The 142,969-nt window shown below is 32.7% G+C and overlaps 15 protein-coding genes, 1 long non-coding RNA gene and 1 other non-coding gene across 29 annotated transcripts; 9 read left to right on the plus strand and 8 right to left on the minus strand.

Moving 5' to 3' along the window:
• Nucleotides 1-4,650: 4,650 nt before the first annotated feature.
• Nucleotides 4,651-10,028, minus strand: LOC25501843 (uncharacterized). 9 transcript variants are annotated; one of them, XM_024773299.2, is made up of 10 exons: nt 8,599-10,028; nt 7,673-7,870; nt 7,488-7,566; nt 7,294-7,317; nt 7,122-7,190; nt 5,596-6,313; nt 5,378-5,518; nt 5,155-5,279; nt 5,017-5,083; nt 4,651-4,933 (listed from the first exon to the last, which is right to left on the minus strand). In XM_024773299.2, exons 6-10 carry the CDS (start codon nt 5,674-5,676, stop codon nt 4,814-4,816), a joined length of 534 nt encoding a protein of 177 aa, XP_024629067.1. In that variant the 5' UTR covers nt 5,677-6,313; nt 7,122-7,190; nt 7,294-7,317; nt 7,488-7,566; nt 7,673-7,870; nt 8,599-10,028; the 3' UTR covers nt 4,651-4,813. The 9 variants fall into 9 exon arrangements, with proteins under 9 accessions (XP_024629067.1, XP_024629066.1, XP_024629069.1 ...); XM_024773298.2 differs by having other exon boundaries at nt 7,294-7,566; nt 8,654-10,028; XM_024773301.2 differs by lacking the exon at nt 7,488-7,566.
• Nucleotides 10,029-18,741: 8,713 nt separating this feature from the next.
• On the minus strand, nt 18,742-19,327 carry LOC120577423 (uncharacterized). The gene is made up of 3 exons (XR_005643494.1): nt 19,152-19,327; nt 18,888-18,985; nt 18,742-18,796 (listed from the first exon to the last, which is right to left on the minus strand). It is a non-coding gene; the product is annotated as an uncharacterized lncRNA (long non-coding RNA).
• Nucleotides 19,328-22,142: 2,815 nt separating this feature from the next.
• On the minus strand, nt 22,143-29,707 carry LOC25501848 (eukaryotic translation initiation factor 4B2). The gene is made up of 3 exons (XM_013591284.3): nt 28,356-29,707; nt 22,709-23,140; nt 22,143-22,487 (listed from the first exon to the last, which is right to left on the minus strand). Exons 1-3 carry the CDS (start codon nt 29,486-29,488, stop codon nt 22,463-22,465), a joined length of 1,590 nt encoding a protein of 529 aa, XP_013446738.1. The 5' UTR covers nt 29,489-29,707; the 3' UTR covers nt 22,143-22,462.
• A 2,609-nt stretch (nt 29,708-32,316) lies between these two features.
• Nucleotides 32,317-33,526, minus strand: LOC25501849 (60S acidic ribosomal protein P3). The gene is made up of 2 exons (XM_013591285.3): nt 33,247-33,526; nt 32,317-32,698 (listed from the first exon to the last, which is right to left on the minus strand). The coding sequence occupies exons 1-2, from the start codon at nt 33,442-33,444 to the stop codon at nt 32,537-32,539; spliced, it is 360 nt and encodes a 119-aa protein (XP_013446739.1). The 5' UTR covers nt 33,445-33,526; the 3' UTR covers nt 32,317-32,536.
• Nucleotides 33,527-41,072: 7,546 nt separating this feature from the next.
• Nucleotides 41,073-47,106, plus strand: LOC25501850 (beta-amyrin 11-oxidase). Its single transcript, XM_013591286.3, has 8 exons — nt 41,073-41,357; nt 41,483-41,963; nt 42,624-42,890; nt 45,226-45,315; nt 45,404-45,482; nt 45,584-45,690; nt 45,845-45,966; nt 46,769-47,106. The coding sequence occupies exons 1-8, from the start codon at nt 41,125-41,127 to the stop codon at nt 46,866-46,868; spliced, it is 1,479 nt and encodes a 492-aa protein (XP_013446740.1). The 5' UTR covers nt 41,073-41,124; the 3' UTR covers nt 46,869-47,106.
• A 5,345-nt stretch (nt 47,107-52,451) lies between these two features.
• LOC120577696 (beta-amyrin 11-oxidase) lies at nt 52,452-58,486 on the plus strand. Its single transcript, XM_039829488.1, has 8 exons — nt 52,452-52,736; nt 52,862-53,342; nt 54,003-54,269; nt 56,605-56,694; nt 56,783-56,861; nt 56,963-57,069; nt 57,225-57,346; nt 58,149-58,486. The coding sequence occupies exons 1-8, from the start codon at nt 52,504-52,506 to the stop codon at nt 58,246-58,248; spliced, it is 1,479 nt and encodes a 492-aa protein (XP_039685422.1). The 5' UTR covers nt 52,452-52,503; the 3' UTR covers nt 58,249-58,486.
• Nucleotides 58,487-63,828: 5,342 nt separating this feature from the next.
• On the plus strand, nt 63,829-69,864 carry LOC120577701 (beta-amyrin 11-oxidase). Its single transcript, XM_039829497.1, has 8 exons — nt 63,829-64,115; nt 64,241-64,721; nt 65,394-65,660; nt 67,994-68,083; nt 68,172-68,250; nt 68,352-68,458; nt 68,613-68,734; nt 69,537-69,864. Exons 1-8 carry the CDS (start codon nt 63,883-63,885, stop codon nt 69,634-69,636), a joined length of 1,479 nt encoding a protein of 492 aa, XP_039685431.1. The 5' UTR covers nt 63,829-63,882; the 3' UTR covers nt 69,637-69,864.
• Nucleotides 69,865-71,633: 1,769 nt separating this feature from the next.
• Nucleotides 71,634-75,405, plus strand: LOC25501851 (GDSL esterase/lipase At3g26430). 2 transcript variants are annotated; one of them, XM_013591287.3, is made up of 5 exons: nt 71,634-72,029; nt 74,064-74,273; nt 74,405-74,574; nt 74,671-74,941; nt 75,047-75,405. In XM_013591287.3, the coding sequence occupies exons 1-5, from the start codon at nt 71,768-71,770 to the stop codon at nt 75,313-75,315; spliced, it is 1,182 nt and encodes a 393-aa protein (XP_013446741.1). In that variant the 5' UTR covers nt 71,634-71,767; the 3' UTR covers nt 75,316-75,405. The 2 variants fall into 2 exon arrangements, with proteins under 2 accessions (XP_013446741.1, XP_013446742.1); XM_013591288.3 differs by lacking the exon at nt 71,634-72,029 and adding an exon at nt 73,273-73,887.
• Nucleotides 75,406-76,177: 772 nt separating this feature from the next.
• LOC25501852 (chloroplast sensor kinase, chloroplastic) lies at nt 76,178-81,188 on the plus strand. Its single transcript, XM_013591289.3, has 9 exons — nt 76,178-76,602; nt 76,691-76,864; nt 77,706-78,026; nt 78,399-78,464; nt 78,546-78,614; nt 78,832-78,924; nt 79,351-79,574; nt 79,851-80,124; nt 80,617-81,188. The coding sequence occupies exons 1-9, from the start codon at nt 76,252-76,254 to the stop codon at nt 80,848-80,850; spliced, it is 1,806 nt and encodes a 601-aa protein (XP_013446743.1). The 5' UTR covers nt 76,178-76,251; the 3' UTR covers nt 80,851-81,188.
• Nucleotides 81,189-83,685: 2,497 nt separating this feature from the next.
• Nucleotides 83,686-90,471, plus strand: LOC25501853 (uncharacterized). Of its 2 annotated transcripts, XM_039829295.1 has the most exons (16): nt 83,686-84,060; nt 85,636-85,773; nt 85,971-86,113; nt 86,215-86,323; nt 86,443-86,583; nt 87,566-87,670; nt 88,012-88,095; nt 88,165-88,280; nt 88,426-88,527; nt 88,965-89,078; nt 89,171-89,227; nt 89,304-89,370; nt 89,494-89,547; nt 89,651-89,725; nt 89,823-89,858; nt 90,090-90,471. In XM_039829295.1, exons 3-16 carry the CDS (start codon nt 86,094-86,096, stop codon nt 90,201-90,203), a joined length of 1,194 nt encoding a protein of 397 aa, XP_039685229.1. In that variant the 5' UTR covers nt 83,686-84,060; nt 85,636-85,773; nt 85,971-86,093; the 3' UTR covers nt 90,204-90,471. The 2 variants fall into 2 exon arrangements, with proteins under 2 accessions (XP_039685229.1, XP_013446745.1); XM_013591291.3 differs by lacking the exon at nt 85,636-85,773.
• A 1,800-nt stretch (nt 90,472-92,271) lies between these two features.
• LOC25501854 (uncharacterized) lies at nt 92,272-96,152 on the plus strand. Its single transcript, XM_013591292.3, has 13 exons — nt 92,272-92,714; nt 92,822-92,933; nt 93,034-93,162; nt 93,529-93,633; nt 93,975-94,058; nt 94,141-94,256; nt 94,379-94,480; nt 94,722-94,835; nt 94,941-95,064; nt 95,242-95,295; nt 95,385-95,459; nt 95,551-95,586; nt 95,740-96,152. The coding sequence occupies exons 1-13, from the start codon at nt 92,710-92,712 to the stop codon at nt 95,854-95,856; spliced, it is 1,173 nt and encodes a 390-aa protein (XP_013446746.1). The 5' UTR covers nt 92,272-92,709; the 3' UTR covers nt 95,857-96,152.
• Nucleotides 96,153-107,808: 11,656 nt separating this feature from the next.
• Nucleotides 107,809-110,929, minus strand: LOC25501857 (uncharacterized). The gene is made up of 2 exons (XM_013591295.3): nt 110,310-110,929; nt 107,809-109,642 (listed from the first exon to the last, which is right to left on the minus strand). Exons 1-2 carry the CDS (start codon nt 110,388-110,390, stop codon nt 108,548-108,550), a joined length of 1,176 nt encoding a protein of 391 aa, XP_013446749.1. The 5' UTR covers nt 110,391-110,929; the 3' UTR covers nt 107,809-108,547.
• Nucleotides 110,930-119,235: 8,306 nt separating this feature from the next.
• Nucleotides 119,236-121,535, minus strand: LOC25501858 (putative clathrin assembly protein At4g40080). 2 transcript variants are annotated; one of them, XM_039828899.1, is made up of 3 exons: nt 120,413-121,535; nt 119,704-119,762; nt 119,236-119,569 (listed from the first exon to the last, which is right to left on the minus strand). In XM_039828899.1, exons 1-2 carry the CDS (start codon nt 121,381-121,383, stop codon nt 119,717-119,719), a joined length of 1,017 nt encoding a protein of 338 aa, XP_039684833.1. In that variant the 5' UTR covers nt 121,384-121,535; the 3' UTR covers nt 119,236-119,569; nt 119,704-119,716. The 2 variants fall into 2 exon arrangements, with proteins under 2 accessions (XP_039684833.1, XP_024629009.1); XM_024773241.2 differs by lacking the exon at nt 119,704-119,762 and having other exon boundaries at nt 119,507-119,569.
• Nucleotides 121,536-127,036: 5,501 nt separating this feature from the next.
• Nucleotides 127,037-127,705, plus strand: LOC25501859 (protein MIZU-KUSSEI 1). Its single transcript, XM_013591297.3, has one exon. It carries the CDS (start codon nt 127,037-127,039, stop codon nt 127,703-127,705), a length of 669 nt encoding a protein of 222 aa, XP_013446751.1.
• A 1,885-nt stretch (nt 127,706-129,590) lies between these two features.
• Nucleotides 129,591-134,350, plus strand: LOC25501860 (magnesium-transporting ATPase, P-type 1). Of its 2 annotated transcripts, XM_039828525.1 has the most exons (9): nt 129,591-129,803; nt 129,916-130,032; nt 130,624-130,850; nt 130,960-131,171; nt 131,265-131,367; nt 132,072-132,090; nt 132,313-132,442; nt 132,530-133,016; nt 133,162-134,350. In XM_039828525.1, the coding sequence occupies exons 1-9, from the start codon at nt 129,620-129,622 to the stop codon at nt 134,314-134,316; spliced, it is 2,634 nt and encodes an 877-aa protein (XP_039684459.1). In that variant the 5' UTR covers nt 129,591-129,619; the 3' UTR covers nt 134,317-134,350. The 2 variants fall into 2 exon arrangements, with proteins under 2 accessions (XP_039684459.1, XP_039684458.1); XM_039828524.1 differs by having other exon boundaries at nt 132,072-132,442.
• Nucleotides 134,351-134,680: 330 nt separating this feature from the next.
• Nucleotides 134,681-134,752, minus strand: TRNAQ-UUG (transfer RNA glutamine (anticodon UUG)). The gene has a single exon. It is a non-coding gene; the product is annotated as a tRNA-Gln (tRNA).
• A 1,156-nt stretch (nt 134,753-135,908) lies between these two features.
• LOC25501862 (E3 ubiquitin-protein ligase RING1) lies at nt 135,909-137,249 on the minus strand. The gene has a single exon (XM_013591299.3). It carries the CDS (start codon nt 137,176-137,178, stop codon nt 136,288-136,290), a length of 891 nt encoding a protein of 296 aa, XP_013446753.2. The 5' UTR covers nt 137,179-137,249; the 3' UTR covers nt 135,909-136,287.
• Between the last annotated feature and the right edge of the window lie 5,720 nt (nt 137,250-142,969).

The raw sequence follows: 142,969 nt of genomic DNA on the forward strand, positions 1-142,969 counted from the left end.
GTCGTACCAGCAACAATTATGAAGTGTTTCACAATGTGCTTAGTCTCTTTCTTGCTTCTATTTGGTTTCTGGTTTCACAGGTATGTCAATAACCCATAGATTCTTCTTTTAAATATACTTTTTTGAACAAGATAATTCCATAGTATACTGCAATGGTTAATTGAAGAGTTGGATCCAAAACCCAAAATGTTTTTTTTTTTTTTTTTTGCTTTTGTATTCACATTGTCATAGTTTGCCACTGAATGTTGTTAAATGAGACTAATTAACATCTGGTTCATTATTCTGATGGATTTGTGCACATAAAATTCATTTTGGACCAAGGTCCTTGGAGTCAAATCCAGGAATTATCTCAAAATAAATTTCAACATTATGTTTACTGCTACAAATGTTATATTGACTTACTATTAAAGAAGCTTCAGTTTAGAATGTGTGTGGATTGATTTTTAAACCAAATAATCATTAAGCAAACTTCAATTTGGCCAAAATTAATTCCAGAAAATAAAATATTGCTCAGATCCGTGGTATTTGGAACCCTGTGTTATCATTATTATATTAACCATAATTTATACTCCGTCCGTTTCAAATTGTACGACGTTTTGGGCATTTCGCACATATTAAGAAATGTAATTAATATTGTGTGGGAAATAGATATTATGAGTTGTTTTACAAAAATTATCCTTCATAAATGATATGAGAAAGATAAATGAAATAATTGAAAGAAAAAAGAGTAATAAATAGTTAAGGATATATATAATAGAAAAAGTAACGTTAATGTTTCATTGGTATTGTAAAGACATATAATCTATGCCAAATATTTTTTTTAAAATGACATACAACAATAAAAGGAGGAAAACTTTTGATTGTCTGTTGCTTGGATATTTGGAAAGCAAAAGGAGGAAAACTTTCAGGTCTTATGTGAAAAGCTGAAACTTCATTCATATTGGTGGTTTAAATTGAAATATGTTCTCTTCGATTTTGCTTTCGCATGCTATTGAACTTTTGTTGTAATTTGTTTCCTTGACGGGTTTTATTCGGTACACCTTGTACTGAAGTGGTTTGTTTGTTAATATATTGTTGTGCTTCTAGCCTTTTCAAAAAAAAAAAAAAAACAATAAAATTTTGCAGTTTTATTACATTCTGTGGAATTTTTCTCTAATGAGTTTTGCCAACTTATGCAAGCAGGTGGACGAAGGATCAAGAAATTGCACTACAATTGACACTAAATTCTTTCAACGACATGAGAGATTTTATGTTGGCAAAGTTTTTGGAACACAAACAAGATTTTGTGGATTTTAGTTGGAGATTTGTAATCACCTTCGGGGACAAAGTCTTTTTTGATTTTTTTTTGTTTTGCTGTGGATTTCTAATTTAAACTCTAATGTTATTCTTCAAATATGGTGGTAAGTTATATTCTATCTATGTTATGTGTATGGACTTGTATGGAAGTATATTAGGAAGGTAGTAATCGTTTATGTGAGGAGATGGTACTGAGTGAAAGATAAAACTCGAGAAGTAGAAGCAACAAGGATAAAAATTGTAGAGAGCGACACAAATCAAATTGCAGTCAGGACAACATTGGAGAATGCTTAACGTGCATTGGAAAATTATTTCCTTACAACAACTCAATAAATGTAGAATAACTGTGAATTGTGTACTTGTATTTTGTTTTGGTAGCTCTTTTGAAGCATGTTTCTTTTATATAATAGAACCTTATTTTTCTAAGTTCCTTTGAGATAGTTACATGTCATGATCTTGTTTACATAATTTTGATTGTTTTCTTGCTTGCCAGTTATTCTGTTGGCTGTACTATTCTTGCTTGCCAAATCATTGACTTGATTTATAGTTTGAGCAATGATATTTGAACAACCATTTGTTAACAATTTTTTTGACAAACTTTTTTTCCTCTCTTTTTATTGGTTAAAAATAAAGGAGAGAAAAAAAAGAAAAGAGAAGTTAAGAATATAATGTGAGTATGAGAGAGAAAGTTGTCAAAAAATGGTTGTACAAATATCATTTCTCTTATAGTTTATTATGCGAAAAATAAACAATGAGAAAAAGGATGTAAGTCTATTTTTTTTAGTTACATGAGAGAAAACGGAAAAGAAAAACAAGCAAAATACATAAAAATTAGAAACTAGGGGCCTGTTTGAATTGCTTTTTAAATATAGTTTTTTAATTTTTAAAAATTTGAAAATTAAAAACATGTTTGGAAGCCTTCTTTTCAAAAATTGTTTTTAAAAACTATTTCTAATTTTGTTCTTTTAAAAACTAACAAATAGAAACAGGTTTTACATGTTTTTCTTTTGGATTATGGATTTTAGTTTTGAAAAGTTCATTTAATTTTTGTGAAGATGCCTAGCAGTAACAATAATGTTAGGGTGTATTTGTTTCAAGTTATAATTGTTGATTCCCGGGAATAAAATGATAGGAATGTATATGCCTATGTTTGTTACAAGTTTATTAAATTTTATTCCCGGGTATAAAATGTTCCTGGGAATAGAAAAAATTTCCCAAGGAAAAGGGTGGGAATAAAGTTCCCATGGAGATGGGAATAAATTCATAAATAGTTTACCTATTATAATCCCTATTTTTATGGTTCCTAGGAATATTATAAAGCTAACCAAACATATTTTTCCTAAATTCCTTGGAATAAAATTCCCATCTTTATATTCCAAGGAATGTTATTCCTAGGAATAAATTTGGTAAACTTGAAACAAACACACCCTTATAGTCATTAAAACTATGATGTGACAGCTGGTTTTTGGACTTGAATCAAATTCTATGTAAGCTTCAGGAGTTTCTTCAGATGGTTATTGGTGTAATATAATGCAGATTACCTACAAGCTAAAATTTCGACGAGAAGATTTGATTTAAAAGAACAATAACATGGGAAACATTGACTTGAAAAAAAAAATCAAAATCAAAATTTGCCAATTTGGATATTTTCTTTAATAGGCCATTAACCTGCTGACGTGTGTTTGGTTTTCAGTTTTCATCATAGCCTTCCCCAGTGCTTTTAGTTTATTTAGGTGCTAATAATCATTGGATTAAAAAATGATAATGATGTCTTAATATTTTAGTCCAGATTACTATGCTAAAATCAAAGCACATAGCAACATTGCATACATTAATGATGTTGCACGCTTTAATTTTAGCATAATATGCTGATGAATGAGGGCTGAACAAGCCACAAGTTTTACCGTGAACATTGTTAGAATTCACGTCGGATTTTAATGCTCAATCAACTTGAGGCCGAGCAATTGAAGCTTAAATTGAACCTGTTATGACACTTGGATTATAATAAATAGGTTAAATTGTATTTTTGGTCCCTTAACTATTTAGGTAGTATCGTTTTGGTCCCTTAATTAAAATTCAATTTATTTTGGTCCCTTAACTTCTCTCAATTACATATTTTGGTCCTTTCCGTTAGTTTTAATTCAAAAACGTTAGTTTTTCTTCATATTTTTCTCCTCTTTTTCATTTTCATATCATCTTCATCAACCTTCAATAACAAGAATCCCAGAAAAATTCCAGAAGAAAATGAAGAAAACCTAACGTTTTTGAATTAAAACTTACGGAAATGACCAAAATGTGTAACGGAGAGAAGTTAAGGGACCAAAATAAATCGAATTTTAATTAAGGGATCAAAGCGATACTACCTAAATAGTTAAGGGACCAAAAATGCAATTTAGTCTAATAAATATATGTTTGGATATGAGTTGCTTACTATGTATATGTAAGTATTCACGAGTCATTGCAATATATGCTCTATGGTTTTGCACTACACCGTCTTATACATGTATAGGCACAAATCTAACTATTAAATAGTTACTCTCATCTTATTCAAACACAGAAGCTAGAGTTACAAACAAGTGTATCAGCATATATGAAACCTGCATTATGAAACCTTGGAGGAGCTTATTTGAGTTTATCTACAACAAGACACCCTTGTATGTTGTAATTTTGACCATATTTCAATGAACTTATTACAACAAATTATGAAACCTGCATTATCATACTTCGGGATTAAGACTCACAGTGTGTGCTAAATTTAATGATCAAATAAAAACTAAAAGAAAGGGAGCGAACACGGGAATTATGACATAACATTTGAGATAAATTGAATAATCTAGAACTGAATCTGTAACTGTATTCTAAATCATGTAGAGAACTTAATCTGTTATAATGCATGTATGCAGTGAGACCGTAATTCTAAAGGGTTCCAACTACACCTAAACTTTAGAGACCTAAAAAAAACACAAGGAAAATGCATAACCTGCGCTGAAAATTGGGCACACCAGCCTCAAAACTAAAGGAAAAGCAATAGCAGCCACAAACACCTCAAAAATCATAAAAGTATGTGCTCTATATTGCAGATCCAACAGCAAAAACAAGGCAGAACCTACACTTTGCTCTTTATATCATCAATGATTGGAGAAGCAATGATTTTTTTCTTCCTGTTTCAAATAATTTTCAATCTTACCCACCTCTAGACTTTAAGATATTACTTACTTTCATATGAAATGTACTAGCCAATGACATGGTGATTAAAGCGACGTCACTCACATTACAAAAAAAAATTGATTGAAAATACTCACGCAAAATCAAAACTAACGAATTACTTAATAATAAAAAAAGGAGATTTACTTAATAATAAAAAAAGGAGATTTGACATTAATAAGCTATCAAAAATAAGACGAAAGCAAAGTCGAAATAGAAACTAGTCAACAATACTGAGTGGTAGAAAACAAATAAAATCCTTGTACCACACTAAAAAAAGCAAATAAAGTTCAATTCAACAACTAAGAGTGACTCAGTTGATTTGTTCGACCCTCCTTGACTGTTTTGCAACGGCCAAAGTTGTCTCATTCAATAAGTTTGAAGGATCCAATATCAAATCCAATGCTATCCTGAGTCTTGTACCTTCATCCACCTATAACATACATATCATATTTATCAGTAAAATTTACCTAAAAGCTAAAATACAAAAGCAATTGAAAAGGAAGTATGTCATACATCAATTTGATACTCATTTGTGCCCTTTTCCATCATCCACTTTATCACCCATATTCCACAATCATTCCTAACATTGAATTTCATGATTAGATAACATATAAGAAAAATAAAAAATGAAAATAAATTTGAAATACGTACGAGTTAGCTGCTTGCATTCCCAAATCCTTAGGAGTGACTAGGCTAAATTCGGATATGTTCGGTTTATTTCTTGTCCAAGTCATATAAAAAGAGGAGTCCATGAGGAACTCTTCCATATACAAAGCCTAAAGCCAACAATGTTTGTTAGTGATATGATATAAAATTTGTCTTGAAGGTATAAGGAAATCTATAAACATACATAATTATAAGGATATATTTTTACCAGTTTCTTAATACTTCGCATCCTGTCAGCACAGGCTGAATGACTTGGAAGTGAGTCGAGATAAATTAACTGTTTTTTGTCAAAGTAGATCACGAGCACGAACCAATGTGAGCATTCAGAATCATGTACTGGTAAAAATATCTGTATACATCACAGATAATATTTAGGTGAATGTATTATACCTACGTGTCGTGTAATGATATTGTTTTGTGAATTACCTTTGAAATCTTATCAAAGGTCCCCATAAACTTGTTATGGTATTTTTTCATCATGACCTGTGTTTGTGCCTTCCATGCCATCACATATTGCTATGATAGACAACATTTTTAGTGACAATTAGATATTATGTGAGTTTGTACCGAGAAAATAGTCGGCAAAAACCAAATTGCTATTTTGGTCACTTCATTCTTTGCTTGATAACTCAACATACACACAGCTAGTATTGAAGGTGTCACTCGAACTAGAGTGAGCTACACCATTTGCTTGTCTCTTGAATACAACTTACACTAAGTGGGAAAAGGATATAAAATTCTTCAAACACGACTTAATGATTGAACCAAATGCAAAAGCTTTATTCATTGACTTGTTAATCTTGGTCCGCCACTACCTTGCTAACAGTACTGAATCTATTATAGCGGTGATAAATCTGCCAATATGGTCTCTCAAGAACATGCCAAATGAGGATTTCCTTTTGTGCTGGAAAAAGCATGCGCCAATATTGCATTGATAGCAGCCCAGTGGTGGATGGAACCAATTCTGAATAGTGTACGTCTGCTGAACTGATTCTAGTCCGCAGCACTGTTGTGCTCGAAACCAGCGTGCAAAAAAATACAGCCGCAGTTAATGACAGTCTGATGGTTTGGATTCACATTATCCCACAATTTAACAGTGCGGCTCTTCCAAATGTTCCACAAGTTCATGACAAACTTACTCCTCCTGTTTTATCAGTGAAGCAATCAAACCTGAATCAGTGCAGCAATCAAAAAAGGACAAGAATATTTAGTCCAAGAGACAAACTTTCTACACATTTTCTTCCCAAACACTACTTCTTACACATAGCAAATAAACTTCCCATTATTGAAGTTCATCTATTAGAAATATAAAATTGATTTTAATATGTTTGGAGGTTAATAATTAGAGCTATTTTTGCTATAAAAATTAGGCTTAATTGCACTTTTCCCCCCTATAGTTTGCCGATTGTGCGATTTTGCACCCCATAGTTTTAAACGAGCGATTTTGCCCCCTATAGTTTTCCCCCTTTCTGATTTTATGGTCCCCATGACATTTAGTGCTGATATGTCTGTTTTTTATCAATTAATTAATGTGTGCCACGTGTGTAATTCCATTTTTAAAAAAATAAAAAAAATGGTATTTTTTAGATTTTGAGAGGAGGCACGTGATATTTCTTCTTAAAATCTGAAAAATCACGTGCCTCCTTCTCTCAAAATCTGAAAAATACCATTTTTTTATTTTTTAAAAAATGGAATTACACACGTGGCACACATTAATTGATAAAAAACCAGCACTAAATGTCATGGGGACCATAAAATCAGAAAGGGGGAAATCTATAGGGGGCAAAGTCGCTCGTTTAAAACTATGGGGGGCAAAATCGCACAATTGGCAAACTATAGGGGGGAAAAGTGCAATTAAGCCAAAAAATTAATTGCTTTTGCCTCCAAATGTGTTTTTGTCATGCATAACTAAACACACACTTAGTAACTGAAAATCAAGCTTAAAAGCAAACCTGCATTTTGAAGGTGTTTCCATTAATCAAAGCAACCCTCCACAAAAGCTCATGCTCCAGTGTTTTTATCTGAAACACGGGTACCATTTAGAATCAAATTAAAGAAAGCCTTCAATGAGATAACCAATTCGAGTTCAAAAAGGAAAGAAGAAATTCGGAGGAATGAACTCACTTTATCTCTCCCCAAGTTTAGCTCCTGCAAAATTAATCATAAGAAACACAAAATCACTATCATTATTCATCACCCTCAAAGTTGATATGATATTGAATAATCATCAAATAAACTCCCATTCAGTCCCTCAAGTATCACTATCTCTACCACGTAGTCCAAAGTCCCTAACGTATATTTGTCAAATTTATACCCACCAATTTTAAGTGATATACTTCCTCTTCCAATTTTATTAAGAATATCACACAAACCTCTGAAGCTCTCCAACATGTTTCACTGAAATTGCAATTGCACAACACCAGAACATGCATTATATTAAGGAAGTAATTGTCCAATCTAAATAACTTATGGTGAAAGAAACAAATGTTTCATAGAATCTTACACCAGACCAATCCTGCACCAGACCGTTGAGTTTCTCTAGCGCAACCTTCTTGCTTCTCTAACTGGTCCCTTTACGTTCGTCATGATGTGACGGTTGGTGTCATCTGTAAACTTCACCCTAACTTGAATCACCTGTCCTCTAGAACCAGTTCGACCCATAACCTTGACAGCAATAGCATGTTTGATTTGAGAATCCATTCTGCCCAAATACAAGCACATTTACAATGTCAATAAAGGGGAAAGATCCCTAACAAAAATAAAGTGTAAAACAACATAACAAATCTAAAGTCATGGCCCTGAAAACTCTCAAATTTCAGCAGAATAGTATATATATCATGCAGCTGGTGGCTTCATATTTAACATAACAAATGAATAATAAAAACCCTCAAGACTAATACAAAATGAGTTACACATGGTTGGGTTAAAACTACAATCAAAACATACTCAATCATAGTTGTAAATGAGGCGGCTTTAACAGATCATCAACATACAAATGAACTCATTTAGTCCTTAGAGCAATTCAAATTCAAATCACATTGCAATAAGAGGGTTAATGGCTGTTGAATACACAAACATATAAACTACTATTAATTTCTGACAAGAACCAATTCCAACATATTCAAAGCAAATTTCAAAAACAACATAAAAATTATGCAATCAAATTCAGGTTCTTCTATGGGGGGAGTGATTCAATTCAGAATACAACTAAACCAACTAAACCAAATTAATAGTTATCTACATCAAAGAAACCAGATACAAAAGAAGTATCATGTGAGGTGGACAGTGGTGTGGTATGAGATATGATATCACTATCTTTCTCCCATCTAACGCAACACAAAGCATTACTTGTTTAATTCCTAGTCTATATAGTGAAATAAAATAATACTATGATGAAATGAAACTATGATGCTTATGGTATAGTCATACTTGTTTAAGCTCTAAACTCAATGAGGATCCATTCAAGTGGAGTGAGGTATGTTACTTGTGCAGCAGTGACAGGCCCACCGGCATAAGCAGACGTTGCCGAGGAGGAAGAAGGTGTGACTGATGAGGAGGCTGTAGATCCGACCGATGAGGAGGCAGCAGCGAAATGTGGCCGATGGCTAGTGTTCTTCATACTCTTTCACATTCTTCAACCTGTTTATATAGTAATAATGAATCACATCAAATTAGTTTAAAACATTACTGTCTCACCATTTCAAAACAGCCGCATTTACGATTCAAAATATGAGCACAATAGTAATTCAAACTAGTTATGAACACACCAGATGCATAGACAGAAATCCAATTCAAACTAGTTATGAACACACCAGATGCACAAACAAAATCCAATTCAAAACAGTAACAACTACGCTTCAAAATATGAAACAACAGCAAAACAATCGTAACAACACAGAGATACTCAACCATGTGAAGTACTTAGCTAAAAAGTAGAAAACAGTTTTTAAAAAGTAATTCAAACAGGCCCTAAATAGTTCTTTATGGATTTTTCTAATTGTTCCTTTGCTTTTAACTCTAGAACAATCCTCTATTGTATCCACCTTAATAACTAGTGCCTTCTCAACATTCAATGAAGTCTAGCTCCTCTTGTGAAAAGACAAAATACATAGAACAGACACACAGATTGATTCTTTCCTTTTGAACAAACGAGCTAGACATCCAGTAAAAGCTATTAAGTAATCAACACCATTCCCGTCAATTTGTCTTAAAATTAGCAGTTAAAATTAGAAGTTCATCATCAAACAATTATGCAGTGAGGTGTGGTGATTTCAAGATTGATGTGGCTAGAGATACAATTCAAAAGCAAATAATTTTCAAATTTCCACAATCCACATAGAGATAAAACTATCAAGTGGTGCAATGCAGTAGTGCCTCTATTATCAGCAAAATTGGAGTGATAGTGCAATCTTGTAGCCTCGAGCATCTTTGAAACCTCATGAGCAATCAAAGTACCAACGCAGCAAAGGTGGTGGAGCTTCATCTTCTTCATCCTCTAATCTTCTACTGCTATTCACACCACCAACACCAACGTTTCTATTACTTCTTCTTTTCCTCAAAGAGCCTTCGTTCTCTAATTCTTCATCATCCTCCTCCTCAAGAATGGGCTAGGGCATGGGCCTAGGATCGGGATTATTGATCTTGATTTCAGACATGGAAGCAGCATGTTGAAGAGGTGAAGGGGAGAAATCGGGAAGTAATGGTGGAGTAAGAGGGATGTTGAAGGGTTTTTGAGGTGGTACTGGTATGTAGGAATTATCACCGGCGGCGGTACCGATGCCGGTGGGGGTTGATTGCCAATTATATGACACGATGAATGGGAGAAGATAAACAGTACATAAATGGGAACTTCTATGCTACTCTTGTTTCACAAAATTTATTAAGGATCACTTTAATAAAATAAAAAGGTATTTGTTAATATTTATATGTGTATATTTATGAAATAGTAAATCTTTCTTAAAAAATAATAATAAATTCATTCAATTGATTTTTTATATTGTAAATATCATTCTTTCTTTTATATAGATTCATACTTTTATATAGATTCGATGAACTAGAACATTGTTTCATTTGTGATCAACCGAATTTTGACTTATTTTAGATACTATCTTTCATTTGGATCAGATAAATTGTTTAAAGGTATTAATTTTTTTTTTGCAGAGTCTTATAAGTTATAACCTAGCTTTAGTAAAAAAAAATCATTTTATGTGTATATTTATGAAATAGTAAATCTTTCTTAAAAAAAATATATGAATCATTCATTTGATTTTTTATATTTTAAATATCTTTCTTTTATATAAATTCATACTTTTATATAGATTCGATGAACTACAACAATGTTTCATTTATGATCAACCAAATTATGATTTATTTTAGATAATATCTTTCGTTTGGATCAGATAAATTGTTTAAAGGTATTAGATTTTTTTTTTTGCAATGTCTTATAAGTTATAACTTAGCTTTAGTAAAAAAAAAAAGGCTTATTTAATTCTTTGGTTTTATTTTGGTCTCACAATTAATAAAACTCACGTTTTAGTCCTTCACGTTTCCCACAGTTTGCCAAATAAATTAACTTTAACCTCAAATATCTACGGTGAACCCACTGGTCCACTATAGATTTTTTTAATATAAACCGTTTGATCTTTTTTAATAAAGAAGGATTGTTAGATCATGCATGTTCACTGTATCTTACTGTGAACCAACAACATCTAGCATTATATCCCATACTTCATCTTCTTCCTTCCCCTCATTCGTCACCTTCATAAAAAAAAATCCAGAGAAAATCCAGATAACCACCATCAAAACCACCATCAACACCGTTGTTTATATATCCATCATCTCAATCCCTCTCTCTCTCAATCGAACTCACGCACCCCAAATCCGAATTCGAATTCGACAATAAAAAATTGAAGCTGGGATTGATATTTTTATTGAGAAGTCAAAAATGAAAGAGAATGAGGAGAATGCAATGAAGATGATAGAAGGGGAAATGGTATCCGATGGAGAAGAGAGAGCATGAGAGGTAAGGAATAGTTTAGGAAAAAAAGGGTTTAAGGGGATTGAGAGTAGATCGGGATTGAGAGAGATAGATTGGAAAAAAAATCAATTTTTTTTAAGCATTGTCATTGAGCACTATTGTGATTACATCTATGATTCTGGAATTCTTCTGCTTAACGATCCTTCTTGGTTCAGCAAAAACGATGCAAATTTATAGGAAGATGAATTGAGTTAAAAAATTGGAATAATAAGGAATGAATGAATATGAATCAGAAGAAGCAAAGAGATATTCTTGACGTGGGAGAAAAGATTAATGAGAATTAGAATCTTGCCCAACTATTATGTAACAACATAAGAATCTTAAAAAAAATTCCTTTAAATTTATCTATTTATTTTTTAAAATGTTGGATCTTCTTGTTGTTGATTGATGATTATGTATTTTGTTTTAATGGTATAATTGGGATAATAAAAAAGCAAGTATTAAATATACTCATATAGTTTGTTACACTTTTTAAATGATAAAGGAAAAAAACCAGACATACATATCGTGTTTGTTACATTTGTTTTAATATTTAAATTTATTCTTATTTATTTGTTACATGTGTTGTTTGTATTAAAAATTAAGGGTATTTTTGGAAAGAAAAATTCTGCCCAAAAGTGCTGAAAGAGATAGTTTTCTTTATATATAGTATAGATACTAGCGAAAAACGGGCACGTGACATGTGTAAATTATGAACGGTATTTTATATGAAATTTTGATTTTGATTAAAATTATAAGTACAAATATTTGTGAAATTAAAATTGTAACAAACCCAAAAAAATCATGTTTATCTTTTACCACAACAACGCAGTAGTTTAACAAATATAATACAAATTCTTATCTTTTTTTAATACCACCAAGAATGTAACATTAATATAGGAAAATTTGTTTAAGGGTATAATTGAAATTATAAAAAATTCAGCCCAAAGTCTCTATTTCCTTCATATATAGTATATATAGTATTTTGTCAAAAAAAAAAAAAGTATATATAATATTGTTCATGTTGTAGTGGTATATTTCCTATTTTAATGAGATTTCATTTTTCTAATTCAAATTTAATATAATATTATTAAAGGATAAAATAGTAAATAAAATATTTTAGGGTTAATAAGCCTTTACCCCCTGCAATATAGGTCACTTTTGGTTTTCCCCCCTCTGAAATTTTTTTGTCAGATTCCGTCCTTGTAAATTTTTTTTTGTTTTGGAAAACCCCCCTAGGTCAGCTGACTGTGCATTTTCGCTGATGTGGCACGCTGAGTCACCATTTTCTAATGACGTGGCGCGCTGACTGTATATTTTTTATTTTTTTTATTGTGTACACGTGGCATTTGTGATTTTTTTTTTAAAAAAATAATTAAATTTTTTTAAACAAAGAATAAAAATAAAAAAAATACAAAAATTCTAGAAAAATTTAAAAAAATAAAAAATAATGAAAAATATCTGATAAAATACTAGAAAAATAAAAAAAATCTCATAAAATGAAAAAATTATAAAAAAAAATCTTAATTAAGTTCCTAAAAAATTCTAAAAAAGATCAAGTTCCTGAAAAAAAATTAAATATTTTTTAAAAAATTTTGACATTTTTATAAAAAGTGTTATTTTTATAATAAGAAAATTTATTTAGAAATTCTAAAAATCTTATTATTTTTTATAAGAAATTATTATAAAAAGAAAATTTATTTCGAATTTTTTTAAAAAAATTCAAATTTTTTTCAGGAACTTAATTAAGATTTTTTTTTTATATTTTTTCGAAAATTTCGATACATATTGATTTTTTTTTATTTTTTCATTTTATGAGATTTTTTTTTATTTTTTCTGTTTTTCTAGATTTTTTTTTCGCTTTTTTATTTTAAATTTTTTTTCAGAATTTTTTTATTTTTTCAGCATTTTTATCAAATTTTTTTCGTTTTTTAAATTTTTTTTTTAAAAAAATCACAAATGCCACGTGTACACAATAAAAAATAATAAAATTTATACAGTCAGCGTGCCACATCAGTGAAAATGCACAGTCAGCTGGCCTAGGGGGGTTTTCCAAAACAAAAAAATTTTACAAGGACGGAATCTGACAAAAAAATTTCACAGGGGGGAAAACCAAAAGTGACCTATATTGCAGGGAGGTAAATGCCTATTAACCCGACCTATATTGCAGGGGGTAAAGGCCTATTAACCCAATATTTTAAATGAACAGTAAAATCAATAGTATATAAGATAGTATATACATATAAAGTAATGTTTTTATGCCACATGTTGCCTTTGTAATGCCCTGAATTCTGGTAGAACCGTGCACTTGCGGTTTTATCCCATCAGTCATCGAATCTATATAAAAGTATGAATTTATATAAAAGAATGATATTTAAAATATAAAAAATCAATTGAATGAATTTTTATTTTTTTTAAGAAAGATTTACTATTTCATAAATATACACATATAAAATGATTTTTTTTTTTTTACTAAACCTAGGTTATAACTTATAAGACACTACAAAAAAAAAAATACCTTTGAACAATTTATCTGATCAAAATGAAAGATAGTACCTAAAATAAATCATAATTCGTTTGATCACAAATGAAACAATGTTGTAGTTCATCGAATCTATATAAAAATATAAATTTATATAAAAGAATGATATTTAAAATATAAAAAATCAATTGAATGAATTCATTTTTTTTAAGAAAGATTTACTATTTCATATAAAATGATTTTTTTTACTAAAGTTAGGTTATAACTTATAAGACCTTGCAAAAAAAAATTATTACCTTTAAATAATTTATCTGATCCAAATGAAAGATAGTACCTAAAATAAATCATAATTTATAAAAAAGAATGATATTTAAAATATAAAAAATTAATTGAATGAATTCATTTTTCTTAAGAAAAATTTACTACTTCATAACTATACACATATAAAATGATTTTTTTTTACTAAAGCTAGGTTATAAAGGCATTGCAAATAAAAATAAAATAATTTGCTCACTAATAACATAATTTTGAATTCCAAATTATTTCATAAAAAATGTATTGATCAATTGGTTTCGGAGTACATTTTAAATAGTTGGAAGCACCCAGGTTCGATTCCCAAGGATGATAATTTTAATTTTTAATGATTTTATTCAAGCTGTTCAACTAAATTGGAACGAATGCATGATCTTTAGCATTAAATTCCCTGGACATGGTTTAAATTGTAAAAAATCATTAATTTAAGACGGGGTGAATATGCAAATAATAAAATACTTGTTAATTTTTTGCAAAATTAAATAATAAATGTTATTATTCTAATGGAGTACACATGGAAACTTTTGATTGGTTTGGGTAAATTGCCCATGAGTTTTCAAAGGCAACCTAGGTCTCACCTAAGAAAAACCATTATTTCATTGTTTATAAGGATCAAATTAAAAAATTTATATTTTATCATAAAAAATAATCAATATTCATTGCTATTAGTAATAAAAATTCTTAAAAATTAAATTTTATTTCGTCGAAGTTTTTGGTAAATAAAATTTAATTATCTTAGTTGTCAATGATAGAAAATAATTATTTTTCTTCAAAAAAAGAACTCATTTATTATTAATTTTATGACTTGGTGTACCGATACACCCAAATTTATTAGATATATCATAGAATTTGCCTAAATAAAAACCTACTAATAATAATTTGGGATAAATTTGCAAAATGGCAACTATTAAGACATTTTAAAGTTTTCCTTAAAAAAAAAAAAAAAAGACATTTTAAAGTTTAAATCCACGTGGGTGGTTAGATGTGTGACAAATCAGATGGGTAAGGAAACCCACCAGATAGGTATAAGAGAATTTCCCAAAAAAAAAATATATAATATGCATAAAAAATTAAAATAAAGTTATTTTCGTCAAACCATTTTTATCATTAATTCTAGGGTTAAATATGTTTTTGATCTCTATAAACATATCAATTTTTCGTTTTAACCCCTCTAAAATTTTCTTTCAACTTTTAGTCCCTATAATACTTTTGATCCCTATTTTTAATTTAATTTTATTAATTTTTAATGAAATTGTGCAGAAATGTGTAGAATATTATAAAATTCTTTCTAAAAAAAATTAGAATTTTTTAACAAAACATAAATTTAATATGAATTTTTAACCATAAAAAATATAAAAATTCATATTAAATTCATGTATTATTAAAAAAAAATATATACTTTTGGCAGAGATTCTTATAATAAATATTATAAATTTTTCTGCAAAATTTTATTCAAAAATATGAATTTTACATATGAGTTTACCGTAAAGGAAGGATCAAAAGTGAAGATGGGAAATTTTTTGAGGACTAAAAGTTGAAGGAAAATTTTAGAGGGACTAAAACAAAAAGTTAATATATTTATAGGGACCAAAAACATATTTAACCCTTATTTTTTTATTCTAAAGGGAGAGTTTCCGTGAGCTTAGCTCGGTTGATAAGGACAATGTATAATATAGGTAAGATGAAAAAAAAATCTAAAGGGCAGACATATCATTTTGGTTTAAATATGCCTTTAGTTCTTACACTTTCATCAGATTTTGGCATTGGTCCCTACACTTTTTTTTTTTGGAATTGGTCCTTGCACTTTGTAAAAATATTGGTATTGGTCCCTCTATTAACTTTCTGTTAAAAAAAAAAACACAAAACTATTGGTATTGGTCCTGCACTTTGTAAAAATATTGGTATTGGTCCCTGCACTTTGTAAAAATATTGATATTGGTGCCACGTGGCGTGAAATGATTGGGCCACGTGGCACTCCGTTGGTTGTGTTTTTTTTTTTAACAGAAAGTTAACAGAGGGACCAATACCAATATTTTTACAAAGTGCAAGGACCAATGCCAAACAAAAAAAAGTGCAGGGACCAATGCCAAAATCTGATCAAAGTGCAAGGACCAATAACACATTTAAACCTATCATTTTTATTGGTCTGAGGGTCAAAAGAACAACAAAAATCAAAAAAATAGTTTGCTCTTCCCATTAACACCTCCTGCACAAGATAAAATAATATCCATATTTAATTGCAGGATCAATATGCAATAGTCTCTAAAGTCTAACCATGGGAGTTAGAAGAACCATTTTGAGTTTTAGGGGTATATTCATCAATGCACAAAAATAAGTGCTACTTTGGCAGTCTGGCTCATTCTTAAAATTTTGATGACCAATTTGCAGTTTCATTCAATTTTTCACCAAGAGAGTTATATGTATTTTCTACAATAAAAAACAGCGTCAACATTTCATAAATCAGAGAATATTACAATCAGCAAGTGTTAACATTGAAGGGACTAATGTTGACACGTTTAGAAAAGTGTCCAACAAAACCTTTGAAAATTTTTTTTGGGGATCAAAAGGATTGAGAATCTTATTATGGAGGACTAAAAACAAACTTTAAAACTAAAAGAATGTAAAGAAAGAGAAGTGTTACATGGATGATAAGTTGATTTTTTTTGTTTTTGAGAGAATGGATGATTAGTTGATATTTGTTATGAATTGAAGGTATATGGTACAAGGAGCAGAAGCAGTTCATGCAGCAAATCCAAATATTCTTATAATTTTATCTGGATTAAATTTTGACAAAGACTTGTCCTATATTGCCAAAAGACCAGTGAACCTAACATTCAAGGGGAAACTAGTCTTTGAAGCACACTGGTATGCCTTCACTGATGGTCAAGCTTGGGTGTCAGGCAACCCAAACCAAGTATGTGGGCAAGTGGCTGGAAATATGAAGAGAATGTTTGGTTACTTGGTAGACCAAGGATGGCCATTGTTTGTCAGTGAGTTTGGTGTGGACTTGAGGGGTACTAATGTCAATGATAACCGTTATCTTAGCTGTTTTATAGCATATGCAGCTGAACTTGATTTGGATTGGTAGTTACTACTTTAGACGAGGGGTTATTGGAATGGAAGAGTTTTATGGGGTTCTCAATTGGGATTTTGGAAACAAGTTAGAAATGTCAGCTTCTTGCCAAGGATTTCTTCCCTCCAACTTCCATTTCGAGGTAACAACATAATTACTAAACTTCAATTCTCGGATTTGAATGTCTATTCTATTTCTCATAAAGTCAGAAGTTTGTTGTTGGATTGATCTCCCAACTATTAGATTAATCTGACAATTGACCTTTGGCTAATCGGACTATAATGATCACCATTTGACGATTGATCTCTCGATTGTCAATTCTACGATGCTAAAACTAAATGTGATTTTTTTTTTATCTAATTTGAGTCCTCTGTAGCGGTTGCATGGTACAACTGCTATAGATTCGTTAAATTCGATGCAAGATCCAACTGCACCTATATCTAATCGTTATAGGTCACTGTAGGGATCTGATAGCGATTTTAACTTCTAAAAATAATATCTTAGAATTTGGGTTGCAGTTTAATCAACCCTACAAAACTTGTTTATATTAACAGTGGATCAACAAATGTTTGTCTAGATGTGAATGATAACAACATCATTGTGACCAATGCTTGAGCAATGATCATTCATGTGACCCTGGAAGCCAATGGTTTAAACTTATTGATAGCGGGAGGAGGTCGATTTCATCAATCTCGACATTATCTGAGCTAAATTTGTTTGACCATATGTACTCATTAAAAGTATCCTCAGCAATTAATTGAATAGCAAGAAAGTGATGTAGTCAATACATCCACGAGAATATTAGATTAACTGCATATTATGGTGAAATATGTCAATGAAAAAAAATACAATTCACTCCTAGTACTACATTATGGCATCTTGGATTAAAAAGTTAGCAGAGAAATCTCTACCTTGTTTGTCTTATGATAAAGGAAAAGCATGGCATAAAAAAATCTTATATAGTAATGACACTTGTATTCAATAGTAATGATTCTTTCACATCACAAAAGTTGCAATGTATTGATCAAAAATGCAAATTTTAAGTAGTTTTTTAAATATGCACTAGCCATAAGTAATTGCAGGACAAACTATTTGCAATATTAGAATAAGTAGTGCACAACCATGAACTTCCACGTCCACTGATATCATTCCTTGCGTTGTTGCGACGTTCTTTCTACTGATCCACTCCACACTTCTTTACCTTGACAGGAACTGATGTGTATGCCAGGGAAAACCTTAGCTAAATCTGATGTCTTTGCATATACTGGTGTCTTCTGTTCATTTAGATTGAAGAAAGCCAAATACACTTCTCCTTTTCTTCCCGTTGCAATCCAAGAGCGAATGCCATCCGAATCAACATAAGGAAACTGTTATTGCAGTAAAAAATGTTAAGATTCATGATAAGTTTATCACTCACAATCAAACTATTACTCCCCAAAAAAAATTAGATGGCTCACATGCCTCTATATTATTTGAGTTGAAAAAATTAATCTCTGGCACTGTAGGATTCGTGATAATTTCGTATGTGGCAGGGTCGATCTTCCGCATATCGCCTCCATACATAAGGGGAGACTTTGCCAAAGCCCATAAAGTCATCTATGAGATAACAATGAATCCACTCAGAGTCTATCATAATGCATGCAATCACATCACAACATGAACTCAGTTGTACTATTTATTAATACATATGTCCTCTTCTCTTCTAGATTTAACTTACTATACCTGTGTGGACCTCCATTTGTATCTATAAATTAAAAAAAAGAAAATCAAAATCAAAATCCATATTTCAGTAAGTTTCTTAATCGAGAGAGAATGCTGCAGCCGAGCCAAATCACCTGCATCAGTTAGCCATCCAAATGGTAGCATGTCCAAATCTGGCCATGAACTCCCCTTTAAACCTTTTGCTCCGATCATATTAGTTGTAGCTAAGTCCCTGATTCAGAATTTAATGAGCTGAAGTTATGTAATATGGTAAATTGGTGGTAAAATAAGAGAACATAAACAGAGAAGCAGCATCATGATTGCAAAACATATTCCCAATCCAAAAACTGATAAAAGTATCTTTAAACAGTGATATAAAGTATAAAAAACTTAATAACCTTGATATATCAAAATGAGACTTGACATCATCTCAGTTATCCCATTCATCTTTTGTTATGCAATACATGTTGACTAGTCCACTGACATCCTTCACCATGGATGGTGTCACATTGACTCCGGGAGACAGAATACACAATGGGAGTCTAAAAAACCTAGCCCCACATGTTTAAACTCTCTCTCTCCCTTATTTCTCTCTATATATCTTGTCCCTTAATTTATCCAATCCTATATTCAGGTTGTTCAAGTTTTTTATGATGCAATCAAAGGATATAACTGAAAAATTGCAGCTATGGTTTCATAGTTGTTTACAAAAGATTCTAAAACATGTGGGTCCTACATGTTTTAATCTCTCTCACTCTCTCCCAAACACGTCTAAATATGTGGTAACATATGTATGAAATAACAATAAGTACATATAAATTAAATTCATGTAACATTATTATTTAAAATAACGGTATTTATTTTTTAACTTATTTTTGTGTCAGTCATAAGATTGTGTTTACAAATACTTCTTTGAGAAATAATACAAAAATAACGGTATTTATCGAAGGAAGTATAATACCTCTTGAGTACACCTTGTGCTTTTGGGGATTCACCACCGTTGTTTATATCGTTCCAATTTTTCTTCTTAAAAAAAAAAAATTTGTATCTGGATACATTAAATTACAATACAAAAATCTCATATGTAGAGAAATAATAGTATACATATATAAAGATTAGAAATGAAATTTGTGCGATGCATCTTTTTAGATGAAATTTGTTAGGTTAAATAATTGCAAACCTAATAAAGCAAATGAGCGGAAAAAAATTAAGTTAAATTGCTGCAAACGTAATAAAATTAATAAATAAGGATTAGAACTAGCACATGATATATTAATATATATCATAATTTTATATTAGGAATTCTCTTTTAAGGAATATTTTAAATTTAGAATATTTTATCCTACATGTATAACAAAAATGTTTTAAAAAATAAATTGTTTAGGATGGACTTTGGCCTAATTTATTGTGGTCAAATAGCCCACAATTCACATCAAATCTGAGGAAATAGAGAACTTTCTATGCATGTCATCACATACAAGTGCAACTCCGACAAACACTTTTATATAAGGATTATTGAGTGTCATTTTAAAGACATTCATTCACCACTTTATCGAACTCTACTAGAGAGTTATCTTTATATTATATCTTGTAACATCATTGTAATTTCACCGGAGCATTACCTCCATCGTGAGCTAGCATAGCACTACCGTACTAATAAATCTCGTGTATGATTATTGATTGATTGATTACAAACAATCTGATTTACACCATATCATTGAAGCTGGGAGAGGAATCACTTTATCGATTTCGTCGAATCTCCATAAATTCATCATCTAAGAAATATATCTGACAATTAAAACCTAAAAAATTGGATAATTTTAATTTGATATTTGTTTTTACTAAATGATGATTTAATACGTAGTTTTTTTTTTTAAGGGGATTTAGGCCCCGTTTGGTTTGGGCTTATTTTGAGCTTATGAAAAATAGCTTATGTAAATAAATAAGTTTATATTTTAATTTATAAGTTCTTACTAACGAAAATTGTATCTTCATGAACTGTTTTTTCATAAACTACCTTAAAAAATTATAAATAATACATAAAAACTTATTTATTTACATAAACTGTTTTATATAAGCTCTAAAATAAGCTAATCAAAACGGTCCCTTAATACATAGTTGAAATGCAACAAAACTTTATAAATCCTCTTTATTAAATAAAATGTCAAAAAATATGAAGAATCTCAAATTACATACAAAATCAAAAATGACTTTACAAATCCTTTCCAATGCATTTCGGTCATAACAACTCATAACTCTCAAGTGGTGATTTTGAAGACCCTCCATCGCAAAAACAAAGAGACTAATAAAAGATGCAACATGATGAACTTAGCCGCATTCCATTTTAGAAACCATTGGAAAGTATTTTGAAGACCCTCCATCGCAAAAACAAAGAGGCTAATAAAAGATGCAACATGATGAACCAAACCACATTCCATTTTAGAAACCATTGGAAAGTGAAGGATACTGCAGCACACTAGTTGAACCGCATCAAAAAAGTATGTGATGTGACCTCTGCCTTCTCGAAGGTGCAAACATGTTTGTTATAAAATAAAGGATTAAATATGTCTTCTCGAAGGTGCAAACATGTTTGTTATAAAATAAAGGGTTAAATATATTTTTTGTCCCTATAAATATGTCAACTTTTAGTTTTAGTTCCTGTAAAAATTGTTATAAAATAAAAGATTAAATATGTTTTTTTTTTCCTAAAAATATGTCAATTTTTCATTTTAGTCCCTGCAAAAATATCTTCAACTTTTAGTTGCTCAAAAGTTTTTCATCTTCACTTTTGTTCCTTCATTTAAAGTAAACTCATGTAGAATTATATTTTTGAATATAATTTTGCAGAAAAATTTACAATATTATATGAATCTCTCCCAAAATAATATTAGAATTTTTTAACAAAACATGAATTAAATATAAATTTTTATATTTTTGGTTGGAGGTTAAAAATTCTGTTTTGTTAAAAAAATCTACTTTTTTTTTGGGAGAGTTTTACAATATTTCTACACATTTCTGCAAAATTTCATTAATAAATTCAAAAATTAACTTAAAAATATAGACCAAAAATAGTGATTGAAAATTTTGTAGGGACGGAATATTGAAGGAAAATTTTAGAAGGACTAAAACAAAAAATTAGTCTATTTATAGATATAAAAACATATTTAACCCTAAAATAAATATCACATCCCTGGATTAATTCTTTCTAATGCAGGATTAATTTTCTTTATTGTTAATTTTGCCCTCTAATAATTATCGTGTACACTACTTCAAAAACATTATACTCACTCAATTTACACTTATTATAGGGAGTAAAAGGAAGAGGAAAGCAGCTCGAGACTGCAAATGTTCAAGGCCGATTTGAGCAGATGCAAAACAAAACAGGGGGATAATATTTATAATATCAAAACAATATAACATTAACTACCAAGTTCCATAATCTTCAATTAAGTTTTGTCCTAATAAAATTACAGGCTTTCTGCCTTCATCCAGACACCCAAAGAATTACCAGAAGGGGAAAAATCAAATTTACAACGTTTTGAGACGCAATAACAGATTAGGCAAAAGTTTTAGTGCCAGTACTCAATGATTGTTGCTCCAATTCCTGGAGTAAATTGAACAAAACGATTAGAAAATACGAGTAATAAATAGTATTAGGCTCTGGTCATCAAAAGTTGAAGATAACTCTTAATCCACAAAAAACTGGTGTTCACCATCTATTTTTGGAATTTGACCTGCAAAACAGCAAATATCAGCATTAACAAACAATTATCGGGCCAAAATGAAAAGGGGCTATGTTTGTGTGTGTGTTTGAACATTGAACCCATTTCCCAACCCCAGTTGCCACAGCTACAGTTTGAGCAACAGATCAAAGCCAAAATAGGCAGAGTTTACCATAAGTGGCAAGTCAAGAATACACAGAAAAAGAGACAACAATGTAACAGTGAATTCTCACCTATTCAAGTCTCTGCTGTCCGAAAACCACCCCCTATCCTTGCTACCTTGAAATTGTCTTCTGTCATCAGTAGGGCGCATCGACGTATCACCTGTGCCACGGGATCGAGGTCGGTCCGTAAAATCCACACTTCTTGAATCCTCAAATGAGCCAGACCGAGATGGTGGCCTATCAGAAAAACCAGCAGTCTTCCCTGCTGACGAACCAGGCCTTTCAACAGCTTTCTGCCCAAAACGAACTTTATCATCTAAATCACGGATAAGTAGTTCCAGCTCCCTTTCTTTCTCTAGTAGCATTGCATGTGTACCAGTTTGGTCTCCACCAGAACCATCTGCAGATTCCTCATTTGAATTAACTGTAGACTCATTCTCAAGTTGCTTCTTCAAATTATCAATTTCTTCTTTTAATAATTTTTCCTCTATGGTCTCGGGCCTGAAAAGTAACTTCAAAGTCAACAAGGTAACAAATATATTTGAAAGATCAATAACTTACAAATTAAGTAAAACCTAATTGATTAACCCAAATTATGCTGCAATGCTGTGCACAGCCAAGTAAAATGAATATAAACAAGAACCAGATCACATTTATATAGCAAGAGGTTGATCAAAGCCAAAATATTGGGAGTGAATGATATAGAATCATGAACGAAACTATTTTTAAAACACTTGAAAAACTATTAGCAATCTACCTGTTGGGCTTATAGGTCTTAAAAATTAAAAGGAAGACTGATAACTGACGATATACAAAATTTGAATGAGAGTTGAATAGTACAATCTAGCACTCCTATTTGTTATACTAGAAATTAGGTAAAAAGTACTACCACAACAAGCCCAAAGCAATTAACACTAAAACGCTAATAATGTAGTATTTCCCTTCAAAATTAAGCTAGTTACAAATAGCAAACCCCACAAACATCATACAAATCTATGTAGTCAATAGTGGATAGCAGAGCATAGCCTACCCCCCACAACGCTATAACAGGTGGCAGTATGGGCATTACATTGACGGTAAGGGAAACAATACTAGAAATGTATGCCATGCTATCATACACATAAAAGCACAAAACTAAAATAATACACAAAATTAAAGCTATTCATAACTAATAATCAAAGTTCATCGTTACCAATATGCAATCCCAATATGGTGCAAATTAGTTTAATAGTGAAATGACCAAAAAAATAAATAATAATAATAATAATAACAACAACAATAATAATAATAATAATAAACAGAGGAAGTGAAACTAAGTTGAGGGCATATCCGGTTCTTTTTACATGATCTTCACTTTAGCGTCTGCAACAGCCGCTATTGCCTGGTACTCAAAAACGGAACACAATGGGGTTTCATGAAGCACCTACAGGACCTTCAAGTACGCAACTATAACAGCAGCTATGGAGTACAAAGTAATTGGCCTCTATTTGGCTGTTACACCCTCTAGGGATTACAAATAACCCAACTCAACCAAAGTATTTAAGGCTACTAGTATTTCTCCTAAATATCAAAACATACACCCTGTTCTGTTTGGATAGTTGCTAGAAACCTTTGAATTTTCTCCTTTGGAGTCCCCTTGACCTCCAAACTTATTTCTAATCCCAAATAGATCTGTACCAAAATCATCAATCTCAAATCCTTTGGCAGCTAAAAATAGCAAATTCTAATCTCTGTGGAAAATCCCCCACAAACTACTGCAAAGCATCAAATAGCATCTCAGGACAGAGCCAAACAAGTCGAGCAAAAGCTTAACCACAGAACCAAAACAAAGTCAAAACTGAATAGAGAAGGTGAAAGGAACTGAATCATAAGCAGATTTAAAAAGAGGTTGGAATAAAACTAGTTAGATCTGTGTCCAACTGCTACCTTTCTTTGTCAACTCCCCAGACTCCACTTCCAAATACAGCCAACCATATTGAACTCAGGCCACTTGAGTTGAAACCTTAAGGCTGAAACGTAATTCCCAAAATATAGTGCATGATAATTAAGAGAGCACACACAAACAAAAGAGCTAGCAAGCCACTACTGGATGTCTTTCAGCTTCCCATACTTCCTGGCCAAAACTAGATTGCAATCCTCAAGAACAATCCCAGGGTCACCAATAGCAGTACACCAGCCAAAGGGAGATGCTGCCCTGAGTTTTGAAAGTGACCCCAGGTCACAACAAACAATATTACAGGCTTCTAAAAAGGAAAGGAAAGGGCAATAAGCATAAATCTATAGTCTGGTACAGCAAAAACAATAGATCCTGCTGAAGGTGGATGACAGCTCTATCTCGATGTTGGAATCATAGGATAAGAGTTATAAAGGAAAAGAGAGGAAGAACGTAATACAAGTAATAATCTGAAAAAATGGTTTTTTTTTTTTTTTTGAAAACTCGGTATCCGACATAACTAATTTGGTACAATAACTAATCTACGACATATATTCCTACCAAATAATTAGGACAAGTACTGGTACTGCTAGTATACACCAAAGTCCAAAATATTAAGACTTAACAAAACCAATTTTTTTTGTTCATGTCAATTCTTTCAGAAAATGAAAATCAACAGGTCTTCCCTATCAACTATTTCAATCGTCAGAGAATCCCTGCTGACAAGATAAAAATGCATAGACAAGGAGTATCATTGTAGCTGATGATCAAGGATTTTGATAGATACTTGTCCAGAAATTATCCTTCACACCAGACCAAATATAAATCAAGGTCAACCAAGGATAAATCCAAAGATAAATCCAGGTCATGAAGAATGAATAGAAGTTTCACTGAGAACACTCCAAAACCAATTGTCAACCAAGCAGAATAGCATAAGTCTCCTCTACCGATCTTTTTATGGCCTTATGTCTTCCGAATTCTATTAGAATTGGAATTCTAACATATCGCTAAGCACTTAACTAACAGAACCCATTCCATTTGGCTTACCTAACATATTCTCTAAAAGAGGAAATCCTTGAATAGCAGAAACAGAGGGAATAAAAGGTGAGAGATAAACCTGCACTAAGATATTGAAACACTACTTCATTGTGTTGACTCAACAGTAACATGAGTATGGGTTGCACACATGGTTGTTGAAGTATATTGCCCTCAGGCATCATACGAATACAAAATATTTCAACAACTGAAAATATGAGCTGAATTTTTTTAAAACATCAATCCTTTTATGGGCATGATAACACTTAACTAGTACACGAGAAATCTTCTAGGAGATTCGTAATCCATCTATAATCCTACTATAAGACTTTATTTCTATCATAAAATATAACCACAATAACAATAAATAGTTTCATACATCACCATAATATAATTATTATTGGTTCCCTTTTCATCACCCCTGCTGAACTTGAAATGAAAATTGTCCTCATATTTTCATGCTCTAAGAATAATCCACTACATACAAAAAGTAGGTATATTCTACCTTACAAAGTTGGTCTACTAGTTTAGAGCAAAAAGGAGGCATTTCACATGCTTCTTTGACTAACTAGCTTGACCATTCAGTTGATGAAAGAAATCTAAATTGATCAGATATATTTGTTCCAATGAAAATTTTATATCAAATATCACTTCATTTATAGAAACCCTTTTGAAGTTACAATAAAATTTGGTTGGGAGGAGAGAACCCATTTTGTGTGCCCTAAGGTTCGGAGACGGAGATTAGTCGCCGCTAAACGGCGTGGAAACCATGACATGCTAACTCCCCAAAAAAAGAATGGCTGCAAAGTAATCTAGGACTCTCCCACAAAACCCCTAGTTGTATAACATACTTACGAATTCAATTCCATCGTGAATGCCATGAAATTACCTTCAAACAAATCAATAATATATTTTAAAATACTTCGTATAAAAATTGTTCTATTACCAGATTTATAAATTGCAATGATTAGTCTTCTCCCTAGTCATGCCTCGCTACCCCTTGCTTTCATTCCCTTGCCTCTTCAACTCAAACATATCTGTGTATTTGGTTATTTTCCCTATCTATAACTAAATTATCTAAATATGATAAATTTCGTTCATAATGAACCACAACTTATCCACCTTTTTTTTATCTTCATATTTGATTTCAATAAGTACTCCATGGTTTACCTCTTTCTAGCCTTCTTGGAGTTTGATCTATGATTTAAATGGTATAAGACATTTATATTATTAACACTTGGATGTAAAAAAGAATCAATTTAATACCTTTCAACAGTGTGAATTATATATACCCTTTCATTGTAACCATTCTAAAATAGGGATCTGTTGCCATGTACGTTATGCTGATTAATTTTGAACAAAATGAAAACATTTGTATTCTCTCGAATCTCATTATTTGAAAACTTTATGCTCAATTGAATTCATCCAAGTTTTGATTAAAAAAAGCACTGATGTATATCATGTATGATTTATCAACATAGTATTGATAATTAGCAATTGAATTCAGCATTTTCCACTCTGAAAAAATGTTTTGAATCTAGAATTATCAACCTTGTGTACAACCCTTGAAATTTTCAAATGGCGCCGCCAAAAATCCAATGTTATCGATGGCGGACCATGGCACAGAGCCAAAATCCAAAATACCAGCTGCCATATCCAACAACGGCGCCATGGCACCGTCATCCTTCACAAATTGGGCATAACGGTTTTCCAAAAATCGGATACCTATATCCGCCATGGCAGATATTTGACAACACTGAACCCACCTATATGCACAGGGTATTGTGCTAAGATTTTAAATTTTAGAATTTTAACCTTAATATATAACCTACTAACAAACTAAGACAGTACTGAGCATTGAAGCTTTTTGATGTAGCCAGTTCTCATAGTAAAACCATAAAGAGTTGAAAGACAAACTAGGTCACAAGTACTATGAAACAAAAATCTCAGTCACTCTTAAAAGTATTATGTATGTACTTGAAACATATGAAACCCTTTGCTTGTACTTCCAGTGCCACAACTATCCTATATTCCTATGACAAATTCCAACCTCGGCTATGTAAAATTTAGGGTGACAAGAAAGAATCATCAACCAAATAATTCCATCCAGTCACCAACCTATCTACCAAGCATTGCACAGAAAACCATATGAAGTGAAAAAGACTGAAAAATAATTGGCTAAAATAACCAACCCATCTCCAAAATAACTGAAAAAGCGCCTGACTTCCATATCCAACATACATAACACTTAATGAGCATTGCAAAAAGACGAAAGAGTTAATGAGCATTGCAAAAAGACGAAGCATCTGATTCCATATCCAACTAGTGCTTAATAGCTCAATAACTGGAAACCTCTTAATTATAGTAATCAATTAAACAAAAACCTTCCTTATGTTTTGCTAACCACTATTTCACATCCCCAATTAACCCTCGGAGGAATCATTTACTTAGCTAATAACAAAAACATGTCAAAGAGCTTAATCTTCCAATACACGTGTCCCTGATAGAATAAGAAACCATCACCGATAACGATACTCAAACTCATCTATTACTCCTGCTATAAAGTTAAGACATTAACAAAATGTATACAATGTGATAAGTTTCGCCCATCTGATTCACCTATACAATTAATACTCCCATGACTCTAATTAATTGAACACACCATAAAAGGAACTTAAATAGTTTTGATTTAAATGAAAGAACAAATAAGAAAGAAAAAAAAAAGAAAAGCATAAGATCAGAATTAACCTATCAACGGCGCGATGCTCCAATTCAAGATCCATCTTCCGCCAATCCTTACCACGCTCGCTGAGCAAAACCTCCCTAGGTTTGGCATCTCCAAAAGGATTCACCTTTGGCCTCGGTTTCAGCGCACCATCTTGACCCTCGGAGCGATTGGATTGAGCACTTGAAGGCCTGCTGGAATGTGAACTTGTAGGCCTACTCGTCTTTTTCGCCTCAATCTCAGAATCCAGCTTCTTCCAATCATATCCTTTCTCCGCCAACACTTCCTCCCTAGGCCTCGCCGCACCAAATGGATTAGGCTTATTCGTCTTCACCACCGGAGATTCATTGACAGAACTATCACCTTTCCTTGGATCCAAAACCAACCTCGGACGCTGCTGTTGCTCCGAATCACGCCGCGGCGCTCCTCTAGCCCAACGATCTGGTTCCACAGCAGAACCTCTAGACCAGCGATCTGGTTCCATTCCAGAATCACGAGAACCGCCATAAGATCTAACAGGAAGAGGTTTCTTACCAACCGCCCAATTATCCACTCCATCCGCCTTAGATTCACCACCACCAAAACCACCACCACCACCACCACTGCCACCATATCGATTCTGATTCTGATTCTGACGACCGGAATCAAACGACGGAAGCGACTTCTTCACCGACGCCCAATTATCCACCTCATCAGCCCTCGACGGTTCAAATTCCGAAACCCTAGAACTCGGCGCTCTACGTTCATCATCAAATCCACCATAAGATCTTCTTCCAGCGCCCCAAGAGCCATCACCAGAGGCTCCCTCGCGATCCCTACCACGACCACCGCCATAGGAAGAGAAACCGCCGCCAAGACGGTTAAACTGCATTTCCTCAGCAGAACGTTCCTTAGGACCGGTAGGAAGACGAAGCATCTCCTCCGGTGTCAAACGAGGGATATCAGCGGCGCCACCACCGGAGGAGTAACCTCCACGTGTGAATTCAGAAAGCGACATCTTCTTATTCTTCTTCGGTTTGGTAGTCACGGCTTCCTTGAGACTAGGGAAGTTGTCTGACGGAGCGGCCGCTGACTTAGCTGCCGCTTCGCGTTCCTCGGCTTCGGCTGCCTCCGAATCGGCCGCCCAAGCTCCGATATTGCCCCAGGGTTTCGACATTTTCGAGATCTCAAAAAAATTGAAAAGATTAGAGATCGGTTTTTCTTGTGTTTGAAAAATGTTGTTGTTGAGCCGGGGCTCCGTTAATGGAGCCGGAGCTCCGAGAACATGCAAAAGATAAAGAAAGGAAGGGGAGAGGCTAGAATGCGAAAGGAAATGCGAATGGAGAGGAAATGAAAAGGAATGAGATTAAAGAGAGGATCGATTGGTCACGCGCGGCACGGTTTCTTTCCATGCATGTGGGAAAGAAACTACCCAAAACTAATTAATTAAGGTTTTTTCTAGATTACCTTTGAAGAATGGTGGGTAATTTACCCACCAACCAATGAAAATGAGCAATTTGTTGGTGGGGTCAAGATAGTTCATGGATACTACTTAAAAATGTGCTTATGTGACTAATGTGTATTGATTAAGGTAAATTACCCACCATTCTTCCATAGGTACCCTAGTTGTCACCATTAATTAAATGCTTAATTAAAACCCTTAATTAATTAATCAATGCTAGTTACCCACCTTTTGTTTTCATTCTTGTTTCCATTTAGTAATTTTGTTAAAAATGTGTAAACTTTAGCCAATTATAGTGTCAATTTTTTAAATTTAGAATTTATTATGTAAAGTTAGGGTACAGATATATTTTGCACTTTTTGATTAAGGGTTTGTTAATAAGTGTTCTTCTGTGTTGTAATGATACTTGTTAAGGATTTAAAAATGGAAAAAAAAATTATAACTTTCATGTAAAAAAGTTATTTTTAGGGTATTTGTTAGAAGAAAAAAAAAGTTGCCTGAGAAAAAATGTATATTTTAAACATCTTATCAAGTATCTTTAAAACATTTGTTAGTATTTCTCTTCAATTAATTATTGTTTTTAGATTATTAAAAAAAGATTTAACTTGTTTTTGAAAGGTATAAAAGTTTAACCTTAATTATTAATATTTAAAAAGTTATACATTTTTTAAGGAATAAAGTTATACATATAATTGATTATTGTGATTTTCAATGCATAAAAAAATATGAAGCAGCTACTCAAAAACAACTTTTCGCTTGAAGCATTTTTTTATTCTGTAACCAACCGATGGAAATTTCTAAAAGCATTTAATTTGTTTTAAAAAATATTTTTCACAAAAGTAGTGGTTGGATGAATTTAGTCTTAAATTATTATCTTCAAAGAATTTGAACTAAAATCTGCTGAAAAACAAATACTTTAGATGTTTTAGCCGCACGTTTAACCTTGATAAGTCCCTTATTTTAAACAAAGTATTATTGAGGTTCTTGAATAACAAAAAGAAAAGAAAAGAACTACATTCAATAGATAAAATATATATTTTAAGCATTTCCGTTCCACAGGCTTAAGTTAACCAATAATATGAGACACTCAAGTCTTGGACAAAATTCCACATGTAGAGAGTTTAGAAATTAAAATACAAAAGCCGATCAAAATTGCTTGGGTTATGTGGTTGGAGGTCTTCAACGCAAAGAGTAGAGGTGGTTCGGGGGATGAGGGATCAGCGCTTGGTGAACCTTGCACTACTCGATAAGTGGTGTGGAAGGATTGTTTATAGAGGCTCGGGTTTATGAAGGGATATTCTTAATGCTTGGTATGAGAACCATATGTTCGTCTGTGTCTGTGGTGGTGGGGGTTCCGGTCAGTTTCTTCTTGGTGGAAATGGATCTTGCTGCTTTGGTTTCGTCCAAATCTTGTTGGTGGTTGGCTCTCAAAGGGAGTGACTAGGGTGATATGTAATGGGTTTTCTATATTCTTTTAGAGTGTTTCGTGGATGGGTGAGGTTTCCTTGAGAGTCTGTTTTTCGCACCCTTTTCCAGTTTTTTGGTTAGGAATATGGGAAATTGGGTAGAGGATGAGCTGGGGTAGAACTTAAGTTGGAGTAGAAGTTTGTTTGTTTGTTTGGGAGTAGGAGTTTGATGACAACTTGGTCTCGGTTTTGGTGGGCATTACGCTTTGGCAACATGAGGAGTATTTTTTATCGTGGAAGCATGACTTAAGTGAGGTTTAAACAATTTATTTAGCCTACTCAGCTCTTTATGTAGAGGGAACTCGTCCATAAGAGAAGGTCCAACTTTTAGCAAAAGTTTGGAAAAGTTAGGCACCCTCAAAGGTTTTCACCTGGAGTTGCTTCACGATACGGTTCTACCCATCAAAATATTTTCAGGCATTGAGTTATTGTTGATCTTAGTGATGCGTCATGTGTGTTTTGAGAGAGGTGACAATAGAGTCTTCTAACCGTATGTTTGTCACTTGTGATTTCTCTTCGAGGGTGTGGTATCAAGTTTTAGGTGGTTTGGGTGAGTGTTGGTGTTGCCTCGAGATTTATTCCAAATCTTTTTGCCATTATTTTATCTCTAGGAGTTGGGTCTAAAATCAGACTAGGTTTGACTTGGTCTAGCTTTCGGTTTTGTGGAGCAACCACAAGTCTTCTACCTTTGATTTATGCAACCACAAATCTTCTATCTGAGCCTCTTTTTATAGTCTTGGTACATTTCCTCATATAAACAACTCACAGTCACTCTTGCTACGTTCATCATATAAACAACTCACACAATAAGACACAACAAACAAAACAATTAAGAAAAAACTTAAAAGAAGCAGGTAACAGAAAGGCCAAGCCATAACCTCGCCTAAATGGTTTTGGGTTAGGGTGGTTTATGCCCATATCTTTAGTTGGGGCTTAGGTTGTGGAAGCCAGAGAGGATGAGGGCATTACTGCATCCTTTTGGTGGTGCACAGTGTAGGCAAAATTTACACCACATGTATGCCGAATATATTTTCGGCATTCTGAATAAAGGAGAAATTTGTAGAAGCGGTTTAAGCATTGACGACATCAACAAAAAGTTTTTATTATGAAATCTAATACAAACAAGAAATTCTTTAAAAAAGTTGCATTAGTAAAAACGGAATACAGAATTGCAGCACAAAACTATATCTGAGGAATTGTATGAATAACAAGTGCAAACCAATACACAAATACAATTCATAAGTCTGAATACTAAATCCCTTTTCCATCAAAACTGAAAAAACAAAACTAGAAAACTCTAATCAAAGAGTGAGAATCCCATATCATCATCTTCCTCCTCTTCCTCGACCTTTTCTTCTTTCTTTGCGGCAGCAGGGGCATCATCAGCTGGTGCAGCACCTCCTGCGGGAGCAGCAGCTGCAGCACCACCTCCAACAAAAACTGCACCACCTACAACCACCTAAACAAAATAACCAACAAAGACAATGAGTAACATGATCAATGATCCATCCAGGGGTTAAACCCAAGAACTATCATATAACCAACACCAATAACATGGAGTAACCAACACCAATAACTATCATACACTGCTAAGCAACATACGAATTGACAAACAAATAAAACGAGCTGAATTATAATTTATATATTAATTTATGTGCACCGAATGTGTGAAACTATTTTACACATGAGCAACCACTCAAATCAATTTTATGTTGAGCAGAATTATCAACATTATCAAGCTTTACAATTCAACATATATTCTTAAAACCGTTTGATTGAAAAACCTTAACACATAAATCAAATCATTGATTTCTAAGCAGAATCTCACAAATGACAACAACATAAACTAGCAAATTTCTAAGATCCATCGAATTAATCCATAAAAAATGACAAAACAAGAACTAAACCAAATTAATCACATCACACTGCAAACAAATTCTAATACAAAAACAAAAACCCTAGATTTTCATCTCAAATCAAAAGCCAAAGTGAAGATCAGCGGTGTACCTGGAAGACACCAGAGGAAGGAGAGATGGGAGAGTAAGAGGACTGAACACCACCGTTGGAATCAACAGCGAGAGCAGCTTGAACAAGTTTCCGTTGGATCTCGAAGGTAGATTCAGCGGAGGCTTCGATGTCGCCTGAGTATTGCTTTGCGGTCCATTCGGCGCCGGTTTTGTTGAGGACGAATGTGAAGACACCCATGGTGATGCTCTCTGGTGAAAGTGAAAACCCTAATTGGATGTTGAAGTTGCGCAGAGAGGAGTGACGGCAATTTGTTGAACGAATGGTTTATGTATGGGTTTGTGGAACCCTAATTCTGTGTTAATGCGAAAAGTCCATTTTGTCCATTATGGTGTAACATTGTTTTTTAACGAGGAAAGTTATTTGTTTTATTTTTTTCAAAATAGAAAATATTGTCACATTTTATTTCTCACTATAAAATAGTATATACTATATATATATATATATTAGGGAAATAAAATAGTATGTGTATGTATGACCCAACATCGAGTTCAAGTGATTATTTACCAAAGAACGAATTATTCATGAAAATTTGAGTTTAATTTTTGGGTAGAATAATTTTTTGTTAGACTTTATTTACATTTTAATCGACAGGATGTTCACGGGTTAGGGTGACCCGATAACTTTTGCCTGATCCGTTCAAATTTGGGTCCAAAATAAACCAACGCATTAAAATTCGTGATTATCGGATTGGTTCGGGTAACAGGTTTATGATTGCAAACCCGCGACCCAACCCATTTAAATAATTGTTAAATTTTTTAGTTTTTATAATATAGTTTAAGACTTTTATATAGTAATCTTAAAATGTTTCAAGTAAATTCAAGTGTTAGCATTTTAAATACTAAAATTAATTTGAATCTCATAATTTTCATGAAATAGAATGTCATTTTATTATATTTAATTTTGAAGTTTTATTTTTTTAAGAAAGTATGTTTAATGACCTGTTGACCCAATCCGAACCAACCCGTTCATTTCAGATTGGCTCGGTTCAGGTTTGACATAAAAATGGGGGCTTTTTATCCAACCCAAACCAATTAGATTTGATCGGGTTGGATAACATGTTGGACATCATACCATATACCCCTACATTTAATCTTTTACCCCTACAAATCATTTGAAATATCAATTTCATCCCTTTGTCATATGAGTTCACCCCACGCAAAATTCATCCGACATAACTTTTCAGAAATTGAATACTCAAATCAAAATTTTCTTATAGAGAAACATGTAATAATGGAATTAAAATTTGAATTTGAAGAGAGAAACATGTTTCAAAGTTTTCAATAATCGGAACCACAATCTCATTGTCATCCTCATAAACGAATCTTTTGGTAACATCAATGTATATGATACCATTCATAATCATTAGATTAATTTAAAGTAAAAACAGATTTATACCTAAACAAATTAGACCAAGTGGGACACAATCAACTAAGAGGTTATGAATGGAATCTACAGCGATGCAATTTTCTTTGCGACGGCGACGACAATTGTCTTTGGCAACGGGACGACGTAAGAGTTGCAGCGGCGATGGCAGCAAGCATGTTGTGGCATCCTGCTTTTGCAGTAGATTAAACCCAACAAAACATAAACCTTACTGTGTCATAAACGTGGAAGTGGTCAGATTTCTTTGGAGTCATCGAAACTGTTAATTTAATTAGGGCAGTAATGATTTGAAATTTGGTCAAATAGATTTTCATGTAAGGAATATAGTTTAATCATGTTAGCAAAATATTGATGTTGAGTTGTAGGAAAATAAGGGGTACTACATGATGAAAAGGATTGATGATATACATGTAGGAAAACAAGGGGTACGATGATAAAATAAACTCTTATGTTGGTGAAGAAGAATGAATTTCAACTTGTTTTCCAAAAAATGTTGTGAGGGGGTGAAGTTAAATGAAAAAGGGTAAATTTGACATTTTTAAAAATTTGTTGGGGTGAAGGATTAAATGTGCGGGTAGAGGGTACAATCTTCTAACATGTTTTGCGAAAGCTAACCCAACTCAACCCATGAACACATCAAACTCCAATTTATCTTGATTCATTTTCTCTAGGAATCATAGTGTTAAAAAAAAAAAAAAAAAGTAATGTTCATGCTTATGTTCTACTAACCCTAAAAAAAATGTGTGTGTATATACAAAATATATATAAATAGGATTTTTGTCTTTGAATTTATAATTATTTTTATTTGCAGAGACAATGGAAATAATTTTTAATTCATAATTTTTTAAATAAACCATCAATTTAGATCATGAAATTTCAACAAAAAAATGCAGTCCCTAAGTTATCATGCAATCTTCAATTTAGTTCTTAAACTATGTAAATATAAGTAGTTCTTAAAGTATATAAAACAACATATTGACATATTCTATCAATTGTAGGAGGAGCAACTGCTTCAGCATTTGACAAAAGTCCTTTTCCTAATTGTCTTGGCCAATATCCATGTCCAGATAATGAATTTTGTGATGTTTATTGTAAAGATAATCGTTATTTTAGAGGCGGCAAGTGTGTTGCAAATCAATGTTGTTGTAGACCTGCAATATAACTGCACCAGCTTCTCAAAGGAGTATTTGTAAACACAGTCTTAATGGCCGACACAAAAACAAGTTAAAAAATAAATATCATTATTTTATAATAATGTTATATGGATTTAATTTAGATGCAGTTATCTTTATTTATTAATTTTGTTACGTTTGCAGCAAGTTAGTCTAATTTTTTTCAGCTCATTTACTTTATTAGGTTTGCAATTGTTTAACATAACAAATTCCATCTAAAAAAATGTATTGCAAACCAATTTCATTCCTAATCCTATCCTCTTTGTCTTTTTTTTTTTTTGAAGAAAATATTTTCTACCATATCAATGATCATGTATGATCCTTCTATCGTCTCTATTATAGTCGAGAAAACATGTACGACGCACGGGTCAAAAGTCTAGTTGTTATGGGTCTTGTTAACGAGTGCCCCTGGGACACTCTTTAAGCATCCCAAATTTGGAACGCACTTGGGTGACTTTTGATCGGGAAAGGCATGTGCCTTTAGCTCAATCTCATCCATCTGATCAATCGTGCGCTCAACAAAATGACATGTATCAAACATTTTAATTTTTTTTATAATAAAACAAATCAGATAGAGTCCATCTAAAATCGCAACCAGTTTCTTCACCGTCCGCCGTTGTCGTCAACCCTAACGTCGCCGGAGTTGTGACTTACGCCATGGACCACGCACTAACGTCTTCACCGATCTTCCTCCACTGCCAGATTTGTCTCTACTTATAAAACTCTTCTAATTATAGATTTGTCCTAAGCATCATAATTTGTTGATTTCTCATTCATCTTCGGTTTTCTTTGTTGTTGTTAGTTTTCTGTTTGATTTTGCTTTGTGTAATGATTAAATTTGTCTCATAGTATATTGGTGGTTGTAAATCAATTCATCAACCTGGATTAATCCCAATTCAATTCCACTGTGTAACAAGAGATTGAGAAGAGAGAGGTGAACAACTGATAGTCGACGGTGTGGAGGAGGTCGGTGGCAGAGGAGGGCGGCGAAGGGAGTTGTTGATTATGGGTGGTGGATGAAGAGATTTTGTTCGGTTCTGTTCTAAGTTGCTTATGGCTCTCTTACGTGTTCTTCTTCCCTTAATAAAAACTAGTTTTTGATTTTTTAAACAAAGCAGTGACACTTGGCAACATTTGATTGGTGCAAAGGCAGGTGACTTTGGCGCCTTAAAGGCATTGAAGTGCTGCCCCCCCCCCCCCCCCCCCCCCCCCCCCCAAATTTAGTAATTATTCTTTTAAAAAAAAATCAATTATTACAATTTTCAATGTAATCAATACTCAACTTTTCATTAAAATCTTACCATTTAAAGTGCTTAAAGAGTGTCCGGAGGCACTCGTTAACATTTCCCTATTGTTATTTCACACATATGTTGCCACATATTTAGACTGCGTTTGATGATAGAGAGAGAGAGAGAGAGGGAGGGAGAGAAGGAGAGAAGGAGAGAAGAGAGAGAGAGAGAGAGAGAGAGAGAGAGAGAGAGAAGGAGAGAAGAGAGAGAGAGAGAGAGAGAGAGAGAGAAGGAGAGAAGGAGAGAAGAGAGAGAGAGAGAGAGAGATATATATATATATATTAAAACACGTATGATCGTTTTAGACTCTTTGATAAAGAGAGAAGAAACTATAGTTTCGATTTTTCATAGTTTTTCAATTATATCCTTTGATTGCATCACAAAAGACAATAAATTATAAATATTCGAACATCGTGCATATGAGATTGGATAAATTAAGGGACAAGATACTTGACAAAAACTGAAATTCTTATCCCCCAATAAACCATATTTGACAACTTTGTCCCAAATGCAAACTGTATAAAAATATCAAAATAATCTTACGTTCGCCAAACATCAAACAAGATAAAAAATTACTCAATCCTTAACATTGTGTTTGGCAGAAGAGGAAAAGGAGAGGGAGGGGGGAGAGAGAGAGAGAAAGAGGGAGAGGGGGGGAGGGAGGGAGAGAGACGCCAACGAAAGTCTCAATTTTTAATAATTTTTCAATTGTATCATTTCATTATAGGGTGCAGTTAGTTTGCACCACCAATTACATTGGTCCCACTTATACCATCAGAAAGACTCATTGTAGCAAGTTTTTCCAAGATCAAAAGGTACAAGGACCACTATAAGGTGTAAACATAGTAGTAGTAAATCTTTTATTCATTAAATTTAATAAATTTAAATTAGGCAACAAATGTTGTGCGCATTGGTTTGTTCTTTCTTAATTAATGTCATTATTTTGGATCTATGAAACCCACAACCATTAGAAGTTTTACCCCCAATAAATAAAAGATTGTTAATCCTCTTCGATGGAACATGCAGAGTTTCATAGAACCCATAATTGAAACATAAACTAAACCCAAAATCATTGGTTCCTTGTATTTGATTCTTGTTATGCGTTTCCCAATCTGCAGTTCACGATTTAAAAGCAGTTGAAGTTTTGGTTTTCGATCTACAAACTTAATGGTGGAAGTTTCGATCTGCGATTGAACTTGTTTGACGTTTTGATCAAAAAACTTGAAGGTTTTCGATCTGACTAAAACTTTGGTTGTGGGAAAATATTAAATTCTTGCAAGATGTGTGTGTGCCTATTGTCATCTAATGTTATAGTTTGCAATTGAGTAAATATGCAATTTCACAACATTAATCAATTTACCCCATCCGTCAAATTTTCCTATTAGTAAACATGACGTTTTGCAAATACCCCCTTAAAGTTTTGCACTTATGTGCAAAATCCCCCCAAACTTAAAAATTTATATTTATTTTTTTCTTAAAGTCAAACAATTAACGATTAAATATTAAAGCTAACTAATAATTTTGGAGTTTGGAAAAATTACATGCATATATACATCAAAATAGGGAAAAATGTGTATTTTTAAAGTGACAATAATGATTATTTCTAATAGACAAATTATTATTTTTAGAGATTTATAGACAAATTAATAATCACTTTTAAATTTATATTTTCTCGTTCACCATTTTAGTCTTTTAACTCCTCCAACTCATTCAACAATTTGCTCAAACCATTTAAACTACACAACCCCCAATATTTTCATATGATTTGTTCTTGTTTACACACTTTATAGAAAACTTCATTCTAACTTCTTGCTTGTGCTTCAGGTAGGGACAATCATTCATCATATACAATCTAACTCACACCACAATACTATTAGACCGACATATCATATATAGCATATTAAGTAATATTCATGTAAAAAAGACACAAATCATCAGCAAATGAAATATGTGATAGATATGTATAGAGGAACACTTATTGAGAAATGTCAAACACTTAGACATATATTTCTTTACCTTTGAAATTAATCCATAAATCATCCCATTGTTGTCACTTTAAAAAATACACAATTTTCCCCATTTTGAAGCCTATGATGATGTATATATGCATGTAGTTTTCCCAAATTCCAAAATTAATAGTTAGTTTTAATATTTAACTATTAGTTGTTTGTTTTTAATAAAAAAATAATATAAATTTTTAAGTTTGGGGGGCATTTTGCACATAAGTGCAAAATTTCAGGGGGGTATTTGCAAAACGTCATGTTCATTAACAAAAAAAATTGACGGAGGGGGGTAAATTGATTAAAATTGTGAAATTTCAGGGGGTAATTGAAGTTTTGTTAATTTAAGAGGGGTAATTAACGAAACTTACAATTTCAAGGGGTAATTGCCTATTTACTTGTTTGCAATTTAATGAGATATATCAAATTTGTTTAAGATCCAATCTGTCAAAAAAATAATAATATAGTGCAACAAGTTGCAGATGGTAGCCTCTTTATAGGAATCTGGTTTAATAAAACCAATGAAAGAAGACAAAAAAATATGTGAAAATCACTTATTAAACTAAAATAGAAAGAAAAAAACAATTCAAGGGTTAGTTTTGAATTAAAACTGACCCTAAATAACCCATTCTTTGATAGAGATAAATGACGACGACTGAGATTTGAAAACTCATTGGTAAAAGGTCTTAATTCCAATGAAAGGCTATTAATCCCAATGAAAGGTCTCTTACTTAAGATGTTTAGCTACTTAATTGTCATCCTTAATAGACGCTTAGAATATGGTTAACATAAGGGCAGGGCCGTCCCTGAGAATTCGGAGGCTCGGCTCTGGGAATGAAAAGAGGCCAGTGATAAAATCAAAACGTTTTTTTTTTTAAAAGAGCGATGTTCTATTTATATTTTTTAAAAGATAAATACAAGGTGCCGTATATATGCGTTACACCTAGAGGTAAAAATGACTACCGTATACATGAGGAACCCTCACGTAACACCAAAATCAATCATGAGGAACCCCCACTCTTGAGGCCCATCCTTAAGGAAGGCCCAACTCGTTTGAGCTGTTTGCACCCCCTCAAGGACGCCCCTGCATAAGGGTAGTCATCATCTCATACTTACTCATCGGCTACCTTGGTACTCTTAAAGGCAATGATAGAACTAGGTGTACTAGTTTAGAGGATATCGCCACTCCAAAACAATGGGTAATCCCTTTTGAGCCGTCTTTATTTATGAATGGAATCTCATTTCTTTCGACCAAAAAGAAATGCATTTTTTTAACCCAACAAAAACACCTTTCGCTAGAGGGGCGCGAGTATATTATGTTGAATACATAGAGTATATTAATCTCTCTTACTCAACTGATAGCTAGTTAAGGATGGAAGCAACTAAAGAAAAGCTAGAACAAATAGCCTAAACCAATATAGTTCAGACAGAAATGACTTGGTTCACTGGATTAAATCAAAACATAAAATTACATGATGGTGGGGTGACTTCCACCAGTTCACGTGACCATACAATAAAACTCCAAATAAATCATTAGCACATTGAAAACAACCAAACCAAACTAGTGCCAAAACATAAAATTACATGATGGGGGCCAAGGCATAGGTGATTTCCACTAGTCCTCAAAAAGTCACGAACCCATAGGAGACAAAAGTATGACCAAAAGATGCCTTCCTGATAGCATTCCAAGGGAACACAAACATCAAATATTATGGACAGGAACTTCACAATTAAAGCTATTACAAATGCAGAAAGAAGGCACGTATTATTATTAACTCTTAATAATAATAACAGATAGATAAGTGGATGCTCGTGTTCCTCGTTTATTATTATATTATATTATTACTAGTAAAAAGACGTGCATTCGTGTCCGTCTTACTGTTTTTTTATCGCATTAACGCGTGTAAATTATAAACTGTATTTTATATAAAGAGATATTTAGTGTACATGTATCATTGTTATACTATATAAAGAAATATTTAGAATCCATTCAGAACATCAAAAGCACCAAATATGGAAATGCAGTGGGTTTACATTTGTACTGCTGCTTTGTTTGCATGCTATGTTTTTGTAAACAAATTTTTGAGGAGGTTTAATGGTTGGTACTATCATCTCAAATTAAGAAACAAAGAGTACCCTTTGCCTCCAGGTGATATGGGATGGCCACTTATTGGCAACCTATTATCATTTAACAAAAACTTCTCATCTGGCCAACCTGATTCATTCACCACCAACCTTATTCTCAAGTATCTTTCGTTTTCTCACCTTTTTTTCCCTTGTGCTATATATATAAATAGTATTTTAATTATATAATTTACTCAAGAAAAATCAAACCACGTGTACTTACTATTATTTGGTTTTAATTTTTTAGATATGGGAGAGATGGTATCTACAAAACTCACGTGTGTGGAAATCCAAGTATCATAATTTGTGATCCTGAGATGTGTAAGCGAGTGCTCTTAGATGATGTAAACTTTAAAATTGGTTATCCAAAATCCATCCAAGAATTGACAAAATGTAGACCCATGATTGATGTCTCGAACGCAAATCACAAGCATTTTCGACGCCTAATCACTGCTCCCATGGTTGGTCACAAGGTGTTAGACATGTACCTAGAACGTCTCGAGGACATTGCAATCAATTCGTTAGAAGAATTGTCTAGCATGAAGCACCCCATCGAGCTCTTGAAAGAGATGAAGAAGGTTTCCTTTAAATCCATTATCCATGTTTTCATGGGAACTTCTAATCAGAACATTGTTAAAAACATTGGAAGTTCATTTACTGATTTGTCTAAAGGCATGTACTCTATCCCCATCAATGCACCTGGTTTTACTTTCCACAAAGCACTCAAGGTTCTTCACTCTATCTTCTTTGATCAATTCTTTTAATCTCTCTTTTCCATGTCATTAACAATAGATAATTTTGTAAAATTGCTTATAATTTCTCTTTCTAATACAAAATTAATCACATTTTTTAATGAGTGAAAATGACAAAACGACTTATAGTAATAAAATAGAGAGGAAGTAGATCTCATCGGATAGATAACCTTTCGGGAGACGCGCTTTAAACTATTTCTTAAGCCTCGAAAAGTTGAGCCCCAATAAAGGAATTAGTTTTCTCTTAGACAAATGTTTTTTGATAAGGCTCTGACTCGTCAAAATCTCTTTAAGCGCAAAATTATTTAGAATGGTGAGAGATCAAACTGTGTATTTTGTGGCCGCTATTAGAAGACAGAACGACACTTATTTAGAACGCACTTGATTTGTAAGTCGCACAATGATGTTGTTTTTGCAAATTTAGCACAAGTGGTGAATCGAATAAAGTTATCTTCTTGAAAGTGGTTTTTGGGGTCTCATTGTTTTGGGTTGATTTTCTTTCGTTCTAGTAGTTTTTCTCATATTTTCTTTCTTCCTTTTTGGTTTTGAATGTTATGTTCATTTCATCTTGTATATACTATCGACTTTTAATTTTGGTAGTAGCTAAATAATTTTCATGTTTGCATGATATTGTAGGCACGGAAGAAGATAGCTAAATTATTGCAACCTGTTGTGGATGAAAGGAGGTTGATGATAAAAAATGGACAACATGTGGGAGAGAAGAAAGATCTTATGGATATTCTATTGGAAATCAAAGATGAGAATGGTAGAAAATTGGAGGATCAGGATATCAGTGACCTGTTGATAGGACTTTTATTTGCCGGACATGAAAGTACAGCAACTGGGATAATGTGGTCAGTTGCACATCTTACACAACATCCACATATCCTACAAAAAGCCAAGGTAAATAAAGTTAGCAATATTTGGGGTAGTATTTAATAGGAAAATGCTAACCATAAAAATGCAATATTCATGATTGATCTTTCTAAGTAAGTGATTTAATAGTTACTCAACCTCATTGAAAAATTTGTAAGAAATGGGTTCACACAAAATTTGCATTTAATCAAGTGTCATGCTAACTAGGCAATGATTAAGGAAGTTAAAAGTAGTATGTTTGCATTGGTTTCAACAACATTTTAACTTTAAAAAGTTAAATTTATCACTTTTCATCATTTTTCAATGTTATATGTCGATTTTTATCCCCTTATCCAATACCCAAAAACAATGGTTAGCATTTTCCTTTAATTAATTTTGACATAAAGGTAGAATCTTATTTATTTTGTCAGCAAACCTTGTTCAACCGGATCACTTGTGGGTAGAAAAGTATTTGTCTTGTAGCTAGCTGTGTAGACTAGAGAAAGTAGTATTGTTGACCGTTATTAAACAAGTGATGATACAGAAAAGAACAGACAACCACAAATTTTTTTTTTTTTTTGAAGAAACAAAAATAGAATATACAAAAATAGAATATATTACTATCAACACTGTAATTGTTAAAGCACAAGACGTATCAAAACAATCACAAAAAGATTACAACCCTGTCAAGATTACATCAAAGATAGTCAATGCCCATACATAGAAGCGGGCTCGACCACCAACTATGTGTACCAAAAATAAAGACTATGTTGCTGGCTTTCAACCACCACAAGGTATTTGATTTTACTTTATCTAACAATAGTGGTATAGAACTTTGACGATTCTGAAATAACCTATCATTCCGTTCTTTCCATAAAACCGAGACACATTGAAACCAAATTAAATGAAATAAGGATCGACGCGATTTCAAACCACCCGCATATTCAATAAATTGCACAAAATGATCTGAGATAGCATGAGAATCGACCCCTTCGACACAAAGCCAAGCCCGCACCAAAGGCCACAATGCACCAAAAATTGGACAAGACAAAAATAAATGATTCACATCTTCAACCTGCCCGCATCCCGTTACACAAAACCGATTTTCCACAGATATAATCCCACGTTCCACCAAATTTGATTTAGTAGGTAAACGATCCCTCAACAGTCGCCAAGCAAGAATAGAGACTTTTAAAGGAACATGTTTATGCCAAATTAACTCCATATTTTGATGAACATGAGGTTGTTCCTGTGATGTCAACAAGTCATATACACCACGAACAGTATAACCAGAAAGATTTCAACAGTGTCAACTTTGTCATATTTTAGTATAAAAGAAAGATTTCTTGGGTTGGTTGGAGTTCTTTGTGTTTGAGGAGGGAGTATGGAGGGTTGGGTGTTAGGAGGTTGAGAGAGTTTAACATTGCTTTGTTGGGAAAATGGTGTTGGCGGCTGTTAGTTGATAGGGGATGTTTAATATTTTAGTGACAAAGTTGACAAAGCCAAGCCAAGCCCTTCGACACCAAGCCAAGCCCGCACCAAAGGCCACAATGCACCAGAAAGAACTCGAACCAACCCAAAAAATCTTTCTTTTATTCGTATTAAGTGACAAAGTTGACACTGTCATATATATTAGTGCATATTTTTCATCTTTAATTATCTATTAGTATAAATTATGAAAATTTAATATTTTAAAATATTTATCGAGACAACAATATTTTATATGATATTATTTATTTTATGTATATTAGTAAAAAAATATAATTAAAGTATATCAGTTAATAAGGCACATTGTCAAATAAATAATCTAATATGAGAAGGAATAAGTATTATTTTTTTAAATTAGCTTTTCTGATAAAGATTAGTCTATACGGGGTTATATCACCAAGAAAGTCTATAAAGGCTTGTAATGTGTTATGAAGACGTTATCATATCCTAAAAATTATTCTTGCACTTGTTTAAGTTTCTAATGCTTTTTATGAATTACATATTCCAAAAATTATTCTTGCTAATAACTCCTACTTATGTTTCTTTTCAATTGTAAGCTATTTAGAAAACTTCGTTTCTATTGCTTAAAAAAAAACTTTGTTTCTATTTATGTAATTTTAAAATTTAGAATTTTACAAAAAAAAAAAATATAATTCAATATTTCTTTTACCAACAATTTTCATATTAACTATTCTTTTCATAACAATCTGTTATTTTACACTTGCACAAACGCAAAAAGAGAAAATGAAAAAATGATCAATAAAGGTAAAAATATATTTAATATTTGTTTGTAAACACGTATATTATACTAGAGGAAGTATTATCTATATAAACATATAAATCTGATTTAATGATCAATAGAAAATATCTATATTACGTTTTTCATATATTGAAGGAAGAGCAGGAAGAAATCTTGAAGATAAGACCAGCCTCCCAAAAACGATTGAGTCTTAATGAAGTCAAGCAAATGATTTATCTTTCATATGTAAGTATATTGGAAAATGACATATATAGTTCATTTACATATGTGAGACTACGGCAACAAAGAAATGAGACTATATTTCTTCTTGCAGGTAATCGATGAAATGTTGCGATTTGCCAACATTGCCTTTTCAATTTTTCGAGAGGCTACATCTGATGTTAACATCAACGGTATTTCATCTCATATTCAATTCTATGCCAACTTACGAGTAACTATTTTTTAGCTACCAACATTTATTAAAGGGAATGCATCATTTGCTCAATATTTTAAGGTTATCTCATACCAAAAGGATGGAGAGTGCTAATATGGGCGAGAGCCATTCATATGGATTCTGAATATTATCCAAATCCTAAAGAATTTAATCCTTCTAGATGGAAAGTAAGTTGGATTGATATTTTACTTTTTTACTCAAGTTATATTATTATCTATCTATTCGTTTTTAAATGTAAGTAGATAATATTTTTTGAAACAGTTAGCTTTAAATCATATAAGAGTATTATTTTAAATTTAAGCAATGTCATTGTATGTGTAGGATTATAATGCCAAGGCAGGAACCTTTCTTCCTTTTGGAGCAGGAAGTAGGCTCTGTCCTGGAGCCGACTTAGCAAAACTTGAAATTTCTATATTTCTTCATTATTTCCTCCTTAACTACAGGTCAGCACCATCTTCTCTTTCCTTCAACTCTTCATCTTCACCATTTTGACCTTCTTACATCTCTAAAACTAGTTGATACTTTAAGTAGATTGATACATACGAATCAAACATAGACACGAAAATCATACGTAAATATTGATAATAATTTAAGAAAATGAAATAATTAAATATAACTGTGTTTGTAGGGTACTAGACATGCCTTCAATAAGAGTTATGATAATATTGGCTTCCTTATTAAGGGTGAAAGATTGTAGCGATAGTGAGGTTGTAAGTTCAAACCTATGTTGCATAGGTATGGGTACAATGGTATGAGAATATGACAATTTTAAAAAAATTAAGGTACAAGTACGTCAATAAAATCATGAGGTTTTTTTCATAGAATATATATTAGAGCTAAATTTTTCAATTTACAACAAAAACATCACGATAAAAGTTTAGAAAGTTGAAAATTAGTGTTGGTTACAACAATAACAACAAAAAACTCATATGCACATATAACAATATATTGTCATATTAATATACATGAGAAAGTCGCAATTTTCACTCATAGTAGAATAATGAGCAAAAAATGAAGTACCAAGAGTACAATATATGTTCTCGGTATGGGTACTTCACCTTTTTACAAGTCCCATGCTTTAGAGGTTCAAACTAAACCAAAATACTAAAATTTATCTTTCACAAAAATGCTAGCTTTCGATATTTGTTGGAAAATGTTCACTTGTTAATTATTCTTTTAGGAGAAACACAGTGTGAAAATTTTCTTTAATGTTGTTGTTTGTTTGCTAAATTATGTATTGTATAGGTTGGAGCGAATAAACCCAGATTGCCCTGTTACTACCTTGCCACAATGTAAGCCCACTGATAACTGCCTCGCTAAGGTTATAAAGGTCTCACGTGCTTAGCTAATTTCAAAGACATTTGTTTTATAAATCTGCGGTTGCTTCTCTTATGTTCCAACTGGAATCATGAATTTTTCTAGTTATTGTTGTTTTTAGTTTGCTTGTTACTGTCATGTGTTCAGAAAAAGCAAATGATAATAAACTTGTAATGGGGGATGATGAGAATCACTCCACGTCTTGATGGATATTGGGTGTGTTAATTTGATTTCTTTCTTAGTCATTGGTTATTTATTTCAATGAAGCTTAATTTGTTACCATAAGTCTAAAACCCTAAACAATACATAATTCCATCTAAAAAAATGTATTGCAAACCAATTTCATTCCTAATCCTATCCTCTTTGTCTTTTTTTTTTTTGAAGAAAATATTTTCTACCATATCAATGATCATGTATGATCCTTCTATTTTATACTTTTTTTTTTCTTTTCAATTTCATGCCTTTTTTCTTTACATTCTTATCCTTATCCTTATTTATTAATTTTGTTATGTCTACAACAACTTAACCTAATTTTTTCCCGTTTATTTGCTTTATTAGGTTTGCAAAATTATTTAACCTAACAAATTCCATCTAAAAAAATGCACTGCATACCAATTTCATCCTATCCTCTTGCCTTTTTTTTTGAAGAAAATATTTTCTACCATATCAACGATGTTAAAGATTATTTACCGGTCTCTATTATAGTCGAGAAAACATGTGCGACGCACGGGTCAAAAGTCTAGTTGTTATGGGTCTTGTTAACGAGTGCCCCTGGGACACTCTTTAAGCATCCCAAATTTGGAACGCACTTGGGTGACTTTTGATCGGGAAAGGCATGTGCCTTTAGCTCAATCTCATCCATCTGATCAATCGTGCGCTCAACAAAATGACATGTATCAAACATTTTAATTTTTTTTATAATAAAACAAATCAGATAGAGTCCATCTAAAATCGCAACCAGTTTCTTCACCGTCCGCCGTTGTCGTCAACCCTAACGTCGCCGGAGTTGTGACTTACGCCATGGACCACGCACTAACGTCTTCACCGATCTTCCTCCACTGCCAGATTTGTCTCTACTTATAAAACTCTTCTAATTATAGATTTGTCCTAAGCATCATAATTTGTTGATTTCTCATTCATCTTCGGTTTTCTTTGTTGTTGTTAGTTTTCTGTTTGATTTTGCTTTGTGTAATGATTAAATTTGTCTCATAGTATATTGGTGGTTGTAAATCAATTCATCAACCTGGATTAATCCCAATTCAATTCCACTGTGTAACAAGAGATTGAGAAGAGAGAGGTGAACAACTGATAGTCGACGGTGTGGAGGAGGTCGGTGGCAGAGGAGGGCGGCGAAGGGAGTTGTTGATTATGGGTGGTGGATGAAGAGATTTTGTTCGGTTCTGTTCTAAGTTGCTTATGGCTCTCTTACGTGTTCTTCTTCCCTTAATAAAAACTAGTTTTTGATTTTTTAAACAAAGCAGTGACACTTGGCAACATTTGATTGGTGCAAAGGCAGGTGACTTTGGCGCCTTAAAGGCATTGAAGTGCTGCCCCCCCCCCCCAAATTTAGTAATTATTCTTTTAAAAAAAAATCAATTATTACAATTTTCAATGTAATCAATACTCAACTTTTCATTAAAATCTTACCATTTAAAGTGCTTAAAGAGTGTCCGGAGGCACTCGTTAACATTTCCCTATTGTTATTTCACACATATGTTGCCACATATTTAGACTGCGTTTGATGATAGAGAGAGAGAGAGAGGGAGGGAGAGAAGGAGAGAAGGAGAGAAGAGAGAGAGAGAGAGAGAGAGAGAGAGAGAGAGAGAGAGAGAGAGAAGGAGAGAAGAGAGAGAGAGAGAGAGAGAGAGAGAGAGAAGGAGAGAAGGAGAGAAGGAGAGAAGAGAGAGAGAGAGAGAGAGATATATATATATATATTAAAACACGTATGATCGTTTTAGACTCTTTGATAAAGAGAGAAGAAACTATAGTTTCGATTTTTCATAGTTTTTCAATTATATCCTTTGATTGCATCACAAAAGACAATAAATTATAAATATTCGAACATCGTGCATATGAGATTGGATAAATTAAGGGACAAGATACTTGACAAAAACTGAAATTCTTATCCCCCAATAAACCATATTTGACAACTTTGTCCCAAATGCAAACTGTATAAAAATATCAAAATAATCTTACGTTCGCCAAACATCAAACAAGATAAAAAATTACTCAATCCTTAACATTGTGTTTGGCAGAAGAGGAAAAGGAGAGGGAGGGGGGAGAGAGAGAGAGAAAGAGGGAGAGGGGGGAGGGAGGGAGAGAGACGCCAACGAAAGTCTCAATTTTTAATAATTTTTCAATTGTATCATTTCATTATAGGGTGCAGTTAGTTTGCACCACCAATTACATTGGTCCCACTTATACCATCAGAAAGACTCATTGTAGCAAGTTTTTCCAAGATCAAAAGGTACAAGGACCACTATAAGGTGTAAACATAGTAGTAGTAAATCTTTTATTCATTAAATTTAATAAATTTAAATTAGGCAACAAATGTTGTGCGCATTGGTTTGTTCTTTCTTAATTAATGTCATTATTTTGGATCTATGAAACCCACAACCATTAGAAGTTTTACCCCCAATAAATAAAAGATTGTTAATCCTCTTCGATGGAACATGCAGAGTTTCATAGAACCCATAATTGAAACATAAACTAAACCCAAAATCATTGGTTCCTTGTATTTGATTCTTGTTATGCGTTTCCCAATCTGCAGTTCACGATTTAAAAGCAGTTGAAGTTTTGGTTTTCGATCTACAAACTTAATGGTGGAAGTTTCGATCTGCGATTGAACTTGTTTGACGTTTTGATCAAAAAACTTGAAGGTTTTCGATCTGACTAAAACTTTGGTTGTGGGAAAATATTAAATTCTTGCAAGATGTGTGTGTGCCTATTGTCATCTAATGTTATAGTTTGCAATTGAGTAAATATGCAATTTCACAACATTAATCAATTTACCCCATCCGTCAAATTTTCCTATTAGTAAACATGACGTTTTGCAAATACCCCCTTAAAGTTTTGCACTTATGTGCAAAATCCCCCCAAACTTAAAAATTTATATTTATTTTTTTCTTAAAGTCAAACAATTAACGATTAAATATTAAAGCTAACTAATAATTTTGGAGTTTGGAAAAATTACATGCATATATACATCAAAATAGGGAAAAATGTGTATTTTTAAAGTGACAATAATGATTATTTCTAATAGACAAATTATTATTTTTAGAGATTTATAGACAAATTAATAATCACTTTTAAATTTATATTTTCTCGTTCACCATTTTAGTCTTTTAACTCCTCCAACTCATTCAACAATTTGCTCAAACCATTTAAACTACACAACCCCAATATTTTCATATGATTTGTTCTTGTTTACACACTTTATAGAAAACTTCATTCTAACTTCTTGCTTGTGCTTCAGGTAGGGACAATCATTCATCATATACAATCTAACTCACACCACAATACTATTAGACCGACATATCATATATAGCATATTAAGTAATATTCATGTAAAAAAGACACAAATCATCAGCAAATGAAATATGTGATAGATATGTATAGAGGAACACTTATTGAGAAATGTCAAACACTTAGACATATATTTCTTTACCTTTGAAATTAATCCATAAATCATCCCATTGTTGTCACTTTAAAAAATACACAATTTTCCCCATTTTGAAGCCTATGATGATGTATATATGCATGTAGTTTTCCCAAATTCCAAAATTAATAGTTAGTTTTAATATTTAACTATTAGTTGTTTGTTTTTAATAAAAAAATAATATAAATTTTTAAGTTTGGGGGGCATTTTGCACATAAGTGCAAAATTTCAGGGGGGTATTTGCAAAACGTCATGTTCATTAACAAAAAAAATTGACGGAGGGGGGTAAATTGATTAAAATTGTGAAATTTCAGGGGGTAATTGAAGTTTTGTTAATTTAAGAGGGGTAATTAACGAAACTTACAATTTCAAGGGGTAATTGCCTATTTACTTGTTTGCAATTTAATGAGATATATCAAATTTGTTTAAGATCCAATCTGTCAAAAAAATAATAATATAGTGCAACAAGTTGCAGATGGTAGCCTCTTTATAGGAATCTGGTTTAATAAAACCAATGAAAGAAGACAAAAAAATATGTGAAAATCACTTATTAAACTAAAATAGAAAGAAAAAAACAATTCAAGGGTTAGTTTTGAATTAAAACTGACCCTAAATAACCCATTCTTTGATAGAGATAAATGACGACGACTGAGATTTGAAAACTCATTGGTAAAAGGTCTTAATTCCAATGAAAGGCTATTAATCCCAATGAAAGGTCTCTTACTTAAGATGTTTAGCTACTTAATTGTCATCCTTAATAGACGCTTAGAATATGGTTAACATAAGGGCAGGGCCGTCCCTGAGAATTCGGAGGCTCGGCTCTGGGAATGAAAAGAGGCCAGTGATAAAATCAAAACGTTTTTTTTTTTAAAAGAGCGATGTTCTATTTATATTTTTTAAAAGATAAATACAAGGTGCCGTATATATGCGTTACACCTAGAGGTAAAAATGACTACCGTATACATGAGGAACCCTCACGTAACACCAAAATCAATCATGAGGAACCCCCACTCTTGAGGCCCATCCTTAAGGAAGGCCCAACTCGTTTGAGCTGTTTGCACCCCTCAAGGACGCCCCTGCATAAGGGTAGTCATCATCTCATACTTACTCATCGGCTACCTTGGTACTCTTAAAGGCAATGATAGAACTAGGTGTACTAGTTTAGAGGATATCGCCACTCCAAAACAATGGGTAATCCCTTTTGAGCCGTCTTTATTTATGAATGGAATCTCATTTCTTTCGACCAAAAAGAAATGCATTTTTTTAACCCAACAAAAACACCTTTCGCTAGAGGGGCGCGAGTATATTATGTTGAATACATAGAGTATATTAATCTCTCTTACTCAACTGATAGCTAGTTAAGGATGGAAGCAACTAAAGAAAAGCTAGAACAAATAGCCTAAACCAATATAGTTCAGACAGAAATGACTTGGTTCACTGGATTAAATCAAAACATAAAATTACATGATGGTGGGGTGACTTCCACCAGTTCACGTGACCATACAATAAAACTCCAAATAAATCATTAGCACATTGAAAACAACCAAACCAAACTAGTGCCAAAACATAAAATTACATGATGGGGGCCAAGGCATAGGTGATTTCCACTAGTCCTCAAAAAGTCACGAACCCATAGGAGACAAAAGTATGACCAAAAGATGCCTTCCTGATAGCATTCCAAGGGAACACAAACATCAAATATTATGGACAGGAACTTCACAATTAAAGCTATTACAAATGCAGAAAGAAGGCACGTATTATTATTAACTCTTAATAATAATAACAGATAGATAAGTGGATGCTCGTGTTCCTCGTTTATTATTATATTATATTATTACTAGTAAAAAGACGTGCATTCGTGTCCGTCTTACTGTTTTTTTATCGCATTAACGCGTGTAAATTATAAACTGTATTTTATATAAAGAGATATTTAGTGTACATGTATCATTGTTATACTATATAAAGAAATATTTAGAATCCATTCAGAACATCAAAAGCACCAAATATGGAAATGCAGTGGGTTTACATTTGTACTGCTGCTTTGTTTGCATGCTATGTTTTTGTAAACAAATTTTTGAGGAGGTTTAATGGTTGGTACTATCATCTCAAATTAAGAAACAAAGAGTACCCTTTGCCTCCAGGTGATATGGGATGGCCACTTATTGGCAACCTATTATCATTTAACAAAAACTTCTCATCTGGCCAACCTGATTCATTCACCACCAACCTTATTCTCAAGTATCTTTCGTTTTCTCACCTTTTTTTCCCTTGTGCTATATATATAAATAGTATTTTAATTATATAATTTACTCAAGAAAAATCAAACCACGTGTACTTACTATTATTTGGTTTTAATTTTTTAGATATGGGAGAGATGGTATCTACAAAACTCACGTGTGTGGAAATCCAAGTATCATAATTTGTGATCCTGAGATGTGTAAGCGAGTGCTCTTAGATGATGTAAACTTTAAAATTGGTTATCCAAAATCCATCCAAGAATTGACAAAATGTAGACCCATGATTGATGTCTCGAACGCAAATCACAAGCATTTTCGACGCCTAATCACTGCTCCCATGGTTGGTCACAAGGTGTTAGACATGTACCTAGAACGTCTCGAGGACATTGCAATCAATTCGTTAGAAGAATTGTCTAGCATGAAGCACCCCATCGAGCTCTTGAAAGAGATGAAGAAGGTTTCCTTTAAATCCATTATCCATGTTTTCATGGGAACTTCTAATCAGAACATTGTTAAAAACATTGGAAGTTCATTTACTGATTTGTCTAAAGGCATGTACTCTATCCCCATCAATGCACCTGGTTTTACTTTCCACAAAGCACTCAAGGTTCTTCACTCTATCTTCTTTGATCAATTCTTTTAATCTCTCTTTTCCATGTCATTAACAATAGATAATTTTGTAAAATTGCTTATAATTTCTCTTTCTAATACAAAATTAATCACATTTTTTAATGAGTGAAAATGACAAAACGACTTATAGTAATAAAATAGAGAGGAAGTAGATCTCATCGGATAGATAACCTTTCGGGAGACGCGCTTTAAACTATTTCTTAAGCCTCGAAAAGTTGAGCCCCAATAAAGGAATTAGTTTTCTCTTAGACAAATGTTTTTTGATAAGGCTCTGACTCGTCAAAATCTCTTTAAGCGCAAAATTATTTAGAATGGTGAGAGATCAAACTGTGTATTTTGTGGCCGCTATTAGAAGACAGAACGACACTTATTTAGAACGCACTTGATTTGTAAGTCGCACAATGATGTTGTTTTTGCAAATTTAGCACAAGTGGTGAATCGAATAAAGTTATCTTCTTGAAAGTGGTTTTTGGGGTCTCATTGTTTTGGGTTGATTTTCTTTCGTTCTAGTAGTTTTTCTCATATTTTCTTTCTTCCTTTTTGGTTTTGAATGTTATGTTCATTTCATCTTGTATATACTATCGACTTTTAATTTTGGTAGTAGCTAAATAATTTTCATGTTTGCATGATATTGTAGGCACGGAAGAAGATAGCTAAATTATTGCAACCTGTTGTGGATGAAAGGAGGTTGATGATAAAAAATGGACAACATGTGGGAGAGAAGAAAGATCTTATGGATATTCTATTGGAAATCAAAGATGAGAATGGTAGAAAATTGGAGGATCAGGATATCAGTGACCTGTTGATAGGACTTTTATTTGCCGGACATGAAAGTACAGCAACTGGGATAATGTGGTCAGTTGCACATCTTACACAACATCCACATATCCTACAAAAAGCCAAGGTAAATAAAGTTAGCAATATTTGGGGTAGTATTTAATAGGAAAATGCTAACCATAAAAATGCAATATTCATGATTGATCTTTCTAAGTAAGTGATTTAATAGTTACTCAACCTCATTGAAAAATTTGTAAGAAATGGGTTCACACAAAATTTGCATTTAATCAAGTGTCATGCTAACTAGGCAATGATTAAGGAAGTTAAAAGTAGTATGTTTGCATTGGTTTCAACAACATTTTAACTTTAAAAAGTTAAATTTATCACTTTTCATCATTTTTCAATGTTATATGTCGATTTTTATCCCCTTATCCAATACCCAAAAACAATGGTTAGCATTTTCCTTTAATTAATTTTGACATAAAGGTAGAATCTTATTTATTTTGTCAGCAAACCTTGTTCAACCGGATCACTTGTGGGTAGAAAAGTATTTGTCTTGTAGCTAGCTGTGTAGACTAGAGAAAGTAGTATTGTTGACCGTTATTAAACAAGTGATGATACAGAAAAGAACAGACAGCCACAAATTTTTTTTTTTTTTTGAAGAAACAAAAATAGAATATACAAAAATAGAATATATTACTATCAACACTGTAATTGTTAAAGCACAAGACGTATCAAAACAATCACAAAAAGATTACAACCCTGTCAAGATTACATCAAAGATAGTCAATGCCCATACATAGAAGCGGGCTCGACCACCAACTATGTGTACCAAAAATAAAGACTATGTTGCTGGCTTTCAACCACCACAAGGTATTTGATTTTACTTTATCTAACAATAGTGGTATAGAACTTTGACGATTCTGAAATAACCTATCATTCCGTTCTTTCCATAAAACCGAGACACATTGAAACCAAATTAAATGAAATAAGGATCGACGCGATTTCAAACCACCCGCATATTCAATAAATTGCACAAAATGATCTGAGATAGCATGAGAATCGACCCCTTCGACACAAAGCCAAGCCCGCACCAAAGGCCACAATGCACCAAAAATTGGACAAGACAAAAATAAATGATTCACATCTTCAACCTGCCCGCATCCCGTTACACAAAACCGATTTTCCACAGATATAATCCCACGTTCCACCAAATTTGATTTAGTAGGTAAACGATCCCTCAACAGTCGCCAAGCAAGAATAGAGACTTTTAAAGGAACATGTTTATGCCAAATTAACTCCATATTTTGATGAACATGAGGTTGTTCCTGTGATGTCAACAAGTCATATACACCACGAACAGTATAACCAGAAAGATTTCAACAGTGTCAACTTTGTCATATTTTAGTATAAAAGAAAGATTTCTTGGGTTGGTTGGAGTTCTTTGTGTTTGAGGAGGGAGTATGGAGGGTTGGGTGTTAGGAGGTTGAGAGAGTTTAACATTGCTTTGTTGGGAAAATGGTGTTGGCGGCTGTTAGTTGATAGGGGATGTTTAATATTTTAGTGACAAAGTTGACAAAGCCAAGCCAAGCCCTTCGACACCAAGCCAAGCCCGCACCAAAGGCCACAATGCACCAGAAAGAACTCGAACCAACCCAAAAAATCTTTCTTTTATTCGTATTAAGTGACAAAGTTGACACTGTCATATATATTAGTGCATATTTTTCATCTTTAATTATCTATTAGTATAAATTATGAAAATTTAATATTTTAAAATATTTATCGAGACAACAATATTTTATATGATATTATTTATTTTATGTATATTAGTAAAAAAATATAATTAAAGTATATCAGTTAATAAGGCACATTGTCAAATAAATAATCTAATATGAGAAGGAATAAGTATTATTTTTTAAATTAGCTTTTCTGATAAAGATTAGTCTATACGGGGTTATATCACCAAGAAAGTCTATAAAGGCTTGTAATGTGTTATGAAGACGTTATCATATCCTAAAAATTATTCTTGCACTTGTTTAAGTTTCTAATGCTTTTTATGAATTACATATTCCAAAAATTATTCTTGCTAATAACTCCTACTTATGTTTCTTTTCAATTGTAAGCTATTTAGAAAACTTCGTTTCTATTGCTTAAAAAAAAACTTTGTTTCTATTTATGTAATTTTAAAATTTAGAATTTTACAAAAAAAAAAAAATATAATTCAATATTTCTTTTACCAACAATTTTCATATTAACTATTCTTTTCATAACAATCTGTTATTTTACACTTGCACAAACGCAAAAAGAGAAAATGAAAAAATGATCAATAAAGGTAAAAATATATTTAATATTTGTTTGTAAACACGTATATTATACTAGAGGAAGTATTATCTATATAAACATATAAATCTGATTTAATGATCAATAGAAAATATCTATATTACGTTTTTCATATATTGAAGGAAGAGCAGGAAGAAATCTTGAAGATAAGACCAGCCTCCCAAAAACGATTGAGTCTTAATGAAGTCAAGCAAATGATTTATCTTTCATATGTAAGTATATTGGAAAATGACATATATAGTTCATTTACATATGTGAGACTACGGCAACAAAGAAATGAGACTATATTTCTTCTTGCAGGTAATCGATGAAATGTTGCGATTTGCCAACATTGCCTTTTCAATTTTTCGAGAGGCTACATCTGATGTTAACATCAACGGTATTTCATCTCATATTCAATTCTATGCCAACTTACGAGTAACTATTTTTTAGCTACCAACATTTATTAAAGGGAATGCATCATTTGCTCAATATTTTAAGGTTATCTCATACCAAAAGGATGGAGAGTGCTAATATGGGCGAGAGCCATTCATATGGATTCTGAATATTATCCAAATCCTAAAGAATTTAATCCTTCTAGATGGAAAGTAAGTTGGATTGATATTTTACTTTTTTTACTCAAGTTATATTATTATCTATCTATTCGTTTTTAAATGTAAGTAGATAATATTTTTTGAAACAGTTAGCTTTAAATCATATAAGAGTATTATTTTAAATTTAAGCAATGTCATTGTATGTGTAGGATTATAATGCCAAGGCAGGAACCTTTCTTCCTTTTGGAGCAGGAAGTAGGCTCTGTCCTGGAGCCGACTTAGCAAAACTTGAAATTTCTATATTTCTTCATTATTTCCTCCTTAACTACAGGTCAGCACCATCTTCTCTTTCCTTCAACTCTTCATCTTCACCATTTTGACCTTCTTACATCTCTAAAACTAGTTGATACTTTAAGTAGATTGATACATACGAATCAAACATAGACACGAAAATCATACGTAAATATTGATAATAATTTAAGAAAATGAAATAATTAAATATAACTGTGTTTGTAGGGTACTAGACATGCCTTCAATAAGAGTTATGATAATATTGGCTTCCTTATTAAGGGTGAAAGATTGTAGCGATAGTGAGGTTGTAAGTTCAAACCTATGTTGCATAGGTATGGGTACAATGGTATGAGAATATGACAATTTTAAAAAAATTAAGGTACAAGTACGTCAATAAAATCATGAGGTTTTTTTCATAGAATATATATTAGAGCTAAATTTTTCAATTTACAACAAAAACATCACGATAAAAGTTTAGAAAGTTGAAAATTAGTGTTGGTTACAACAATAACAACAAAAAACTCATATGCACATATAACAATATATTGTCATATTAATATACATGAGAAAGTCGCAATTTTCACTCATAGTAGAATAATGAGCAAAAAATGAAGTACCAAGAGTACAATATATGTTCTCGGTATGGGTACTTCACCTTTTTACAAGTCCCATGCTTTAGAGGTTCAAACTAAACCAAAATACTAAAATTTATCTTTCACAAAAATGCTAGCTTTCGATATTTGTTGGAAAATGTTCACTTGTTAATTATTCTTTTAGGAGAAACACAGTGTGAAAATTTTCTTTAATGTTGTTGTTTGTTTGCTAAATTATGTATTGTATAGGTTGGAGCGAATAAACCCAGATTGCCCTGTTACTACCTTGCCACAATGTAAGCCCACTGATAACTGCCTCGCTAAGGTTATAAAGGTCTCACGTGCTTAGCTAATTTCAAAGACATTTGTTTTATAAATCTGCGGTTGCTTCTCTTATGTTCCAACTGGAATCATGAATTTTTCTAGTTATTGTTGTTTTTAGTTTGCTTGTTACTGTCATGTGTTCAGAAAAAGCAAATGATAATAAACTTGTAATGGGGGATGATGAGAATCACTCCACGTCTTGATGGATATTGGGTGTGTTAATTTGATTTCTTTCTTAGTCATTGGTTATTTATTTCAATGAAGCTTAATTTGTTACCATAAGTCTAAAACCCTAAACAATACATAATTCCATCTAAAAAAATGTATTGCAAACCAATTTCATTCCTAATCCTATCCTCTTTGTCTTTTTTTTTTTGAAGAAAATATTTTCTACCATATCAATGATCATGTATGATCCTTCTATTTTATACTTTTTTTTTTCTTTTCAATTTCATGCCTTTTTTCTTTACATTCTTATCCTTATCCTTATTTATTAATTTTGTTATGTCTACAACAACTTAACCTAATTTTTTCCCGTTTATTTGCTTTATTAGGTTTGCAAAATTATTTAACCTAACAAATTCCATCTAAAAAAATGCACTGCATACCAATTTCATCCTATCCTCTTGCCTTTTTTTTTTGAAGAAAATATTTTCTACCATATCAACGATGTTAAAGATTATTTACCGGTCTCTATTATAGTCGAGAAAACATGTGCGACGCACGGGTCAAAAGTCTAGTTGTTATGGGTCTTGTTAACGAGTGCCCCTGGGACACTCTTTAAGCATCCCAAATTTGGAACGCACTTGGGTGACTTTTGATCGGGAAAGGCATGTGCCTTTAGCTCAATCTCATCCATCTGATCAATCGTGCGCTCAACAAAATGACATGTATCAAACATTTTAATTTTTTTTATAATAAAACAAATCAGATAGAGTCCATCTAAAATCGCAACCAGTTTCTTCACCGTCCGCCGTTGTCGTCAACCCTAACGTCGCCGGAGTTGTGACTTACGCCATGGACCACGCACTAACGTCTTCACCGATCTTCCTCCACTGCCAGATTTGTCTCTACTTATAAAACTCTTCTAATTATAGATTTGTCCTAAGCATCATAATTTGTTGATTTCTCATTCATCTTCGGTTTTCTTTGTTGTTGTTAGTTTTCTGTTTGATTTTGCTTTGTGTAATGATTAAATTTGTCTCATAGTATATTGGTGGTTGTAAATCAATTCATCAACCTGGATTAATCCCAATTCAATTCCACTGTGTAACAAGAGATTGAGAAGAGAGAGGTGAACAACTGATAGTCGACGGTGTGGAGGAGGTCGGTGGCAGAGGAGGGCGGCGAAGGGAGTTGTTGATTATGGGTGGTGGATGAAGAGATTTTGTTCGGTTCTGTTCTAAGTTGCTTATGGCTCTCTTACGTGTTCTTCTTCCCTTAATAAAAACTAGTTTTTGATTTTTTAAACAAAGCAGTGACACTTGGCAACATTTGATTGGTGCAAAGGCAGGTGACTTTGGCGCCTTAAAGGCATTGAAGTGCTGCCCCCCCCCCCCCCCCCCCCCCCCCAAATTTAGTAATTATTCTTTTAAAAAAAAATCAATTATTACAATTTTCAATGTAATCAATACTCAACTTTTCATTAAAATCTTACCATTTAAAGTGCTTAAAGAGTGTCCGGAGGCACTCGTTAACATTTCCCTATTGTTATTTCACACATATGTTGCCACATATTTAGACTGCGTTTGATGATAGAGAGAGAGAGAGAGAGGGAGGGAGAGAAGGAGAGAAGGAGAGAAGAGAGAGAGAGAGAGAGAGAGAGAGAGAGAAGGAGAGAAGAGAGAGAGAGAGAGAGAGAGAGAGAGAAGGAGAGAAGGAGAGAAGGAGAGAAGAGAGAGAGAGAGAGAGAGATATATATATATATATTAAAACACGTATGATCGTTTTAGACTCTTTGATAAAGAGAGAAGAAACTATAGTTTCGATTTTTCATAGTTTTTCAATTATATCCTTTGATTGCATCACAAAAGACAATAAATTATAAATATTCGAACATCGTGCATATGAGATTGGATAAATTAAGGGACAAGATACTTGACAAAAACTGAAATTCTTATCCCCCAATAAACCATATTTGACAACTTTGTCCCAAATGCAAACTGTATAAAAATATCAAAATAATCTTACGTTCGCCAAACATCAAACAAGATAAAAATTACTCAATCCTTAACATTGTGTTTGGCAGAAGAGGAAAAGGAGAGGGAGGGGGGAGAGAGAGAGAGAAAGAGGGAGAGGGGGGGAGGGAGGGAGAGAGACGCCAACGAAAGTCTCAATTTTTAATAATTTTTCAATTGTATCATTTCATTATAGGGTGCAGTTAGTTTGCACCACCAATTACATTGGTCCCACTTATACCATCAGAAAGACTCATTGTAGCAAGTTTTTCCAAGATCAAAAGGTACAAGGACCACTATAAGGTGTAAACATAGTAGTAGTAAATCTTTTATTCATTAAATTTAATAAATTTAAATTAGGCAACAAATGTTGTGCGCATTGGTTTGTTCTTTCTTAATTAATGTCATTATTTTGGATCTATGAAACCCACAACCATTAGAAGTTTTACCCCCAATAAATAAAAGATTGTTAATCCTCTTCGATGGAACATGCAGAGTTTCATAGAACCCATAATTGAAACATAAACTAAACCCAAAATCATTGGTTCCTTGTATTTGATTCTTGTTATGCGTTTCCCAATCTGCAGTTCACGATTTAAAAGCAGTTGAAGTTTTGGTTTTCGATCTACAAACTTAATGGTGGAAGTTTCGATCTGCGATTGAACTTGTTTGACGTTTTGATCAAAAAACTTGAAGGTTTTCGATCTGACTAAAACTTTGGTTGTGGGAAAATATTAAATTCTTGCAAGATGTGTGTGTGCCTATTGTCATCTAATGTTATAGTTTGCAATTGAGTAAATATGCAATTTCACAACATTAATCAATTTACCCCATCCGTCAAATTTTCCTATTAGTAAACATGACGTTTTGCAAATACCCCCTTAAAGTTTTGCACTTATGTGCAAAATCCCCCCAAACTTAAAAATTTATATTTATTTTTTTCTTAAAGTCAAACAATTAACGATTAAATATTAAAGCTAACTAATAATTTTGGAGTTTGGAAAAATTACATGCATATATACATCAAAATAGGGAAAAATGTGTATTTTTAAAGTGACAATAATGATTATTTCTAATAGACAAATTATTATTTTTAGAGATTTATAGACAAATTAATAATCACTTTTAAATTTATATTTTCTCGTTCACCATTTTAGTCTTTTAACTCCTCCAACTCATTCAACAATTTGCTCAAACCATTTAAACTACACAACCCCCAATATTTTCATATGATTTGTTCTTGTTTACACACTTTATAGAAAACTTCATTCTAACTTCTTGCTTGTGCTTCAGGTAGGGACAATCATTCATCTTATACAATCTAACTCACACCACAATACTATTAGACCGACATATCATATATAGCATATTAAGTAATATTCATGTAAAAAAGACACAAATCATCAGCAAATGAAATATGTGATAGATATGTATAGAGGAACACTTATTGAGAAATGTCAAACACTTAGACATATATTTCTTTACCTTTGAAATTAATCCATAAATCATCCCATTGTTGTCACTTTAAAAAATACACAATTTTCCCCATTTTGAAGCCTATGATGATGTATATATGCATGTAGTTTTCCCAAATTCCAAAATTAATAGTCAGTTTTAATATTTAACTATTAGTTGTTTGTTTTTAATAAAAAAATAATATAAATTTTTAAGTTTGGGGGGCATTTTGCACATAAGTGCAAAATTTCAGGGGGGTATTTGCAAAACGTCATGTTCATTAACAAAAAAAATTGACGGAGGGGGGTAAATTGATTAAAATTGTGAAATTTCAGGGGGTAATTGAAGTTTTGTTAATTTAAGAGGGGTAATTAACGAAACTTACAATTTCAAGGGGTAATTGCCTATTTACTTGTTTGCAATTTAATGAGATATATCAAATTTGTTTAAGATCCAATCTGTCAAAAAAATAATAATATAGTGCAACAAGTTGCAGATGGTAGCCTCTTTATAGGAATCTGGTTTAATAAAACCAATGAAAGAAGACAAAAAAATATGTGAAAATCACTTATTAAACTAAAATAGAAAGAAAAAAACAATTCAAGGGTTAGTTTTGAATTAAAACTGACCCTAAATAACCCATTCTTTGATAGAGATAAATGACGACGACTGAGATTTGAAAACTCATTGGTAAAAGGTCTTAATTCCAATGAAAGGCTATTAATCCCAATGAAAGGTCTCTTACTTAAGATGTTTAGCTACTTAATTGTCATCCTTAATAGACGCTTAGAATATGGTTAACATAAGGGCAGGGCCGTCCCTGAGAATTCGGAGGCTCGGCTCTGGGAATGAAAAGAGGCCAGTGATAAAATCAAAACGTTTTTTTTTTTAAAAGAGCGATGTTCTATTTATATTTTTTAAAAGATAAATACAAGGTGCCGTATATATGCGTTACACCTAGAGGTAAAAATGACTACCGTATACATGAGGAACCCTCACGTAACACCAAAATCAATCATGAGGAACCCCCACTCTTGAGGCCCATCCTTAAGGAAGGCCCAACTCGTTTGAGCTGTTTGCACCCCCTCAAGGACGCCCCTGCATAAGGGTAGTCATCATCTCATACTTACTCATCGGCTACCTTGGTACTCTTAAAGGCAATGATAGAACTAGGTGTACTAGTTTAGAGGATATCGCCACTCCAAAACAATGGGTAATCCCTTTTGAGCCGTCTTTATTTATGAATGGAATCTCATTTCTTTCGACCAAAAAGAAATGCATTTTTTTAACCCAACAAAAACACCTTTCGCTAGAGGGGCGCGAGTATATTATGTTGAATACATAGAGTATATTAATCTCTCTTACTCAACTGATAGCTAGTTAAGGATGGAAGCAACTAAAGAAAAGCTAGAACAAATAGCCTAAACCAATATAGTTCAGACAGAAATGACTTGGTTCACTGGATTAAATCAAAACATAAAATTACATGATGGTGGGGTGACTTCCACCAGTTCACGTGACCATACAATAAAACTCCAAATAAATCATTAGCACATTGAAAACAACCAAACCAAACTAGTGCCAAAACATAAAATTACATGATGGGGGCCAAGGCATAGGTGATTTCCACTAGTCCTCAAAAAGTCACGAACCCATAGGAGACAAAAGTATGACCAAAAGATGCCTTCCTGATAGCATTCCAAGGGAACACAAACATCAAATATTATGGACAGGAACTTCACAATTAAAGCTATTACAAATGCAGAAAGAAGGCACGTATTATTATTAACTCTTAATAATAATAACAGATAGATAAGTGGATGCTCGTGTTCCTCGTTTATTATTATATTATATTATTACTAGTAAAAAGACGTGCATTCGTGTCCGTCTTACTGTTTTTTTATCGCATTAACGCGTGTAAATTATAAACTGTATTTTATATAAAGAGATATTTAGTGTACATGTATCATTGTTATACTATATAAAGAAATATTTAGAATCCATTCAGAACATCAAAAGCACCAAATATGGAAATGCAGTGGGTTTACATTTGTACTGCTGCTTTGTTTGCATGCTATGTTTTTGTAAACAAATTTTTGAGGAGGTTTAATGGTTGGTACTATCATCTCAAATTAAGAAACAAAGAGTACCCTTTGCCTCCAGGTGATATGGGATGGCCACTTATTGGCAACCTATTATCATTTAACAAAAACTTCTCATCTGGCCAACCTGATTCATTCACCACCAACCTTATTCTCAAGTATCTTTCGTTTTCTCACCTTTTTTTCCCTTGTGCTATATATATAAATAGTATTTTAATTATATAATTTACTCAAGAAAAATCAAACCACGTGTACTTACTATTATTTGGTTTTAATTTTTTAGATATGGGAGAGATGGTATCTACAAAACTCACGTGTGTGGAAATCCAAGTATCATAATTTGTGATCCTGAGATGTGTAAGCGAGTGCTCTTAGATGATGTAAACTTTAAAATTGGTTATCCAAAATCCATCCAAGAATTGACAAAATGTAGACCCATGATTGATGTCTCGAACGCAAATCACAAGCATTTTCGACGCCTAATCACTGCTCCCATGGTTGGTCACAAGGTGTTAGACATGTACCTAGAACGTCTCGAGGACATTGCAATCAATTCGTTAGAAGAATTGTCTAGCATGAAGCACCCCATCGAGCTCTTGAAAGAGATGAAGAAGGTTTCCTTTAAATCCATTATCCATGTTTTCATGGGAACTTCTAATCAGAACATTGTTAAAAACATTGGAAGTTCATTTACTGATTTGTCTAAAGGCATGTACTCTATCCCCATCAATGCACCTGGTTTTACTTTCCACAAAGCACTCAAGGTTCTTCACTCTATCTTCTTTGATCAATTCTTTTAATCTCTCTTTTCCATGTCATTAACAATAGATAATTTTGTAAAATTGCTTATAATTTCTCTTTCTAATACAAAATTAATCACATTTTTTAATGAGTGAAAATGACAAAACGACTTATAGTAATAAAATAGAGAGGAAGTAGATCTCATCGGATAGATAACCTTTCGGGAGACGCGCTTTAAACTTTTTCTTAAGCCTCGAAAAGTTGAGCCCCAATAAAGGAATTAGTTTTCTCTTAGACAAATGTTTTTTGATAAGGCTCTGACTCGTCAAAATCTCTTTAAGCGCAAAATTATTTAGAATGGTGAGAGATCAAACTGTGTATTTTGTGGCCGCTATTAGAAGACAGAACGACACTTATTTAGAACGCACTTGATTTGTAAGTCGCACAATGATGTTGTTTTTGCAAATTTAGCACAAGTGGTGAATCGAATAAAGTTATCTTCTTGAAAGTGGTTTTTGGATAAGTTTTTGGGGTCTCATTGTTTTGGGTTGATTTTCTTTCGTTCTAGTAGTTTTTCTCATATTTTCTTTCTTCCTTTTTGGTTTTGAATGTTATGTTCATTTCATCTTGTATATACTATCGACTTTTAATTTTGGTAGTAGCTAAATAATTTTCATGTTTGCATGATATTGTAGGCACGGAAGAAGATAGCTAAATTATTGCAACCTGTTGTGGATGAAAGGAGGTTGATGATAAAAAATGGACAACATGTGGGAGAGAAGAAAGATCTTATGGATATTCTATTGGAAATCAAAGATGAGAATGGTAGAAAATTGGAGGATCAGGATATCAGTGACCTGTTGATAGGACTTTTATTTGCCGGACATGAAAGTACAGCAACTGGGATAATGTGGTCAGTTGCACATCTTACACAACATCCACATATCCTACAAAAAGCCAAGGTAAATAAAGTTAGCAATATTTGGGGTAGTATTTAATAGGAAAATGCTAACCATAAAAATGCAATATTCATGATTGATCTTTCTAAGTAAGTGATTTAATAGTTACTCAACCTCATTGAAAAATTTGTAAGAAATGGGTTCACACAAAATTTGCATTTAATCAAATGTCATGCTAACTAGGCAATGATTAAGGAAGTTAAAAGTAGTATGTTTGCATTGGTTTCAACAACATTTTAACTTTAAAAAGTTAAATTTATCACTTTTCATCATTTTTCAATGTTATATGTCGATTTTTATCCCCTTATCCAATACCCAAAAACAATGGTTAGCATTTTCCTTTAATTAATTTTGACATAAAGGTAGAATCTTATTTATTTTGTCAGCAAACCTTGTTCAACCGGATCACTTGTGGGTAGAAAAGTATTTGTCTTGTAGCTAGCTGTGTAGACTAGAGAAAGTAGTATTGTTGACCGTTATTAAACAAGTGATGATACAGAAAAGAACAGACAGCCACAATTTTTTTTTTTTTTGAAGAAACAAAAATAGAATATACAAAAATAGAATATATTACTATCAACACTGTAATTGTTAAAGCACAAGACGTATCAAAACAATCACAAAAAGATTACAACCCTGTCAAGATTACATCAAAGATAGTCAATGCCCATACATAGAAGCGGGCTCGACCACCAACTATGTGTACCAAAAATAAAGACTATGTTGCTGGCTTTCAACCACCACAAGGTATTTGATTTTACTTTATCTAACAATAGTGGTATAGAACTTTGACGATTCTGAAATAACCTATCATTCCGTTCTTTCCATAAAACCGAGACACATTGAAACCAAATTAAATGAAATAAGGATCGACGCGATTTCAAACCACCCGCATATTCAATAAATTGCACAAAATGATCTGAGATAGCATGAGAATCGACCCCTTCGACACAAAGCCAAGCCCGCACCAAAGGCCACAATGCACCAAAAATTGGACAAGACAAAAATAAATGATTCACATCTTCAACCTGCCCGCATCCCGTTACACAAAACCGATTTTCCACAGATATAATCCCACGTTCCACCAAATTTGATTTAGTAGGTAAACGATCCCTCAACAGTCGCCAAGCAAGAATAGAGACTTTTAAAGGAACATGTTTATGCCAAATTAACTCCATATTTTGATGAACATGAGGTTGTTCCTGTGATGTCAACAAGTCATATACACCACGAACAGTATAACCAGAAAGATTTCAACAGTGTCAACTTTGTCATATTTTAGTATAAAAGAAAGATTTCTTGGGTTGGTTGGAGTTCTTTGTGTTTGAGGAGGGAGTATGGAGGGTTGGGTGTTAGGAGGTTGAGAGAGTTTAACATTGCTTTGTTGGGAAAATGGTGTTGGCGGCTGTTAGTTGATAGGAGAGGTTTAATATTTTAGTGACAAAGTTGACAAAGCCAAGCCAAGCCCTTCGACACCAAGCCAAGCCCGCACCAAAGGCCACAATGCACCAGAAAGAACTCGAACCAACCCAAAAAATCTTTCTTTTATTCGTATTAAGTGACAAAGTTGACACTGTCATATATATTAGTGCATATTTTTCATCTTTAATTATCTATTAGTATAAATTATGAAAATTTAATATTTTAAAATATTTATCGAGACAACAATATTTTATATGATATTATTTATTTTATGTATATTAGTAAAAAAATATAATTAAAGTATATCAGTTAATAAGGCACATTGTCAAATAAATAATCTAATATGAGAAGGAATAAGTATTATTTTTTAAATTAGCTTTTCTGATAAAGATTAGTCTATACGGGGTTATATCACCAAGAAAGTCTATAAAGGCTTGTAATGTGTTATGAAGACGTTATCATATCCTAAAAATTATTCTTGCACTTGTTTAAGTTTCTAATGCTTTTTATGAATTACATATTCCAAAAATTATTCTTGCTAATAACTCCTACTTATGTTTCTTTTCAATTGTAAGCTATTTAGAAAACTTTGTTTCTATTGCTTAAAAAAAAACTTTGTTTCTATTTATGTAATTTTAAAATTTAGAATTTTACAAAAAAAAAAAAATATAATTCAATATTTCTTTTACCAACAATTTTCATATTAACTATTCTTTTCATAACAATCTGTTATTTTACACTTGCACAAACGCAAAAAGAGAAAATGAAAAAATGATCAATAAAGGTAAAAATATATTTAATATTTGTTTGTAAACACGTATATTATACTAGAGGAAGTATTATCTATATAAACATATAAATCTGATTTAATGATCAATAGAAAATATCTATATTACGTTTTTCATATATTGAAGGAAGAGCAGGAAGAAATCTTGAAGATAAGACCAGCCTCCCAAAAACGATTGAGTCTTAATGAAGTCAAGCAAATGATTTATCTTTCATATGTAAGTATATTGGAAAATGACATATATAGTTCATTTACATATGTGAGACTACGGCAACAAAGAAATGAGACTATATTTCTTCTTGCAGGTAATCGATGAAATGTTGCGATTTGCCAACATTGCCTTTTCAATTTTTCGAGAGGCTACATCTGATGTTAACATCAACGGTATTTCATCTCATATTCAATTCTATGCCAACTTACGAGTAACTATTTTTTAGCTACCAACATTTATTAAAGGGAATGCATCATTTGCTCAATATTTTAAGGTTATCTCATACCAAAAGGATGGAGAGTGCTAATATGGGCGAGAGCCATTCATATGGATTCTGAATATTATCCAAATCCTAAAGAATTTAATCCTTCTAGATGGAAAGTAAGTTGGATTGATATTTTACTTTTTTACTCAAGTTATATTATTATCTATCTATTCGTTTTTAAATGTAAGTAGATAATATTTTTTGAAACAGTTAGCTTTAAATCATATAAGAGTATTATTTTAAATTTAAGCAATGTCATTGTATGTGTAGGATTATAATGCCAAGGCAGGAACCTTTCTTCCTTTTGGAGCAGGAAGTAGGCTCTGTCCTGGAGCCGACTTAGCAAAACTTGAAATTTCTATATTTCTTCATTATTTCCTCCTTAACTACAGGTCAGCACCATCTTCTCTTTCCTTCAACTCTTCATCTTCACCATTTTGACCTTCTTACATCTCTAAAACTAGTTGATACTTTAAGTAGATTGATACATACGAATCAAACATAGACACGAAAATCATACGTAAATATTGATAATAATTTAAGAAAATGAAATAATTAAATATAACTGTGTTTGTAGGGTACTAGACATGCCTTCAATAAGAGTTATGATAATATTGGCTTCCTTATTAAGGGTGAAAGATTGTAGCGATAGTGAGGTTGTAAGTTCAAACCTATGTTGCATAGGTATGGGTACAATGGTATGAGAATATGACAATTTTAAAAAAATTAAGGTACAAGTACGTCAATAAAATCATGAGGTTTTTTTCATAGAATATATATTAGAGCTAAATTTTTCAATTTACAACAAAAACATCACGATAAAAGTTTAGAAAGTTGAAAATTAGTGTTGGTTACAACAATAACAACAAAAAACTCATATGCACATATAACAATATATTGTCATATTAATATACATGAGAAAGTCGCAATTTTCACTCATAGTAGAATAATGAGCAAAAAATGAAGTACCACGAGTACAATATATGTTCTCGGTATGGGTACTTCACCTTTTTACAAGTCCCATGCTTTAGAGGTTCAAACTAAACCAAAATACTAAAATTTATCTTTCACAAAAATGCTAGCTTTCGATATTTGTTGGAAAATGTTCACTTGTTAATTATTCTTTTAGGAGAAACACAGTGTGAAAATTTTCTTTAATGTTGTTGTTTGTTTGCTAAATTATGTATTGTATAGGTTGGAGCGAATAAACCCAGATTGCCCTGTTACTACCTTGCCACAATGTAAGCCCACTGATAACTGCCTCGCTAAGGTTATAAAGGTCTCACGTGCTTAGCTAATTTCAAAGACATTTGTTTTATAAATCTGCGGTTGCTTCTCTTATGTTCCAACTGGAATCATGAATTTTTCTAGTTATTGTTGTTTTTAGTTTGCTTGTTACTGTCATGTGTTCAGAAAAAGCAAATGATAATAAACTTGTAATGGGGGATGATGAGAATCACTCCACGTCTTGATGGATATTGGGTGTGTTAATTTGATTTCTTTCTTAGTCATTGGTTATTTATTTCAATGAAGCTTAATTTGTTACCATAAGTCTATACCCAGACCTTGCTGACCACAATTCCTCTGCTACCTTCACTTTGAAAGTAGTTATGTCTTTGGAACGTTGCACGAGAATTCCCACACACCATAATAGCAGAAAACCACGATTATTATTCCATCTTTGTGTATAACTTTTTAACAACAAGAATATTTTGAAAGATAACAAAATTGGTTCATGTTAATGCTCACATAAATAAGTGTGAAGCATGAAAAATATCCCACAACACCAACCAACCACGTTGATAAGGTGAAGAGAAATTGTTGAAAAGTGATTCAAAATTGATGTTGTTGAATTTGTCAAATCGTGGAGTATGTCGCAATTTAATGAAGCTGGAAAATGAGTTTGATTCATGATAAATCGTGTCACAATTTGGGCAATGGCGGTGCAGTTTGGGAAATCAAGTGAAAAATATTAATGAGAATTACTAAAGTAACCTCAAATTATTTGTAATAAATAAATGTGGGTCTAAGTTAGTTAATTGATGCAAGTTAACAAATACTATGTTTTAATGAAAATTACTTAAGTAACTCTCAAGTTATTAGTTTTAAATAATAAAGATGAATGGTATTTTTGTCCAAATGAAAATGTGCACATTTTCTAACTTAAAAACTTTCATGTTAAATTAAATTTCACACCAAATTCTAGCAATTAATAGTTTTAATCTAACGGCTCCCATCAATTCATTAGATGCTCACATATTTGATCAAATTATCCATCTTTTAATTTTAGAAATAATTTATTCTTTTTTCTCTTAATTCTACATTTTTTTAAGGATTAAAAATGCATTTATACTCTCACACTCCTCTGTGTTATATTTATCCCAGCAACTCTCTAATATTAATACAAACCTTTGGAGCCATTCATTTTTTTTTCTTTCCAAATCCTATTTAACCATAATTTGGTGCCAATCTTCCTCAAAATCTTTAATTTATAATGAATAGTGTATACACTTTTTCAGCTCACACTTGAAATTTAAACTTTTATGGTATATGTGTGAAAGCTTCTTAAGAAACTTTTTTCTAATGTGCCACAAACATAAGCGATGCCCAATTAATTGGAGTAATAGGGATGTGCAAGAGAGCCATAATAATAAGAGATATAGAATATAATAAGAGATACAAAATCCTTAAAAAAATAATAAGAGTTATAGAATTAGAGAATTTTTGAAAAGTAATTAACCAAAGAGAAGAAAGAATAAAGGGTTAATTATGTAAATGGTCCTTATAAATATTTAGAATTTTGTTTTTAATCACTATAAAATAAAATCACACTCTTAGTCTCTATAAAATTTTTCTATCAGCATTTTTAGTCCTTGTCAATAATTTCCATCAACATTTTTTATCCCTAAAATGCTTAAGAAAAATGTCACAGGGACTAAAAAATGTGATTTTATTTTGTAGGGACTAAAAATAAATTGTGAATATTTATAGGAACTAAAAACTTAATTAATCCAAGAATAAATTATTTTTAAAATTAAAATGTATGCCATTTGACTAAACATATCAACACTTAATGAATTGATGGGAACCATAATATTAAAATTGTGCGTGTCCCGATGAACTATGATTAAACTCTATACTTTATTATCAACAAAAAAATAAGTTTTAAAAAAAATGCAATTAAAAATTCGAAGAGAAAGGAGAGTGTTTTTTTCTCCAAAAGAACATTATATTAAGAACACGTGTAGTTGTTATATTTCAAACATGATAATAAACAACAAATTTTTTATTTTTTATTTTTAGGGACATGTTTGACATATATCCTAAATTCAAGGCTTTTTAACATGCAAACCTCTACTTAATTATGCAGTGGTCAAAGATTGTTTAAATTAGATCTGAGTGGTTTCTAAATCAAAGAAAGAGTTATGCAGGCACAAGGAGAGAAATGGAGACAAGTTATGTCATGGGTTGTAATTTCAACATTTCTAGTTGTTGTTATGGTGCCAAGTCCTGTAATTGGAGCAAGGAATTGTAGTTTTCCAGCAATATTCAACTTTGGAGATTCAAATTCTGATACTGGTGGTCTCTCAGCTGCTTTTGGACAAGCTCCTCCCCCCAATGGAATCACTTTTTTTCAGACTCCTGCTGGACGTTTCTCTGATGGTCGTCTCATCATTGATTTCTTAGGTAAGTGGTGGAAATTCTCAATCATAATGTTCAATTTGTTTCATTTTGGATAAGTGTCTCTTATCTATTAACTATTGTGATTATACACACACTACAAACGAATAAAGATTTATGAATATAAACATTGTCTAATACGTAGAAGCAAAATAGTCTTGCACCATATACAAATGCATTTTATGCAATTAGATCAATAAATCATATTATATTTTGTTCAATTTAATTATAAAATTTATTGATTTAATAGTAGAAACTAAACATTGTCTAATACGTAGAAGCAAAATAGTCTTACACCATATACAAATGCATTTTATGCAATTAGATCAATAAATCATATCATATTTTGTTCAATTTAATTATAAAATTTATTGATTTAATAGTAGAAACTAACTTATGTATGATGAAAAATATGTGTCACTTATGCATCCACGAATGGGCTAAAGAAAAACAATAAAAATAAATGTGGCATTAGAGAGGAAGAGAAAACAAACATGAACACTATCAATATTTGGAATTATTATTTTCTCAGAATTTATTTACCTTTTGGTCAAATGTCATTAAATACAACCTTTCTTTCTCTTTTCTCAGAATTTATTTAGTCAAATCCCATATTAATTTTTTTTTTGTTACAGTCAAATCCGATATTAATAATATAACCATTTTTTTTCTCTTTCCTGATAAAAATGAAAAATTAGCTATATATGCATTTGGAGTAAAAAATTGGGTGCTTGTAAACACACGAGCCTATATAAGTAGCACATTCTCTCTTCACTGTTTTTCAAAAATCATAAAATGTGTGATATGTCCACAAACACCTAAAATAAGAAGTTCAATTGTAGACGAAAAAACCTTTAACTTTACGTAATTTTTAAAATATTTTCTCTTTTTCCTTCCAAAAAATAAAATAAAATCTCTTTTTAATATTGTTTTGTGTTGGTGTCTTGGTGAGACTCGTATAAAAAATTTGATAGATAAAGGAGAGTGGTTGAAAGTAGGGGTGGACAACATTCTCGTGTCCGACCGAAACCGGGCTACCCAGCCCATTGAAAACCGACTCGGGTCGGACTGAAACGGGTGACGGGTCTCACGGTGAATAAAAATGGGTTGTGGTGGTTAAGCATGGGTCGGTTCGGTTTAATTTTAATTGGCCAGCGGTACCCTACACCGACCGACCCAGACATATCAATGTTAATTTTAAGGCCCAATCCACTTGTAACAAACAAAATACTAAGTTCCTAGATTCTTCCTTCTCTTTCTATCGTATATTCTTTCCATTTCACCTCCTTCCTTTTAACTGTCTAACCTAATCCAGTAGCCTCCAACCCAGATTAATTTCCCCCCTCAACCTGCTTCTCTCTCTCTCGCTCTCTCTGTTTCGAATTCATGATTAATTGTAACAGTTGCAACATACTTTTTTCTATGTTTCTTCTCTTTCAAAGCAATCTCTTCTAGATCTCACCGTCTTGTTGAAATCTTTTTTTCTTCTTCATCAGCGACCTTTCTCTCATACACTTCCTCTCTTCACAATTTTATGGGTTTTTTGATCTCATACTCTATTACTCTTCAACATTATCATTTGATCTGATTTGATACGATTAATTTCTTTTTCTGTCGCTACTTCTAGCTTCTTGCCTTCTTCTCTGAGTTATTCTATGTATTGATCTGATTTACTGTGAACTAGAGTTTAAACCGATTCAACTCGCCCGTCGTATCCGACAAACCGCCAAAACCGAAACCGATCAAACCGTTGAGACTAAACGGACGGAGAAGGGTGGGAATTTGTCACCCGCGGTTTGCTTCGGAATGAGATTTTTCATCCGAAATCCGACCGTAGCCACCCGTTGTCCACCCCTAGTTGAAAGTACGTGAAAAAAAAATGTGTTGTTGGCATTATTCTCTCAAGATTTAATTCAAAACTAAGATTATTTTAAGGGAGTTCACCTAAGATTTTATCAACCAAAAAAATATTTTAATTACAACATCTTTTAATTATAATTTATTTTTGACTCCTTGTTAAAATTGTATGTATCTCAACAGCACAAAACTTGAGTTTGCCTTATTTGAGTGCCTACTTGGACTCAGTAGGTTCAAACTTCAGCAACGGTGCTAATTTTGCAACAGCAGGATCCACCATCAGACCTCAGAATACAACCAAGTCTCAGAGTGGATACAGTCCTATATCCTTAGATGTTCAACTTATACAATACTCTGATTTCAAAGCAAGATCCATACTTGTTCGCAAAAAAGGTGCAAACGTCTAATAACTTATTCCTCTAAATTTATTATAACACAAAAATAACTTTAGTTTATGAAAATTGAACAAGATAAGAGAGTGACTAAGTAGTTATTTACTTATTTATAATTTTAATTTGGTGCAGGAGGAGTGTTTATGAAATTGTTGCCCAAAGAAGAGTATTTTTCCGAGGCTTTATACACTTTTGATATTGGTCAAAATGATCTCACTGCTGGTTACAAACTCAACATGACTACAGAACAAGTCAAGGCATATATACCTGATGTATTAGGCCAGTTCTCTGATGTTATAAGGGTACCTCATTTATCTAATTATCTAACCTTAAGTTTTAAAAAATTTCTATAATGCATGAAATGAAATTTACTTAACCATATTGTTGTCATTTAGTAGAGTGTATACAAGGAAGGTGGAAGGTCGTTTTGGATTCACAACACAGGCCCATTGGGCTGCCTTCCGTACACGTTGGATCGCTATCCGATGAGTGTGGCCCAAATGGATAAATTTGGGTGTGCCAAACCGTTCAACGAGGTAGCTCAATATTTTAACTCCAGGTTGAAAGAAACTGTTGTGCAATTAAGGAAAGAGGTTCCAGAGGCAATAATTGTATATGTTGATGTGTACACAGTGAAATACAACCTCATCAGCCATGCCAAAAAATATGGTGAGCAATGAAAATTATTAAATCACCATATTTATTAAGTAGGATTTCAATTTTTAATGTAAAGTTGAAAAGTATTATGAAATATAAATTTTTTTGAATTGTAAGGTTTCGAGAAGGGTGTGATTGCATGCTGTGGACAAGGCGGGAAGTACAACTTCAATAATGTGGCAAGATGTGGAGCTACCAAGATTGTGAATGGGAAAAAAATTATAATAGCTAAGTCGTGCAAAGATCCAAGTGTGAAGATTATTTGGGATGGGATTCATTACACCGAAGCTTCTAATAAGTGGATATTTCAACAAATAGTTAATGGATACTTTTCAGATCCACCTATCTCTTTAATTAAAAATGGCTTGCCATGCCCGTGGGAATGAATCCATCAGCCACTATTAATCCAATTTTAATTATATATCATTTGTTGCACATGCATTTAATCCAATTTCTCTTCTCGACGTTATTTGCTACAACGATGAATGTATACGACACGTTTTAGGTTTCAATTGCCAGATTAAATCATCCCTTTAGTAAAAACAAATGTCAAATTAAATTATCCAATTTTTTAGGTTTTAATTGTTAAATATATCTCTTAGATGACGAATTTATGGAGATTTGACGGACTCAACAAAGTGATTCTCCTCTTTCGAGTGTTAATGATATGGTGTTAATCAGATCATTTGTATTCAATCAATCAATAACTGTACATGAAATTCATTAGTACGACAATGTTATGGTAGCTCACAACGAAGGTAATGCACAAGTCAGAGTACAATTATATTATAAGATATGATCTAGAGATTACTCTCTAGTAGAGTTCGATAAAATGGTGAATGAATATACCCTTAAAATAACCCTCAATAATTCTTATATAAGGATGTTCGTAAGAGCTAGATTTGTATGTGATGACACGTAGAAAGTTATTGTTTCTTCGTGGATTATGAGATATTTGACCATAATATATTGGACCGAAGTCCATCCTAAACAATTTCTTTTTTAAAACAAGTTTTATATATTAAACTTAAAAGTAATATGCATGTAGGATAATTTAAAATATTCTCTCAAAAGAGAATTCCTAATATTTAGACCTTTGTTAATAAAATTGTTTTTAATGTTACCCTCCAATGATTGGAAAATTTGCATTACCCTCTCAATCTAAAAACAAAAATTGCATAAAATGCTCAACATTATAAATGCGTCAACATGAAATTAGATGGATAAGATAAGTTTGTCATTATTTGTGTGGTTATTTTTTTTCATTATTCTTTTCCTTCCTTCTCCCGTTAACGTAACTAACTCAGTTACTAGTTTATTGTATGAATGAATGCTGCAACCAAATGTTTCTACTCTCTTCAATCAACACTCTCCCAATTACCTTCAAATCTCAACGATGCCGCAACCCTTCTTGTTTCCTTCAAACCATCAACGCTAACCCTAACTCCGATTCCGATGACGATCACCGGAACAATTCCACCACCCTCACTCTATCCTCCACCCGCGCACTCGCCTCCGCCATTCGAAAAGTCTCCACCTCACCCGTCGAGTTCACTCAGCGACTCGAAAAACATCCTAGAAACGGACTCGTTCTTCCTAGTCCCGATTTCCATAGACTCTGCCTCCAACAACTTCAACTCTTTCGAAGAATTGTTCCCGAATCGTTCTTATCGGTTCGTAGTTTGTACTTCATATTATCTGATAAATTAGGGTTTTGATTGATAAATTGCTGAACGGTGTCGTTTTTGTTGTGTTGTGCAGGTGTATGTTAGACCTGCAGGTAGTTATGTGATGGATCAACTGGAGCTGCGGAGGGTTGCAGTGTACCCTGGAGGAGATGCTGAGTCAGAGGAAGAAGGCATTGCCATTCTCGTCAGTCATTTTAATGTTCCCGCTGGCTTGCGATCCGCCGAGACAGCGCTTTCCGAATTGCAAGTGTGTTGCTCATTCTGATTCTGTTATGTTATGAAAATAATGAATGGAGCATGTCTACAATTATGTTTTGATTGACTTATTTGAGCTTTTATACTAGCATAAGCACCCGTGAGTCGTGACACTGACTGAAAGAACGTATGAAAACAACTTTTAACATGTTTATAAGTTATTTTCAGCTTATTTTCATAAGCTATCAAAGAAAAGAGTTTATGACAAAGCTTATACGAAAACAATTTAACTTTACTTTATCTTTTGTTATAGTAATAGCTTATACATAAGCGCTTATCATGATAAGTGCTTATGCTTTAACCTGCAAATGAACTTAAGTATTCCCTCTATTTCCAAACTTTAGTAGTTTAAGGTTTTTACAGATAGATTAAGAAAATATTTGATTGATGTGTATTGTACCAAAATAACCTTATTCTAATCATTAAATGTGTTACAAATTTCCATGTTTATGTATGTAATCTACTCCCAATATCTTGTAGTATAGGTGGAAGAAAAGGATCAATATTCAATTATATCTTGGGTTTCTAAAACAACCAATTTTTCGAGATAAATTTAAAATACTTAGACTACTAAAGAGTAGGAATGGAGGGAGTAGTCCCTCCGGTATATGAATTTTTTTCACAGTAGTCCCTAGAATCCTGTCAATTTATAATAACAACAATGTTAACAAGATAAATTTTCGTATAATTTAGGAACTACTTATAAAATATTTAAGACTACTTTGTTATTTTCGTATACTTTAGGGACTGAGTAGGATAGAGTGTGATATTTATTTACGCTTATTGTTGTTGGTAAGGAGGGATCTTAATATGAGTCTGACCATTAATTGTAGGTTAAGGTTGTACCTGAATGTAAAGCTGTAGTTCTTCCCATGGTTAAACATCCCTTTGTTGTTGGCTTCTTGGTTGCTGAGCTTCCATTGGTGGAGCTCGAAACTTGTGTGAAGGGTCAAAGTGATGGGTTGAATAACCATGTATCTGGGAAGGAAGATTATTCACTTCCTCCTTTTTTGGATTTGGATAAGAAGTCATGGGAAATTCAGACTCTTCGGATGAAGGATGAGCCAGTTGGTATGTGCAACTTCACTGCCGATCAAAGATCAAATGCTGTCGACATTTCACAGTCTCTAGCTATGGCATATGTTATGGATCAGGTTTATAAACTTCATCTGGCTTTCTTTAGATAATGACAGGGGTTCATCACTCTTTGAATATGAAATACCAGAAAGTTATGCTTGTCACACTTCTTGGATTTTGTGGGAGTGGCTTTCAAATTTGAATTTCTTAACATTTCCCCTTTTCTGAATTTGTGCTTTTAAAGTTATCTCATTCAAGTTTAAAATCATTGAGTCCACCACTTCTATGAATTAGATTGATTGTTTTATTTTAGCATGCAATGCATGTTCCTTAAATTGATTTCTCTATAACTGTTTGTTGTACGATTTTATGACAGTTATAAGGTTAGTTTTTGATACTTGGTGTGGACCTAAATTTCTGGCTCATCGGTGTCTGTTCTCTGTTTGCAGAAAGCAATGTTACTTCAGCAATCAACATGGCAAAATAATATCAGGATGAATAATCTGGTTGAGCAAGTACGAGTTATTGTATTTTGTTAACCTCTTTATTCTTAGCCTTAGCATGTTCTAATTTTGCTTCCTTCAAACACAAACCAGATCCGTGGTCCACTTTCAAGCATTCAAACCTTGGGTAAAATCCTGTCCACACAAACAAAGAAAAGTGAGGTTAGTAAATTCTCTAAACAGACGAGTTTTACTATAACAGTAAAAACTAATTCATTGCCATATCTGCCATAAGTCACTCTTTCAAACCTGGTTAAACTTTACTATGTCAGTTCTATAACGAGTGGTTAATAAGCCAGGCCAGCGGATGAGATGGCGAAGTTATTCATTCGTTGTGTAATTGGATATCAGCAACGTCTTAATATAGTTACTTTTGCAGATTTCATATGACATTGTTGAGGATATCTTGGCGCTAGGTGATCGTCTGAGTGATGTTCTCCAACAACTCCAGGATGCTGTATACTTGACAAAGGTACTTCTGCTTGCAACTATTATCACACATAGGTGGGGCGTGCGCATAATCTTATATTACCAATAATCAATTAACGTGCCTTTGGAAATTTTTTATCTTCATGCTCTTGTCTCTTCCTCTATGTACTTGTAGAACATTATGTGCTCTGCTATTAGATATCTTATTCATTTCCTTGATCTAGAAGAAAATTGTTGAGAATAAACATTCAATTTAGTCCCTACCTATCACCATCTCACCAATTTGGTCTCTATAAATTAAAATCAACTAAAAGGTGCCTAAACTTTTCTATCATCCAACTTAAAGTTTCTACCGACCAGTTTTCTATTGTGAGAGTATTTGTTAAGCATTTTTGAAATAAGAAAACAATGCAGGTACATGGTTATAGAAACCAGTGCGTCTGATGTACAATTTTTGTCCAATATGCAGGGTAATATTCTGCGCTACAATGAAGAATCAATCAAGAAAATGAATGGTTCTAATCACATATTTTCTGAGTCAGTAAAATCTCAATTGTTAGATGGTTCTCCAAGGGATGGCTCTGTTAATAAGATGCATAAATCTAGCGAGCCACTTTCTCTTGGTGCTGCTGCCCAGGATATAGAGATGCCCCTTCCACCTTTAGCTCTCGCTCCACTACGACATGGAATCAGGTAGGTTTGATTGGTTGATTAATGAAAATATCTTTTTTGATAATGTCATGATTTAATACCACCTTCAATGTGTATATATACTATATATGTTCCATTCTGTCAATTCTGCCGTCTTATAAATTCCAATGTTGCATCAATAATATAAAAAAAAAAATATTACCTTTAGGGTATTTTCTTTTTGAGGTTTAGTTTTAGATATGTTTTTCTCTTTTCTTTAAATTATAAACATTCAGATGATTTCTGTATTTCTTATGCTTTTTTGTTGATGTCAGGAAGATCGTGCAATGTTTCTGAAGTATTGGCGGACTTGGTTGATACAATCAAACCTCTTGCTCAGAATCAAAAACGTGTAATAGAACATAGTCGGCTCTCATCACCTTTGCTAGTTTCTGTAGAAGAACCTGCTCTGCGCCAGGCTTTCAGCAACCTTATTGAAGGTGCTTTACTCCGAACACATGTTGGAGGAAAGGTTACAATTGTGTCTACTTCTGCACCAGCTGGTGGCACCCTCGTACTTATTGATGATGATGGACCTGATATGCACTATATGGTAACTTCAGTTCACTCTCGTTATCTCCTCTGCTTATGCACTTTCCTTTTTAACAAACTAGAGATTATTTCATGCATGTAAATTATAAAGCAAATTAAAAACATTCTCATGACCTGTGGGGAAATTTGGAACGTTTAATTCCATGGGCTGGATAGACAGTATATACAACTGATGCCATTTTTTGAGGAAATTGGTGCTTATTTTTTGGATATATTAATTTGAGAAAACTGTAGCTCTTGTCCACGTACTGTATGCAACTTTGCATGCTTCTCAATAGTATCCCGGGTAAGTCTATGAAGATGTGGGGTATCCATAAAATCACCCTAATAACATCTCCTTCCAAACATTTCCTTGCTGCACAAAAATTTGAGCTTAGTATGATATCTTTTAAACCTAGGAAACCTTTTACCTAAACAATTCTTTGATTGAGTACTTTGTTGCAAGGGATTTGTGAAAATGGAAAATAATTGCTGCTTATGAGTTTGTCTGCAGACGCAGATGCATTCACTCACACCATACGGACAAGAACTCTTGGCTGAAGATATGGTTGAAGACAATATGACGTGGAACTTTGTTGCTGGGCTCACTATTGCCCGGGAGATACTGGAGAGTTATGGCTGTGTCGTGCGCATTATATCACCCCGGACCAAAGATGCTCCACTTGGAGCTGGGGGAACTCGTCTTGAACTTTGGCTTCCAATGGCAGTTGCTAAATCTGATATATAGAATGAATTTGAAGTTACGGAAGATAAATTGACACATTCACAAACAGTTCCGCCTCACAGCACCTGAGAGTTGAGAAACCGTCTAGAATAAGATTGTATGGTAAATATTACTAGTTCGTTCTTTATCATTGCAAAAGATATGTATCCAGTCTGTATATTATCCTGTAAAGTTTCATTTGTTGCATAGTCTATTTTATGGTTATGTGGATAATATCATGTAAGCAATGTATTACATCATATAGAAAGGCGTGTGGTTTAAGAGAGTCTGTCAAAAGCCTCAACATGTAAAATCGTTTGTGTCCCCATCCAATTTAAAAAAACTTGTTTTCAGTATCAGAAGTGATTAGAGTGGAATGAATCATCTCATGTCAAAATTTCAAGCGACCTTATCATGTGAAATTTGTATTCTCTCTTCACAACTATCAATAAATTTTGACAAGGTCTAAGAAGGAGAAAAATAGTATATAACTTGTTGAAAGTCTGATTCAATCGGTTGTTGCCTGTGATGGTTACCAGCAAGATATCGGCTATTGCTTATTGAAGATGGTTTTGTTGGAGCCGTTGCCTCGGTGGTGTTAAATGTTAATAATGTTATCACGGTGTGGGTGTAACTGTGCAAGACCTTTGCATATATTCATGTGAAAAACGGCAATTTTAAAACCATTTATGCGGTGTCTTTTGTTTTGTGATAATCTTGTTTGCATGTCAAGAAAGATAGTTACTATAAGTATTTACTAATTTTCTTATTGAATTTCTTTATTTTTATACATTTTTGTTTTTGAAAATAAACTGATAGTTTATTAAAACTTTTTTTTAAGAGAATTTATTCTCTAAACTATAACTTTTATTTTATTTTATATAATTTGGTATACAATATATCAATTAAATAAGCAGTCTTTACAGAAATAAGTATATCTTTATATACTTTAAAGACTAAAATAACGAACTTCATGTGAGCCCTATGTGTCATGTTCTCTCATATATGATTGAATGCATGTGATTGTTTTTGGACAACATCTTTTTTGTATATATAGGCAAATGAATTATGAATTATAAAAAGAGTTGTGTTATTTGAATATCCATATATGTGATAACTTTTGTGATAATCAAAATTTTACAAAGGAAATGAGGTAGTAGCACAAAAACCAAAGCAATAGAGACAGAAAGTAAAAAGATAATGTGAGTATGAGAGAAAAAGTTGTCACAAAAGTTGTAAAAAATGGTTGTTGAAATATCATTTCTCTTATAAAAATGGTCTTGTTAATGAGTACTCTCTCGTGGCATTCCTTAAACATTTTAAATTAAGTAATTATTTTTTTAAAATGTCAAACTTTTCAATTTTCAATACACTAATTACGCTAACTTTCATAAAAGTTTACGGTTGAAGGTTCTTACCTAATGTTTCGGGGACAATAGTTAACCTTTCCCATCTAAAAAAAATGGTACTCGAACTCATAATACAAAATGTGATTAGTGTGTGCTTTTTAATACTAAACTATTCCACAGCACAAATTTTGTGCGCTCCACCAAGACATTACTTTCTGCAACAAACAACACCTGCAAGTACAATGTTATTTAGGTTCCAAAGGCATATCAGGTTGCCAACCATATCAACAAATCTAAGTTGCCTGCCACCTTTTCTTCTTTTTAATGAATTGTGATGCTTTATGCCATAAACCAAGTAATATCTATCACCTTCACCTATCCAGCCTCATCTATTCCAATATCCAACGCCTTGCCTACTCTTCTACATTAAAATTTCATAGTAATATACAACGCCTTGCCCACTCTTCTACATTAAAAGTAGTCGTAGAAAATATTATCAGAATGGACATTGTAAAATCATTTAACGGAATCTACTTCATAAAAATTCGCCGTGTAAAATACATACAATAGGTAAGTAACTAAACAAGTTAGTTTCTTATTTTTTTTTTTTTTATGCATAGTTGTAATTTTTATCTCCTAAATGATGTGATATGTTTTAAATGACGTAACATATAATTTATTGTCGGTAACAATCAATATCTATAAAATTGCAATATAATTTCTTAAAAATTTCAATTTTAACTTATGAATAAAATTTTGCTTATATTTTGTTACAATTTAAATGTGACAAGATTTTCTTATAATTTGTCACTGAGCGAATAATTGTAATAAAATAAGTGATACATTGAAAAGTCTTTGTGTTGAACTTCATCCAAACTTTTAGAAAGACAAAAATTGTTCAGTAAAGGTGAATTGTCGATGATTTTTTTTATACATCGACAATCAATAATACTTATTCATATTAAACTAAACAACTTGACCCAGAAAAACTCATTCATATTATCACATAAATCTATTTTGTTACTGTGTTTAAAGTCCTTAAACTCACACAGGTTGGTCTAATGGTGCAGACTTATGACTTTGAAGTATGCTACTAGGTGTCAGATTCAAAATTTTTATCGATTAGTCTATAAAGAACTTTACTTTAACTTTAGTTGTGATCACGCTACTGGAAGATGAAATTGATCTTCATCATTAGTCGGTCCTTAAACTTCATACCATTTTTTTTTAAAAAAAAAACTCCAAACGTACTTGGCTTTTTTTTTTTTTTAGGGAAAGTACTTGGTTTTTATTGGTTGTCCATCTAAAACTAATTTAAATGACGATGCATATCCTCATTTCTTTAAAAAAAAATAAATCTAAATTCACTCCACTAAGTTTTCCAAAAAAAAAATCTTACTGGAATAAAGGGTAGCCGTCCGTGCGTGAGACACTGATTGGAAATTAAATTGAAAAGTCACCTAAATTCTTTCACTGCTTCTATATAATTCTACCTAAATTCCTTCATTTACAATTATCTCATCACATTTTTTAGGAAAAAGACTTTATAACCAAACTTAATTCCATTTTTAATTCAAATTTAAAAATTTCTACCTGCATTCTCATTTTATTTTCTTTTTCCCATTTCACAAGTAGAGCAACACAAGAACAACGTTGCTCCAAAATTTAGTATATAACCGTTTTTGGCATTGTTTCTAAACCCAAACCAAAAAGAGAAGATTCCACATCATAATCGCTTATTCGTCGTTTTTCACGTTTGTTCTACTTCTCGTAAAACTCGATCATCATCAACACTGTTACCACTAGCATCAGATTTCATTTTCAGTAACCACCGAAGTGTTGCGTTTTTGCCAGATCTTGCGGCGTGTTATTAGGGCTTTTTCAGGTATGATTCACTATCACTTCATCCATAATCACTTTTCAGAAGTGCTTTTCTTTAGTTCATAATATTTGAATCGTTGTGCGGTGTTTACTATGTGATTGGTTGTGGAGTGTATTAGAGATATTAATATTGTTATTAAGTTTCACATGATTTACTTGCGGCGATGATTAGGGGAAATGCACATGTTTTTCTTGCTTATATCATCATTTTAAAATATGTAATTTGTTAAACTTTTTTTTTTTGAAACTTGTGACACTTGACAATTGTTTAACAAAATTGATTTTGTATTTAATTAAAAACCAGTTGAATTTGTGTTGACAATAATATTTACTTCAATTTTGGCAAACTAATGAATTTGTGCCTTTAAGCTTGTAATTGTTGTAGCTATATCAACAACATCAACATGCGGTGACACCGCTAAAATAGAAGTTTCCAAATAGTCAATTTTGATTAAAAGTGGGTTGAATGAAAAGGGATATATGTTTGAGTACATTCATGTAAAAGTGAGTCGAATAATAAATTTGAGGCTAAAAGCAAAAGCAATTAAATTCGAGAACATTGAAACATGTCAAAATCAATTTTATGTGTCTAGAATCACATATTTCTCATAAAAGTGAGTAAAAAAAATGCACTAAGTGCGTTGACTGGACGTGCCGTAGCCCGAAACCATGGCAGTTTTCAGTGTCTATGTAGAATCTTCGTTTTGTAGCTTCTAGGAAATCATGACAAAACCAAAATTGGATGTGCGTTTAAGCCTCCGAACGCCAAACCAAACAGATACTAAGTGTATACTTGAGCGAGCGTTTGTCAAACATAATTTTGTAAAATTGATTTGATTAAAATCAAGTTTGAAGTGAAGTGAATTATGTTTGGATACTTTTACTTCAAAAACATGTTTGATGCAAAACTTGATGTAAAATTTTCAGCCCAAAAACTACTTTAGAGCCAAACGAAAGCTGGAGCAAGGAAACTACATGTGTGTTGTATGGACTTGGGCTTTGATTTACCAAAGTGATGCAAATTAGACAAGTAGTTTTAGGATTTGATTTTGAAATTAACGTTTTTGATTTGGGAGTATTTGTTTAAGGATTTCATTCTATGTTCACTTGTTTTATTGTATATAATAGGGCTATCTCATTGTAGGATGCTTGGTTATGGTGGGTCTATCTATAATATAACAGTTTTTTGCATAATTATATAATATTGAGATTTACATTTTCTTCATTGAGTTCCTTAAACCCTAGTCAGAGGAGTACCTTCCCCTATTGTAGTACTCTAGACTTATTTTCTTCTACATATAAAAATTCAATGCAAAGCTTACTTTCTGAACACATCTTCACCCAATGTGATGGAATGTGGCAGTAAATATTGTTTCCACAAGTCTAGTTTACGAAGTTAATGTCATCTTGAGGTTGGACATAGCCAATTACTGGGAATTTATCCCAATACTCTGAAGTGACTAAGTTAGCAGTAGCACAATGGTTTTGAGTGATCATAGAAATAGTTGAAATTGAACTACATTGTTAAAATCAATCCAAACAATGAGTGACAACTGACAACCTGGAAGATTATCTACAGGACACTCTCCCTATGCACGAAGTGATGAAGTAAATAGAGATATGGAATCTCAAAGCAGTAACCCCTTGAGATAGGCACCATGTTGAAAGATGCAGGATCTTTCCAAAATTAGCTAATTAAGTATGCAGTACAGTACAGGTAGTAGAAGCCTGGCCCAGGGGGGCTACTACTAATAGTTCTAATATGTCGAGAGTATTATGTTCTAATGAATATATTTGGGGAGTACTGTATTCCCAAATCCAATATTTTTTTACTATGGTGAAATTTCTCCTTTTGTTATTTAAACCATTTTCTGGTTCCATTTTAATATGTTCAGTTCTTTGTATTTTCAACAGGCCTTGTTTTCTTTTAACAAGCATCTTTTGCTCTTATACGGAGGATACATCTCACTTGCTAAGTAGTAAAGATTAGCTCTCAACATAGTTTTATGATCATACAATCAGAAAAGTTTGGACATAATGGGGACCAATACTCGCAGGTAATATTTACAGCTAACTTATCGTTGTTTGTTTTTTATTAATTTTTTTATGTAACATTGGAAACTGTGTTTAAATGAAATTTGTATCTTGTTTACTGCAGTTCTACCAATAGAAAGCCAAATGAAAGTATGAGGCTTGTTCTGACAACTTTTGTTGGAATAGTTTTTGGCTTCTTAATAGGGATATCATATCCAACATTAACTACAAAGGTGCAGACTTGGAACATCTTCTTTTTAGACACACCCTATGCATTTGAGTGAACTTAAATTGATTCTTTAATGTTGTTGGACTTATTAATGGAACTCTAACAGTGCTTACCAATTTGCAGCTGACTATCTCATCCCGCCTGCTTCCCTCGATTGATGTGTCTTCCATTGAAGATGAATATGAAAGTGGCAATGGTCGGTCTTTTATGAAGAATAATAGCAGCGACTCATCAAAATATAAGTTATTAAATGACACGTTGAAGGTACGTTTTTGATCCAGTCAGCACTGTGAACGACATAAAAGGTTACTGGGTTCAACAAAGTTAATATGTTCTATCATTGAGAAGGGAAAAGTTTAATTGAATTATTATATAGTTGAAAAAGGCTAATGATCCATGCACTTATTGAACAAAGGAGGGTACAGAGGAAAGAATAGGTAGGTGGTCAATATTAGTTTTATTTGCAAATAAAACTAATATTGACGACCTACCTATTCAAATTTGAAGAATCAGCTTTAAATGGTTATAGGCTGGTAGCAGTTAGGCTCTCAAGATTAAGTAGGTGGAAAATTGAGCTTCTCATACTCTGATGAGCCTCCCTCCGTGTGTGTGTGTGTGTTTTATAAACTATTTTGAAAGAATTAATGTTCATAAGAGTAAATGTAAGTAAGAATATTATACTGATGTGGAGATGTTCCAAAAGTAGAAAAGCAAAATGAGATCAAGCAAATAACTATATTGAGAATCAGAAGACCTTTTGCTTCTTTTTGGTGATGGTTTTTGATTGAGCAGAGAAGAAAAATAAGAATATAGGTGACTTAAATGCAGATTATATTAAATATCAAGAGACTAAGCTCCCTACAATAGATAACCAGAGCCATTCTCCTTGTAGAAGAAATCCTCTTTCTCTCTGCCTCACATCTAGGGTACTAACCAAATTCTTATGTCATGTTTGTTCATTCTTCTCTCTTCCCCAAATTATAACTAACTTCCAGCTTGGAAGCATCCCCATTCTCTCCCCTCTTCCCTTTCTCTTTCTTACACTCATAGACTCTCCAAATTATGGGCTTATCATGCTTCAAACCCCCTAAAACGTTCTCTCCTTTCGCAGTCCTTTTATGTACCATGACGGGACTATTGGACATCCTATAAACTTTTGAGTATGATTCTGTATTTTATAAAATTGGGAAAATGATTTGTTAATGACCAAATAATGCTTGCTGCATATTTTCATTTTTGCTTGCAGATTTGGGTTCCATCAAATCCAAGAGGTGCAGAAAGATTACCTCCTGCGATAATTGAAGCCGAGTCAGACTTTTATTTGCGTAGATTGTGGGGTGAGCCCAGCGAGGTATCTATCGTAAAATGGCTTACATGCTTATATAAAACATATTAAGGCCTTGTTTCTACAGCTACTAAAACTTGTTAAAGGAGTCTTCCGTTTTTTAATCATATTCTGTGTCCTTTTGTTAAATATACTTTATATAACACCATAAATCCAAGATTGAAACAAGTTGGAAGAGACTGTGGAAAACTGTGCGGCCTGCAATATGTGCCCTTCTGTTCTAGCTTGAGTTTATGTTTCTGGTATTAGGTCAATCTTTAAATTCTTGGATTAGAGAGGTCTGAAATGTATTTTTATTGTAGAAAGTTATGAATATACACAACATTTGATTAAGTTACCACTCACAGGATTTAACCTCAAAGCCAAGGTACCTTGTGACCTTCACTGTCGGTTATGATCAGAAACGTAATATTGATGCAGCTGTGAAAAAGGTCATCTCTCTCTCTCTCTCTCTCATTGCGTTGGCTTGTGTACATACTAATATCTGTTATTTCAAACAGTTTTCAGGGGATTTCACGATACTTCTGTTTCATTATGATGGCCGAACAACTGAATGGGATGAGTTTGAATGGTCGAAGCAGGCTATTCATGTGAGTGTTCGCAAACAGACAAAATGGTATGAATCCATTGCTTGAACATGAATATGGATTACAATTTTTTCGTTGTGACCACCAGAATTGTTTGCCTAACTTAAAAAATATTTTGCTACTTCAATTTCAATTATGACATGATATTAAGAATTTGATTGTTTTCCCTCTTAGGTGGTATGCTAAACGGTTTCTGCATCCTGACATTGTGGCACCTTATGACTATATTTTTATATGGGATGAAGATCTGGGTGTTGAGCATTTTAATGCAGAGGAGTGAGTATTTGATATGATACAATAATTTAGTTTTGATGTTACTGTGCAAGTTTTTTTTGCACTATCAGCCAATTATATATTAATTATTTGTTTAACAATTTAATTTTTTAATGGGTGATGTTAAGGGCACATGTTAAGTATTAATATCATTCCATCAATGATAAGAATTTTGAGTAATAAATTAACACAATTTCCAATACATAATTTCTATTAGTGGAATTCTTAACACGTGCCCTAAGGGCACAAGTTAGCATTTCCATTTTTTAATTTAATTGCTGTCATGGTCAAATTTGTTAATCCTTCAAAGAAAAAATGTTCAAACTTGTTAAATGATTAGTGACAGAGAATCAAAATGAAATCCATGAGTAGTTATATACCTAAGGATTTTTTCCTGCTTTTACTCAAAAAGTTTGATGTACTCCTAATTTCAAGTGCAGATACCTAAGACTGGTGAGGAAGCATGGGTTGGAGATTTCACAGCCTGGTTTGGAACCTAATAATGGGCTGACATGGCAAATGACAAAGAGAAGAGGTGATCGTGAGGTTCACAAGTAAGAATGATGAAAATTCAATCCCCCCTTTCTTCTGGCGCTTGTTATGTAAATGATTGTGTGTTAATTGTTTCCTTCTTTATTTCTATTAGAGAAACAGAGGAGAAACCAGGATGGTGCAGTGACCCTCATCTGCCTCCTTGTGCAGCGTAAGTCTCAGTTGACACTGTCATTATATTATCCACGCATACCATGCTGTGTATAATAATTGTGCTATGCATGCAGGTTTGTTGAGATTATGGCTCCAGTGTTTTCACGTGAAGCATGGCGCTGCGTGTGGCATATGATTCAGGTTTGAGGTCTACACTTTTTTCTTTTTTAATATACTAGTATATTGTTTAGATGTTTAATGTTTGTTTAAACACTCAATGGTGTCTTTTAATTTTTTATGATTGTGACCTTGTGGGTGCTTCAGAATGACTTGGTCCATGGATGGGGTCTCGACTTTGCTCTTAGAAAATGTGTTGAGGCGAGTCGATTTCTCATTACTTTAATTTATCTAATTTCTATTTATTGAATTTTTTCTATTTGTTCTTGAACATTAACTAAAGTACCTTCCCTCTGTCGTGTAGCCGGCCTATGAGAAGATAGGAGTTGTTGATACTCAGTGGATTATTCATCAAAGTATTCCCTCGCTAGGGAATCAGGTAATTTGTTTTACATGATAATTATTCTTGTTGGTCTCTATAATTTGTTCTCATTGAAGAACCAAGATTCTTATTTGTTTTTTTCGGGCTTTGGTAGGGAGAATCAAAATCTGGGACGGCGCCATGGCAAGGGGTATGTTGCACATTTTCATATAGTTCGCCTTGACATCCTAGACTCTTTGGTTTATTAATCAATAATATATTTTCCCTCCATCTGATATTTTGCTTGCTTGCTTCTTTTCTAACTTTATAACTGTCTTAATTAATCAAGAAGTTGTGTCATAATGGATGAAGTTGTTGTTTTATGTAAATATTTGATTGTACATATATATATGCTGATGGTTTAACCACTGTTGATTGCCAGGTAAGGGAGAGGTGTAGAAAGGAGTGGACAATGTTCCAGAGTCGAATGGCGCGTGCAGAAAATGCATATTACAAGGCCGTGGGAATTGATTTGTTTAATTCAACTAATCCTTAGGGGACAGGGACGACTTGTACACAACCATCACATTGCCTTCCATTTTACACACGAAAAATGTTTTCTTACACTCCATTCATAGAGAATTGTTTTTTGGGTCATATAGTAGCTAAGGGACAAAATAACACCATGTAGAATTTCAGAGCTGAAAGTTAGAGAATTAAATGTAGGTCAGTGTGTATTTGATTGTAATGTTCTTTTAGAATCTATGCGACAATGCCTGGTAATACCCAAATTGGACACGACTATTAAGAAGCCTTTTACTGTACGTAGTTGATTTGGAACGGTATATGGAGCATTACCAACTTGGTCAAACCATTTAAAAAATCAAAAGTTCAAAGGATCCAAAATTTGGTGTCGAATGGTTGGCTGTTATGGTCACTAGACACTAATTAATCTTTTGGGCGATTTTTAACGTTATCAAATCAATTCATTGATACGTAAAATGGAAGGTAATATATAAACACAAACATAAATCAATTTGACAAAAAATTAGAATAAATTATGTTACGATCATATAAATTTTTGCAGTATTTATTTTTATTGAAATAAATATTGCTATGGAAGTCAACCAGGTTCTTTGAGAGAAGACAACGGGGTTCTGAGTTATAACCTGTTTGCTTCAACGTTGCTCAAGGTCTCACGGTGGCTTCATATCACTTAGTGTGTGTTTTTATTCTGCGGGAGAGAAAAAATTTGATTGAATTGATTTTGGTAAAAATGTGTTGAAGCTAAATTGATTTATGTTTGGATATATTGACATAAAAGTGATTCTTATCAATTCATGATGTGATGTTTGGATAGTTTGAATCAAAATTGATTTTGAATGTATAATTACTATAAATGATTTTATACTTTTATTAAGTATATTTAAAATTAGATTTCATTTCTATTTGATAATTATTTAAATTTATTTGTATTATTAATTTAATTAATTATACCTCTCATTTTTTTAATTATTTACAGAATTGTTTTGATTATTATTTATATTAAGTTATTTCACTTAATTCTTTTTTTTTTGTCAAATTATATAACTTAATATGATGGGTAGATAAGTAGAAATAATAAAAAGAAGTAAATCGTGTAGAAATCCATAATGAAAATTAAAATGAGTGTAGAAACTAGAAACTCACTAAAAAAAATTGAAACAGCACCGTCAAAAATTAATTTGCAAACTGACTATCAGAAAAGGAAGTAAGGATAGACATGGAAAACTGAGAGCAGCTTTTGTTAAAATAACAAACCAAATCGAATCAATTCTCACTGTGAATGCAGAAGCTACGAATATGAACTTCTGTATAAATCGATTTTGAGGCCTGAATCAATTTGGAAAATAGTTACCCAAACACATGTGTTTTTTTTAGACTCACGTTTGCCTATCCAAACTCACGTTTGAGGGTTAGGAGTCTTCATATCACGTTGACATTGAATTTTGTGTGTGCATTGAACAACTTAAAGAGCTTTTGTTGTGCGCATTGAACAAATTCTTTTTACAAAAACAGCAGAGTGGGATTTTTATTAATTAAAGTGTATTAACAACCCTTTTACAATGGAGAGATTTAAGCTTTGTAGCTTGAAGTTTTAAGGTTAAACTCTTACCATTGAACTATGACATCATGTGCATAAACAATCAGGTACTCCATCCGTCCCATACAAATTGAGTCATTTGCAAAAAAATATTGTCCCAGAAAAATTAATCCATTTCACTTTTTAATACAATATTAATTACTTTTTTCTAATTATAATACTAATTGATACTACTTTCACCACTCCCAATTTAATATATTCAACTTTGCATTTATGATAAAGAAGAATACATCAATAGTTGATCAACATCATTTTTTTCTCTTTTTCATTTATACACTTTTCTTAATAAGTGTGAAATGAGCCAATGACTTAGTTAAAATGGGAGAAGGGAGTAATAAAATTCTTGAAATATAACATGTCATCTAAGACTTTGTGGTCAAACCTATACATTTGGCACTAAAGTTCGTTAATATAAAAAGAATAATTTTTAACGTACTTATTCAGAAGATCAATTTACATGAATACGATTGCTTGAGTTTATCATAGATAAAAAGAACCCCATAACACAATCAACGTTGATAGGAATATCTTTGTTTTAGTTTCAATGCTCTTACAGTATTTCTTGTATTACAAAGAAAGTGGCACATATTTATTTAATAGTGGATACTACGCGGTTGCGTATTTTTATTTTATCAAAAGGACCATATAAGTAACTTGCGGAATTGTTAGGGGGAAATCACGTGTATTTCTTCTTAGTCATACTTCATTTGTTTCAACATTGGTTGCTTTCTTCAAGTTCCTTGTGCTATATACTCTTTTCCTTTCCTTTCCTTTCCTTGTGTTACACTTATAACCACGTCTTTCTACCATGCTTTCATATTTCTTCTTCTTTTGAATCATTTTCTTGTTTCAATTATTTATTACTTCAAACATCTTGGTTTTCTTATATGGAAGATACAATCAGAAAAAATTGGACATAATGAGGTAAGTTACTCACAGGTCTATTTTTTATTATTCTGTTTGATCCTAAGAATTTTTGCATATGCTATATCAATTCCTTTAAGTAAATATTTGCTTCTTTATGGTTGCAGTTATAGTAAGAGAAAACCAAATGAAAGTATGAGGCTTATTGTGATATTTTTCTTTGGAGGATTTCTTGGCTTATTTATAGGATTATCAGTCCCAGCATTTTCAACAACAAAGGTGATTAAATCGAGTATCTGATGCCTCAGTGAGTTTTTATTCAGGTTTTGATCTTGTTTGATTTTAGAATGCAACTCTGACTATGCTTAATTTTTTTTAGTTGAATCTGCCATCTAGCTTGCTTCCTTCCATTGATTTGTCATGCATTCGCGGTAGGGATACATGGTCTTTCATGAAGAATGATGATAGCATCTCATCACAAGATCAGTTACTGAATAGTCCATCTAAGGTTTGCATCTTACAATGTCATTCTTAAAGGAAAAAAAAAAAGTTTTATATAGTTGCAATGAGGTCCATAAACTCATGAAATTTAGATTCATGTACCAATTTGTTGAACAAAGGATTAGTATTGCGAAAAATTATAGACAAATGCAGTTGATGCAGTCTCAGAGGTCTCAAAATTGACGATCTTATGGTCACAAATGAGATTGCGAACGGCAATTTAAAACGTTGTTTTACCCCCATTTTTTAGCTCAGTATAATAATTAAACACCTGTCTATGTATCAATCAGTTATTGTTAAAAGGATTTGAACCATGACTCTCGTCTTATGTAATAATCAGAAAATTGCCACTTGCTTTGGTGATTGTTTGCAGATTTGGGTTCCAACAAATCCTAGAGGTGCAGAAAGATTACCTCCTGGGATTGTTAATGCTCAATCAGACTTCTTCTTGCGAAGATTGTGGGGTCTTCCCAACGAGGTTAGTGTAAACAAGTTAATTAAGCCTTTATCATATGAGTGTTTATGTGTAAGTTATTTCTACAACAAAGGCTAAATAACGTCAAACTGTTATTATATAAGCTATATGTTGTTTTCATAAGCTATCACGGATAACTTATAAAAATAAGTTGAAATCGGCCTACAAACATGTCATAAGTTATTTCCATAAACTCTCTCATACAGTCTTGCTAGTGTTTAGTCAGTAGATAAGTTCAAATAAGTTAATCCAAACAGGCTCTTAACTCACTACATATGTGCATTTTCAACCTAGGTAATATATTTTTCAATGAATATAGAATTTTATTAAGTTGTTACTTGCAGGATTTTACCTCTAAGCCAAAGTACCTAGTGACCTTCACTGTTGGGTATCAGCAGAAAAAGAATATTGATGCAGCTGTGAAAAAGGTCCTCTTTCGCACTCTCTCTATCTTTGCATAGGCTTAAGTATGTTTCCTTAAACTAAATAATTACTATGACACTTGAACAGTTTTCAAAGGACTTCACAATCCTTCTATTTCATTATGATGGCCGAACAACCGAATGGGATGAGTTTGAGTGGTCAAAAAAAGCTATCCATGTGAGTGTTCACAAACAAACCAAGTGGTAAATAAATCCTCTGCTTTCTATTTGAATTTGGATTACAATTTTTCATTGCAACATTTTCCATTAGTACTATTGTTTACCAAACTCAATGTTTTCTGTTATTAATTTACTTATTCTCTTAGGTGGTATGCCAAGAGGTTTCTGCATCCAGACATTGTTGCATCATATGAGTATATTTTCATGTGGGATGAAGACCTCGGGGTTGAGAATTTTAACGCAGAAGAGTGAGTATTAGTATTGTATATATATATTTTATTATTTTTTATTGCATAGTTTTTGTTTTAATTTGTTTGTTTCAGTTTTATAATATCTGTGTTATCTAAACTTATCTAAATTGAAGTTTCATATCCATGTTGAAGGTTTTTAAATTTGAGAAAGAACTATGTTGTTATAAGGTCGACAAAAACTATATTTTCTTCGAACTTAAGGAAGCTTCATATATATGTTGTCTAATTCCAACTGCAGATACATAAAACTGGTGAAGAAGCATGGCTTGGAGATTTCACAGCCAGCTTTAGAACCTCAAAAAGGGTTGATATGGAATATGACGAAGAGAAGAAATGATAGTGAAGTGCACAAGTAAGAACTAATGATAAGTCACAATTTTCTTGTGGTGTGTGTTATGATTGTGAAAGAATGAGTTTATGTTTTTTTGACTGTTTATTTGTTTGGTTTTTCTATTAGACAAGCACAAGAGAAACCAGGGAAGTGTAAATACCCTCTTCTTCCTCCTTGTGCAGCATTTGTCGAGATTATGGCTCCTGTTTTTTCGCGAGATGCATGGCGTTGTGTGTGGCACATGATTCAGGTTCCATGCTTACTCTTTAAAAGGAATCATGAATAAAGTCAAATGTTTAATAATCTAATGGATATGATTGATTTACGGTGTAAAATATCTTTACATTGTCCTTAAAAATATTATCCATTAGTTGTTTATGATGGCTTCCAATAAATTATGATTGTAACACAATAATGGTTTTTGCAGAATGAATTTGTTCATGGATGGGGTCTTGATTTTGCTTTTAGAAAATGCGTCGAGGTAATTAATGAATCTTTCTCTTTTGATATAATGTAATTGTGATATGCTGTGGAACTTTGAATTAATTCTATATGTTATATATTATATAGCCTGCCCATGAGAAAATTGGAGTTGTTGATGCTCAATGGATTGTTCACCAAGGTATTCCATCACTAGGGGATCAGGTAAATTTTTTAATTTTGTCTTAGACTAATCATGTTATATATGCTCGATGTAAATTATTTTAACTAAAATGTTTTCCTTTGTGCTTGATAGGGAGAAGCACAGACTGGGAAGCCGGCATGGCGGGCGGTATGTTATGAACCTTTCGTAACATAAACTATTTTTATGATATGACGATTATAATTAATTAGTAGTGTAAAAATTATTTACAGCAATGTTATTATATGTGATTTAAATTAACTTTGATTTGTTATGTGTATAATTGCATGGTACTGGTTGCAGGTTAAGGAGAGGTGTGGCATGGAGTGGAGAATGTTCCAAGGTAGATTGACAAATGCAGAAAGGGGGTATTACAAGTCCAAGGGAATTGATTTTTCTGATTTGCTCGCTCATAACTAAGGGACAGAAATTACTTTCAACGATAACTTAGATTCCTAGATAGAGCATTAATATATATGAGCATTCAATGTGAAGAAAAATCATACTAATTACATTGTAATTCATAGTGAATAAATATACATCCTACCAAAACTGATCAAAAACCGAGCAAAGCAGCAGAATCCTTCAGAAAACTGAAGCGTTGAGTCATAATTTTTTGTTGTTGTATGAATCGTTACCCTATGTTTAAATTCAGTGAAATTTTTGGACCACTTAGACTTTATATAATTGGTGACAAAATTAAATTCCTCGGATCATAAGCTATCTTTCCTTCAATCACACTTAATCTTTGAACATTTTAAGGAGTTGACCTATAAGGTTCACAATCTAGTTCATTTTACCATTTTGTCAACTTACTTCAACCACTTGAGTTTCATCAACTCATTTCATGTTTCAATCATTTGAATGACAATAATTTACTCATTTCACGTTTCAATCATTTGAATGACAATAATTTACTAATGACAAATGCTTTTTTAGTACAAGGACAAGACATAGCAAAAATTAGGAAGATTATGTCAATATTTTTATTTTTCACCCATACTCCGCCAAGATCAATAAGCCATTAAAATTCAAAGGACAAGAAAAACAATTACAGGAAGAAAGTGAGGCCTTGATTTATTAATTACAAAGTGAAGAAAAAAATACATGCCCGAGTGCTTGGGTTGTAGATTATTATATTTGATACTAGCTTAAAATAGAGTAAAAGAAACGAGGAATAAGTTTTTTATAAAACTTTTTTACATAAATCTCATTCCAAAAAATCTTTTAACCCTTTTAAAGATACATTAAATGGACACAGAATCCTTATGACCACGACATCATACAACGACTTTAAAAGATTTAAATCCATGGACACAAATCTTCTATAATCATTGTATGGCGCTACACACTAAGGCTTACCTTGATGACATGAGTTTTGCTAATGCCATCCTCTTATGCTCATGTTGAATAAAAGCCTCAGCCTCTTGGTCAACATTTTCATAAGTTGTACCATTTTGATCACCAAACCTCGTACCTTGTCGATCAGTCTTCTCAGTCTCACGACGAACCTCTACATGATAGGATCGATCTGCTTCGGCTATTGGTTCCTCGTATAAGGCAACACGACGTTTTTGATGGTGAGGATGATGATGGGGATACGCTAGTTCGTAAACTTCGTGTATATGACCCCAACCATAATTGTTGTGCTTCCTGTTTTGGTATGCCATTTCTCAAACTCTAGTAAGGTGGTCTGTTGGAAAATTGATTGTGGTTTTGTTGTTCTTGTCTATATTTATAGTTTATTATTACACGTGTGTTAATTAGTAAGAAGACCATGGTTCTTCATTGATGATATGAAAGAATCTAATACCTCTAACAAGGAGGAGATATTTTCTCCAGTAACTACTGTTCGATCAATACAACTTTATTCGTTCAAAGGCAACTAAGTGCTTATCAAATTCAATTCTCTTTCTTAATGGGTAATGATATGATCAAGAAATATTTGTTCTAGAGACTAGAATATATTTAGTAGGAAGTTAAGACTTGAGTTTTAATTTTTCTTTTTTTAGCTAAACAACTCACTTTTTAAAGTTCGTTTTAATATGAATTCACCCAATATAAAATAAAAATTTAAAACATGAAAATAGTTAGAAATGCTAAAAAAATAAACAATTTTGTCAACAAAGATTTGCAAGTGTCACGAGCTACCGTCGAGCAACAGTTGAAAAAATTATTTTAACAATACTATTGATTTCTATGACTTGTGAATCACACTACTTCTGTTAAAAATCAAAATATAAAAAAAAAATTATTTAAAAATGGTTAAACTATAACAAATAAATAAATAATGTATTTATTTAGTAGTAATTTTAATAATAGTGGTAGAAAGTGGTGGTTGCCAAAGTTGGTGGTAGTTGAGATGGTGATCAAGGTGGTAGTCGTTGTTGGATTGGTGACCGAAGGAAAGTGGATAGAGTAGTAATCGACATTAGATTGAGTGGCGGTTGACAGTGGTAACAATGGTCGTTAGATTGGTGCTCATATGTGGATGGAAAGGTGGTCGACCGTGACTAGAGCAATGATTGATGGTGGTCGGATTGGTGATATGAGGTAGATGTAGTGGTGGTTACACTAATGGTTGGTGACGATCATAGTGGTTGTCGATAGTGGTCACATTGGAGTTTAGGGATGAATGCAATGGTGATTTTGTGGTCAAATTGGTGGTTAATAGTTGTTGGTGTTGATCAGATTGGTAAAATTTGTGGTAAGAGTGGTAGTTGGTGTAACACTCCGAGTTTTTGTTATTTTCTTTCGAGTCAATTATGTGTTTATGATTTGCCAAGTATGACTTATAGGCACAAAAGAGGGGTAATTACGGGGTGGAGACAATATAGATAGGGCAAATTCTATGGTACATCCAAAAATTTAAGTGTATTGGTACACCAAATCAATAAATTAATAGTTAAATATGTTATTTTTTGAAGAGAAAAATTATTTTTTATCACCTATAATTATAATAATTAAATCTTATTTATCAAAAACATTCGACAAAATAAAATAAAATTTTTCTGAATTTTTAGTACTCATAATAGAGAATTTTGATTATTTTTTACAATAAAATGTAAAAAAATTAGTATGATTTTTATAAACAATGAAATGAGGTTTTTTTTTATGAAATAACATTTTCTAAAATATAAATATCAACAAATAGCTTTTTATTCCATAAAAATAATAGTTAATTTAAAGATTTTTGAAGTAGGAGCACCGTTACACCTTAATTTGCGGTTGTACCGTAGAAGTTCCCTATAGATAGACCTTCATCCCTGCCCAGTCATCGTTTGTTAAAGATAGACAGATTCTTTCTAAGTCTCGGTCAACGTGTAAGTCAATTTTTGTATCCATCAAAAATCTGTCTATCTTTAACGAACGTTGACTGAGACTTAGAACACAATTGATATTTTAAAGTTAATTTTTGTATTTTTTTTTAATGAAATTGTGCAGAATAAGAATTTTTTAACAAAACATAAATTAAATATGAATTTTTAACCGCTAAAAATATAAAAATTCATATTTAATTTTTTGAAGGATATTTAATTCATGTTTTGTTAAAAAATTCTTTTTTTTTTTTTGGAGAGATTCTTAAAAGATTATAAATTTTTCAGTAAAATTTTATTAAAAAATATGAATTTTACATATGAGTTTACTTTAAAGGAGAGACAAAAAGTGAAGATAGAAAACTTTTGGGGAACAAAAAGTGAAGATTTTTTTAGAAAGACTAAAACAAAAAATTGACATATTTATAAAGATTAAAAACATATTTAACCCAAAATATTTACATTAATTAAATGGACTTTGATTTTATTACATGAATTAATGGACCTTTATATTGGTCTTGGTGACAATATCAGATTCCTTGCATCACAAATTATCTTTCCCTCAATTACACTTGCCTTTCCTATAATAAAACGTAGTCCAAACCAATTGCATTTGTCTTGTAATTACTATTTTTCAAACATATTTCAATCACATAAGTTTCTTCACTTGAATGTCAATAATTTATTAATGAGTAACACTCATTAGTACAACAATAACACAAGTAGCCTTCCTTGATGACATGAGTTCGGCTAATTCCATCCTCTTATGCTCATGTTGAATAAAAGCCTCAGCTTCATAATTAATACCATTTTGATAGCCAGTCTCCGTCTCAGTCTCACCATGAATCTTTATGTAATACGATTGATGTGCCTCGGCTATGGGTTCCTCATTTATTGCAACACGACGCTTTTGATGATGGGGATAGGGATACGCTTTTGTTGTGCTTCCGGTTTTGGTATGCCATTTCTCAACTCTAAGGTGCTCTGTTTGAAAAATGGTTATGGTTTGTAATGTTCTGTTATAGCTACCATATTTATAGTTTATTATTAAACATGTCATTAATTACTAAAGAAGGAGGCTATAGTTATTCGATAACGATATGAATGAATCTATTGCCTCAACAATTCAACCAATGCAACTTTTATTCGTTCAAAGGCAGGCCAAGGGCTTATCAAATTCGATTCTCTGATCAAGAAATAGTTAAAATAGAAAAATTGAAAGGTGAGAGAAGTCAAATTGCATGTGTTTGATGACTATGAAGAAGACCATTCAGAAATATTCAAGGGCAAACTATTTGAAAATATAATTACGTTGAAAAGAGGTTTGTCAAGAACGAAAAAGTCTAAAATAGATACGCTTTTGAAAAATCCTAATTCAATAAAGTATAAGGATAAAGAAGCTGCAAATACATTATCTCGAAAGAGACAACAAAAATTAATCGAATCAAATGACTATAGTTGTTTCCTTTTGTGGAGCTGTAAGACATGAAAATAGGCCTTGCTCTAACTGTCATGCATGGTGTGCTAAGAAAGATATGTTTCTTAATTTTTTTTTTTGTTTTGAGATTAATTTAAACCTCTTAACTGGACACATTTGGTGGATAGATTTCGGTGTCGCAAACATACATTGGTGTGTCTATGTAAGATTGTCTGAATTATTAAAAATCAAGTGATGAATTGATGAGGATGCATCTGTGTAGTTGACAGTAAGACAGTTCCGTTGAGCCAATTGAAAAGTTTAGGTTATTGCTAAAAACTGGATTTTATTTATATTTTGATGAAACATTGTTTGTACTTTCTTTTAAACAGAATTTGATTTCTATTTCTGCTCTTGACAAGTTTGGTTTTCTTGTTCATTTGAGAATGGAAAATTTAGTTTGTATCAAGATTCAAAATTGGTGCAGTTTCAATTCTTGACCAGATTATGATAATATTTATTCCATTGATATCATTGCTTATGAAACACTGCTGTCAAGTAGTACAAGAGGTATAAAAAGAAAATTAGCCAATGAAAATTATGTTTCATTATAGCACAAGAGCTTGGGTCACATCTCTAAACGGAGAATAGAGAGACTTGTGTCAATTGAAATTATAGACATGTTAAATTTTTCATATTTGTATCAACAACATTGCTATTTATCGCGAGGCTTTTTTTCGCCATCTCGTCCTGAACTGCTGTGCAACCAATCACATCACATGCTGGCCGGAAAAAATGGGATGGTGGGGTAATGGAATTTCAATTGCATAGCAGTAATACGCCTTCGTGATGTTCTCGTTATGATATTTTTCGCTGGCTTAAGCATATTTCTTTGTATCAATTGTGTATTGATATTCGTAGGACATTCTCTACGTTACAAAAACATAAATCCTAGAAATTTGGTTTGACCAAGTTTAGGTTATGGCAACAAGTAATTCAACCATCTAATGTTAAGGATCGTATAACGTCAATATGATCTGGTCAAAAGGGAAATTTAACTAATATAATTTACTTTAAAATAAATTACAAGATAAAAAAATACAACATGTCTATCATCATCGTACACTTGATCGTTATTTGCCATTCCCCTGCACAGTATTTTGCAGTGGAAGAAATCTATAGCAACTAGTAGCCAATAAAATTCGTAGGACCAAACAAAAACAATTACAGTACAAAAGTAAGGCCTTGATGTATGAATTAGGGGGAAATTGAATACATGCCCTAGTGTTTGGGCTGTAAATTATTGTATTTTAGGCTATAGTTAAAATAGGAACTAAAAGAAATGAGGGATAAGTTTTTCATAAAACATTTTTACATAAATCTCATCCCAAAAATCTTTCGACCATTTCAAAGGTAAATTACAAGTGTTGTACCATACAACGATTTTAGAGGATCTAAATCCACATAAAATGGATACAGATCTTCTACAAATGTTATATGTGCAACACAAGAAGGCCCTACATAGATAATAAGTTTGAAAAGGCTCAATTAAGTACCCCTCATTGATGACATGAGTTTAGCTAACGCCGTCCTCCTATGCTCATGTTGAATAAAAGCATCAGCTTCTTCATCAACACTTTCATAAGTAGTACTAACATTTTGATCTCCATACCTTAAGCCTCGTCGATCGGTCTCAATCTCAGTCTCACGACGAACCTCTAAATAGTAGGATTGATCTGCTTCAACCATTGGTTCCTCGTATACTGTAACACGACGCTTTTGATGGTGATGCCCCGGATAGTATGCGGGTTCATAAATTTCGTGCATGTGACTCCACCCGTAATTGTTGTGGTTTCGGTTTTGGTATGCCATTTCTCAACTCTAAGGTGCACTGTTTTAAAGTTGGTTGTGATTGTGTTGTAGTTTATTGGTCTCAGTTTTAGATATTATATTTATAGTTTTAGTATTACACATGTGATTAACAACTAGTAAGGAAGTTATAGACTTATGGTTTATTCGAAAATGATATGAATGAATCAAATGCCTCTTGCAAGATATTTTCTACAGGAAGGTGGAGCATCTAGAGCATTCAATTTTTTCAAAGATTCGAAAGCCACTACATTCAATCAATGAAACTTTTATTCGTTCAAATATTGTAAAGTGCATATCAATTTCGATTCTCTTTTGTATTGACACGATCAAGAAAGTGTTCTTTTAGAGGGTTGGAATATATTTAGTTGGAAGTTTTTTGTAACATGACTTTTAGTTGGAAGTTAAGACTTGAAAAGATAATGTTAATCTTTGGTGGCTTAAATGATTGGATTTTGAGAACTCGTGATAAGTCACTCACAGAGTATAACTTTGTTTAAGTAGATTTTTTTTATTTTATTGAGTGTCAAGTTAATTATGTATGTTAGCAAAAGTTTTTTTTTAGCATTATAAAAGATAAATTATATATTTGATTCACCGAAAAACATCCAAAGTTTTTTTTTTCCTTAAAAAAACGGTTACAATATATAATTTATCAAAATTTGCATGATTTTTATTTATCAAAAATAATAAATTATATCACTATTCATTGTTGTCATGGAGGGTCTAATTGTTGTGTTGAATGGTGAAGTATCATTTGTAGTATATCATTTGATGATTATATAGACAAATTTGTCAATAGAAGTAGACTAAAATAAATGAAATTGGATCAACGGTATAATTTTTTCATAGATAAATGATTAATTTTATACATAGAATGATATGCAGCGTGTTTAAAACTTAATATTAAGTTAAAGGACATCTGATGCAGTTCTGTCCAAAAAAAAATTCTTCGTAAATTTAGTATATATTATATAATTAAACCAATTAATATTTTGTTACAGGATATCGTTTTTAAAATAACTTAATAATAATAATAATAATATGATAGAATGTAAACCATATAAAATTATTTATAAATATTATGAATTACGATGACGTGGCTTATTATTCTTATGGTATGTTTGGTTGGAGGAGAATGAAAGAAGGTGAAAAAGTTATTCTAAACTTGAGTTGTTTGATTCAATTATTAAGAGATGAGGGAAGCAAACTCACTCCAAAAGTCAATTTTAAATTTCCTCCAATATGAGAAAATTTTAAATGTATTTTTATTTAATCATTTTTATTGTAATTTTACACGTTTCCTTTATTAAAATTGTCTTTTCTCCTCATCGAACCAAATACAATTTTTTATTTTTTATTTTCCTTCCTCCCTTTCTTTCCCCTCTCCTCGACTAAAATTCCTCTCTCCCCCTTCATTGAATCAAACAAACCTTGGAGCTCTTTGTACTATAAACCATATAACTCATCGTCTTCATCATTGATAGAATAGTATTGGAACTTTCGGATGAACCTACATTAAGATGGATCGACATATTAGACTAAGAGTAACCACACAAGTTTCACCCAAAATTTTAATACATTAGTTATATGAGTTCCCTTACTTATATGTTTCTTAACATCTATTTTTTTTTATCTAATTCGATATTTTAATACACATGTGACACTTGATACATAACAACAAATAGAACATTACTCACTTTGCTCTAAAAAGAAATAAAAAATTACTCACTTTGATTGACATGACATGCTTCTCATGTAATGTTTGAGTTATCACGATGGTAATTTGAACTTCCTTCTTAGACAACTACTCCTGTCCATTTTGGTGTGTTGAGCTATCATCTTTGTCTATGATGTTGCATAAAATCTTAATGGATGCCAACATTTGGCAAGCACAAAATTATGGATGATAATGCGAACGATGACAAGAGAAGGAACCATGACCCTCTCGAAAAAAATAAAAAAAAGGTACCATGATATTTTTATATTATTGAAGACAACATCGCTAGATTCCTAAAATGCATTTTTTTTTTATTATGAAAAATAACAGGACATGGAATGTGGTTATCAGTATTGAGGGGTTTTTGATATTTTGTCCTTAAAAAAAAGTAATAAATTTAAAATTGCCTCCATACGAAGCATATGATAAAATTTGTAATTAGTTTTGCATGTAAACAAAAATATCTGCAATATTTGTAATTAGTTTTGGAGAAATGATATTTGTACAATCATTTTTGTACAACTTTCTCTCTCGTACTCACATTATCTTCTTATTCTCTCTCTTCTTTTTTCTCTCTCCATTGTTTTTGACCAATGAAAAGAGAGCACAACAAGATTGTCCCAAAAGTTGTAGCAAAAAAGTTGTTCAAATATCATTACTCTTAGTTTTGCATAAGCAGTGATACCCGTCAGAGTGGTACTAGCCGTACCGTGAGTGGAATCAAAATCTAAGCATTTTTTTTTTGTACAAAAATCTAAGCATTGTTATTCATTTATTTTGCTAATTTGAATGGTATGTTTTTTATAGGCAATGTTACACATGCGGTTCTTTAAGTTTAACTATTATCTTGGATTGGTCTTTTAAGTTTTATTATTTCCAAATTGGTCGTCAATGATACGCTTTGTTTCACGGTTAGTATTTAAGTTATCTTTTTGTTGCATTGTAGTCCTTTTAGTTATATTAGATGATTATGCTAACCACAAGTTTTGTTGTACAATTAGAGGTGAACAACATTCAAATGTCAGCCTCAAATCCAGGAAAGAAAAAAAAAAGATCTTGGGTGTAATTTTTGCATATTCAATAAGAAATGTAGTTTTACTGAAAACAATTGGAATGTTCATTGATGTTAATAACATATTGGTGCAATCATATGTTTGATGGTCTAATATTATAATTGTTGCACTGATACAATATTGGAACTGATAGTAATATGGAACTCATTAAATTGTAAAGGCTTAATACATCATTTCGTCCTTTAACTTATTTTTGGTTTTTAATTTGGTCCTCTAACTATAAAGTGTCTCAATTTGGTCCCATAAGTCTTTTGTCGTTTACCATTTTGGTCCTTTCCATTTATTTTTAACCTTAAATGTCTGTTGTGAAACAACTTTATATGTGGTCCACATAGACCTTATTAAATCACATATTTTTAACCATTTGATTTTTTTTTTAAATGAAAATCGTTGAATCATGGAGGGGAACACCTAGTTTTTTCTCTCCATCTTCTTCCCTATCATTCTTCTTCATCCCCAAATAAAACTCTCTTTCATCTTTATTCATCATCTTGAAAAAAAACCAGAAAATCAAAAATATAAAACTCTCAAACCAAAAAAACTTATCAATCTTCATCTTCTTCATTTAACCTTCATCATCTTCCCATGACACCCATATAAACAAACTCATTTTTCCAGATCTAATTTTCAGGGTTATAGACTTTTCACCATCAACAACAATTCCTATTTTAATCACAAAAAGTTTATAGATTTTTCACCATCTCATCACTACCCCCTTCACCACCATCACCAAGATATAAATTAAAGCTTTAATAAAGAGTACCCAACAAGTTGTATAAACTCAACAATTGAAGAAGCAATAGAATCAAATTCCGATTAATTTAAGTGTGTTTTAATTCAATTATTAAAAATGGAACAGTAACAACAAGAAGAAGAGTAAGAAGAACATCAGGCCGTAACAACAATGAACGCACTGTTGATGATCTTTTGTTGAAAGCATTTCAATTCCAAAAATTAACTATTCTAATTCTACACACTCAGACAAAAACAATCCCACAAATTAACACCCATGTTGATTAACCTAAACTGACAATGATAGCAAGATCAGTGATATAAAAAATTTGAGATCTGGCACAATAGAAATCTTAGAACTGAAAAAAAAAAAAAGTGAGAGAAAGAAAGAGAATTTGAAGACCACGATGGTGAATTGTTGTTTCATCTAAGATGATTCTTGTGTGAATTATTCCTTCTATTTTCACTTTTTTGTTTATAAAATCGGAATCGTAAACATATTTAATTTATGTTGGAATCAAAGTGAAGAATTAAGCTAGGTTATTACAATTGAATCTATGTTTTATTTTTTGTGTTGAATCCGTGGAAGCCATGAATTCATGATGTTGAAGGGATGAATTGATGTTGAATTTGGGTTTTATTTGTGGTTAAATGTTGAATTTTTTCTGGAATTTTTTTCTTGTATATTGTATAAATGTTGATGAAGTTCATATGAATATGAGGTTGTGGTGGAAGGAAGAAGATGAAGAAAGGGAAAAAAAATTAGGTGTTGGTGGTTCAATGTGGTATACATATTGTATAAATGTTGATGAAGTTCATATGAATATGAGGTTGTGGTGGAAGGAAGAAGATGAAGAAAGGGAAAAAAAATTAGGTGTTGGTGGTTCAATGTGGTATACAATGGATCTGCAATCGAATGGTCAAAACAATATCAAAAATATTAGACATTAAAAAATAAACGGACAGGACCAAGATGATAAACGGAAGAAGATTTCCAGGACCAAATTGAGACACTTTATAGTTAAGGGACCAAATTGAAAACCATAAATAAGTTAAGGGATGAAATGATGTATTAAGCCAATTGTAAATTATTACATTGAACTGATAAATTATATTTTATGTTTAATGAAATATAGAACGGTTGTTTTTACTCATGCCTCAGAGACAAAGGGAGTCTCAGTTCCTTGACCACAGTACTGGCACACAACAAAAAGAACTCAGTTTTATGAAATCTTCTACGTATCATTGTGTTTTTGACATGATATTGATAGGATTCACGGTTCATATCACTCTTGTACATACACAGTTGTACCACATTGGTGGTCCAATCTGAACTAGTGTTTTGTTCTACTTAAATAGAAGTTTATAATTTGTTTTTTAAATTAATTGGGTTACCCCCCTCAAAATGAGCTACACGCCTCAATCCCCTATATACACACCAAGAGGTAGGTGAATGAGTATTGAGATTTTTAGAGGTTATTTTATATATAGACTAAACATATTTAACCCTATGGATGCTTTTGGTTTGCAAAACAGCAAGTACAGCATATAGCAGTACAAGAAAGAACAGCACAATACAAGGGATAACAGCACATGACAAATTTTTATGACATTGAATAATTTTTTATTTTATACGATTTTTGGGGAAAAAAACGCTAGTTTGGTATTTTAGACAACTTGTACTGTGGTTTGCTGAGGGACAAAAATATAAGTTTTTGTCCTGTCTCTTGCCTCCAGTTTGTCCTGTACCTGAAACAGTTTTACAAATCAAACACTGGACAACTGGAGTTGTTCTGTCATATCCTTCATTTTTTAGCAAATCAAACGCACCCTATTATTAGCAATTACAATTCACATGCACAAATGAACATCTAACTATTGCAAATAGACTCAATGCCAGCTGCAAGAAACATTGTCTGTATTAGCACAGCTCATGTCCTATGTACCACATGATTTCTCAGTAGAATGTCTCAATCCAGTGGCGATTATTTACACATTTTAAAACAATGTTAGGAGTCCCTAACAATAGAAAAAACCAACAAAAAAAAAAAAAAACTACTAATTTTACAGTAGTGGTGGTATGCTAACCTTGCTCTCTATATAACACAAAATATTACTAACGTTGATTCAATTTGGCAGACATTTAGATAGGCATTTCAGATTTATATTATATCCAATTGATGGCGGCAACCAGGCTATTGTGATATAAATGCATCATGAAAATTTTACTTAAAAAATAGAAAATTAGATCAGCGATGTGCAAATTTATAACTACTAAGTTGCACGGGCCCTTCTGATTGAACGTGTATCCTGGTATCCGACACGACACTTGTGATTGCATTAAATTTATGTAACTTCTCAATTTTATCCATGTCAGTGTCGTGTCATGTCTGTGCTTCATAGACTACAATGCTATAAATATGAATGCATGATGTTCTGATTATCGCAAAAACAGAGTCTGAAGTATCCTATTGATGGCAACAGAGCTGTTTTCATATAATGCACAATAAAACTAAGTCAGCAGTGTTGTGAATGTGGACCAAGCAACCAAATTAGACATATTTAACATAGACAAAGAATAATAAGAATGAAAATGGGTCTGCAAAACAAAACTTCCCAAACAGGAAAAGATCCAATTTTAAACTACTCTACTGTATATCTGGGCATCAGCCACACTGATACCAAATAAACACAGAAGTTCACAAAGGCAAGCGGCACTTTCTATCGCTGGTTAGAATAGATACTGCTCCCCTTGAATGAAGTTCACCTCTAAATTATATACAGAATTCCCTCTCGATCAAAGAATTTGTCTGAATAACTCAATGAATTCCCAAAGAATATCTCACTGGACAATAATACAGCCCCGCATGAGTGACACGCAATCATCACAACCTCGGCTAAACCCTCATAAGAAGACCCACTTGAGCTGCACAAGCTACAAGCTTAGCAATAAGCGCATGAACCTTTTAATGATTTTGTCATATCATCTCTCTCTCATGCAATTCCCAGGCAAGAGAAATTTATATTTCTCTGCATTTTCCAGAAGGAAAGCAGGAAGGTGCACTGCAGAATATGAATGGGGTATTGGACCCATTTTACCAATGATCTCCTTGAAAGTGTACTCTTCAGGAAGCATATCAAATAGATCAGCCCCTTCACATATTACTTTCTGAATTCTGTCGGGATTTAAGTAGTGAGAGAACCTAACTCTATCATAATGACTGTAAGCTTTCATCTTAAAAATGAAATCACTGATTCGACGGAAGCAAAAGCTACAATGCCACCCAGCATCTGCCAACATGTTGTCAGACTGACGATAATGTGCATATCTCGTCTTGCCAGACCGATACCTGTGAATCGAAGCCCTCCAGCTCTTATCATCCAGAAGAAACTCAAATGAATAAAGATAATTCTTCAGCTGTAGATGCAAGACTGAAGGTATTTCATCGCACCATCTCAAGAGGTTAATAGTGTGAGCACTTGGTATCTCATCCACATCAGACATAATCAACAAGTCATCATCTGTAATACCAGCAATCTTAAGGAGTTGATCCAATGCTACACGCTGATATGCCTCCTCAACAAACGGGTTTTCTCCTTTCCTAAATCTTCCACCAATTGTCCCATAAGTTAACCGTGGCTCGACGAATTTGAACTGCTCCCTATTACCATTGAAAACCAGAGGCTTAGGCAATCCAGTAAATGTAGAGTTTGACTCAAGGAGCACAAATTCAGCTATGTAGGGGTACAATTCTTTCCAACGCAAGGTAAGTATTTCAATCTCATTACTAAACAACACAGCATCATAAACACGCCTTGGATACTCACGAACTCCCCAACCATGAAGTCTGCAAAGATTCTCCATAGTAACATTGTCGTTATAGTAATGAGGGATAACATTGAAAGGCTTGGGTGGTTTTTCCCATAGTGGCCGCAGAAAGTAAGAGATCTTCTGTCCATGTATATATATTCCAAAAATACACATTGGGACAAATGCAAACAGGAATATATAGGTTTTCACATCCAAACCACGCAAAATGCAGCGAACTCTTGACATGTTCGATACTTGACTTGATTCCTGCACGATAAAGGAAAAAACAATCTTAGCAAACCACCTTCCAGAATGAAAAATCATGTCAAGATTAATAAACAATGCAGCATCTCAAATCATACAAAGTTAAAATTTTCAAGAATCATACAACAAGTACCAGAAATTCTAATCATAAAGCCAGAGCAGCATCTCAGAGTGAATAGAGACATGCCAAAAAATAAAACCAGAACTCAGAACTTGTTAAAATTCAATTATAGCCGCAGCCCCTTGTCCTAAAAAATGAATCTCCCAAAATAGTAACATAAAAAGAAACAAGAAAAAAGGCGTACAAAATTGTTCATCAGATTTACTCGAATTTTAAAACCTCAAAAAGCAACCTTTTTCCCCAACAAAAATTCAGATCAAGCATATATCTCGTACAAACACAAACCCAAAATAAATAAAAAAATCCACAACAATAACACAATAAACAAATCTAAGAGGAAATTTACATAACCATCAATAATCTTCATAAAAGATACAATTTTTTAAAAACAAAAACCATTAAATTTGACTATTCTCTTTCATTTTCCATAATCATCACCAAAGACACTAAATTAAACTTAAAAATTCATTGATATTATACTAAAAAAAAAAACATCAATAAATCATAAAAATAATAACAATTAAAGAAAGAATGAATAATTGATGATACCTGGCCACAAACATTGCTACACAAATCATCAGTTTTTTTAGAACAATAATTCCCTCCAGTTTCACCCATCATCCACCACATTTTCGCGTTTAGGTTTCAATGAAATCAAAAAACCAGATCGATCGATTGATTGAACCACCGATCCTCAAAAAGAAATGTCGTAGATCGTGGTTTAGAAGAACAAGTTTTGAATCGAAGAAATCTTAGTAAAGAAGCAAAGAAACGACGCAAACGTGCGTTGTTTCCAAACGCAAAAACGGGGTTTTGAGATTAATTAAAGAAAAGAAAGAGAAAGTGGGGTTTATAAGATAATCAGTGACGGAGATTGAAAAGAGAGGCGGAAGAACCAACGACGTTAAGGTTGTAACCTGTCTGTATCTTTGGAAAATGAGTGGTGGCAGTTTTCGTCTCTACACAGCACACAGCTATGAACAAAAAAACTAAAATGTTCCGTTACAGAACAGAAAAATATCAATTGATGCTTATAATTTTCTCTCTCTTCTTCTCTGTTCTTTTCTGCTATGTCGTGTCGTTCCGTTGGTATATTAAAAATAAAAACCCTAAATTGCTGTTTTTTTTTTATTTGATGAAATTCTCGGTGCCGCTTTTGATGATAATAAAGAAATTAATAAATGGCTATATTATTTATATAATCTATAGTCATGGACACTGTTATAAAAACTACTTTAAAGGGTATTATCGTCTGTTTCTTTTATAAGATACCATGTCGTCGAGTACGCTTTCCCCACGCGTTGCAGTTACTCACTAGCTTGCGACACTTGTCGTCAATGAGTGCAATGTTAATATTTTCAATCTTTAAGTTACTTTTTAGGCCAAATAGTTTTGTTTTTATTACATTTTTTCTTTTTGTGTCACATACTCTATGACTATAAATATTTATGAATTTGAATTTCGAACCTGGGGTGCACGAATAATACAATATTTTTATTAACTAAACAAGTTTATGGAAACAAATGTTCTTTTTTGGTACAAAGAAACAAATGTTTTTATTTCGACTTTATTATTATTATTATTATGATCTTGTCTAGCATTGTTTGCGGTGATTAATCCATAAAAACCATTTTATTTTTTCATATACAAAGATCAATGATCAAACTATGATCATGTGTATATGGTCAGTCCGAATTCAGTGCCACTAAGAGTATAAATATCGATCATTTTTGAGAGTGTCATAGCATAAATTTTTGGCATTGTGTCAGAATTTTGCTTTCTCCAACAACTACCGTAGTAATGCATTGCTACGGTTGTTTTTCAACTTTTTTATGTAAAAAATAATATAAAATTAGAATGTGAATAAATTTGAAGTGTATTATATGATTAAGTGGGATTCAATTTAGAGTTTTAGATGAGTAGTATGGATATTTAAAAAAATGTAGTTGAGTGGTTTAAATAATTGAAAAGTTTAAAGTAATATAATATATTATGTGGATTCATTTATACCATCCATATAAGTGGCATGGATGTGGTTGCTCTAAATTTGCTATTTTCAATTCAAATACTATTTGGATTGATAAAACTCCTAATTGCATCTCTTTCATCTCTCCTGATGAAATTCTTTTTCAGGTCAACTAAATTATGCATCACAACAACTAAGCCAATCCATTGTTGGTTATCGCGGAGTTCGTGTTGTTTAACTAGTTTAAACAACTTAAGGATGAAAAGAAGAAAAAAAATAGTTCAAATTCTAAAAATTCCATTAAAAGAAATCATTGTTGGTTATTATTTTATGGGAAATGTTAACAGCCGGGACACTGATTAAGGATAATAAAAAAGGAAATTATATGTTAATTATTGCCTTGAAAATTGTTTAATTAATCTATAAATAAATCAACAAAACTTCCTTTTTTGTATGTTTAACCAGTGCCCCAGAGACAGAGCACTGATTAGCATGACCCTTTTATTTATTTATTTATGCAATAAATTTTAATTTCTTGATGAATGGATGAGTCGAGCATCAACAAGTAAACAACTAAATATTTCAGACAATTTTTAAATATGACCAGAGGTCTTAACATTCGGTCTTACAATTTTGCCTTATTCAAAAAAAAAATATATATTCGGTCTTACAATTTTACCTTATTCAAAAAAAAATATACATTTGATCTTACAATTTTGATATTTTAGTCAATTGAGTTAATATTTATGGCTTAAAAATATATATTCGGCTGTTATTATGAAAAATTGTATTTTTTTTTATAAAAACAGCCGTATTTATTCCCTTTGGTATTTTTGGGTATTTTCCAAGCCAATACACGTGGCAGACAGCACATTTGTGGCTGATTTTTGCTTGATAATATTCACATTCTTGTTTATCATTTAGGCCAAAAAAATTTTAGATTATTATGGCTGGGTCCAAGAGAAGGAAAGTGTATTAAGATAAGGTACATTAAACGTAGTTGACGTCGTCGTTTCATCAGGAACTTCGTAGTGTAAGTCAAGGACGACTCGTCCATATGTATGTATGCACTGGAACAATCCAAGCCAATACTGGCACGACGGTTTCAATTAACTTTTTAAATATCAACATCATAAGAATATTCGTCACTGATATTTTTCGTTATATACAAGTATCAATAAATAAATAAATAAATAAATTAGCTCAACATTTTTAGAACTTATACGGAATTAGCTTAACTTTATACCCAAAAAAAATGGCTTAAGAAGGAAGGAAGTATAAGAGCAACACGTTGTGAGTGGGACCCATAAAGAAAGCAATGAGATGGAAGGTGGCGGTGTAATGGGCCCCCACCACGAGGTTGTCGATGGATGTGGGCCTGCCCTCGAACTTCCAACCAAGCTTAGTACTTAACTAACGTCTCGCAAACGGCTCCGATTCTCTCTTATAACAATTGACGCGGAATATATTTCTAACTAAGTCAAAAATATTAAAATATCAACTTACTCAAAGATTGAATAATCCACATGTTGATAAATCTATTATGGAATTAATAGCATTTATTACCTATGGAATCTGGTATTCTAAAAATAAACATGTTCTTGAGGGAAAAGACTTGCTTGAACAAGTTATTATAGTGAAACTTTGGATTGCGTCAAAGAAGTTCAAAATTCCAACAAAGCTAGCATAGACAAGGTAAATCACAAAATAGCAAAAAGCAAGATGGAAAAGCCTCCTACGGTCCTACCAGGTACTACAAGGAAAATTGCGACTCAAACGTAGCTAAAGAAAGCAATTGGAGGTTTAGGGCCAAAATTATTAGAGACAATGAGGAAAGAGTTTGGTGGGTACTTGGGTTGTGTAGGACTTCAATGACACTACTACGATCGAATCCAGGCTTATGTTATGTTCCTCACAGTGGAATTAACTTATGATTGTTGCTTTCAATCGATCATCTTCGAGGTAGATTGCAAAGTTCTAGCTAGGGTTCTTGGCAACAAAATGTATCCTCATACATACTATGGTGGAATTGTTGTTGAGGCTATTGAGAAAATGGCTGGGTTGTTTGAAAATACCATTTGGTCAATAAACATAAATTGTATGAGTTAGTCTATATTTTGGCCCAAATATGACTTGAATGGTGGATCGACGGAAGTAGGTGCACTGATCGTTGATGATAGTTGCGACCCTATTGAAAAGAAGGGGGTGTTGTACCTGCAAGTGCTTTGACGCTCAAGTCAGTATATAAGCAAGAGCGAGACGAAACATAGAGAGATACATATCTTGTAAGTTTGTCAAGAGCTCATTACATAGGGTCAAGGAGGACGTTATGTCGTAATGACGTGATAATGCGGCAACCATTATGGAAGGATGCCCATAAAAGTGATAAATGATAGTCATTATGAGCCACCCAGCCATGACAATATGAGGCTTCATTGAGGCGGAGAGAATCCGAGGTGAGAAGGATATTCTACTCACTTAGGTCTGTGTAGATTTGGGCCTCAATTTGTCGCGGGTTAGACTTTTGTCTAGTCCAGACCACATAGACATTAAATATAATTTTACTATTTAGATATTTACCCTTCAAAAAAAAATTATGTAGATATTTTGGCAAATAATATTATTATATTTCTAAATAGTAAATTATTTTGGGTATTTTAAATAGTAAAATTTGATTAAACATGTGAGTAATTTTATACTATTGTCGTATTAAAATAAATTCAAAATATAATAAAATGAAAGGATGCAAAGTATCTTCACTTACATGTCTCACTTAAATATTAATAAAGATTAGTACAATTCCAAAATAAAATAAACTAAGAATTATGACAAACTAACTTAAAATTGAACAAAGTGAATTCTATTTATTATTATTTTTATGTGTGTGTATATAGTATAATAAAACGAAATGATGTTATTTATGAATTTTTATATGAGAACCTAAAAGGTGCTAATATGGATGAAAATAAGAATATGGATAAATTTTCTGATGTTATATATATGTCTGTATTTAGTATAATAAAATGAATGGTTAATATGTCTTTATCCCTTGTAATTTAGGCGAGTTCTGGTTTATCCCTTGTAAAAAAAGAGTTTAGATTCCAACCTTATAATATGAAGATTCTCCACAAAACACCGCTGTAATATGAAGATTTTCCACAAAACACCTCTGACCCCATCCAGACGTTGACGTGGCACGCCACTGTGTAGTTATTTATTTATTTATTTTTAAAACCTGACACGTATGTAATGGACACTGACGTGACACACCACTGTGTAATTATTTTAAAACATGACATTGTATAATGGTTTAAAAAATTATTTTTAAAAAGATAAAAAAAAAACTAAATTAATTTTCAAAAATTTTAAAATAAGAAAAAAAATGAATTTTTTTCAAAAAATATTAACTTTTTTTACCAAAAATTAGCTTATATAATTTTTTTCAAATATTTTTAATATTTTAATTTAATTTGGATTTTTTTTAAAAAAATTTCAAAATATAGTAAGTTTAGGATTTTTTTCAGAAATATAAAATTTAAAGTAAACAACTGTTTTCAGCTCTTTTGGACTGGCTCTTTCTTTTCAAAAATGCCCCCAATTTTCAATGCAAATAAATATTCTCAAATCTGTAACACATCGTAAAAAAAATTCTGGAATAAAATGTTTGAAAAAAATCTAAATTTTCCTAAATTTGTATCCAGATTTTTAAAAATAAAAATATTTTCCAGATTTTTTTTTTTGTTGAGAAAATTTAAAAACTTCTTTTTCGAAAAAAAAAATCTGTTTTAAATTTGAAAAAATATATATTCCAAATTTCCGAAAATAATTTGAAATTTTTTTTTGAAATATATATTTTTCGTAAATTATAAATTTTGGAATTTTCGAAAAATATATATTTCAAAATTTAAAAAAAACTTGGAAAATATTTTTCGTAATTAAAAAAAATCCTGATTTTTTTTTACAAATTTTTTTTAAAAAATAAGCACAAATGCCATGTGTACTTTCAAAAAAATGAAAAACAAAATTAATTATACAATCAGCATGCCACTCAGCTCGCCACGTCAGCAATTCTGCACAGTCACATGGGTCAGGGGCTAAAATCAAATAATCTTATTTTACAGGGTTGGAATCTAAACTTTTTTTTTTTTACAGGGGGTAAACCAGAACTCGTCCAAATTACAGGGGGTAAAGACATATTAACCCTAAAATGAAATGATGTTATTTATAAGTTTTCTGCGAAGAAATGATGTTATACAGCCTCCTATTAACGAAGAAAAAATTATTTTAAGAGAAGGATATATTTGTCATGCAATAATTTAGTAATTGAAAAATAACTGTTCCATCTCATTCCATCCAAATTGGAAAGGCGCATCAAAATGTGAATAAATGAAATGTGATGAAATGCATTTCATTGAGTTTCACTATGAACATCCTATTAATAAGAATTCAAATGATATAACCATTAACTTATTCAATTTCATTTCATTCTATACCATTTCATCCATCCAAACATATACAGAAAGAGGGAACGGTGAAGACCTGAAGAGCATGAAAAGAATTCTTAGTTTATTAAATAGGATGAACTTTGTTTAATCTTAATTGGGTTTGTAATAATTCTTAGTCCACTTTAATGAGATTGTAATACTTTATATTTAGATTAAATCGATGTCATGTGTTAGAGAAGATAGTTTGCTTCCTTCCGTTTAGTGTAATTTAGGAAAGTAATGTAAGTTCAATATGGTTCATGTTAAGAAGTCTTGCTTAAAAAAAAAAAAAGTCTTGCTTAAAGTAGGGACTTGGAACCTCCTCATTTGAAAGAGAGAAAATTGAAAATTGAAATAGAATTTTCTTTCATTGAGATTGTGAGTGAAAAAAATGAAAAAAGTTAATTGATATCGGTTTGTTTAAAACTACCGAAAGATAAATATGTAGTTCGTATTAAATATAAACCAATCACGTCATCATTTTAATCGTGAATATAAAAAAGATCGTAAATTTTTATACATGAATTGTATCGTTGACTTTTGTTAGAATTTTTAATCATAGAGTTGTGGTTCACTCAGAGTCCACTTTTAGACGGCTGCAGCCTTTCATGAATCCTGCATAAAAATAATCGAGAGAGCGAAAGAGATGTAAATTTAGGAGAGTGAAGTAGAGAATTAGATTTCTCTACGTAGCTCAATTTTGCAGTTCTATGCATTGGCCAGTATATTATATTTTCACAACAAATTTGATACTTACCAGTTACCAGCTCATGTATTATAGTTTTTTTTTTTTTAAACAGTATATATATATATGTATATATATATGAACAGCCTTGCACAAGAAGTGCAAAAAGGCAGAAGTTACAACACGTAGCAAGAAAAAATCCATTGGAGTTGATAAAACAAACAACAACACCCAGGGGAAAAAACAAAACATAAATGCTACAGACAATCAGCTGAAAACAGAGAATAAAAGGCATCCAAAAAACAGGAAAAAAAAAACAGCAGCTGAAAGCTCCTATACAGCTGCTCCGCTGCTTGGGAAACTGCAAACAGCACCCATCAGCGCCTTATAATACACTCCTTTGGATTCCATGTCCACTCGTAAAATAAACACCAATACCAAGATAATGCCTTGATCTCATCCACAACCACCTCAAAATGCTTAATTTGATTATTAAAAATCCTAGCATTCCTTTCCTTCCAAATTGACCAAATCGCCACATGCCAAATCAACTGAAACGCTTTCAAGAGGCGCCTAGAATTACAAGCCGCATTCCAACAATCAAAATGCATTAACAAATGTTGCGGGGTAATGAAGCTTACTTCCAACCAATCCATAAGCTTCCTCCAAATCAACACCGCTACCTCGCAATGAACAAAAAGGTGAGTCGACGTCTCCTCCCCATGAGCGCAAAAGACACATTCACGGGACTCGCTGGGAGCTAAAACATGTCGCCAAACTAGATTTGACCGCGTTGGGATACGATCAATAATCGCCAACCAAAAAAACGTCACCACCTTGGACGGTGCCGGACTCTTCCACAGCTTAACAAAAGACTCTTCCACTTCCTCACTCAACCCATCTTCCAAAAGCACCATATCCACAAGAACTCTATAGGACGAGTTTACCGAGAAAATCCCACTATCTTCCGACAACCACCACCACCTATCCACTTCCTCCCCCAAGGTTACGCCCTCTAACTTAGCCAAGCATTCCACAATTAAATTGTTCTCCCAAAGGAAAGTACGTCTCCGCCACAAAAAGTTCCAAGACACTTCACCGTTATGCAAGACCCACAAGTCCCGGACCTTTGCCTCCTTTTGAAGCGAAATTGAAAATAGCCTAGGGAAGACATTCACTAGCGGTATATCACCAATCCACCTATCCTTTCAAAAGCGCGTCTCCCTCCCACTTGAAACTTTTCTCACCACCCTATTAGAAAACCAATGCTCTCCAAGACCCCCTTCCAAATTCATCAAATCTTTCCACCATCCGGATGCAAAACGCGGCCATCTCGTCCCTTCCTCCGGGTGGGATCCGGACAATGAATCACCATACTTATCTCTCAACACCACTTTCCAAAGAGGTAAATCCTCTTGAAGGATACGCCATTTCCACTTCGCCATAAGACTCAAATTAACCAACTTCACATCTCTCGCTCCCAAGCCACCCTTACTTTTTGGTTGACAAATTTTTCTCCACTTCACCCAACAAACCTTTCTACCTCCACCCACGCCTCCCCAAAGGAATTCTCTTTGGATTCGGGTTACCATACTCAACACCTTGGCCGGAATCCTCATGAAGGACAAGAAAAAGATTGGAATTGCATTAAGAACGGAATTGAGAAGAACAATCCGGCCTCCAAGACTCACATATCTACTCCCCAATGAATTGAGTCTACTCCTTAATTTTTCCAACATCGGCTCCCAAGTAGAGACCTTCTTAGGATTAGCACCCACCGGTAGTCCCAAATAAATAAAAGGAATACTCCCCTCTCTACAATTCAAAAACCTACACGCCGCCTCCATGAAGTCTCTAGGAACATTTACACCAATTAAAGAACTCTTATGATAATTAACCTTCAGAAAAAAAATCTCATGCATGTGTTAATAGTCAGCGTGAGTTAACCCACGCACTGTTTTACACTGTGTAACTTATGTCACACGTGTGTTAACTAAAGCAGGATTAACACTTACGTTAGTTAACTCACGCAGTGATATTTTGATCATTTTGTTTGAATGGGAGCAAAACTTGTTGGGAGAAGAGCAGAATTTAGGATACACTAGAGGGGCTTAATGCAAGGCCCAAAAGAGGGATAGGCAATATACATCTAATTGGAAAACCAATATATTATTATTTAATAATTTCTCAATTAAAATCACCCTAACCCCCTCCCATCATTGAATCTCATTCATTGATTTCAAACGAGAAGACTCAAATTGCACAATTTTAATTTTTTTTCACAGGTAAATTTTAAGATCAAATTACACAGTTAATAAATCAATTTTACTTGATTTATAATGGTGGCATGAATTATATGAATGATTCATTTCCCTTGAAATATTTGGTCCAAAATAATAGAAAATTAGATCATCTCATTCACTTTTTAGTCATGAGATGCTATTGCTAATATCTAGTAGTAGTAGTAGTACCATTGTGGGGTAGTGCTAAAGCTGCATAATTTGACTTCCCACATATTATCCATTCCTTAACATAGACACTTCAGTAACCAATAACAAATTTATCAGACGGGTTGGTACTGTACTACCAGTAACCAGTGTTTGCTTTTTTCTACGGTACACATGAAAAGAATACTCATAGTCCACTTTTAGATGGCTGCAACCTTTCATAAATCCTGCATAAAAATAAGAGAGACAGTGAAGAGAGATGTAAGGAAAAGTGAAGTAGAAAATTCGATTTCTCTACATATCTCAATTTTGCAGTTCTATGCATTTGCTGGTATATTTTCACAACACATTTGATACTTACCACCTCTTGTGTATTATAGCTTCATCCACAAACCTTTAATATTGCAGCTATCAGTATCACTGTCACTGTACATAATTGCAATGAGTCTAATACTTGTATTTTTACAAGTAAATTTTAGATCAAATTACACGGTTAATAAAACAATTTTACATAATGTCGATATTTAATTTAGATTGGACCCGAGATCTATAATAGTGTCGTGCAGTACATAAAAAATCATCATTTCCATTGAAAAATTAGGTCCAAAGTAATAGAAAATTAGATATCTCATACACTTTTCTAGTCATAAGAATAAGATGGTAATATCTGGTAGTAGTGCTAATTGCTAAAGCTGAATAATTTGACTTCCCATATATTATCCGTACCTTAACTTAGACACTTGAGTAACCACTCATCTCATTCTCACCTATCATCTTGCCAGCTTCCAATAACGAATTTATCAGAAGAGTTGGTACTACATTTCTAAAGTGGAAGATTCCTCCTCTCAGTTTCAACTTTCATTTCTTGTACAATCTTTACATAATAATCATCACAACAATTTTGTTTTTCTTCTTCCTAATTACACTTTTAACAATTTAAATTACGTGCAATCCTAATCAGGAAAAGATAAAGTGTCCTTCATCCCTATGTCCTATAACATAACAATGATTTATAACATAACATTTAGCTTTTGTATATTCACAAATTGAACATAAAACTTTACAATAACCTTCCAGAGGGAAACCAAAGGGAATCACGAGAACTGATAACTCTAGCAGAAAACCGATCAGACTCACTAAACCTTGACTTTCTTCCCTCCTTATGCACCTTACCCTTTTCCTTATACACCTCCATACCAACCTTATCCTTCACCTCTCTCACCGAATCCCATAACCCCTGTTGTGACTCCAAAATCATCACCACCCTCTCCTTACACTCTTCCAACCTCTTCAAACAACAAACCAATTCAACAGCTTCTCCAAATTCCAAACACCCTAATCTCTCCTTAAACTCATTCACTTCAACAATCACCACAGTTTCTATCACCACCCAATCTTCACAAACCAAATTCACTATCTCACCCACCAACTTGTTCATGTTCACTTGATCTGGTCTCTTACAAATCCCCTCAACCAGTGTCACCAAAGAGTCAAACTCCTTCAACAAACCACAGTTTGTAAGACAAGAAACTCTCTCTTCACCATCACACAAAGACTTTCCAAGAAAGAAGAAACCCAAGATTCGTGAAGTACATAAAAGATTCTCAATATGTTGAGCAAACCAACGTACCCAACAAGAAAGTTCCCAGGAAGTTGGATTTGTATTATGTCGAAAATTCGAGAGGTTAAGATAGTTTCTACCACCGGTTGAAGGGTAAACAGATAACTGATCTTGAAGTATGAAGCTACCATGGCTGATGATATGATGAACGATGATGAGAGACTTGAGTGCAACGGCGGCGTTGTTGGTGTTCTGAAGACGGTCCATAAGGAGTTCTAGAAAGGAGGAAGCGGTGGCGCGTGAACCGTCGGTGGAAGAGAGGAGCGTGGAGATATGTTTGTGGGTGGGAGGAGTGAAGGAGTCATGGGTGGTGGCGCGTAAGAGAGAGAGGGTGGTGGGTTTAGAAAGTAACGCTGCTTTGCTTTGTGAAGCTTTGTCTTTGATTATGTTTATTAGGTTTGTGACTGTGAGTTTTGTCATGTTTTTGTTGTTTGTTTCTTCTCATATCTTTATGATGTAAAGTCAAAGAGATCACAAGAAACACACTACACTAACATGAGGGAGAAGAGAATGGTGAGATCCAAATTTCATTAAAGATTTATTTATTTCTCTACATTTTACAGCTACAGCTCATTTTCATTTTCATTAGTCGGCATAAGAACATGTCACATTTATGTATGGGTCTTTCTAACGAACGAGTAGTTTTGCAATTTAGACACACATATTTCACGCGACACTTACACCGTTGAACTTTTAAACCAAATTATTAACCAGAATGGACGTTGTTACTTGTTAATCACTTTTTTAACATGGGTTATGAATCACTTAACCTACCTCATTAATCACAAAAATGTACATAAACCAATTATTTTACATAGTTTCAAAATATTGATCAAAGTACTTTAAGTAAGATTAGTGCTAGCGATACTCTCTTTTAAATATATTTGATCTAACCACTCACTCTCTCATTAATATAAATTATAGCGGGTCTACATTTTAAAAATAGAACATAAAATTGTAGGACATACAATGATTTCATCCAATAAAAAAATAAATGTTAGAAAGAATATTCAAAAGTGAGTGTTGTTAATATTCATTGTTTATGTAAAATAAGTGGTTATACTTTGCATTTTTGTAGTTGATAAAGTAGCTAAGGTGTTTAATGAAATTCGTGTAAAAAATATGATTAAAAACATACATTTTAAAGGGTGTACACATTAAAGGTGTCTATATATCTTTATTTATTCAATTATAAGTCAAAATCTTCTATGCAAAAATTACTTTTTTAATATCTTTATCAACGTACTTGTTAACATTTTTCTACGTTTATTCATCCATCTATATTTTTTCAATACATCTTAAAATATCAATCACCTCACAAGTATTAATATTATTTAATTTACTAGCTGCAGTGTGATGATGCATTGTTGCAGCTGATTTCTTTTCAATGAAATTTGCTAGGGAGGTCTGTTTTCATTAATGGCATTGATCCATTGGTCAAGTTCAGTTCAATCCGATGATACTAGGAATGTTTTCATTAAGTTATTTGTACATTTAGAATGAGTGTGATGCAACCACCAAAGAATTGTTCTTATTTGTACTTTTTTTTTTCCTGTTCAAACAAAAAAAATCGTAAGTTAGAAATGAGTTTTATTCTCAAGTCCCTAAATTGACAGCTCTAGGTATAGGCAGTTCTATCTAGGAAATACTCCACTCGCTTCTCCAATTTTAGGTTCATCCCCAACATTTTAGTATATTCACATCTAATCTAACAACTAACAAGAGCAACGAGTTCTATATGGTATGATCCTCTCATATCATTGCAAAGTTCTAATAAAAAAAAAGTTTGTTTCCAGTCCTGCAGTCTATGTGTTTGGATTTCAAGTAAAGTTGACCCAATGAATAGACTAGTAAACTCATTCCTTTAAAACCCCTAATCTCTATTTTTATTCTTGGGTCATGCTAATAAGTGAGACACTTATTAATATTTCTCTTTATTTTTCTATTGATCCCTACCAAAAGCTCCTAAAATGTGTTGAGTTACCCTTTAAGGCATCAAACAACCGGCCCTTAATTACCAACCGACCTAACAAATTACTTATTCATATATTACAAACCACAGATCGAGTTGTCGCCTCAGTTGTACCATATGCATCAGAACATTATTTTTTTCAAACTTTGTTTTAGTAGTTTCAATTGAATTATCTGTAGAACAAAACCCATCTAATCGGTCACATTGGTATTTGACTAAGTAGTATGATCACAACAATCCTAATTAAAATCCTAATGTTTGGAATAGAAAAGCATTAAACTGAAATGGTTTTGACACCAATTATAGTTTTCATTTGACACAGAACATAAGCAAAGATTAGCAAACATACAAGTTGCAAGCGATAAATCTGTTAAAGAGGGGTTTCTTGAATCCAAAAGAATTGCGAAATTTTTTCGATATTTTATTGAATGAAAAAATGCATCTTAGGTTACGAAAGTTTAGTTTGAATACTAGGGAAATAACAGATTCTAATGTGCCGAAAATAATAAACCGAAACAAAACAGAAAATAATAAAATTGTTGGAATAATAAAAATGTGGTTTTGAGCCTTCAGATGACTTTGAATAGCTAAATTCACCCCTACATCACGGCAAAGTGATGAATTACGCTCGTGAGCAAATTCTGTTTCCGAAAAGGTATAATTCGAGTTAATCCGATATCGGATGCGAAATATACACTATTCCCATCGAGCCTTTCTTGTGTGTCACTTCATCTTCGTACAACCAATTTGCCTACATCACCATTTGTAATCACAAATCACAATGGACAGGATCAGAAACATACCAAGCTAAACTCATTGATCCCCTCGATTCTTCAACACCACAAACCAATTCTACGACACATTATGGCCAAACCATTAGATCCCATACAAGTGAATACTGAATATTGTAGTCATGATTAAAAGTTACTATTTAAGTATCACATGAGTTTTTGCTCTAATCTTAAACATACTGAGGTCCAATATCGTACGCATCTCCCGGCTTTCGGTTTGGATTAGCATTGACAGGCGACCTAATAGATCTTGGATACACTCTGATAACATAATCCATATGTTCAAGACGTCGATATGTAATGTAAGTATGAGACATTTTGTTCCTTACAAACCAATTGAAATGATTTAGCTATAAGTTACAGCTCAAATTCTAAAAAAGGTCTCTGTACCCCAAAAAAGAAAGGAGATATATAAAATGAAACTGATTTTCCATGTGTCAGCCTCCAGAATCAGACAATATTGTATGCGAAAGGAAAGCGGAGCAACAAGCCAGACTAGAAAGCTTTCCACATTATTATTTTTAGCCTCCAGAAAAAACGCTATATATGTCCCCTAAGTTCCTCCCACATGGTTTTATGCAGAAAAACATTAAATTATGGCTTAGTGCTACTTTGTGAATTGTGGACCCGCTGCAACAAAACATGCATATACTTTTTTTTTTTTGGCTAAGCATGACTTATCATTGAAAAAAAGCATGCAAAAATGATCGTCCGTGTGTATACTACATTTTTATAATAGTTAAACAGTTGTATATTTCTAAAAATAAAACAAAAACAGTCGTATACGAATTTGGAGTTTTATGGTCCAAAATCTAGTGGCCTAGCGTTTGAATGGTGGTGAATTGATGTGTAAAATTTTCAAGACTTGTGCAGTCATAAAACTTCACGAATCAAGATAAGGCGATTCAGATTTTAACGTTGAATTTTTCTATCAAATAAAAATAAAAAACTTGATTTCGCTAATTGTATGCATTATTGACTACATGTTTTTTTTTTTTTTTTTTTTGTGATCAAAGAGGGCAATGCCCAAGAATAAAAAAACAAATTACAAAGTTACGGTAACATTTCTTGCCAAGCAAGCTTCAGATATGTCATCATAAGGAATATTTTGGAGCTCACTAACAGATTTTAAAATTCTTACATTATAGAAACTTTAATTAAAACTAAAATTAGTCAACCAATCAACACATTTATTTTCCTCGCACGTGCTTAAAAGCAATATTGTCATGTAAGACAACGAGATCCTCAATACACAAACCAAGATATGAGTGTGTAAGTTAAGCTTACAACTCTCAATTACCATATCGATTGACTACATCTAATCCAACCATATTATGACATCGGGATATATAAGTGCTTGGGTGTCCATAAATTATTTTTCTTCTCCTTATTGGTGGGTTATATGTGGGTGGAGGTACGGAAATCTTTATATATCCCGAATCTTTAGCTTCTTAATTAAGCCGAAATATAATCCCTTAAAAATGATCAAAAGAAGAAGACATCCTAATCATTTGAATATTAATTATTTTCAGTTATAAGTAATCCAGCGTGCTCCAGGTACCACAAACGAGAAGAAATCTCTTAATTAAAGATGTAAAATGAGAAAAGCAGGGACAAGAAATAAAACTATATCAAAAAAGCATATGCATGAGTTGTTTCAGAATCTGGAAACTTGGTTGCATTAGATTAAAGCTTTTGGTTGGCACCCCAAAAATGCTGAATTTGATTGGCTAACTTCAAACAATTCGACACTTGCCTTTCTGATCCCTAAATTTGTGGATTTCTTTTGAACAAGTATACATGAGGTCAACCGTACAATATTAAAAAACAAAAAAGAAAGGAACATAATAGAAGGGACAAGAATTGTTATTATCAATATCAATACATAGATAAAGAGAAAATAATTGTTACCAATCATCAACTTACTCCAACCAAAAAAACCATCAACTTATTTATTTCTTTTGGGAAAATTAACACTAACTTTTAGGCGGGTCCTCAAAAATATTTATCTCTACAATTTTAGCATTTTTGTACCCTTTATGTAACTAATGTCTAATCTCTATTCTTATAGGTAAAATATGATTGGTTAAATTGATCGATGAAGGAGGAATGTTAGTAGTAGGATTAAGGAGTAAGGATCAAAATATTGACCTCTTGCTTAAAACTCTTTTACCGTTTCAACTTATATTTTTGGCCTACTTTGGAGATTAATACTCTCTCCATCTCAAATTTAAGTGAGGTTTTTTTTACCATGGTGATTGTACATAACTAAGATACTTCATCAAGATCCCTTTTTATAAGAGTGTATTATGCAATGATTATTACTATTCTTGAAACAGGAAAGGAAAATTGTACCCAACTAAAATCTTGATTTGAAACATGAAGAGTCCAATAAAAAATTTAGAAGTAAAAAGTAATCAAGTGCTAGGGAGGTACAACTGTAATATTGATGTGTCTTTCTTGGCACAAAGAAATCATACTCGAATTGATATGTGCATTGATGATGATGATGAAGGCATGTTTGTTCTTGCTATGCAATGTGGATGTGAGGGAAGCTCTGAGCCTACTTCATGCACTCTCATGGATTCATGACTTACGATGACAGCGTTGTTAATTTTGTTTTTGATTTGAAAAAGATGATTGACTATTTTAACAAATGGAAGCAATGACATTACTGATTTTGATTTTGTACTGTGTGAATTTAAGCGTTGTTGTAATTTATATTTTGAAAACTCTTGTATTGAATTTAGTCCATGGCAAATCAATAAAATTGTTCATACTTTAGTAACAGTATAACCACATCCTTAACTTGTTATAATACTTTTAGTGATGTACCAACACCATTGACAATATAATGAACACTATAACTAAACATCCTTTCCTAAAAAAAATATTTATTTCTAATAATAATAATAATCAAATGGAACGAACTCAGCATGCATGTGCAACTAACTAACTAAAGTTTACACCCATTAATATTTTTTTTAGGGGACACTCATTTTATATTTTATTCATGATTTATGTTGAGCACACATATGCACACGTCATCTATATTTAAACTATTTAACTATAAACGGAGAATTAGTCCCTGAATAGGAAATAAGTAGTCACTTTAGTCCCTGAATGCAGAGAAATTGTAAAACAATCTCTTGACTCTGTTGGTCAATTTTAGGGAGTGAATTGACTAATGAAGTCTGCATTCAGGGACTAAATTGACTAACAGAATCAGCAATGTGCATTGCATTCAGAGACTATATAACAACTAGACGTGCAACTCCAAAGCTAGTTATCAAGTATAGCAACTAGCAACATGGCTACCGGCGTTACAACAGTGGACTGCCACAAACAAGTAAGATCATGGAGATTGCTACGTTCTCTCATGCAACTACTAATCCCAACCTGCAATTGTACAACCGTAGTTGAAGACCAAGATACAATATCCAAATACTCCTCTTCTTCACTCACACCATCCACCACCATTACAGGCACAATATTTGGATACCGCAAAGGAAAAATAAGTTTTTGCATTCAATCAAATGCAAACTCCACTACCCCAATTCTCCTTCTAGAATTAGCAGTACCAGCAAACATTTTAGCGAGGGAAATGCGAGGAGGAACATTGAGAATCGCATTAGAGAGTAGCAGTGACAATGGAAGAAGATTTTCTTCGCTTTTGTCGACGCCATTTTGGACTATGTACTGTAATGGAAAGAAGGTTGGTTATGCTGTTATGAGAAAGGCTTCGAATACTGATATTGAAGTGTTGAGTTTGATGCGTTCTGTTGCTGTTGGAACTGGAGTAATGAAGTGTAAGGAAATTGTGAATAAAGAAGAAGATAATGAAGTTATGTATTTGAGAGGTAGTTTTAAGAGGGTTGGTGGTGGATCTTCTGAATGTGAATCTTTTCATTTGATTGATCCTGAGGGAGATCATAATATTCACCAGGAGCTTAGTATTTTCTTTTTGAGGTCAATGTAACGATTAATTAATTAATTACCTTAATCTTTCTTTCTTTTTTTTCCTTTCTTTTATGTAACTATATCACTCTTATATTTTTGAGCTGTGCTTAATTAACCTGCATACCAGAAATGTTGTATAGCAAGTAACTCCATGGCTTTATCCTTAAAGAAGTAGCGGTTGATAAAAGATCAAGATTACGGTTGAAATTTTAAGTTTTTGATCAACCAAGATCACTATTTAAGTTTTATCTAATTAGATTAGATTAGATATTAGATTTTTGGAATGATGCTTGTAGCGAATAATATATACAACAACAACCAAACATTTTTCCACCAAATGGAGCGACCACATGGATCAACTTAAATCATGATGTTTTATTTTATTTTATTATTTTTTTAGAGAAAGTCATGATGTTTTATTATATAAATTATATTTTAATCCAACTCATTAATCACTTAAAGTATTTTTTTTTCTAGATATTCATATGTGAATCTAACTACACTTAATTTGATCTAACTCTCACTATAAAATTTATAGGTCTCTACTCTACACTAGATATTCACTATATTTAGTTTAAATTTTAACCGATCCTTCATGGAGAAAACACTTAATACTATGTGAATTCATGATGCATGTGCATTGCCATATATAGTAGTCATCTCATCCGTTAGATCCAAATATCTACTCCTCAACTATATTAGTGGGTGGGGCATTATTATTGCAGAAATACTCCATATAAATGCATTATGCGTGGATCCAAAAGCATTTTTACGCGTAAACTGACAACTCATAATGTTCTTATTGTTCATACTATTATTGAGCTTAAAAGTTAAAGGCAATTTTTAGAGAATTGCAGCCACCTTTACTTAGCTTCAAAAATGTTTTGGTTACATGCAATTCTCTTCTGTTTAACTCGAGACCAACATTTTTTTATCGTTAGAAAAGAAAAAGGTACGGAGCGTCACCCTTCCTTGTTTCTACAATTAATTTAAATTAAAATAATTATAAAGGGTAAAAATGGATATTAGGTGAATTAATAAGGGTAAAAATGAAATGAAAAACGATAAGCTATAAGCTATAACTTCAATAGAACCTTAAGCAGTAGAATAAGGTATAAACTCGTTATGAAAAGAAAGTTACCAAACAAGTATATTTTAACAAACGAACTTATAAGCTTGTTTTTTAGTCTTGCCAAACAAACCCTTAAGCAGGAAGGACCTACATAATTTTTGGTGTTGTGTGACTATAGTCGGTCACACCAGAATTTAAAAAAAGTAACAATAGAAATGTATGTCGCTAACTGATATAGTGATTGAAATGTTTGTCGCCAATATATAAACTATTAAAAATTGATCACAAAGTTAATTAACGACAAAAATAATGATCGAAATTTTGGTAGTTAAAGTATAAACTAAAAAATGAGACTTGCAAGACATACACTAAGTGTGAAGATGGAGGAAACCAAACGTTGATGGAGTTATAATGCGACGTTTGCCCATTACAAACTCAAGTTTGAACCCTCCCTCCAATTAGGAAACCAACATGACCTAAGTTTGAACCCTCCAAGTTTTAACTACATATTACTCTTTAACCATCTAAATTATTGCAGTATTTTGATATAACTACTATAGTAAATGAACACTGATTAAAAATGAATTATTTGAAGAAATTGAATTTGAATCCTAACAAAAAAGTCATTAACTAACTTTACTCAATGAAGTGTGGATTATGGTTCAAGTAAGAAGCAGTCCACCTTAACGGTCAGTCAGTGGTATGGTAGTTAGAGCAATGCAAGAGAAGTTACTAACTAAAGATCAACAAACTAAAAAAAATGCAATAATCTCTTCTTTTTTTGTTCTTTACCTTCCATTCAAATTTCCATTTTCAACTACTAGCTTCTCTCTTTTTCCTAAATTATGTATCATATCATGCATGCAACATTTCTTCCTATCCCATTATTTTTTCAATCCTTCTATGGGAAGAATCAAAGTTTCCACCCTTTTCTCTGCTAATAATGGCCATCACTACACTCTTCCTCTTGTAAACAAACCCAATACACACAAAGATCATTTCCCTTCTTCAGTCTTAAAATGTTTTCGACGATTTATCTGTGGAAGTATGCTTCTATTCTTCTATGATTTTCCATAACTTGTTAATTTAGTAGTTAATGTTATGCTAAAGTTTCTTTTTTTTGGTGTTTTACTTATCTGGGTTGTGTTCATTTGCAGGGAAAGTTGATGGAGGATCAAGAACAAAGGAAGAAGAGAAAGTGTACTCTTGGTTATATACACTGGCTCAGTCTGAAAAAAACTTGGTCTTTGAGTATGTTAGATCCACTGAAAGAGGCAATTATCTGCATTCTACAATACTACTTTATCAATGAACTTTGATTTTATAATTATCATTCTTTAATTTTTACACCCAATAAAGATAACTTCTTTTTTTCAATTGTATACTGAAATTAAATTATGGACAAAAAATGTGTCTTGAATGCATGTTTTTTGTGCCGCTTGCGCTATGCAAACTGTAACTACTGTGCAAATTTTTCATAAAAGAAATTTGGAGGGAGAAAATTGATACTAGGGCTCAACTAAGATTTTCATTGTGGTTTCTGTTGCGATCATTGATATTGTAGAGAATTGCTGTCAAATGTGGCTGATAAGGTCTAATTCGCAGCCAGAGATATTAAAACCTTGATGTTGTAACCCAAATTGCAGTCGTGAGTGGGCTAGTGGATAGGCATTGGTCATTCAAATAACATTTTCATTGTTTATTTCCAACTACAATCATATCTATGCTACTCTTATGTACATGTAAACTAGACAGTAGAATATAGTTTTTTCATTGTTCTGATCAGTAAGTAAACACTACCCTCGAGTATTCGTTTGTGTTATTTTCCCCCTTTTGTGTTAACTGTGTTCTTGAATTTTTTGCAGGCTTAAGTTTTACTGAAGCTGAGAGGAGGCTGCGGGAAAATGGTCCAAATGTTCCACTTGAGTATTCATTTCCAAGCTTGTGGAATCTTCTATGGAATGCTCTTTTCCATCCTTTCAATATGATTCTGATTATTTTATCTTCTCTGTCCTTCATCGCCCGTGATTATCCCAACGGATTCATCATGCTCATATTGGTTTTTATCAGTGTCATCCTTCGATTCTGTCTGGTACTTTTACATTAATTAGTTGATTACGTTCAATGAGTGAATACTGAATGGATAATTCTCTTCACTTATATCTATGTTTTTAATCTTGAATCTTCGTTGCGGACTTTAGGAACACAGAAGCTCAAAAGCCGCGATGAAACTTTCAGAATTTTTAAGGTGTCCTATAAAAGTTCAAAGATGTGCTGGTAGAATTGAACAGAAAGAATTGATAGTTCAAGTTGATCACATGGATGTAGTTCCAGGTGATATTGTGATTTTTGAACCTGGCGACCTCTTTCCTGGAGATATCAGGCTGTTATCTTCAAAACACCTTGTTGTAAGGTACTTGAATAAGAAAATTTACTCGAATAGGAAAACAGCTTGCCTTGTCAGCTAACTAAATGTCATTTTGTGATTTCATTAACTTCTTAACAGCCAGGCCTCACTAACTGGGGAATCTTGGACAACCGACAAAGCTGGCGATGTTAGAGAAGATCACAACACTCCTTTACTAGATTTAAAGAACATTTGCTTTATGGTGAGTAACACAACTCCTTGTCCCTATTTTGTTTCAATGGTAGTTACAGATTACAGCATCTGTCGTGACAAAGGTTGATTTTGTAAGAATGGATTCTGTAAAATTTATTTTAGCTAAAAGTGCATTGAATGTAATTCTTGTAAAAGTGAGTTGAACATTGGAGACAAAAGCTCCAAATTCTAGCTTCAAGTTACTTGACAACATCCAAACATGTAAAACTCGACTCTACACCCCTGGAATCCATTTTGTGTCCTATAAAATTGGAATCAAACATACACTTGCATCTGATAGAGCCCTAACCAAAGGATTTTATAGATAGAACATCTTGCTAGGAATGGATTAATTATAGATGACTAGTATTATTATGCCTTATTTATTTCCATAATGGATTGGCATTGACGAGTGATCTTTAACTCTTTGAGTTTTCCTAATTTCAAATAATTTTTCTTTATTTGTGTGACCATTTTAGAGACATGACTAACAATAAACAGTAGAAGTTAATCTATTTTTGTAATACACTAATATTGCTATACTTAATTCACGAAGATGCAAATCCATATCTCAAATCATTTGTTTTTTATTTCAGAGTTTTGTAACTTGCTATATATTTCAGATATTTGGCCTTCAAAATTATTGAATTTCCAAACAGAATTTCCAGCTTAATAACAGAATTTATCTTAAGAGACTAATTACGAACGTTACAGGGCACAAATGTGGTATCAGGTACGGGAACAGGTTTAGTTATTTCAACTGGATCAAATACTTACATGAGCACCATGTTTTCAAAAATTGGGAAGAAAAAACCGCCAGACGACTTTGAAAAGTGTCTCAGATGGATATTTTACATGCTTATTTCCGTTATGCTAGTAGTTGTTACAATTATGTTCGTGACAGATTTCACTACATCTCATAATTTGAGCAAGAGTGTTCTCTTTGCCATCTCAGTTTCATCTGCACTCAATCCTCAAATGCTTCCCCTCATCATTAACACATGCCTCGCGAAAGGAGCAGTTGCTATGGCTAAAGACAGATGTATTGTAAAAAGTCTAACATCTATACGTGAGATGGGATCAATGTAAGCATAAATTCACTTTAAAAATCAACTGATTGATGATTTGGACACTAAATTCTCATTAATTATATACTATTTTCACTGTTGCAGGGATATTCTTTGTATTGACAAGACAGGCACCCTTACAATGAATCATGCAATCTTGGTTAATCATCTTGACTGCAGGGGTTTACCCCGAGAAAAAGTTCTACGCTATGCGTTCCTCAATTCTTACTTCAAGGCTGAGCAAAAGTATCCTCTGGATGATGCAATTCTAGCACATGTATATTCAAATGGATTCAAGTTTCAGCCATCCAAGTGGAAGAAGATAGATGAGATTCCTTTTGACTTCATAAGAAGAAGAGTATCTGTCATGTTAGAAACAGACGATAGACACTCGAGGTTCTTTGGCAGGTTCATGGTAACAAAAGGAGCATTGTTGGAAGTCATAAAAGTTTGTTCTTTTATTGAGAATTTTGATAAAGATGAAATTTCTACCTTCTCATCAAATGACTATCAGAGGATTTTAAATCTAACAGAAGAATTGAGCAATGAAGGGTTAAGGGTTATCGCAGTAGCTATAAAGAAGGTCGAAATGGTGCGTCTTGCTTGGCTTCCTGGTTTAAAATGTCTACAACTTTGCCTTTCTTTTTTAATTTAATGCCAATATCATAGATTTTTAATATACATAGCTTTACAAGATTAGGATATATTACAATTTCAATTTATGTGTGAAAGTGCAGCAGCAGACTTGCGAAACAAGTAACGGAAGCAAGAGACACGACTATGATTTCGAAAGAGACATGATATTTCTTGGTTTCATAACATTTTTTGATCCACCTAAGGACTCAGCAAAGGAAGCACTGTGGTGTTTGGCTGAGAAAGGAGTGAAAGCCAAAGTTTTAACAGGCGACTCACTTTCCTTAACCACAAGAATATGCAGAGAAGTCGGCATAAGTACCACTCATGTTATAACAGGACCTGAGCTAGAAGAACTTGATCAAGAAACATTCCATGAAACCGTTAAAAGAGCAACGGTGCTAGCCCGTCTCACCCCTAGTCAAAAACTTCGAGTCGTGCAATCATTGCAGACAAAAGGAAACCATGTTGTTGGTTTCTTAGGAGACGGTGTGAATGATTCACTAGCTTTGGATGCTGCTCATGTAAGCATTTCAGTGGACTCCGGCGTAGCCATTGCCAAAGACATGGCAGACATAATCTTACTAGAGAAAGATCTAAACGTGCTCGTTGCGGGCGTGGAGCACGGTCGTCTCACCTTTGGCAACACAATGAAGTACTTAAAGATGTCGGTTATTGCTAACTTGGGAAGTATCATTTCACTCCTCATAGCAACATTGTTCCTAAAATATGAGCCCTTGACTTCTAGACAGCTACTTACACAGAATTTCATCTATAGCCTTGGACAAATCGTCATCCCTTGGGACAAAATGGATGAAGAATATTTGAACACTCCTCATAAGTGGTCCGTGCGAGGCTTGCCGATGTTCATATTGTGGAATGGACCGGTATGCATTTTATGTGACGTGGCAACACTTTTGTTTCTTTGGTTTTATTGCAAGGCTTATGATGATATGAAATTTTTTCATTCAGCTTGGTTCATTGAGGGTCTTCTGATGCAAACTCTGATTGTTCATTTGATGAGGACTGAGAAAATCCCTTTCATTCAGGATATTGCTTCTTGGCCTGTGATTTTTTCCACTCTTGTGATATCTACAATTGGAATTGCAATTCCATTCACTCCTATTGGGAGGGTTATGGGATTCACCCTTATACCTCTTTCATATTTTGGATTTTTGTTTGTTATTTTTATGGGATATTTTACAATAGGTCAGGTGGTTAAGAGACTTTACATACTGGTTTATAAGAGATGGCTTTGAATATCAAATTCTCAATACAGTTTTGTTTTCCATACGATGTTTGTCTTGAAATTGTTATCATAGCAATGGACACATTCAATCAAGACGGCTTTGCAAAGCCGTAAGCTATGGTAATTGGTGATATAAAGAGCTAGAAAAAAACAAAAATATATGGCGCCTTAGAACACCACTCGGCCAAACTGTCTTGTTGTATTCAATTAGTAAGACAAATGATAAGATTGTAACAAACAATAACATTTTATGATAAACAATACATATTTAATTCCCTCCAGAAAAAATATATTTAATTAAAATATTTTAACATACGTTCACTGCTTCCAAAAAATTGTGTAGCTCAGAAAAATGATGGAGATCATGAGAAAAAAGGTCCTACCGGGAGTCGAACCCAGGTCGCTGGATTCAAAGTCCAGAGTGCTAACCACTACACCATAGAACCATTCGATGTACATTTTCTATGAAATGGCTAGTTATCTTCAATACGGATTTGCTGACACCATACTACTAAAATACTAATAATTTCTGCCGTAAAATAATAATCATGTCTTCGTTTAGGGTACAGAGAGCGTAAATAAACACATGAAGCTCACAGCTTTAGCATTTGCTAGGATTATGGATTTCTCCATCTCATTTTACTAATAGGTTTTAGAGAGAATATACTCATGGTAAATTCATTTAACCATATGTATCTATTAATGTCTGTGTTTAAATATCTGTTGAACTCCTGTAAAAACAAATGGTAGAAATATTTTGAGAACTAATTAATATAACTTATTATCATAGTGGTTAAATAAAAATTGACGTGCCAAAAAAAAAGTGATTGGCCAAACACAGGTCTGAATTCTGAATAGTTTTGAAACACAAATATTAGTTCAGAAGTTTCTCAATCTTTTGTGTTGTTCCATAAAAAAAAAAAGTCGTTGAATGGTTGGTGGCAGTAGCATTCTTGAGACTGCGATGTAGGTGGCAGTGCAAGCAAGATACTTGCTTAATGGTTGGTGTGCCACACAGCGCAGACTATGAGGCAGAAGCAGAAACGAGCTGTTACTCCAATTATAGAGATAGATGGTTGAAACCTGATCCAAATATGCTGTAATGCAATATCAATGCCTCATTTTCCAATGCTAGTAATGGAGAAGGCATTGGTGCCTGCATCAGAAATGATTCGAGTGGTTTCGTGCGTGTTAAAACAGAATTGTTTTTTCCAAATTTGTTTGGTGGACGAAGGAGAACCATGTGGATCATTGTGAGCAATCAAGTGGAGCCATGACCATCAAATGGAAAATGTGGATTTTGAGTCAAGAAGGTAGTTGATATTTTACGAGAGATGCCTTAGATTTTGGTGCCATAATTACAGATTGTAGACATTCCTTTTGGTTATATTCAATTTTAGTAACTCTAGAGTTGAGAACAAACCATTGAGGTAGCTCATACACTAACTAGGACGGATACATCTTTAACTAGTTTGAGTTTATTTATCACATTGTTGCTAACAAAATGAGTTATGTTTGCCCTAGTCAAAAAATATGTATTACATGTTATGTTTTAGAATTTTGCTCCACTGTAATTTAACAATGGGACTAAAACAAGTCACTAATAAAGAAAGCAGATATATACATCGTGGTAAGCTCATCTTGTAATGTAAAACAGAGGAAACAGGGTAGAAATACCAAATTTACTCAAACTTTTATATGTAAACTGTGTTGCCATATTTCTGCGCTGCTGAATATTATATATGCACAAAGCAAGCATATGGAAAGTCTTAAACTGAAAGATGGACTAGTATTTGTAAATAGAAGACATGCAAAAAAAGTAGAACAATACCCATTCCTTAATAATCCTTGAATCAGCACCATTCATTGATCTTTAAACTTGACAGATCATGAAATGTATATTATTGAAGTAGAAGATGATTCCATGGAAAATTTCCTCTTCACAGGTTGTATTTCCTCTTCCATTTATTTTGCTAACAAATTAAGCAATATTATTTTTATTTGGTCTTTCACTAGATGATACACCAGAATCACCATCATCATTATCTACTCTAATAATAATATCAAACTCTCCTACATTATGTGACCCTAATCCTCTCCCAACAGCATTATCAGAGCTTTCTGTATGTCCTTGATTCTGAGTGTCACCAGAAATATTTGAAATTGAATCAAGTTGATCAGTGACTGTGATACTCACCTCTGCAGCATCATTGATAACAGGTGCACGACACAGCGGACAATTCTTGTGTGAACTAAGCCAAGTATCAATACAAGGGATATGAAAAGCGTGGCTACACTTAGGCAAAATTCTGAGACTCTCTTCCTCTTGAAATTCACCTAGACAAACAGAACACTCTGTCCCATCAACGAGTCCTTCGTCTTTTCTGTATTTGAAGACTGTAATGGAATCTATCACCGATCGTTGAAGCCCTACCGTACGGATGAACCATATGGGATGATCAACAATAACCCTCTCATCACCATCATTATCATCATCATCATCATTTGAAATTGTAGAATCTCTATAACCATGGACATCAAACAATACCGGCGTGTTTCTTCTATCGCGAGTATGGTTATGTCTTCTTGATTGATAGTTCCTTATGGATATGAAAAAGAAGAAGAAAAGCATAATCGTAGTAACAAAGCAAGCCATGGCCATCATAGCTATACGAAGTGTGTGGATATCATGGATATGGAAATGATGAAGTATGTTATAGGGAGTGTATGTAACAGGTGATTGTTGAGGAGAAGGGTTTGGGCTATCATGGTAATAGAAATGAAGGAGATTTCTAAGATGAAAAACCATTGATGAAAGAAAGAGGGTAGTGAGATTTGATTGAGAGAGAATGTTAGAGATAAGAGTGTACATGGAAGATTGTGGAGATTTTTGTTTGTTTTTCCACCACAAATCATGGTCTGATTAGATGGTAATTAATTAGAATTTTGGGTAATTTAGCCTTTCATAGGAAACTTCCGAGTTTACTTAGCAGCCAAGTTTTTTCCATGTTTAGACTTCAGTCAATGCTGCTTTGATTTTGGAATTTACGCGTTACTTTAATAGTGGTGGGGGCCTACTTATGACTTCCATGTGTGACTCTAAGACCATCTACAATGATACAACAATATTTATGTTCTTGAGGCATTTGTATGGGGTGATGCGATATACTCCCTCCGTCCCAAATTGTATGTCACTTTATAATATCAATGAAACATTAATGTTACTTTTCCTATTATATCCTTAACTATTTATTACTCTTTCTTTTTTCAATTCTTTCATTTATCTTTCTCATATCATTTATTAAGGATAATTTTGTAAAACAACTCATAATATCTCTTTCCCACACAATATTAATTACATTTTTTAATATGTGTGAAATGCCCAAAACGTCATATAATTTGGGACGGAGGAGGAAGTATATATTAAGAACATTCTTTCATTTATACTTCAATACAAAGAACAATATTTATGTTCTAAACTTACATTTGTAGGGTCCTACAATTGACCCCATAAATTTGTATTTATTTCAATATTTTTAAAATAAAATACTTATTTGTATATTATTTTTTCTAAAAATATTAAATAATGAAAAAAAATACTTATATTATCTAATTATGAAAAGAAATACATAATTTATTGAGAACAAGTTAAAACAAATAAAAATACATTTATTGTTTTTTTATTTGAACACTTACTGGTCCTCTTTAAAAAAAATTATGTTACTAGTCCATCTTTTCTCAAAGAAGGGATTTATTATTTTTCAAAAACTTAAACCCAATTCTCATGTTTTCTCTCTCCCAAGCGTCACTCACACTCCCCACCCTCCTTTTCCTTTTCTTTTCCTCTTTTCTCTCTCCTTGCTTTGTTTTGTCTGACATAGAACCTGCAAGAACGTGTTCCCCGAGAGGAACGGTTCTCCAACTTATCCCCATGTCACTCTTCTCAAATGCATAGAACAAAATTATGTGTTCTTGTATTGTAAGAACAGTGTGTAGAACAAGCGCTAAAGTTGCTCTAAATTGGTAAAATGCTCATAGAAGTATTTTAAAAAGAGCAATGCTAGGGACAGATGTTGTGACAATCGCTTTTGACCACTTTCCTTCCTATTGGTCCACATCATTGTTATTAAAACATCTCTTAACCGGCAACCGGCTATGTTTTTTATATTAAAAATTCTATATTTTCTAATTAACTTTGTCTCCCCTACGCACGCCTCAAATCACAATTTACTGTTATAACGACAAGCATCTTCATTGCCAAAGCTTGATGTAGTCATGGGAAAGACAATTGGATCTTTGAACTTGTGAGATTAGATGAATCTTTGAAAAATGTTTCAATAATATTCCATCAGATTAGGTGTGAGACTGATGACAAAAAGCTCAATTTTGCAGGCAATTTCTCTTTGACAAAACACCACAACTCAGTCCTTAAGTCACTCTGCAAAGAAAATTCAGATTCATTCAAACCCAGATCTGCCAATTATTTGCATGAGAAAAATAATTTATTGTAGATTTAAAGTTTATTGGAATAATTAGACTTGACCCTTTATGAAATTTGGGAAAAGATTTGGTTTTTGGTTGATGTTTATTTGATTAAGGGGCTGAAACTTGAAGGTTGGTTATGGGGTTGTTGTGATATCAGTCCAAATCCTTAATTCTGCCAATTATTTGCTATGAGCATATGGGTTGTTGTGATAGCCATGAGTGATGTGGGCATGTCTTTCTAGATCTTCTTCCTTCTTGCAAATAAAAAAATAATAATAATAAAATAAAATTAAACTTGAGGAGCCTGTAAACAAGTAAATGAGTTTAAAGAGAAGTGTGATGTGGCCCAATCCGTGAGAGAGTGTCCGGCCGAGAGTGTACAAGCGACTGATGCTAGCATGACTCTTTTAAAAAAGGTGATAAAAACTATATTATTATTTTCCTTAAAAAAACTATTATTAATTTTTGTACCAGACAAAAACTCTACTAAATTGTTAGGTTGATCTTTATATTTAACCATTTAACATTAATTAATGTGCTATCAATTGTTTATCGTTTTAGTATCAATCTAGTCTCCAATATATTTTTTTTGAATGAGAAATATGAGTGAAATTTGACATAATCGATGACGTTTTTGAAATATGCATGAAGTCAGAGACCTATTTGAAAGCGTCTTCTAAAGTCAATGATTAATTTTGTACGTTACTCGTATATGTTTGGTAAGTTAGAGCACTTGTCAGATTCACTTACGGGCTTATGGCCCAATCACATCAATTTGAGGCACAATTTCACCCGGTCTTATGATCAAGTTTGCCACTTCTCAGATTATGTGGGTCGCGGGTCATACGATGGGTTGAATCAGTTTTGGTCTACTATTTAAGTGGCCCAACTTCTTTTTTAGACTTCTTGTTCGTAATTTTTTATTTTTGTTAAATTTTTAAATGATTGCACTTTAGGCACCTAAGAATTGCTCACAAACACCTATTGAACGAAAATTGATTATTGTTTGCTTCAACTCGGTAGTTGACTACTGTTCAGCATTTTTTAAATCGATTTAACAGATTTAAAAATCTCGTTGAACGGTAGTTAATTATTGTTGAAGGTATTTTGAATAATTTGAGGTACTCATAATTGCTTGATGTCTAAATAGCAACTTCTAAATTTTAATGCAAAAAAACACATTGGGTTGGGCTTGTGCTGGGCTCTAGATAAAAAAAAACTGACCGTTACTTTTCCCACCCTATGAGTTTCTTGCGCGCCCTATTCGAATTCTAAAATCCGAAATGTTTCAACGTGTTTTGGAGGTTTTTATGGGGTATTTATGTCGTTCAGATTCTATAAACCAAATTGCATAGGAAGCACGAGAAACTCATAGGATTGGAAAAGCCTATTACAGAAGTTTGTATGATTTATAATTAACATTGCCTTCTGTCAGGTTAGTATGACCAAACCAAGTAGTTTTAATTCATTCTTCACTCATTGGAACCTAAAGGGCTTCAAGCTCCTGATGTTATTCAAAGGAGAAAAAGTTTTCAATTATTCAGTTACACCACAATATATTATGTACACCCTAAAAATGAAAAGAAAGTGCTCTGGGAAAGTGTTTTACACAAGCACTTGAAAAATGCAAAAGTAACTTGTTAATTTGATAAATCACTTGAAACACCAAATTAGAGAAACAAGAGAGAAAGGTGAATCAAGATAGAAAGGCAACCAAGACACTTACAATACGACGAACACTGATAAGAGTTTTCATTTTCATTTTTCAAAGCCTACTTAATCGGTTGGTCCAATGTAGTACTTATCTACTTTCATACGTAGTGTTAGTTGAGAAGACCACTGAAAGCTATATATCAGAAGTTGTGATTAATATTTAGGCATGTGAATTATGAACCACGCCTACATGTGGCTGCAAAATACTCCTGTCCCAGTGACTAAGTATAATTCATGTTGCTTAATTAGATACAGAGTAGAAATCTGTTATGAGAAAATGCACAATCTCATGGTGGTGATGTTGTTTTATTAATTATCAAATATATATGTGGACTGGTTCAGTAGAAAGATTTATAATTAATTTAAGCAACAAATACAATGATGGTTTTTCTCTGTTCTTATGTCATTATTCTTGTGTTCTTATGTCTTTGTGACAATGATACTAAACAAGAAGTTGTTTGAGATAATCATTTGGTTATCCATGTAAACAAGCTTGATCCAAATGGAAAAAAGAGAAATGATGATGATAATAATAACATAAATCGAAAAAAAAAGTCTCAGTCAAGATTCTGTTTGTTTCCCCTTATGTTGGTGTTATTCTTTGGAAAGCATTAACAAAGTTAGAAAAGAGAACAAAAAAAGTATGCTGCCTACCACTAGGTGTTATGCACTGTCAGACAAACACTCTCAACTAATCAATTCCTTTTTCTTTTATTTTTTGGTTCTTTAGTTTGTTTTACTCTCTTCGTTGTGTTATTCTATTGCAGAGCTACTAAAATAAAACAACAAAAAGGCTTCTCTCTTTCCCACTTTTAAAAGCATTGGATTGGAGCCTACTAATTAAAACCACTTTAATGAAAAGCATATGATTGCCGGATTGGTTTGGTGGATTTTTTTTTTTTTTTTTTTATTTCCTCTGATCATTATTATAAACAAAAAATTCATTTTTTAAATTCATTCAATAAATAATATATGTAGTATATATATATATCACATACATCATTTATTAAATGAAGTTAAAAAATCAACTTTTACTTATAATAGTAACCGGAGCGAGTAACTTTTAAGGTGAGAATTAAAAGAACCAAAACAAAAAGAAAGCAAAAAAAGCAAACTAGTGAAGTGAACGACGGGAAGCACCCACCTTGAAACCTTTGGTCGCTTCCGGTTGTTTCTTCTTGTTCCTCTTCTTCCTTGAGACCAACAACTGAAATGGCTGACTTGTATTTTCATCCAAATCAACAACCTCATCGTTATGAGCCATGTTTGCCCATGATTCACTTAGAAAATTCATTGCTTGTTGGACCTTTGTGGAACAAGCCCTAAAACTTGTATGTCATGAATAACAGATGCGCTGAAACTTGACAAGTCAGAGTTTGTCACCACAATGGATCTACCTCTTAAAGAAATTGCATTTGCTATTACTTCCTTGTGATGAGCCTCTTAATACAAAATATCAGTTGAATTTGAATGATCTTCACATTCTAAGGTGAGAAAGTTAATATAATATAATCTACGGTGAATCGTTACTTAAAATTTATTTAAAACTCTTAACAATAATTGATATTTCTGGTAGTAATTAAGTCCACCATAATATTAGTGCTCATGATTAAGATGTTGATCAACCAATGTCAAATCAATAAATATACAAGAAAAATCAGTATTGACATCTTGAAACTCAATTTTTATTGGTGTTCTCTTGTTTTTGTCGAGTTAATATGGATTAGATCAATGTATTACTCCCAATTTCTATTAAAAGGCATCGATGCGACGACGTTGATGGTCATTAACATTTTGAGTGATTCGTAAACTCCATGGAACACTTTTAGCACTGAACAATTAATTGTCTTCTGCGTATGTGATGTTACCTTTGGTTCCTAAATTTTCCGATTGTTCACTTTGCAAACTCAATGTGGCTCTCACCTTCCTTTCATGCAATGCCAAATCCTTTGTATGTTTTGTGGACACACAATGTAACATCCGACACCATACAGCTTCGTACGGTTGAATTTTTTACCATTATTTTTTTTCACTTCGGGTGAAAACAAACTAAATCGTAATTGTATTTTGTAGTATAATGTTACTTTTTTTTTTTGTCCAAATAACCCAACTCGTATATGATATGTTGCTCAAATACGATGCTTTTATGGTTGCCATTGGATTTTGTGTAAAAAAAATAACGGCATTTCTCTTTATAAAAATCACATTTAAGTGAATGCATGCATCCAATCATAAATTATATTATCTTACTCTTTATGTTCACAATACTCGTCGCCTTTGAGAAATTTACATACCAAGAAACTAAATAAATTTTGTTATTTTTAATAAAATTCTTTCTATTTTTTCAATAATACCCTTAATCATTTAATATTTCATTTTATTTTATCATTTCTCCTTTTACAATAAATAGATAAGAATATAATTGACAAATTAAGAATTAATTTTACATTGAAACTTAAAAGTGA

Source organism: Medicago truncatula, chromosome 8 (genome assembly GCF_003473485.1).
Source record: "Medicago truncatula cultivar Jemalong A17 chromosome 8, MtrunA17r5.0-ANR, whole genome shotgun sequence".
Taxonomy (NCBI): Eukaryota; Viridiplantae; Streptophyta; class Magnoliopsida; order Fabales; family Fabaceae; genus Medicago; species Medicago truncatula.

Bases quoted from the DNA above. Each gene is read 5' to 3' on its own strand.
- LOC25501843 (XM_024773298.2), bottom strand. From the start codon at position 5,676: ATGGCATGGAAGGCACAAACACAGGTCATGATGAAAAAATACCATAAC. The intron at 5,519-5,595 runs GTAATTCACAAA...TGATGTATACAG, and splicing joins CCTTTGATAAGATTTCAAAG to ATATTTTTACCAGTACATGA. The intron at 5,280-5,377 runs GTAAAAATATAT...TGTTGGCTTTAG, and splicing joins TGCGAAGTATTAAGAAACTG to GCTTTGTATATGGAAGAGTT.
- LOC25501848 (XM_013591284.3), bottom strand. From the start codon at position 29,488: ATGTCGAAACCCTGGGGCAATATCGGAGCTTGGGCGGCCGATTCGGAG. The intron at 23,141-28,355 runs GTTAATTCTGAT...GTTACTTTTCAG, and splicing joins GAGCATCGCGCCGTTGATAG to GCCCGAGACCATAGAGGAAA. The intron at 22,488-22,708 runs GTGAGAATTCAC...GCTGTTTTGCAG, and splicing joins GACAGCAGAGACTTGAATAG to GTCAAATTCCAAAAATAGAT.
- LOC25501849 (XM_013591285.3), bottom strand. From the start codon at position 33,444: ATGGGTGTCTTCACATTCGTCCTCAACAAAACCGGCGCCGAATGGACC. The intron at 32,699-33,246 runs GTACACCGCTGA...TATTTTGTTTAG, and splicing joins CTTCCTCTGGTGTCTTCCAG to GTGGTTGTAGGTGGTGCAGT.
- LOC25501850 (XM_013591286.3), top strand. From the start codon at position 41,125: ATGGAAATGCAGTGGGTTTACATTTGTACTGCTGCTTTGTTTGCATGC. The intron at 42,891-45,225 runs GTAAATAAAGTT...CATATATTGAAG, and splicing joins ATATCCTACAAAAAGCCAAG to GAAGAGCAGGAAGAAATCTT. The intron at 45,483-45,583 runs GTATTTCATCTC...CAATATTTTAAG, and splicing joins ATCTGATGTTAACATCAACG to GTTATCTCATACCAAAAGGA.
- LOC120577696 (XM_039829488.1), top strand. From the start codon at position 52,504: ATGGAAATGCAGTGGGTTTACATTTGTACTGCTGCTTTGTTTGCATGC. The intron at 56,695-56,782 runs GTAAGTATATTG...TTCTTCTTGCAG, and splicing joins AAATGATTTATCTTTCATAT to GTAATCGATGAAATGTTGCG. The intron at 57,347-58,148 runs GTCAGCACCATC...TGTATTGTATAG, and splicing joins TATTTCCTCCTTAACTACAG to GTTGGAGCGAATAAACCCAG.
- LOC120577701 (XM_039829497.1), top strand. From the start codon at position 63,883: ATGGAAATGCAGTGGGTTTACATTTGTACTGCTGCTTTGTTTGCATGC. The intron at 68,084-68,171 runs GTAAGTATATTG...TTCTTCTTGCAG, and splicing joins AAATGATTTATCTTTCATAT to GTAATCGATGAAATGTTGCG. The intron at 68,459-68,612 runs GTAAGTTGGATT...TTGTATGTGTAG, and splicing joins TTAATCCTTCTAGATGGAAA to GATTATAATGCCAAGGCAGG.
- LOC25501851 (XM_013591287.3), top strand. From the start codon at position 71,768: ATGCAGGCACAAGGAGAGAAATGGAGACAAGTTATGTCATGGGTTGTA. The intron at 74,274-74,404 runs GTGCAAACGTCT...AATTTGGTGCAG, and splicing joins CATACTTGTTCGCAAAAAAG to GAGGAGTGTTTATGAAATTG. The intron at 74,942-75,046 runs GTGAGCAATGAA...TTGAATTGTAAG, and splicing joins CAGCCATGCCAAAAAATATG to GTTTCGAGAAGGGTGTGATT.
- LOC25501852 (XM_013591289.3), top strand. From the start codon at position 76,252: ATGAATGAATGCTGCAACCAAATGTTTCTACTCTCTTCAATCAACACT. The intron at 78,465-78,545 runs GTACGAGTTATT...AACACAAACCAG, and splicing joins TGAATAATCTGGTTGAGCAA to ATCCGTGGTCCACTTTCAAG. The intron at 79,575-79,850 runs GTAGGTTTGATT...GATGTCAGGAAG, and splicing joins CCACTACGACATGGAATCAG to ATCGTGCAATGTTTCTGAAG.
- LOC25501853 (XM_039829295.1), top strand. From the start codon at position 86,094: ATGGGGACCAATACTCGCAG. The intron at 89,548-89,650 runs GCGAGTCGATTT...TCTGTCGTGTAG, and splicing joins CTCTTAGAAAATGTGTTGAG to CCGGCCTATGAGAAGATAGG. The intron at 89,859-90,089 runs GTATGTTGCACA...GTTGATTGCCAG, and splicing joins GGACGGCGCCATGGCAAGGG to GTAAGGGAGAGGTGTAGAAA.
- LOC25501854 (XM_013591292.3), top strand. The intron at 94,481-94,721 runs GTGAGTATTAGT...TTCCAACTGCAG, and splicing joins GAGAATTTTAACGCAGAAGA to ATACATAAAACTGGTGAAGA. The intron at 94,836-94,940 runs GTAAGAACTAAT...TTTTTCTATTAG, and splicing joins AATGATAGTGAAGTGCACAA to ACAAGCACAAGAGAAACCAG.
- LOC25501857 (XM_013591295.3), bottom strand. From the start codon at position 110,390: ATGTGGTGGATGATGGGTGAAACTGGAGGGAATTATTGTTCTAAAAAA. The intron at 109,643-110,309 runs GTATCATCAATT...TTTATCGTGCAG, and splicing joins GTAGCAATGTTTGTGGCCAG to GAATCAAGTCAAGTATCGAA.
- LOC25501858 (XM_039828899.1), bottom strand. From the start codon at position 121,383: ATGACAAAACTCACAGTCACAAACCTAATAAACATAATCAAAGACAAA. The intron at 119,763-120,412 runs GTTATTGTAAAG...GTACAGTGACAG, and splicing joins CTTTGGTTTCCCTCTGGAAG to TGATACTGATAGCTGCAATA.
- LOC25501859 (XM_013591297.3), top strand. From the start codon at position 127,037: ATGGCTACCGGCGTTACAACAGTGGACTGCCACAAACAAGTAAGATCA.
- LOC25501860 (XM_039828524.1), top strand. From the start codon at position 129,620: ATGCAACATTTCTTCCTATCCCATTATTTTTTCAATCCTTCTATGGGA. The intron at 131,368-132,071 runs GTGAGTAACACA...CGAACGTTACAG, and splicing joins TAAAGAACATTTGCTTTATG to GGCACAAATGTGGTATCAGG. The intron at 133,017-133,161 runs GTGCGTCTTGCT...GTGAAAGTGCAG, and splicing joins CTATAAAGAAGGTCGAAATG to CAGCAGACTTGCGAAACAAG.
- LOC25501862 (XM_013591299.3), bottom strand. From the start codon at position 137,178: ATGTACACTCTTATCTCTAACATTCTCTCTCAATCAAATCTCACTACC.